Source organism: Pteropus medius, unplaced genomic scaffold, assembly GCF_902729225.1.
Source record: "Pteropus medius unplaced genomic scaffold, Ma_sr-lr_union100, whole genome shotgun sequence".
NCBI lineage: Eukaryota > Metazoa > Chordata > Mammalia > Chiroptera > Pteropodidae > Pteropus > Pteropus medius.
Genome location: NW_024345601.1, coordinates 1,749,281 through 1,893,459, shown reverse-complemented (window position 1 = coordinate 1,893,459; position 144,179 = coordinate 1,749,281). Strand labels below are relative to the sequence as shown.

General features: G+C 38.3%; 1 protein-coding gene and 1 pseudogene across 2 annotated transcripts; both read left to right on the top strand.

Moving 5' to 3' along the window:
* The first annotated feature begins 23,092 nt into the window (after positions 1–23,092).
* KIZ (kizuna centrosomal protein) lies at positions 23,093–131,008 on the top strand. 2 transcript variants are annotated; one of them, XM_039874351.1, is made up of 14 exons: positions 23,093–23,313; positions 29,050–29,112; positions 32,657–32,819; positions 40,595–40,687; positions 54,912–55,512; positions 55,951–56,266; positions 81,241–81,354; positions 88,155–88,296; positions 97,691–97,856; positions 98,695–98,760; positions 115,222–115,326; positions 118,067–118,163; positions 128,909–128,952; positions 130,864–131,008. In XM_039874351.1, exons 1-14 carry the CDS (start codon positions 23,225–23,227, stop codon positions 130,965–130,967), a joined length of 2,163 nt encoding a protein of 720 aa, XP_039730285.1. In that variant the 5' UTR covers positions 23,093–23,224; the 3' UTR covers positions 130,968–131,008. The 2 variants fall into 2 exon arrangements, with proteins under 2 accessions (XP_039730285.1, XP_039730286.1); XM_039874352.1 differs by lacking the exons at positions 115,222–115,326; positions 118,067–118,163; positions 128,909–128,952; positions 130,864–131,008 and adding an exon at positions 104,075–105,324.
* On the top strand, positions 128,610–128,721 carry LOC120612071 (uncharacterized; annotated as a pseudogene).
* Positions 131,009–144,179: the final 13,171 nt, after the last annotated feature.

Sequence of the window (144,179 nt, the reverse complement as noted above, 5' to 3'; positions counted from 1 at the left end):
CCGCCTTTCAGCTTCTCGCGGCCCCCACAAAAGCCAGACAACAATATCAATTAATCATGCAGCCGGCAAACAAGGAGATTTATCCCGCGACAAACAGCCCCACCGAGAGCTGCTGAATAGGCGTGATTAGCATCTGAAAAGGCGAGCAAAACTCTGCGGTTCAACAGCTAAAGAGCAATTTGATGGGGCTGGGATGGGGAAATTACTTGATTAGCGTCCTTCGGAGGAGAGCACGATTACAACCCCTCAGCCCGGAATCCGACAGGAAACAAAATGCTCTGGTAAACGCGGCGACGTGGAGGGAAAGCTGGCAAGGGAGTAGAGCGTGGACCAGCACAGCCGAGACGTGATCCCGGCGGGTGCGCGAAATAGTGAGCAAAAGGGATGACCTGCTAGACATGGCCGAAGCCCAACAACAGCAGCGACAACTGATTCTCACCTCCCTCGCCTAGGGCTCCCAGGCCGACATAGGGCGGAGACGAGACACCCAGTGCTGAAGGCTGGCCTTTACGCGGTGTCCTGGCTCTGATCCGAAAGAGATTGAGAGACATGCGTGTGGAGGGAAAGGCCCACCCACGCGGTCCCTGTAGTCCCCCGCAGGGACCCCAGGAAGGCAGCCGGCTGCAGTAGCAGCCTCCGCCAGGTCTAGGGCTATCGCCCCGAGTCAATGTAAACAGCGTGGCGGTTCTACCAGTAGCTCTGTGGTTCCGTTCGAGTTGGCAGATAAAATTGGAGCCGGGCAAAATGTGTTTTCCGGCTCCTCCGCATTTAATTAACCTGTTCCTGTCTTCTCGAAAAGCTTTTGCACTTGGTCTTAGCGTTTGGCAAGAAAGGGTTCTGCTCACTTTCGCAGCACATATACTAAAATTGACAAGAAAGGGTTCCCTGGCTGCGACCCCAAGGGGAGGAGGTGGGGAGTTGGGTGGGAGCCTCCGAACTGCGAGGGATGGGGTAGGGGTGGAGGCTCGGAGGAGCGCGCGGGGTGAGGGCGCAAGGTCCTTGGGGGTAGGGATCTGGTTAGAGCAAGCCCTGGGGCTTTCCCTTGGCTCCAGTGGGCAGCCACAGGCCTATCTGGGATCCGGATACACAGGGCCAGAGCTGTCTGGGAAGCTATGCATCGTTACTTCCTCCCAGGCCCGGAGGGCAGCTCCCAAGGCCCGCGGCCCAAACAGGCCCAGAGTTTATTATGGACCGAGTTTTTATTTGCTAGAGAAAAAAAGTGACTAGGCGAAACGCTAAGAGGCAACGTAGCTCAGGGTCCGCGGAACAAGGCCAAGTGGAGGATGCCTGCACGCTCAGCGCATCCGCCCATCTTGGGCGGACGCCCACGCTTTCCCCTGCAATGCCTCATACCACTACGGAGCTAAAGTCTGCGCCAGCTCCAGTGACAGGAACTTAGATTCCTATTCCCAACGCGCCTGTAACCTTTCCTTTAGACGCATGCCCACGACCCCGTACTCCCTGGCTCCTCCCAGTGTCAGAGAAAGGAAAACCTCTGACCCAGTATCCAAAGGCCCAGACTAACTCCCTCTGGAACTCAGGGCCAGCTAAAAAGTCCTTCCAGCTCACGTCCCAAATCGGGATGCACAGGTGAGTCTTTGGAAAGCGGCCTTTAATTTACCTGAGAGAGAGAGAATCGAATTTGGCCTTCGCGAAGTACATTAGTACAAATGTAATAAACAAATAGATTAGCCAAGGCCCTAGCAGTCTCAAATTCACCCTACCCCTTGGCACAAATGAGCCAAGCACCAAGGAGTCAAGTCTTGCTTTATATGAAAGTTGGGGATGGATCGCCCCCATAGAGCCGAGCAACTGTCGCCCAGTCAAACTGTCAATTAACAAACCTCAGCTCTTGGACGACTTTTAGAAGCTTAATTCTGTCTGAAATGCCTCTGGTAGCGGGTGTGCAGCGAACTCGAGCTCGCCCCTCTCCTTCCTTTCTCCAGTACCCTCTTCCATTCTCTCTCTCTCTCGAATCTGAGCTGCCCACAGTCCAGCCCCGCGAGCCACGGCTCCCGGCTTGGCGCCGGTGTTGAGGTCAGAGAGGTGCCGGCAGGCCTGAAGGGCGCACAGGTAAGAGCGCCGAGGCGGCAGTGGCAGTACCTAGGAACCCGCGACCCGCCAGCCTGGAGGGCGCACACCCGGGCCTGAGAGCCCTAGACCCGCGGCGTCTTCCAATAGGTAAACCTTGAAGGCAGAGCGGCGGGACAGAGGGATATCGGTGTCTCGCGCACCTACCCCTTTTTATCTGCTCAACACTAAGCGCTTTCGCCTGGTGGCTTGAGCTTTGCATTTTAATTTCCAAGCCAAGTGATTGAACTATCTCTAAATTGACGGGCGGAGGGGGCGTTGGCAGGAAACCCAGTGGTCGAATGCCTTTGCCTGCGGTGTGGCAGAGCTGTTCCACAAACAGCGAAGGCTCAGGTTTGGCTTTGGAGTTATTTTTACAAGTTCTGCCCGGTGCCCAGCATATCGCCCTGAAAAGCAAAGGAGGCCACTGCAATTTACTGCAATGGGCGGTTTTTAAGAAGCTGGCAATTTGAACCGGCTGGGTGTTATTTAGTGCAATATGAAATCAAATGATCCTATTTCTAAAATAACAGTGTCTGCGAGGAAAAGTGAATACTCTGAAAGGGTAATTGTCTGCTGATGGTGTTTCCCATTATACACGATCTTGGCCTAAATGGTGTTCAGCAGAGGGGCTGAGAGCGAGAGGTGAAATCGATGTGCAAACTCGCACTCGGGAGGCAGGAAAACGGCAGCATCGCTTGCGCCGTGACACGTTGAATGAACAATGCCACCCAATGTGCCACCGATTTCGACGTCATTTGCAGGTATCCAACACTATTAGACATGAGTGATCTTGTGGATGAGAAAATAAAACTAACTCTTCCTCCTTTCGCAACTTTGGGAATGGTTAGAAATTAGAAACTGCCATCACCTGCCTGGAGTCACTTAGACCACAGAGTGACGACAATCTGGGAAATAAAACTTCACTTGGCGTTCCTTGTCCCCATCCCCTCATGTTAATACTGAGAACGGGGAGTTCTTCCTTCCAAGGACTCACTTCTATCTAGGATCTTCCCAGTCCAGCTCTGGTAATTTAACCTCTAGGAAAGATTTTTGTGTACGCGAGGCGCCTATTATTTACGTGGTATGCGGCACATGTCGGAGGGAAAAGTTGGCCTTGAGCTCTTCAATTGTCCTCCGTGGGCCCAGCCACTGTTTTTGGTGAAAACCAGATGTAGGAGTTCAGCTTGCGTCTGAGAGAAGCACGGACGAGGTGCAAATTTAAGGAATGATTCTAAGAACAAGGGCATAAGTGGCAGTCCGCGACCCGCGCGCCTAGGGCCCGTCAGTACCCCGAAATTGAGCGCCAGGATGTCTACCTCCCTGTAGAATAGGTTGCTGAGATGGTCTCGGGCAAGCAGTTTTGCCCATAAAACCCTTTTATGTGTTACTCAGGCACCTTAAAGGAAGCAGTCTCCTCTTTAGACTAGCCTGAGGGCCTGGACAGAGGAATGTTCGACTAGAGCAAAGCCACCAGGGAAACAGGAGCCTCCAGGCTTATGGGCGTTTCCTCCACTCCACCGCCCCCACCCTTCAAATTTTTTTCTTTAGGAGGATTTTGTGTGTTCCAAATATCCTGAAATTGTAGGCACAGCCTACAGCATCTAAAACTCGGTGCATTTCAAGCTGAGCCTCCTAGAACGAATTTGTGGCATGTTTCTGCTCTAGCTAGACAGGTTAAACAGGTTCATTTATATATTCTCTGGTTGTTTTGAGATTATGTATATATTTCCATACTGTGACTTCAGTTTACAAGTTCATTTGGTTGTTCATGATTTGTCCCCTTCCATGGCTCTACTTGCAAATATCTAGAGAAGTTGAACAAGAAACTAATTCCTGTATACCCAAGGAGCCCGGCCTGGAAAGCGTCAGTCACTTTCTCTGAGGAAGGGTCAGCCACTGCACCCGGAGCCCAAGGCACTGGACACCACTCGCGCCATTCCTGGAACCTTTCGGGCCTCTCTGGCTGAAGGAAAAAGGGTAGCCTGGGTTCTGCCCGCCATGTACCCTTCGGGATGTCATTGCCCGGCGGAAAATCCAGCCCGCAGCTGTCTTTTCGCCAGGCACTGGGCACAGCCTGGACACCTGGCCTTCCAGAGCCGGGGTATGGCGCTTTCATTATCACCCTCCGATTCCGCGCCTGAACAGCCCGGGTGCAGTTCCCTCTGATTTTGGGGGAACAACCCCTCCTCTCGGGGGCCTGCGCTTCTGTTGAATGTTAAGTCCTTGGGTGCGATCACGAAGAGGCTACCCTCCCTCTGGTACGCGAGGGGCCTCTCGGGGTCCCCCTCCGAGACTGCTGTCGCCGCGCAGACCTGGCGTTCTGCATTGCAGCAAAATTAGCCACCTACCTAGCCCATCGTAGAACTGCGCCATGGCGACGAGGACAGTATGAGAACAGCCAGCCCCTTTACCCGCTCAAGCTAGCGCGGGGCAACCGCCTCCAAACCTGCCCTTACCCCTCTACTAGAGCTCGTCATCGACCCCTTAAAGAGACGATGGTGACAGCCAGGCGTCCCCTCAGTAACCTCAAAGGCGCTTAGGTCGGCTCCCGGTACTTCCTCGCCAACCAATCAAACTGGGAACCCAAGAGACTGTGCCTAGTTTTGTTAGCGCCTCTCCGCCTTCCCGAGGTTTCGGGCTCTCGCTTGGCTTTATAATCCTGCTCTCCCCCAGCACGTGCCTGAACTCCAGGCTGGCATGACCCCGGCGGGCACGGGACGGGGCTGGGATCCGCGGGAGGGGGAAGAGAAGGGGCTTTGGGTGGCTCAATCCGGCCACCACCTCTCCGCCTGCAGGAAAACTCTCAAAGTCCAAGCGCAGGTGGGGGAAGGGGGGAGGAGATGGGGACCGGGAGAAGACCTAAGGTGGCCAGTTCCTGCGCCCCTTCTTTTCAGTTGTCTCGGGATCCCAGGGACTCTCAAAGCCCCTGTGGCAGAGAGACTGTATTTAAAAAAGAGATCTTCTCTTGTCTGGAGCCATTTCCCGGGCCCTCCGCGCCTTTGCCCGGGGCAGAGCCGCCGCTCGCTCAGCTCTGCGGTCAGACTCAAGCTGTCCCGTGCGCATAGCTCCCCCTTCCGCTCTGCAAACCATCCTTTCCCCTGACCCTTACACCTGCCGCCCTCCCCTCCCGAGACCCATCCCGAGACCCACTGACCTTGGGAAGGCGCTGCCCGGCCGCTGGCTGAGCCTCGCCGGGCACTGCAGAGGAAGAGCGCGGCTTCGCACACCGCCCAGACCCGCAGGCTCGAGTGAGGGAGTGCAGCGCTCCCCGCCCCCACGCCTTATACTTTAATCACATGCGATATTAAATTATCAAGGCGCTCATTAATCATCATGCGAGTTATTGGGACTGAACAGGCCGCCGCATGTTCTGACAACCCAGACCAGTTCGCGGGGTCGGATGTGTCTGGGTTTGGGGGTGAGGGGGTTGTTGAACCACTCTTAAGAAACACTGCGAGCCTCACGCGGGCTGATGGAGCCTCTTGCCTGGAAAAAAGATTTAGAAAAGCGTCGGTTGAGCTTCTGAGTCTGTTCGAGGGTTTGTCAAAAGCCCAAACGCATCCCTCCTGGGCCCCTTTTCTTAAAATTTGGATTTTGATCACGATAATTAAGACAGCCTGTGGCGTATCAGTCAACAGCATCTTAATTTGCAATTTTTCCGGAGGGTGAATTTGACCCGAATCTGTGTATCTTCATTACCTACCGTGGACGGTGTGAAATTAATGCGTTGGAAATACAGATGTAATCTCACTGAAGTCATTTCAAAGGACAACTTTTCCCTAAACTCAAAGGGGCTCTCTTGCCTTTTGCATACGGTAGATGCGAAGGAAGAAAAATGAAGGATTTTTTTTTTCAATTAAACCCTTAATTTGAGGTTTTCTTCTTAAAAGTAATCCATGTGTTTCACTCTAAAGTCCTTAGAAACTGGTTTTATTTATTAAGAATCTATTTTTATGGATTCTTAAAATGAATAAACCAATTAAATGAAAGTTCATATGATTTGATTCCATGCAATAGAAGCAAGTGCTCATAAAAAGTTGTCTTAGTGGCACAAAGGAGGTAATTAGTTCTCAGCGTTGGGGATCTAACATACCAGCAGAACAATAAATAAAAGAAAGAACGTTCTTCCCCCAGTCCCACCCATGTGGACAATGTAGGTATGAATCTGACAACCTACCTATTATTTTAAAATATTCACTTTAAAATGTCTTTGAAGAAATGTAATCCCAAATTAAGCCTTTTCTCACCTTAGCATAAGCCACCGCTAGTGTCTATCAAAAGAAGGTCAATTCCTGCAGGAAATGGCTGTGATTTAGTTAAGTTGAGAAGCAAAGTTTTCTAAATAAATCCTAGATTAATTCTAATTATTTCCTTTTAAAAATATAACGTAAAAACAAATATCAACCCAGTGTATGTTCAAAATCCTTAACAGCTAAATTGTATTTTACCTTTCGACCAGAAAGTATGATTAATTTAGTAAGCAAACAAGTACATAAATCTTGACCGTGTGGTTATTGTTTATCACAAATATGATCAATATTATTAAATGTGTTCAAGACCATTCTTGAGATATTTTCTCTCCTATTAATCTGGTGTCTACATTTTTCTACTGTACTCACTAACACACAAAGAGATAGGTATCAAAAACTCAGCTCACACACACACACACACACACACACCACACACACACACACACACACACACACATTGCTAGGTAAAATTCATAAATCCTAAAGAAGCCAGTGTGGGGAGGGGGGGGTGCGTAATATGGTATGAATTATTTTTTAAATAAACCAATAGAGAAAAAAATATCTTGACTATCTTTATCCAGGCAGTTCATGCTTATGTATGTTCTTCAATGATAGGGACATATTGTTGTCTGGACTGAAAGATTACTTTATGTCCCAGTAGCTCTTTCAAGTTAAAGGGGGCCATTGGCAACTGCCTGCAAAAAATCGTATCTGAAGACTTTGTTTTAAAACCGGAGACTTCACTATAATCTGAATTATCCAGACAGCATGGATTGGTGAACTGGGCAATTGTCTTCTGAAATGTAGAATAAAGATTGAGGCCACATGAGAAGCTTGCAAAAAAAAAATAATAATAATAATAATAATATACAGTGTTTTGTTCAATAGACACACCGAAAATGAGAAAAATCAATTCCTTCCATTTCTTTGACTATTTTTCTTCATGATACTGCTTTTGCATGTATCATTCCATTTGATTCTCACAGAAATGCTGGAGGTGTGATTGCAGGCTGAGAATTTAATCTCTCTTACTTGTGCTTGGGGAAGTTATATGACTTGCTCATGACTCACAGAGCAAAATCAAGAACCCACATTTTTTGACTCCTAGTCCAGTGCTTGCTCTTTCCAGACAACATCTGTTTAAGATAGCTAACATAAACACTTCAAATTTTTCTCTTTTGTAAGCCCTCTCTCAATCACTCAATAAAGTTAAGCACTTTAATATTCTGAACCTCTTTCTGAATGTAACAAACATGAGAAGTACTCTTGACTAGAGGTCATCTCAGCCCCTAGTTGTATCTCTGACCTGGAACGAGTTGGTATAACTTGATTTGGGATGCCCCTGACCTTGAGACAAAGATTAGAGGGCAAGTAAATTTTTCAGGAGGTGGTCTCAGGAAGCAACACTGTAAGGGGAGCAGAGAAAGGAAACAGGGAAAGGAAGGCAGCAGTAAACAGTGAATAATCAAGCAAGTTACTATTGTTCGTAACTGGGGCTTAATCCTGCTAGAGGAACTCCGGAGGCCAGGGAATTGTAGTATCCAACGCCTGTCAGGTATTGGTTGGATTTTAATTTTTCTTTGCTGCAGACCCGCCACTTAAGAGGCAGAGCAGATTCTGGACCCTAGGGAAGCCCTGAAGCAAAGATTCGAAGGTACTGGCAGTTGTGTTGTGGCCCAATGTGCATGGAAATGGTGAGTGCCATTATATTTTCCAAAAATGTTCACAACTAAATCTCCCAGCCCATATGCTCTGCAGTGGGGCCTTGCTACTCTCCCATCAAGAGGTGGAATCTCTTTCTCTACCCTCTTGAATCTGAGTGAGACCCATGATTGCTTTGGCCAACAGAACACAGTGGAAATGACACTGTACTAGCTCCAGGAATAGATCTTAACTGGTCTAGCAACCTCCGTTTCCCGTTTCATGGAATGCTGGCTCCTAGAACACTCCCTCTCAGAACCTAGCCACTTCACTGAGAGAATTCCAACCTAATAGAGAAGGATCAGAATTGTATGCCGGCCAACAGCCCCCCTGAGTTTCCAGCTGCTGGCAGCATCAGCCACAAGCCATGAGAGTGAGTCATCTTGGACATCCAGCCCAACAGAGCCTTTGGAAGACATCTTACTATAATTATATGAAAGATCCTATTATGGTTAGTTCTATGTGTCAGCTTGGCTAGACTACAATATTCAGTTATTTAATTGAATAGTAACCTAGACATTGCTTTGAAGTATTTTGTAGATATAGTTAACATCTAAAATAAATTGACTTTAAGTAAAAAGATTATCTTGAATAATGTGGGTGGGCCTCATCTAATCATGAAGGCCTTAAGAGCAAAAACTGAGGTTATCTGGAGAAGAAAAAAATTCAAGACTGCTGCATCAACTCCTGCCAGAGTTTCCAGCCAATTCCATAAAGGGGTGAGGTGGGAAATAGATAAATAGGAAGAAAAAAAAAAGTATATATATATATATATATATATATATATATATAGTTAGTTAGTTAGTTAGTTAGTTAGTTAGTTAGTTAGTTAGTTAGTTCCGTTTTTCTGTTTCTGTTTTCTCTGACTGACACCAACCCCAAGCAAGGACCCCCCAACTGAGCCCAGTCAACCCACAGAAACATGAAAGTTAATAAAAACTCATTTATCATGCAACAATAGGTAGTCAGAACAGGAACTGACATTGTCTACTGTACTCTACTTCCCTGGACCTCAGTTTCATCATCTCTATAGTGAACATCTTCTTCTAGATTTACATTTTAGGTTTTTTTCAAACTTTCTTATTCTCAAATTCCTGAGACTCATTAATAGGATGAAATATTTTGTGGATTAATATTTTATTAATACTGAGACAAGAAAAATATAAAATAGTCAGCAAAAATAAATTAAGATAATGTGGGCCAATTACTAATTATAAAAATTATAGAACCTGAGGAGGTTATTAGTTAGTAGGTTAAGATGAAAGACACCTTATTCTGCTTTATAAATTTGCTTAAATAAACCTTAAAATATTTCTGTGGTTTTATGATGAGGGAGCTTTTCTCTGATGCTTTTGTAAAACACAATGACACTGACCTTGTCTGCAGGCTTTCTACAGAACAGAAAGCAATAATTTTCTTCAATGATTTAGCCAAAATATTCTGGAGATGTAGGTGAATATCTTAATGAAAATAACATGAGGTCTAATTATTCTGCTACTCTTGGAATGTCCAGGAGCATTCTCTAAGATTCAAAGGATCATGGGAAATTTTTGTATTTCTCTTTTACTCCTGTGAAAGATAATTCTTTCCATTCCTGTTCTTTTATTACCCAAAGACCATCGATGATATTACAATTTCCAACACGTCCATTAGAAATTTATTCCTAAAGAGAGATTCAGCTTTGAAATATTCAAGAAAGCTTAAGAAAGGTATGCAATTTAGAGTGTTGAAGGAATCTTGTGGAGTGCTGAAAACAGGGAAGTGATAGAGAACTTTGACTTCATACTCTAGGATCTCCTGATAGTCTTAGTTCCTCTGCATTCCTTTCAATATCCATTTGTCCTGAGGCTCTCTCTTCATTTTATATTGTCCCTTCTAAATCACTGAATCATTTCATCTTCCCTACCTTTTACTTAAATTCATTCCACAGATTTACAGTTTCTGCTTAGTAATGTAGAGAGCTGGAAAGAGTGTCGTTCCCAATCTTACAGCAACAAAAGCCAGAATATTGGTAGGTATATAATCAGCAAGTTAAAAAGTCATTTTCTTTGCATTGGAGTTGCTAATGTCACAAGGCCACCAACTGGCCCAAGACTTAGGTTCAGGATGAGACTTGTTCATCCCTAGTCCCATCCTCCTTCAGCTCTGAGTGCATCCACCAAGTTCTTCAAAACAAGTCACGTGGGGGCAGTTGAACAATTTCCTTCCGATCAAGTAGTAGATTATTGTAGTCCTGTAATAAATCTTTAAATCAGTCTTACTTCTACAACTTTCTTTCTTTCTTTCTTTCTTCCTTCTTTTTGAGTTGTTTGGCTATTCTACATCTTTTGCATTTCTACATGAATTTTAGAGTCAGCTTGTCAACATCTACAAATAAGCCTGCTGGGATTCTGATTGAGATTTCGTTGAATCTCTAGATCAATTTGGGGAGACATCTTACCAATGTTGAGTCTCCTGACCCATATTTCTCTTTATTTACTTGGATCTTCTTTAATTTCTCCTAGCAATATTCACAGTTTTCGGTGTACAGAACTTGTACATCTTTCATCAGATTTGCCCTAAGTATTTCATATTTTTGATGCTATTATAAATGATATTTTTAAATTTCCAATTTCTTATTGTTCATTGCCAGTGTAGTGAAATACGATCAATATTTGTAAATTGATCTTTTATCCTACAACCTTGATAAACTCACTTAGTTCTCAGCAAGACAGTAGAAACCAGAAGTCAGACACAGCCTGGTCTCCCTGCTCCCCTTTAGCCAGCTGAGAGGATATTTGTCATGTAGTTGGCCATGAGTTGACCAATCTTTCTCTGTCTTCTGTGGGACCTTGAACAAGATAATCAACTTCAAGATAATAATACTTACCTTGCTGCATTATATTATAATCGATGGGATTATGTATTTTAAAAGGCCACCCACAGCAAGCACTCTGTACATGCCTCATATTCTAAGCCCCCTATGGAAACTTCTTTTGTGCTCCCAGTGCTAAGCACCCTTTAGATCCAGAGTAAGTGCTTAAAAAGTTCTTACTTGTTGACCTATCATGAAGTACTACATTAAGGAGTCAAAGGCTTTGTTCTTAGATAATGTAATGCTATTTCTAAATATAGCAGATTGTTTCAGAGTCCACTTCCATTTGTTCCATCCTGGAAGTTACCTTCATAGTTTCTGTTCAGTCAAGAGCACCCTGCATCTCTCTACCTGAGGGTGTTCTTTGGTCCTGGGGCTTCTTGGGAGAGTGTATGGAAGACTGGAAACACTAGGGAGTTAAGACTCCAGAATCAATCCTCCACCAATGAGTGATGGGAGTGGGTAGTTAATAAAAACTCTGTTTTCTCATTCCTTGATCAGGATGATTCTCTTCCATCCTACATGATCCCTTAGTCATCCCTGTTGAATTGAGCCACCATTGCTTAAAGTAGTAATCTGTTCATTAAAGCACCTTATATTTGCTTCCTTTCCTTCCCTGTCTCACCTTCCCACTTTCTCAACCACTTCCTGGGATCACCTCCTAAATAAACTTGTTGTAACCAAAAACCTTGTCTTGAGATCTGCTTTGGAGAATTGAACCGAGACAGGTCGCTTGACAGATGATCAAACTGGGTAGAAGCAGAGCTAGTGTTATAATCCAGGTCATCTGGCTCTGGATTATGACCTTTAGTCTTATTGGATATGGAGTAACACTCTTGAAACAATGATAATGCAATGTCGAGCAGTATATACTTGGACACTAACACTGTCCGACTGTCATGCGGTACTGACTCTGCCATGCTTTTCTCCTAAAGCTGGAATTACGAAGTACAGATCTGACTGTATGTGATTTCAAGCATCACATAAATAGCTAATGAATTGAAGGAGGGGCTCAGGTGCAAGTCCCTGAAGCCAAGAATGGCTAATTTCTCTAAGATAATGGGATAATAGTGGTATGAAGTATTTGAAAATCTAATGGAAATTAGGGAGAGGAGGCTTAAAGCAGTGGAGCACATCTGTAAGTATGACTTAATGATGCAGGTTTTAAAAAAACCCAGAGATATCTATCGGTCAGCAGCATTTCCTGAACTGCATGTTTCTGTAAGCTTGGCACATGTATACATTTGATGAATGACCCACTAATTAGTGCTGCAGTGGGGTGGCGCCATGGTGTACCAAAAAGATGCCTTTATTAAATCAACTTTAAAAAATCAAATAGAAGTTACTGTGTTAAATGTCACCACTGTCAATATCATAGTATATAAGATAAAAATAAGTCTATCAAGAGAGGACTAATGAAATTATTTCACATAATGTCCATAAAATGAAACACTACGTAGCTGTTAAAAAGAATAGGATAGATTTATTGGTCTCCATATACTGATATAGAAAGATCTGCAAGGTATGTTAAGCAAAAACTCAAAATGCAGAAGTATATAAGAATACTACCATTTATATATTTTTTCTTTTTTAAATAATTTTTTTTGTTTTTCAGTTATAGTTGACATAGAATATTATACTAGTTTTAGGTGTACAACGTAGTGATTAAACATTCATATGACTTATGAAGTGATCACCCCAATAAATCTAGTACCTATCTGATACCATATGCAGTTATTATAATATAATTGACTATATTTTTATACTGTACATTCCCATGACTTTTTGTAACTACAAATTTATACTTTTTTTAATATTATTTTTTATTTTTCAATTACAGTTGGAAGATGATATTATATTAGTTTCAGGTGTTCAGCGTAGTGATTAGACTTTTTTTTTTGTAACTTACAAAGTGATCACACCAATAAATTTAGTACTCATCTGACACTGTTCATAGTTATTACAATATTATTTACTATTTCCTTATACTAAACTTTATATCCCCTTAACTATTTTGGGACTACCAATCTGTACTTCTTAATCCCTTCTCCTATTTCACCCACCCATCTGGCAATCATCAAAATGTTCTCTGTATCTATGAGTTTGTTTCTGTTTTGTTTGTTTATTTTGTTCTTTAGATTCTAGATGTAAGTGAAATCATAGAGCATTTGTCTTTCTCTGTCTGACTTACTCCACTTAGCACAATACCTTCTAGGTTCACCCATGTTTTTGCAAATGGCAAGATTTCATTCTTTTTATGGCTGAGTAATATTCCATTGTACATTGTACCACCTCTTTTTTATCCATTTATCCATTGATGGATACCAAGGTTGCCACCATATCTTGACTGTTGAAAGCAATGCTATAATGAACATATAGATTCACTTGTGCCTTTGAAGTAGTATTTTGAGTTTCTTTGGATAAATACCCAGGAATGGAATTACTGGGTCCTTCTTTGTCTCTTGTTAATAGTCTTTGTTTTAAAATCTATTTGTCTTATATGGTATTGTTACCCCAGCTTTTTTGTCTGTTTGCATTTTCATGAAACATCTTTTTCTCTCCCTTTACTTTCAGTCTGTGTGTCTTTCAATCTGAAGTGAGTCTCTTATAGGCAGCATATATAAGGGTCTTATTTTCTAATCTATTCAGCTACCTTATCTTTTGATTGGAGCACCTAATCCATTTACATTCAAAGTAATTATTGATAGATATGTAGTTATTGCCATTATATTATTCATAATTTTGATCTTTTTTTCTGTTGTCTTCTTCATCTTAAAGAAGTTCCTCTAGCATTTCTTATAATACTGGCTTAGCGGTGATGAACTCCTTTAGCTTTTCCTTGTCTGGGAAGCTTTTTATCTGTCCTTTAATTCTAACTGATAGCTTTGCCAGTGCCTTCTGATGTGCTAAGTTTCTGTTGAGAAATCAGTTGATAGTCTTATGGGAGCTCTCTTGTAGGTAGCTAATTGCTTTTCTCTTGATGCTTTTAAGATTCTTTGTTTGTCTTTAACCTTTGACATTTTAATTATGATGTCTCTTGGTGTGGACCTCTTTAGGTTCATCTTGTTTGGAACGCTGCACTTCCTGAGCTTGTATGTCTATTTCTTTTACCAGGTTAGGGAAGTTTTTCATCATTATTTCTTCAAAAAGGTTCTCAATCTCTTGTTTTCTCTCTTCTCCTTCTGGTATCCCTCTGATGCCAGTTTTGGCATTTTTCATGTTGTCTCAGAGACTCCTTAAGCTATCTTATTTTTTCTTTTATTCTTTTTTCTTGTTGCTGTTCTGATTTGGTGTTTTCTGCTACCTTATCTTCTAAATCACTAAAAGATAAACTGCTTTGTCTAATCTACTGTTGATTCTTCATTTCAGTTATTGTATTCTTCATTTCTGACTGGCTCTTTTTTATGTTTTCTATCTCTATTTTTATGTTTTATGTTTATCTTTGTTAAAGTTCTCACTGAGTTCATCAACTCTTCCCCTAAGTTCATTGAGCATCCTTTTAAGCAGTGTTTTAAACTCTTCATCTGGTAGATTGCTTGTCTCCATTTTGTTTAGTTCTTTTTCTGGAGCTTTGTTCTGTTCTTTTATTCGGGACATGTTTCTTTGTCTCTCTGCTTTGGCTGCCTCCCCGTGTTTGTTTCTATGTATGAAGTAGAGTGATTAGGTCTCTTGATCTTAGTAGAGCGACCTTATAAAGTAGATGTACTGTGGGGCCCAGTGGCGCAGTCTACCTAGTCACCTGAGCTGGGTGCTCCAGGTGTGTCCCTTGTATGGGTTGTGCATACCATCCTTGTGTAGTTGAGCCTTGGTTGATGTTTGCATGTCAGTTGGAGGGACTGACTGATCCTTGAGCTGATTTGTTATGAGGACTGGCAGGTGACTACAGTGGAAGAGCTGTTGTGCAGAGGCTGATCCTATAGCACAGAATTTGCTTTAGCAGTGTTCTGATGCCTCACCAGTCTGCCCTTTCAGTGTGTAATTCTTGGATGTGGCCCCAGGTAACGCCCTGGCTTAGACTGAAGACAGCAACTGGGAGTGTACACTGGTGCCTCCTGTGAGGGGCCCCACTGCTGGCCAAATTCAGCCACAGCCCCCCTCCTGGGGCCACCAGGCACAAGCCACCAAGCAATCCACAATGGCCACCACCCATGCTGGTCTTGGATGGGCCGAGCCATGAACAGAGGCCGGCTGCTGCTACTGCTGGGCTTGGGACTCTTCAGCAAGAGGTACAGGGCATTTCGAAGCCAGTTACCTACTGTTTAAGTTTTGTGAACCTTTGAGAGATTTTAGGATAGCCCACAGCATGAGCCAAGATAGGTCATTTGTATGGAAAATCAACTGGAAGTGGCTTGGGTGAGCCTGCAAGTTGGGAGGGGTAGGTTCTCAGAGAATCGCCAGGGCGGGACAACCAGTGTTAGTCAAGAAGATAGAGACTCAGATATAGTGCATGCCTGCATATGCTGGATTGGGGGAGGGCTCGACCAAGAAACAGCGACCTCTGCCAGGACTTCTGTCTAGGAGAAAGCTGCCCCTCCAACCCTCGCCCTGAAGCTAGACAATTTAGTTCTTCCCTGTATGTCCCTGGCACCTTTTGAGCTGCTGAGCCAGTGCTGGATCTCAGCGCAAGTTCATCAGTGGGTAAGTCCATGTACTGGCCCTTTAAGAGGAACACCTGGGACTACCACAGCTCTCCTTCCAATTCAGCCACAATCTGCTAATTTTCACATCCAGATTTTGTGGGGCTTTTTATTCCCAGCACTGGAACCCTGGGTTGGGGAGTCTGTCATGGGGGTTGAGACTCCTCGCTCCTCTGGGGAAACCTCCTCTGCAGGCAAGATATCCCTTCCAACTTTTAACTGCTACACACAAGTGTGGCATTAGCCCTTCCTTTCATATCTCTGCCCCTCCTACCAGTTTTGAGGTAGCTTCCATTCAGCTAGACTTCAGGTGATTTATCAATGTGGTTGTTCTGAAGTTTAGTTGTAATTTTGATCTGATTGTAAGAGCAGGCAAGCACAGTGTTTATCTACTCCATCATCTTGACCAGATCCTATCATTTATGTTTTTAATAATATAACAGGTATATATACATATAGGTGTAGACATAGATATGTACTCAAAATAACTCAGGAAGGATAAGTTAAAAAATGGCAATTGATTGCCTCTGAGAAAAGAAGCTGGAAGGCAGGGATATTTTCACTGTATATCTTTTCAACTGAATTTTGTATAATGTATTACTTTAAAAATAAATAATAAAATATGTGAGAGGTGTCTTAGAAGCCAGCCATTGTAGAAAGAAGCCAAACCATTGAATGATGCAGGACCATGTGAAGAGAAAGGTCCAACCAATTGCTATACCAACCCCCAGATACAAGAGTGAAACCACTGTGGACATTCCAGCCTCAACTGAGTTCCTGGTTGAAGCTTAATATGTACCCCAGGTCACCCAGCTGAGCACAGCCAGCCAACTCACAGATTCATGAGGAATAATAAATCATTTTTGTTTGAAATCACTAAAACACACACGGAGGCACACAAACACATACAAAGAAAAAAGAAAAATACATGAGAGTAAAAAAAAGAGAGAGAAGAAATGTTGGATGCACAATGATGACTTTTCCAAAGAAGAATTCCAAGATAAGTGTGAGATGTTTTGGGGTCATTTTTATTACTGTTAAGAGATAGCAAATAGTTAACTGGGTACACAATAACAATCCTGGATGAGGGCATCCCACAGTAGGGATTTAGTGGTACAGTAGAAAGCACATGGATTTAAATTCTTAACAAGTTTCTTCTTAACCCCGCAAACTGCAATTAAACAGTGATAATAACACACATTTTACAGAGCTCTTGTGAGGCTTGGAGATTATTCCCACAGATGATTCTATGGCTAAAATATAGTGGGTATAATAGTGGATATAATAATCACTGACTTCAACCACTAACCCTCCGCCTCAGCTGTATCAGTTACCGAATGCTCTGTAACAAAATGTCCCAAAATTTAATGGCTTAAAATAACAAGAATTATTTATTATCTCGTGGTTTCTGTTGATAAGAATTTCAGAACAGCTCATCTGGCCAGTTCTCTCTTGAGGCTTCTCATTAGGTCGCAGTCATCAGGAAGTTGGATAGGGCTAGAGGATCCACTCCCACTCACTCATGTGGCTATTAGCAGGAAGCCTCAGTTACTCTCCAAATGGCTCCTTCCTCAAGACTGCTCAAGTTTCCTCACAATGTGGTGGCCAGTTTACCCCAAGGTGAGACATTTTTGGATGTCACATGCAATCATACAAGTTAGACACGATTCAGTGTCAGAGGGAATTTCACAGGGTCATAAATTCCTAATGGAAAGGAACATTGGGGGGCTATTATGAGTTTAGTTGTGTACCTCCATATTCATACATTGAAGTTCTAAGCCCCAGTACTTCAGAATGTGACGATATTTGGAGACAGGCTCTTTTAAGAGGTAATTAAGCTATGCTTCAGGAGTGATGGGCTGGGATCCTTCCAACTGCCAGGATTGACAGACACAAAAAGAGTGAAACTGAATCTCAGATTGAGGTTCTCAACTGAATGTCACCTACCGAGTCATCATTGATGAGTACAGGTGACCTGACTCCTTTGAGTGATCATGTGAGTTCAGGGCCAACAGCATTGATAAAGGGGGATAGAGAGGAAGCATAAGAAATATCTTTGAGAGACAGAAATAAATAGTAAGAAGCAGAACATGGGCCCTTACCTCTGACAACTCTCTCCATCTTCCAAAGGGAAATTTTTCTTGCCTTCTGAGGAAATGATGCCAGCTTATCTTTATTGAGGGCTAACTCTACTAGGCATGATTCTAAATGCATCACGGACTACCACGTTTAATCTTCTCAACAAGCCTGAGAAGAAGGCAATTACTATCACTACTGTACAGGTAAGGAATTTGAGGCATTGCAAGGTTAAATAATCTGCCCAAGGTCACACAGCTTGTAAGAAGATGTGATAGTGTATACCACGCAGAGGGGGACCTGCCTACGCCAAAATTCTCAACCTCTGTGTTCTACACTTTTCTAGGACACAATAGCAAGTGTTTGATGGAGCAGAGAGGGTGTTCTGTGTGGTGGTCACCATCCAGGTGCCCCAGGAATGAATGAAACCAACATTTCTACAAAGGCACAAGCCATGGATAATTCCAGATGATAAGAAGTGTAATGTTCAATACCCAGGGACCTGTCACCTTGTAAACATAAAGACATAGCTATCAAATTAAATGGTATTTATTATGCAAAACCCTTTGGTTTTAACCTGCCTGTGAGTTGTAAGAGCAGGCCTAGAGCATCCCTTTGTTTCCAATCCTTGTTGTTAGGAGTACTTGTTGAACCCTGATAAGTGCATCCAAGTGGCAAACAATTATGAAATCCACCAAATGATTTTTGAGGAGAATCTCAGCATTCAAAGATTGTTCATACATGGTATCAGCGCTGCAGGAATGCAGGGCTGCTGCTCATGCTCCCAGGGATACAGGGCTGCAGTGCAGAACCAAGCTGCCAGGCAGTCCTGCAGGGAGAAAAGAGTACAAGGATTTAGCACAACACATCTATTGCCTCTGAGGTTTCCTCTTTGTCAACAAAGAGATAATCTTGGAGACCTCATGAAGGCACAAATTAAAGGACTTCGGTGGAAATAATAGGCACACAAGAGCTGTGAGACACTGAACTAATCTCATATAAGAAGTGAGTCTCTACCTAAAGCCATTCAACTATTCTGTTATTCTGTTTTTTTGGCTGTTATTTAGCTTTCATATAATTTGTGTAATTTATAGACTTACACATTAATTGTTGGTCTACACGATATGAAATCAGATGAGGGAATTTATGTTTTTATTTTATTTATTGGAATTTTCACCCAATTCTTATTGTTTTAAATTAGCTATTACAAATGCCTTTGAACAAAAGGCTCTTAGTCACTTTATGCTCTCCTGTATTAGTCGAGGTTCTCCAGAGAAACAGAACCAGTTAAAATAGATATAGATGTCTGTATCTATAGCTGTATCTATCTATATCTATCCATCTGGAGAGAGAAAGAGAGAAAGATTTTAAGAAAGTGGCTTATGCAACTGTTAGGGTTTGGAAGTCCAAAGTCCTTAGGGAAGCACTGGACATTTCCACAGGAGTTGATGTTGTAGGTCTTAAGTCTGAAGGCAGTCTGGAGGCAAAATTCCTTCTTTTTCTGGGGATCTCAGTCTTTTTTCTTAAGGCCTTCAACTGATTTTATGAGGCCTATCTACATTATGAAGGGCAATCTGCTTCATTCAAAGTCTACTGATTTAAAAGTTAATCACATCTAAAAAAAAGAACTTCGCAACAACATCTAGACTGGTGTTTGACCAAACAACTGTGCACCATGGTCTAGCCAAGTTGACACATAAAATTAACCATCACATTTCCCCTCTTGACCACTATCACTTCCCACCAAGAATGGCATCTTACCTTCTAGTTCCTGCCTTTCCACTTCCTGGTGACTTATGACCTCCCCTGCACCCATCATGCTTATCCATCTTTATCTCTATTTTTATCTCTAGATCTTTGCTAACATTGTAGACACTAGATACATGTGTCCTCTAAAATTTAAACTTTCATTAATTAAAATTAAATGAAATTAAAAATTCAGTTCCTCAGTTTCACAAGCCACATTCAATTGCTCAATAGACACATGTGGCTAGTGGCCACCATATTGGATAGCACAGAATGGAACATTTCCATCATTTCCCATTAGAGAGCTGGTCTAGATGGTTCTTCGCTGTGGCTTTGCCTTTACTATCTAGGCATCTCTCCTCAGATATTGACTCTTAATGTCAGAGTTCTAGGTTTGCAGTCTCTTTGACCATCTGGATAGTTACATAAATCCTCAATGAGAATGTCGTGGAAAGATATTTTGATGCATCTATGTAATTGTTACATGGAATGCTTGTGTATTAGTCAAGATTAGTAATACCAGTTGCTAAAACAAACAACCACAAAACATCAGTGACTCAACACAATAAAGGTTTATTTCTTGCCCAAGAACAGTCCTGTGCCCTTTTAGTCATCCACTCTTCTTCCAGGGTCTCAGAGCTTTCCCATTGGATCCTCTGCATCTAGCTAACCAACTAATGAAAAATGGAGATGATGCACAGTGTTTAGAGGCCAGGCCTGGAAGTGGCTGTATCACTTCTCACATTTCATTGACTAGATTAAGTAATATAGACCCATCTAACTCCGAGAACAAAATGAGAAATGTAGTCTTTCTGAGTGCCAAGGAAGAAAATTACATGGTATATATTTTACACATCACATACAATAAAACCAAAAAATATCAGTAGTTGTCAAATGATGAGTTTTAAGGTCATATAGAATGGAGGATAAGAAAGGATGAACTTTGGAATTGGAATGGGTCTGTCTGCAAATTTAGCACTACTCCTGGCAGCGTGATAATAGGCCAGTCGCTTAGACTTAAGTGCCATCAAAAGACTGTCATGGTGTTTAAATGGGGCAATAAATGCTTATACCAGTGTGAATGTTCAATGGCAGAAGGGGTTACATACATACATACATTCGACAACATAGCCTTTACTCCTACCTTGAATTTTTGAGTCATCACTACTAACAAATCAAATTTTCTAATAGCACTGGATACAATGTTTAACCTTTCTTCATAGTAATTGAAAAATGAAATACTTTCCCATATTCATGTCTATTTTGGGTTGAATCATGTCCCCAATTTGTACATGGAAGTCCCTACTCCCAATACCTCAGAATGTGACCTTATTTGGAAATAAGATCATTGCAGATGTAATTAATTGAGATGAGGCTATACTAGAAGGTGGATCCCTAATTGAATATGGCTGGTAAACCATCAGAAAGTAAGAAAGGGGCATGGAACAGATTTTCCCTAACAGCCCTCGGAAGGAACCAACTCTGCCTTTATCTCAACACCTTTATCTCAAGACTTCTGGCTCCCAGAACTATGACACTATAAATTTCTGTTATTTAAGCACCCAGTTCGTGTTACAAAAAAACAGCAGTTTCATATGGTTCATCCTAAAGATCCATTTGACTATTGGGCTTTCCTTGCTGTTTGCCTAATGGGGCTATTAGGGGCCCATTTTTTGAACTAGACTCATTAATATTACACAGATTGCTAGGCCCTTACCTTCTCTGAACCTTATTCTTCCTCTAGAAAATAAGGATGTGAAGCTAGATTCTTTCTAACTTCCACCTAAGACATTTCGTGGCTTATAGAAAGCTTCGCCAATCTAGGCAGACTTGTTGGCCTGTGGTTCAGGTAAGTTAAAAGCAGAGCTGCTTAGAGAAGTCAGCTCTGCTAATATAAAGGGATTTAATGCTATATCTATCTATACCTATATCTATATCTATATCTATATCTATATCTATATCTATATCTATCTACACACATATATATATATGCCTTACTGTTGAATTGTACACCTGAAACTTACTTAAAAAAAGGGGGGATTTAAGAACAATATTAAAAGAGAGTGCTCCAGCAAATTAAATATTCAAAGTGAAGAATCTCACTGAATTTATTAGGTCGGTCACCTTTTAGAATGCATAATTTTAGCATAAATAGTCTAGAAATATTCATTTAGTTTGCTATTTACTATTGTTAATAAAGGGGGTCCTACATCTAGATTTGTCATATCATTAATAAACCAATCATAGAATGCAAATTATAATTATTTTGAATTATCTATTTACCATTTAATTGTATTTAATCTTATAGTCTCTTAAAATGGCCTAATAAAAGTTTGGGATGCTAAATGACTGCCTTGTCTACTTTGTATATTTGCTGAAAATAATGAGTTATGTTAATTGGGGGATTTCTTTTTTTATTTTATTTTATAATTTATGCCTACAGCACCTGGTCTTCATAGGTGGTCTCCCATTCAAGTACTAACCAGGCCAGGTCTTGCTTAGCTTCTGAGATCAGACATCTGGTTTGTTTAGGGTGGCATGGCGGTAGACCATGGACTGTGGCTCCACTGGGACAGGAACCCAGGACCTTCTGTGTGTAAAGCAAACATGCTAACCGCTACTCTATGGAACCACATCCAACATCATAATTTTATATTGTCAACCTATGAGTGGTCCATCGCTCTTGCTAATGACCGATTTACTAGTTTAAGTCACACCTTACATATAAATAAATGAAATTAATGACTGAGAAAAGAAACCAAAAGAAATGAAGAATAACAGACTAAAGAAACTCTATAGTTTATTTTGTTCTGCCCTGTGGGTTTTAGAATATGGTTGTCTTTCTTTGTGAAGCTTTTTCCCCAAATTGATAATGATGATGATAAAAACTTATGCTTTCTATGTGCTAGGCCCTGTTCTAAACACATACATTACTGAATCTAATCATTTTAACAGCTGCATAAGTAGGTCTTGCAGTAACATCCTCTCGTTTTACATATGAGGAGCCCTAGGCTTCAAGAGGGTGACTTGCACATGGCTGGTTACACAGTTGACCAGCGGGAGAGGGGATTTGAGCTTAGGCAGCCTGATTTAAGAATCCCTGCTGAAGGATTCTACAGGTGTTTGTCCACGAGGATGTCTGCACAAACAAACGTCTGCTTTGCAAACAACTTGTTGGCAACTTTCCCTTCCACCAACCTGTAATGTGACCTACAACACTAACCATATCCTTAGGGTCACCACGGATTCTTAAGTAAGTGGTTGTTCTGTCAGGGCTCAGTTACTTAGTATTTGAGGTTTTGTCTTTTTTGTGGTGCTGGAGGAAAAAAATGCTTAGCACAGTGCCTGGCACTCCGCAAATCTTGGGAAGAAGGGAGAGAGAGGTGGCGGGAGGAAAAGAGAGAATTCGCTTTGTAAAATTAATGCAGTTTACCAAATACAAAAAAAAAAATGATCACGTAAATTGCTCCCGCCCAGCCCCAATACTGTGGGGGGCAGGACTTCTGACTTGACCCTCAGAGAAGGGCCGCGGAGGAGGCTTAGGGTCTCTCCGTTGAGAATTGGGAGGAGTTAAGAGTAAAGAAGACGCCTTTCTCTAGGCAGAAGCCGCCCGCCTCACCACGGGTGCAGCGTCGGCCCGCCCCCTCCGAGGCATCCGGCTCCCGCTTCCACCACGCCCCGCCTCCTTCCTGCCCCTCCACGGCGCCCCACCTCCGTCCCGCCCCCTGAAGGTCTCTGCCCCGCCCCCTGCGTGGCGCCAGGGCGCCGTGGTTACCCGCGGTGCATGGTGGGGCCGTCGCCTCGGACAACCTGGTCTCACGGCAGCCGCGAGGTGGTCCTGATCCATCCAGCGTGGTGGCGGCGGCGGCTACAGCGGCTGCGGCGGCATGCGCCGGGCCTCCGCACTGTCCGCGCCCCTGGCGAGCCCTGACTACTACGAGAGGCTGGGCCGCCTCCAGCATGGGCTGCGGGACAGGTACGGCCTATCCGAGCGGGGTCGGAGAATCGGCCTTCGCCGATGGTCAGCTGGTGCCCTACTCCCTACTCCTTCCCACCTCCCAGCCCGTGGTTCCGCTGGGCCTGGGTCTGTCCGCCACGACCCCCGATCCCCCAAGCTCCCAGTGGGGCCTGAAGGACAAAGTTTACGGGGTGTATTGGAGATCTCCCGCTGGAAGATACGGCCGTGTCACCGAATTTGCCCAGATATGAGAGTTCTCCTGCCTGTCATTTTCAGTCAAGACTTGTGAATTTCTCTAGTCCCCATCTACACGTCTCCTCCCCAGTTTCTCTTCAAATCGCCATCCCACCCAGAGAGCTGCACTGCAGGAATGATGAAAGGTCTAAGAACGCGCGCGTGCGTGCGTGTATGAAGCATATATCCTATTTAAATACAAGAGAATTTAGGGCCAGATTTCCAGCGAAAGAATGAATTTCCAGCGAGAGAAGTTCAGCTTCCACAAGGTTCCTATTATCTTGATTAATAACTTGATTAAGCCATGAAAGATGAGAAGCACTGAAAACAACTAGATCTAAGAGTATGTAAAAAGAAAATTTTAAAATAATCTACTATAAATAACCACATAAAAGATAAGTTATTGGAACTATTATTTAGTTACTAAATTAATTGAAATTAGATATTAATTGACAAAAAAGGAAATAGTTTTTTGAATCTCTTGATAAAACATTTAATGAGTGTTAAAAGCTACAAAATCAGTGAAGAGGAGAGCCGTGTGTGACAATTTTAAAATGACAATTATATGTAAGGTAAAGGCAGACATAAGTGGTTTTTAAAGGAATTATAGTCATGCTAGCTTTAATTTTTGTCACGTATTCATAGAACATCTACGATAGGCCTTCTTTGTCCTAACCATATTTCACCTCTTAATCTTTTTTACATCCTATTTTCTTTCTGACATATTTTCTTCACCCACCCCAATGACCTCCTCACCCCCAACTTTTAGAAAATTGCTTCCTGCAGTTCACTCTCTGCACCAACTATTGAGCAACCCATTCCCTACATGTGACCTCCACGTTCTTAAAGCAGTCTAGATAATGGCCTAAGTGACTCATTTTCTGCCTAGACTGAGAATTCCAGGAGGAGTGGAACCTAGCTGAATCTTTTGCCAGAGTACTTGACATGGAGAAGGCTTGATAAATGTTTGTTGAATGAATGGAAGAAATCTCAGAGTCAACCAGGCAGTGTCCAAGAGTTATGAATGTCTTGTATAGAACCTAGTAGCCACACATTGCCACTAAATAATGACCATTTTCCAGTCAACCAGGAAAAGTGGACGGTGTGATATTTCAAAGATGGTATTAAGTATTTGCACATACCTGATAAAGAGACAAGACATTGCTCTGTACATCATCAGTACACTTAAAGTGCTTTTTGACTCTGTTTTGTTAGAAGAGTAACTTAGTTACTCCCTGGCCTTAGTTATTTTTATCTATTAGCCCAAGTTCTAATTTCAAAATGTTATTGCTTCAAATGGCATTCTTTTTGAACTAAGTTGTGAGTTATCAGTTTTTGCTTCCTGTGCTAGAATACCTGACTATTTATAGTCCTTATGGAATAATTGTGTATTATTGCTCACTTTATATTTCACACTTAATGTTTTAACTATTAAGCAAGGTAAGGCTGTTGAAATTATATAAGGAATTTGAGTCAAATTCTATAGCCTATTCATGGTTCTGCATTTAGAGGTTTGTTTTATTTTGAAGTCGGTAAAAATTTGTTGCTGCATATGTTCATTTTTCATTTTAAAATTCTATAACTAACTAATGCATAATTAGTAAGTACAGAGGCAAATAACTTTGGGTACAAAAAAAACTAAGTAGAAATGTGGAAACTTGGGTTCTAGTCTATGAACAGTTATGTGACCTCGAGCAGGTCATTCAGCTTCTTTGAACCTTGGTTCTTCGTCAGAAATGAGAGCCTTGACTAACATGCAAAGTAAGGCTACAGATTTTTTATTTCCTCTCCAAGAGTAATGAGAATCAGAGTAAAAAAGTTGAAAGATGTAGTTTTGCAGAGAAAAATATATATATATATCATTGTTTCTTATTTAAGTGTTTGGATGTAACTCCCCTCCCCTTTTTTTTTTAACCAATCCTAGTGACCACTAGGACCATTGTCTTCTAAAACTCAAGAGTAATTTTAAAGGCTGCAACCCTCAAAAATCACAGCTGCTTTATCAGTCCATAAATTTCCTGTTAAGTGGGAGAGAAAAAAAACTTGCCCTTTCTTGGCCCTCTTTGTGGTGGGTCATTGCAGTGTTAGCTGGTGTAATAACTGGGCCTTTCCATTGTAACTGGTATATTTCTAGCCCAAATTGTGTTAGTTGTAGTCACACATAGATGTAATTTTATGTCCTGAATTTTCTCCTTTTTGTATATAATATTTTCCATGCATTGTGGTAAGTCAATCATTGAATATGAAAGAGCCTGGTGAAGTGACTTGTTACAGTGTGTTCAGTGCTGCAAGCATGGTGGAACATATAAGTGGAATTGACTCTTACAATTATATAAAAACATTCCTTTAAAAGGCCCATTAGCCAGACCGTTTTTTTCAATGCCAATATTGATTCAGGGTGAGATATAATAGTTTATAAATTTACACTGAGATATTAGTTCAGTAAAGCTAAAGGTGGTATTGAAACAAAAACATAATAACAAGTGGCTTAAAAGGAGAAAACTAAACCATATGGCTTTGCTTTAAGGACTGCCTAGCTATGTAAAACTTAAAAGATCTGGAGGTGGGGATGCAGGTGACCGAAACCATGGACTGTGGGTATGTGTCCCAGGACTAGGTGTTTCAAAGATTCTGAAACAGATTTAATAAGTAAGAATTGCAAGAAGATCCTCCTAATAAGCCTTTCTCTGGCTTTTTATTGGGATAAACACATTGTTTTAAATCTTAAATTTAAAATATATATGAAAGATAGCTTTTAGAGATACTGCAGCATGGATGAAGAGGTTAGGAAATGGGCCTGGGATGAAGAGTTAATGAAATTAGAATCATTTTGCCTGGAATAAAAGGCCAAGAGGCACTTGATTATGGTTTTTCAGTGTATGAAGTGCCACAACACAGAAGAAGTATGACCAGCAGATGTCTATCTACTGAAGATAGAGTAGAAACAAGGAAGTTTAACATACATTATTAAAAAGAACTTGGGAGCTGATGGATTCCCAGACTGGTTCTTTTTTTTTTTTACTGGAAGTCATAGGTGAATTTTAAAAATTATTTTGAAATAAATTCAAGTTTACAGAAAACTTCCAATTATAGGACACCTCTAATATTCTCTTCATTGTGTTTTCTGAACCATTTGAGAACTGCAGCTATAATGCCCCATAATTTCTAAAAACTTTAGTGTGTATTTTCAAAAAACAAGGATGCTCTCTTACATCAGGGGTCCCCAACCCCTGGGCAACAGACCAGTATGGTCTGTGGACTGTTAGGAACTAGGCTGGCTGCACAGCAGTAGATGAGCAGCGGGCCAAGAGCAAGGCTTCATCTGTATTTGCAGCCACTCTCCAGTGCTAGCATCACCGCCTCAGCTCTACCTCAGATCATCAGGCATTAGATTTTCATAGGAGGACCGGTCCCTGGTGCCAAAAAGGTTGGGGACCACTGTCTTATATGATTACCATATAATCCTCCAGTCAGAGAATCAACATTGACATATAGACCCTGATCAAATTTCACCAACTGTCTATTTCACCAACTGTCCTAACACTGTCTTTTTCCTTTTCTGGTCCAAGATTCCATGTATAAACCCATGTTGCATATGGTTGCCATATCTCTGCAGTCTCTCCCAGTCTGGAACTCTTCTTCAGTCTTTCTCTATCTTTCATGTTCCTGGCAGTTTCACAGAGTACAACTTTCATTCCAGAGGGTGATCCTCAAATTGAGTCCATCTGATGTTTCCTCATGACCAGACTCTGGTCATACTTTCTTAGCAGAAATACCACAGAAGTGTGAAGCATGACATCAGGGGCATAGGATCATAGATATATTTAAGGGTCTTTTTGTCCTTGTAATTTAATGACAAATTGCTCACACTGTTCAGTCATTCATTTTTCATGAACTAAATATCCTATTAATCACTGAACTTTAGAAGGAGAAAAAGTGACTAATAAAATTTTCCAACATGGAAGCAATTATATCATATTTCCTTCTCTTCTAAATTCAGTCTTATTAATGAGAGAGTAATGATCTGTGAGAAGTGATTAGATTTAAAAATTGTGTTTCTATAATTTTTCTCTTTAATTTTTTTCCCTTTCTTAACATAGTCATATCCCAGCTAAGGAATAGATTGTATTCATGAAGCAAAGATTTGGTGTTTGGATTTTGTACCCCATTTTCCCATTAAAAGAATTTTGGTTAAATAGTGGGTTTCCATTCCAGATTATGGTAGACAGAGAAATTTACTTAACCTATTCGTAGCTATAGGTTAAGAAATTTACTTAACCTATTTTTTTTTTTTTTAAGGGAAAAAATATCTGAAGGAAAACAAACTAATAATTAAGAACGAACAAATGGAATGTGGGCTTAGCCCCTTTCCCTCAGGACACTCACCTGAGCTTACCTTCTGTTGGAATCCTTGTCTTTGATTTACAGTTTTGTTTTGTTTTGTTTTGTTTTAGCAATTTGCTCTCAAACATGTGATTTCTTTGGCCTTTAGTTATTTTTAACTTAGGCTAGCAATGTGACTTCAGTTGAATGGGATTGAAGCTGGTATTTTGGTGGTGGTCAAACAGAGCCCTCTGTGGTTAAACCTCCCAAGGGCTCTTTTGAGGACTGGGATGGCTTTCCATTCAGCAATTTTATCCCTCAAACCCTTGAATTGGCTACTGCTGCCTCCTCGACTACCCAGTTTCCCCCATCTCTTTTCCAGGCTACGTGTGCAGGGTAATCTTTCCCCTAGCTTACTTCCAGCTCTCACCTGAACATCACAGACTCTTTACTGGTAGTAGCCCCAGGGAATAGCAGTGACAAATAGTGACAAACCATGGCGATGTTACAAAGTTATAAAAGAAATTCCCCCAAATTTGAAGTGATAGTATTAGGGGAACTTGTCTTCATTAAATATGAGTGAGGCCAGGTCTACTTTTCAGAGACCTTTCCAAACTCAGCCATTTGGCTCTGCCCAGGCTTGTTTGGTTGGGAGCTGAGCAAGCCACCAGTCTTCAATCCAAAGTGGATTTGTAGAAGCATCATGTCTAGTCCTGGTGGAGCCCCTACTGCTCAAGTGCCACCATTTCTGGCCATGTTGTATTTTATATATTTATATTATTTATTGTCTGTTTTCACGGTAGAAAGTGAGATGCTTGAGGACAGGGGTCCTGGTTGCCTTGTTCACCATGTTAGTCTCTAGGCCTAGAACAGTGTCTAGCTCATCATGGCACTCAAGAAATACTTGCTAAATGAATGAACTGGTTCGCAGCCTTTTCTTACTGCTTTTTTTTCTTTTCATTTATTTTGAGAATCTTGTTCTTTTTCCTTCATATTGGTATCCTCTTTGCTTTTAGACATCTCTGGTGACTGCCAAGTGTCTTAAGTTTCAAACACAGCTAGCATTTTCTGCTTCTTTGGGAGACCAGAGAAGCATTCTCACAAAGCTGTGATTTCAAAGGAGATCATATTCTAAATCCAACTGCTTATTACTTACCAATGTAATTATTCATAAAATAATTTCTTTCTGTACTACAGTGAAAAGAAGAGATTGGACCTGGAAAAGAAACTTTATGAATATAATCAGTCTGATATGTGCAGGTAAGATATGACAGTGGTAACAGTTTTAAAAACAATTTGCATATGTAAATCTATAAAAATTTAACCCAAATATATGTTGTAAATACCAAAAGTTGCAGTACTTTTACCATTCTCTTATTTCTAATGTGTAATAGTTTCAAGCAAACATTTCAATATAATATGACTATCAAATGTAAGAATAAATTTGGTTAAAATTAGTATAAGATAAAAATTATTTAATTATTTGGTATTGGTTATTTCAGGAATCTATTTTGCTTAAATATCTTAAGAATAAGATACATTATAGACTTTGTTATCTTTAGGTCATAATTTAAACACATTAAGCCTATGTAAGGCATAATTACTATAGTTGACCTTTCAACAAACTGTTGTAGGCAGGGTTATGTGGTGTCTCATTTGTTCAGGGATATATGACTATGACCGTTAAAATTATGAACAGTAGATAATATACATGTTATCCTTTTTTAGGTTACTTATTGTAATATTAGGAGCAAAATTCTAATGTTTTTAATTCTATTTTATGGAAACTGAACTTCATCCTTAAGCCAAAGGTATGGTGTTAGTGTTATTATTATTTATATGAAAAATTTCTGACTATGATAGTACTAAGTTTGTGAATTACCCATGAGTGAAAAATGAAAACACCTTATTCAGAAGCCAAGAGTACTTTAAAACCAAATTACCCATCAGGTCCATTTATTTACTCATCTTCAAAGTTATTTTTTGGTTTTAAGATTTAGTGTACTTCCAAAAGTACCAGTCAGAGAGGAAAGCCATGTATCTCTAGTAGCTCTAGAAGAGACAAGCAGAGCCAGTGAAGTGATGGAAGAATTGTAGTGTTATGGATGCCATGGCTTCAGAAGTGGACCCAAGTCTTTGAGGATTCATGGCAGTTGCCATTTTTCTAACCCACAGCTAACAGGGCAGAAGACGGAATATGGACTTTTCCTTCAACCTAGTCTTGGACAATTTTCTGGCATAATGGTGGTGAGAGAGGAATGAGAACCTTTACCAAGCTATCAGTTTTCTAAGTTTGTTTTCCTCTCTCAGTCTCTTATTGTTTCCTGTTAGGTAGACAGTATGATTTGCTAAAAAATATGCTTTTTAAAACTTCCTGTAGGATAAAATCCAAACTGGTAACATGGCTGCCTCAACCTGGTTCCCCCAGAAGACAGAGTCTGAGACAAGGGTTTGTATGTAGTTGGTAGTTTTTTAGTTTTGTTTTCTTGTAGGTGGTAGTTTACTTTGGGAAGTAGTCACATAAAACTGGAGAGCAGGGCTGGGAAGAATGAAGGAGGAAGAATGCTGTGGGTACCTGGGACTCAGTTCCTCTTGACGTTCAGAGGAGCAGTGCAGACTACCTCTCTGCTCCTCACAAGTGTCTATTCAAGGGAAGGAAGAGGGGGCTGTTTACCTATTGGTTCCTGATCCCTATTGGTCAGAGCCATCCCAGGAGGTGTTAATTCCTTCTCATACCCAGGCCTTTGATGTTGCAAATTCAAAAAAGCAGCCCTGCAAAAGCAAGATGCCAGGCACAGCTGAGGCAGGTGCTACTAGGTTGCTGCTGCTGTGGCTGGTAGAAGAAAAGCTGGGCCAGGAGGTTGTAAGGAAAGCATGAAAAGTATCCAGACATGCTTTTATCTGTTTCTGTTTAATTTTCATCATCACCATCTTTTGCCAGCCTCCCCCTAAAATTTTACTTAGACTGAAACTTCAGTTCCTGCAGCATGACAAGATCTTTTGTAGCATAATGTAAGCAGGTAGGTCATGTTGCCAAGTGTCTCAATTCAATCCAAGCCGCATCAGCTCTTAGCCATGTGACCTTGGGACAATCACTTCAGCATTCTGTGTCTCCATTTCTTCACCTGTAAAATGGGCATAATGATAATTATGAGAATTTAATAGAGTCTTAAAGCAGTGTCTGACTCCGTAAGAGTCAATAATTTATTACTTTTGTCAATATCACTGTTATTCTTATCACCTTTCAGTTTTCCAACATGCTACTTCCTCTGCCTGAATGTTTTCCCCTCAACTTTCACTTTTGCTTTCCCCAGTTTGGGATTAATTCTTACCAAACCTTCATGTCTCAGCTGAAAAATAATTTCTGCTGGGAAGTCTTCCTTGTCCTCTTCAGCTAGGTCAGGTTGCCCAGTCTGTCAGAGTCCCTTGCAGTTTCCCTTATAGCATTCATCACACTGTATTGTACTTATCTCATTTTTTTGTTTTCCCTGTTGACCCTAGCTAAATGATTTCTTACTCGGAACATTGAATATATGAATGATTGCATGGATGAGTGGATGACTTACTTATGTGGTCAGCTTTGAAGGTTAATGTAGGGGCAGGAATGAAACTAGACTTTGGATGGAGAAGGCATGGTTCCTATTGTATGTACTCCACATGGACACTGGCTGCCACCAGCAGCTTCACCGAGTACCTGCATGCGAAAGACAGTATATTAGGTTCCACCTCGTTACTGTTGCTTATGTTGAAAATGGCAGACATGGGCAGCTATAAAACCAGTCTTAAGTTTTTTGTTCATAAGTAAAAATTGGTACTGTTGAATTGTACACCTGAAACTTACTGGATTTCGTTAACCAATGCCACCATAAAAAAAAAAAAAATGGGACAGCTAACTAAGATCCAAGCACAGAATTATTAGCGTGATAAAGAAATTTTTGAAAATTATTGGCTTAGGAGTAGAGGTTTAAATTCTGTCGGAGATTAATTTTTAACATCAGCATCTTTGAAAATCTGTTTTTGAGGGCGGACATTTTTGTGGTTTTCAACTTATTTTTGCTTGGTAAAAGACCATTGAATACTTTATTGAACAACAATGGAAATGCTACATACCAGGTACTGTTTTATAACTTACATACTTGTGAAGAAGAAAGAGCTAGAATTAACAGTGTTGGTTCTGTGAGGAGAGTAGGATGCATGTGCATCTTAAGCCACCCATTGTGTCTTTTGATATTATAGTCTGGGTGAGTCTTTAAAGATTCTTTCATAATTTGAATAGAGCTAGAATCTATACATTATTATAAAATATTTAAATAATATAGTGTTGCAATTTCTAACAGAATTTTTAAATTATATCTAAATTAGAGCTTTTTTATTTTAAATTTCAAATTTTCTTAATGTTTATGGATTGTGGATTTATAGTTTGATTCTGTTTCCATAAGAGCAGGTTACTACTCATTTAAAAGAATGCTAATGGCTATTCATCTGAACATGGCCACATAGATACAGCTCTTGGAATCACATTTAATTTTGAGAAAGAAATTCATATAAATCTTTACTGTGTGATTGTTATAATGTGGTCTTGTATACATTTCTCAGGAGAGTTATGCTTAGCTGTGATACCTCAGTGATGTTGCATTAATTTCTTCTCTCTAAAAATGCATATGCATTCTATCTTTTAGATTTTAGTGTTTGGGTAAAATATCTTAGACTACATTGTCTCACTAATAATTTTGTTAAAGAAAATTCTCCTTAGATTGTTAAAGTTGCAACTCCATTGTTTAAAAATCTGCTTTTATTTTTCTAGAGTTAAGCTGAAGTATGTAAAACTAAAGAAATACCTAAAAGAAATATGTGAATCGGAAAAGAAGGCTCATGCGCGAAATCAAGAATATTTAAAGCAGTTTGAGCATGTCCAAGCTCATGTTGGACACTTTACCACAAATGGAGAGAAGCTTAAAGAACGGAAGGTGACATCTTATTTTTTACTATGGGTTTTTTGGGGTCTATTTTTGCTTAAATTAGAAATAATGAACAGTATGTTTCAGATCAGTGGCAGTCACATATTCAGTTGTTTATCTATGAGATTGTCAGTTTTCTTTATGAATTACCACGTGGCCACATTTTGATCAGAGGACTTGAAATTGCCTTTTCTCAGATTCTTACTTTAGTTGAGGAATTAATAGAATATCTATACTTTGTTATGCTACATTAATTGTTAACTTAAAACAGGCATGTCACTAGCCACTGCCTGGCACATGGTAGTTTTTGGCCTCATGGATGAATCTGAACAGCATTAGAGTTCCCTCTAGAGACTGCTTCCTTTCATTGGTTCTTTTTCTGTGATCTGGAGTCCTCTGTTCTGGTCAGGCAGTGTGTTGAGGGAAGACTGAGGGCGATAGAACTGGCCCCGAGGAGTTCACCTTCATTCTCCTCATCCGTGTGCCTCAGAGCAACTGCTCTCAGCAACCCTCTCTGATTCTGGCACCCCATTCCCTTAAGGTGCTTGGCAACCTTCTGCTCTACAAATTATTCCAAGCATGGAGGGCTAGGCCTTTTTTCTTACCATTTGTGCTAGTCAGGGTTTGTTGCTCAAATTAAACCAACTGAATACTGGTTTCAGGAGAAGTGGCTTTAGTACTTTTCTTTCTTTATTTTTCCTCTAGCAGTTTTCTCCTCATGCTTTTATTGTAAAAATTTTAAGTACACAGAAAAATTAAAAGGATTATTCTAACAAACATTCATGCTGTGTTCTGAATGTTTGTATTCCCCCCTAAATTCATCTGTTGAAATCCTAACACCCCAAAATGATGATATTAGTAGGTAGGGCCTTTGAGAGGTACTTAAGTTATAAATGAGATTAGTGCCTTATAAAAGAGGCTCCAGAGAGCCCCTTAGCCCCTTCCACTATGTGAGGACACAATGAGAAGCCCATAGCTCTGAACCAGAAAGAGGGCCCTCACCAGAAGGTGACTGTGCTGGTACCTTGATCTTGGACTTCCCAGCCTCCAGAACTGTGAGCAATACTTTTCTGTTGTTTGCAAGCCACCAGTCAGCGGTATTCTGTTATAGTAGTCCAAATGGACTACGACAGCTCACGTACTCTACCTAGATACAGTAGTTATAAAAATTTTGCCATATTTGCTTCACTCATATGTGTGTGTGTGTGTGTGTGTGTGTGTGTATTTTTGAAAGTATGCTGCGGACACCATCACACTTCTCCCCTAAATACTTGGATGTGGATCTCTTAAGAACAAGGACAGTTTCCTACATAATTGTAATACCATTACCACACCTAAGAAAATTAATAATGATTCTATAATATCACTTAATATCCAGCTGATAATTAAATGTTCCCAGTTACCCACAAAAATCTCTTTATTTTTTCAGACTAGGAGCCAACAATACATTTGGTTAGTGTCTTTTTTGGTATCTTAATTTAGTCTCCCACCACTTTTGTGTGTATGTGTGTGACACTGGCTTTTTGAAGAAGGCAGACTTGTAGAATGATTCACATTCTGAATTTAACTGGTTATTTCTTTGAGGTATCTTTTAACTTGTACATGTGTGTTACATGCTGTTGAGTTGGTTCCAACTCCTGTTGACCCTATGAATGAGTCATATCTATAGTGTCCTGTTCTCAACTGCTATGCTCAGCTCCGGTAGACTCAATCCATCTCATATTTGCTGTTCTTCTTTTCCTGCTGCCTTCTATTTTTCCCAGCATTATTGTCTTTACAAAAGAATCATAGCTTCTCATGATGTAACTTAATTTGTATAGCATCCCCTATATTTCCTGTAAACTGGAAATTTAGTCTAGACCAGCACTGTCCAATAGAACTCTATAGTCATGGAAATGTTCTCTGTCTAAACTGATGCTGTCCAATACAGTAGCCGCTAGCCATACATGGCTATTGAGTACTTAAAATGTGACACTTAGGACTGAATTTTTAATTAATTAATTTAAATTAATTAAATTTAATTAAGGCTTTAAATTCACAAAGCAATTATTATTATCAACATTGTAAACCTCTTCTTTTCAAAGATTTCACAGAGAAAATAATAGAGATGGACTAAGTAGGGAAGTTTGCCTTCCCAGTAGAATGAAAGAAATAATAGAAGTTTTCCTTTTATTTTCATATTAATGAAAATTGCCTAATTATTGATTTCTTGTTATAACCAAATGTGAGAGGGAGAAATTTGAAGAGAAGAATTATCCTTTGTAAATCTTTTTATATTGAGATCATCTGTTGTATATAATAAGATATATAAAAAATAAATTTATATAGTGAATTACTAAAGAATATCAGTATAAAGGATCATCTTAAAAATGATAAATTATATTTATAGGAATAAGTAAAGCTTATGAATATATAAACATGGTTCAAAAAATATGTAGGTGTTACTTTTTCATTTTTGGATAAGGAATGCCTTTTAAAAAATCTGATGGCATCAAAGAGCATGTAGCTACAGTTGGGAGAGATGTGAGTTTCATGGAGAACTGTACCTTGGCAGCTACCCTAAGTCTGCATGCTTTATGTGTGCCCATGAAACCAGGCAGTGACACCACTTACCTCAGCAAGCTGTGCAGTAGGCAGCGTTTCGGGGTAGAGGATGTTTGTCTCTGGTGTCTTCTCATTTCTTTCTGCCTCTTCTTTTTGTGGCACTGTTCAGTGCAAGCCTTAGGTATGCCAAAACTCATCTTCTCTTAATCCTGCCCTACACTGGTATCAGATCTTTACCTCCTTTACTGACTTACCTCATGGAAGTCTTAGGAGAAAGGTGTTCTGATTGAGCATGTTCATAGTGTATCACCCACACACTCCAACATGCCAGGGATATTTCCTATTGAATAGTATATAGTTAATGTAAATGAACTTCTAATCAGTAAGATTCCAGAAAGTGAATTTTCTCCTTCTTTCTAAGACTGGGCCACCTTTTACTATAATGTTAAAAATTATTTTAGTGTATTAAAAGCTAAAAAAAAAAAAAGCCTTTCAACTGATTTTGTGAATTATACTACTTTATTTAGGGGCCTATAATAATTTTCAGGGCCTTTTAAGGATATTGATCTGTCATATATATTTGAAAATAAAGTGTTGTGACTGTATTGCCACTTGTCATATGGATAAAGAAGCTGAATAAATGTAGTTCAGGAATGTAAATATTAATAATGCTGTGAAGACTGTGTTCTTCTCTCCCTCTTTCTGCCTCCTTACTCCCTGCATCAGCAGCTTTTATAAACGAGTCCCAGTTGGTTCCTAGAGCAGTTTTCCTTGGGTACTCTTTGCCCTTGTCTCAGGTTGGGTTCTGACCCTGAGACAGGGGTTCAAATATAAATCATTTTTTTGCTTAATTTGAAAAGTGGGAGGAATGTTAGTAGGCAAGTGGGGATGTGAGACAGGGCAGCGCAAGTAACTTTATTAAGTATATTATTAAGCCAACTACTGAAGTTGGCACCTGAAGATTAATCTAATCTCACAGGGAAACTGGCAAATGGTTCAGAGCATTCAGGATATGCATAAAGTGACCTCTGAGCTTCATTAATTAAGGACTGATGGGGAGGGGTACAGGTGTTGGGGGAATTAACCAAGTGCTCCTGTGGGCAGAGCGCGCCCCAGGTTCTGAGGAGCCTTAGGCACAGAGGCAGGGATACTGGTACTTAGGAGCACCCAGAAAGGTCACACGGACATGCATGGAGCACATTGCCTCCCACATTCAAGTACGAGGCATGGAGCTAGCATGTCGGAGAATTCAGGGAAGGTCCCCAAGCAGGGAGAGTCATCACCTGGTTTTGTCTCTCTTCTGCCTGAAATCCTTGAGTGCTCAGTCTTTTCAGGACAAAGCTCAAAGGCTGGTCTCTGCCTACATACCATCCCATAGCTTCAACCTTATGACTCACCCTCCACCTCTCTGCCACATGCACCCACTCACCCCTCCCCCCACTTACGTCTTCTCTCTCTCACATACAAATACAGGCATGAGCACATTTTCTGTCCCCAGCCTGTCTCCTTCTACCTTCTCCCTCCATCTCCATCTCTTCCTCCCATCTCTGCCCACTCCTCATTCTGTCTCCTCTCTGTACCTCTTGTTAACCTTCTACTCCTGTCTCCTCCATATCCCCCATCTTTTCCCCTCTCTTTTCCACCTCTGTGTCTTCCCATTGTCTTTCTATATATCTCCCACATATCTGTACATGCTCTCTTTTACACACACTTACACCTTCACTCACACACACCCACAGAACTTCAAACATGCTGAACAATTTGTATTTTCTTGAAAGCACTATATTATCTCCTATATCCTTCAACTAGAAGGCTTTCTTCCTCAATTCTGCCTTAGGTCTGTGTCATAATTATCTCAGCAAACACTACCTTCGTGGTATTATAATTCTGTATGCATCTGTTTTCCCATCTCACTGTGAGCTTATCATTTCATTGCTTAGTATCTGACCCAGAATGTGGCACATAATAAGTGCTCAGTAAGCATTGAGTCTCCCCACCTTGACTGAAAATTCTTCTGCATTTTTGTCTTGTTCTCTTATGAACCATGAACAACTATGTGAGAACTAATGTGATATTGATTACACTCTGTGTTATACCTTCCAGGGATATGCATTTGTGTTCAATAGCAGAGGCATTCTGAAGATATAATGTCTTTATTTAAAGATGTATTTCTTTTTGAAAATTTAGTCACTAGGTTATATGTGCCTATACAAGATAAAATATGAAAACATATCTTTTGAGCTCTCATTCAGTTTCTTCTAATCATGTGACAGCTACTGTAGGCAGAGCACGACCTTCAGCTTCCTAGGGGACAAAGTCTGTAGCAAATCCAATTTTTTATCAACCACAGTGTCTTGCCTGTTAATATGAACTAGTTGAATACATAAATGTTCCTCCATATCTTTTGGTAAAAGTCCAGCATCTGAGAGGAAGCCCAGAAAAAATAGCAGAAGAAAAACAAAAGTTGTGAATCTTAGTTCCATCTTTTATATTCACCTGAGAGTCAAGTCAGACAATTTATGTAACTCTCTGTATCCATTCTTGAATTCTCATATGATATCTTAAATGTCTGTTCAATTCTCTAACTGAGAATTACTGTATAATCCCAAAGACCAAAGAAGATAGGAAGCCTATGATAAAAAGGTGATGGTGGCACTTTTAGGCAAGTAGTAATTTGATGAGGGAATAGTGCAGGAATGTGAATGAGAATACAAAAGAAAAGAAGGAAACATAATGGAAAATGGGGCATGTTGTGAGCATGGAGAGATATCCAAGAGACCTGAAAGATGTGCCAGAACCTTCATCTTCTCTTCCCATGGCTGAAGATCATTATCATTAGATTTCATTAATTGAACAGATGTAAATTGTTTTTTGCAGAGTAAGGAAGTGAATAGAAAGATCCTCCTAAGTTTAGTTGGGCAACATCAAGCCCAGTGCTGTGAAGCAAAATAGTAACAAAGGAAGTTACCTCATGGGTTAATTCAATGCTCTTGAGTTTATTAAAACAGATTTACCCTAGGGGAGTTGAGGTATGCTGGAATTATCCTTAGAGAGGCCCTGGACCAGCATGCTACTGAGGCATGGGTAGTTTGACCCCTGAAGCAGCAAATCTGACTGTAAGGAATCTAGGCCACAGGGCAAGAAGAGAACAGGACCCAAGTCTGCACCAGAGATAAAGGATGTAGTGCAAGCCCTGATGTGTGGTGGAAACAGGAGAAACACATGGGACCTGATCAGAGAAGAAATAGGTAATAAAACATGAAAGACTGATGTTTAGAGAAATAGATGCAGATAGGGACACATACTCTGTTGTTTCATCAGACATTTTTAGCTGGGAAAATCTTGGGAAGATTCATCTATACAGTGTTTTCCAAATTTAAACTTTTAAACATAATAGAACCCTTTGTTTAAATACAGATAAAAGAGGAAATGGAACTAGATGGCCTTATGGCCCCTGCAGAGCATGATTGAAAACCCCTGCTCTCCAGCGTTCAGGACAAAGACTTAATGGATAAAAACCAAGTATTATAAAGGCAAAGAAAGAGAGCTGAGTAGTTTTTGGTGGAAATCTATGGTCATAGATAATGCAGAGTTAAAGTTTATATCAATTATGAATTTATCATAACTTTCTTGATTTTGAATACATTGTATAATTTTTACTTGACTCATTCACTTGGAACAGTACCTATAAGTTTAGTAAATTTTTCAGATGCATCGAGGACAATCTAAATTGGACTCTTAAAGATACTTTCCTTAATGTTCTTTATGAAGCCCTAATGCAATCAGCACTTTTTGCCTCAGCAAAATGAATTGAATACTTTCATGTTTCCATGAGAAAGTACTCTCTCTTTGAAGGCATGGCTCTGAAATGATCCCATAATGAGGAAATCGGGTGCAATGCCTGTAGCATGTTTATAACTGATCTCAAAGAGCAGACGAAAACATTTGTAGCCACAAGAACAAAGAATTTTTGCTTAACTTCTAATTACTTAATAAACCTCTGTTTATTTTATAATCCACCCCATCTATCCTTTTTAGAAGATACTTTCCCTTGGAATCTGGAAAGTATGCCTGTTGAAAGTTCTTCGGGTTAAGAATTAAATATCTTTGAGTTCAAAAGAGTAGATATAGAACAGAGAGATGTAAATTGAAATTTTTTAATTGCTCATTTCTTTATCTTTTTTTGGTTTATTTTATCATTTGTTCTGGTCTTATAAAACTTTAATTGAATTGGGTATCTATTTAGATCATTACTGCCATCTATCATGTTAATAACATTCTGATAGAGAAAACAAAAATCCCTGCTTAACTGTTATTAAAAAAGGGTAGCATATAATACCTTTTAAGATATTTTGAGGGAAACAAATCAGTTTTGGTTATTATTATCTGTTCATTTTTGTGTGCGTCAAAACGAAGCCCAGGTCTTTTCTATGTTCAGACTGAGAACTAAGGAAGAAGTTTTTGATTTGATTATCTCATAGGTGTGTTTCTAATTGTAGAGCATCACTGCCTAATTTAGAAAATATTCTGATACTTATCTGTAATGGACCACATTCAGTGACATTTTTAGACATTAATTACTAACATACTGAATCAAAGTGCTTTTCATGCCTTGCTTTTAAGAAAAAGTCATTTTGTGATGGAATCACTTTAATGAATTATAGTGCTATAATGATGCAAGCATCTTTATGTACTTATTAGTGCCAGAGCAAACTTGATTCCTATGGTGTTGATCATTAATGTATACAGTGTATACCTATTCATAGAAAATGGAATTCATTTTAAGTTGATCATCTAGCAAATGATTTACTCTCTATTACTATTACTAGTAGGACCATGATATTATATAGATATTATACAGATAAGTAAATCAATTGATTTATTTTTCTTTGTTTAGGACAAAACTTTTTAGAGAAAACACTGTCTAATGTGTAACTTTCATAATAAAGTAACTGGGTTTTCATGATAGCTTAGTATATCAAGGTTTTATTCCTTAAATTGATGAAAGTCTAAGTAAAAATCCATCAAATCTTATTTTGTTTAAAAACACATAACACTTTATAGAATTCATCTTTTCATAGGTGCTGTTTGTGAAATTGTCTAAGATAAGTTGAATTTCTCAGCAATATCAGTTTTACTTTCTACTTCACTGTTCCTTTTATGCTGTAAAGACCGAAAAACATAGAGAAGTGCTAGTTGTAATACTGTCCACCACAAAATCAAACTTTGTTTATATTTAGATTGAATATGAGACTCGAATGAAGAAGATGCAGCTACTCTCAAAAGATAGCCTGGGAGTAGAAGGTGAACTGAAAGATGAAGACAGAAGAAAGGTAATAAATTAAAATGATAAACTTCCCATTAACAGGATTTCTGGAGTGTTCATCTTTTTAAGATATTGTTTTTTTAATCTTACTACAAGATATTTTTTATTAAACCTGTGATTATTTAAAGGCTTTTACTTATTGAGTATTGCTTTAATGTCTAATTCAATTAAATTTGCTGTAAGGCAGTCACTGTGGGTGTAAAAGAGACAGATTCCAAAGAAAACCTCAGTGTTGTTTGTAGGTGAAATTGTTTTTCTAAATAATGCTTTGTTGCTGCCTTTTCTTTGTTCCAGAAATATTTTTAATGAAAAGTAAACAAAATGTGGCATCTTGCTTCTTTTCTTTATATATATATGATTTTGTACATTTTAACCTTTTCACTTTCTACTTTCAGATAAAGTAGAAAGAAAGGATTGCATATCTAAGCAACAGACAAAAAGACTGGCAAGGAATACTTAAGTAAATTCTTCTATGTATCTGCCATAATGCAGGCTTCTAATCCTCCCGCCTATCTCCATATAAATGATTCTGTTCAAGACCATAGATGTTTTCTTCACTAAAAGCGGTAAAGCTCTTTTAGATGAAATGTCTAAAAACATCTTGTAATAACTTGGAGCATGCTGGCAAGAGTAGTCACTTGTGACTATGTGTGAAACCCCCTCAGCCAGTTGATATTGTAATAAGCAAAAATGGTAGCATCACTCCATTATTCAGAAAAGCCAACAGCGTGCTTGTTCCTTAGGCTGCAGCATTCATTAAGAAAAGCTTACTGGGCTGAAAGCTGGAAACAGATGATAACGGGATATGATTTTCATATTTAATGCTTTCCTTGGAAGAGTATGTGTGCTACAGATTGATAGAAGAATCAACTGCTACTTTACTAAAAGACTTTCAGGTTTGCCCTATAGCTACCGATGGAATCATTCAGCCAAGAAATTAACTTTTTCTCCTTTTACCTGCTTTATATATCTGCTAAGCAGGCTGCCTGGCTGCCAGCAAATGTTATTATTCAGTTAACTGTTTGGTATTTAAGACTCTTATCAGAAAAGAAACAGAGGCCACACTATTTTGTTTTTATAGTAGGAGGAAGGTTTTGGTTTTTCTTTTATTCGTGCATTAGCAGACATTAATCTGAGTTTATAGGAAGTTTTATTTTTCCTTCCAAAAGGTTAAAAAGTTAAAAGATCTAGAGTTCAGAGCATTCTTTAAACTGTAAGATACAAAACATCAAGCCCCAGCAAACTTGACCTATGTAAAAAAAACCTTTCATGATAAATTATTTCTGTGCCATCACATGTATGCCTAATGTGATGTGATGTGATAGACTTATAAACCATTCAGGTAGTTTTTGTGTTTGACATTTGGTCATGAAATAATTGACATGTTTTTAATCTATAAATTGGTTTGTTCTTTCTATGCTGTTCCTGATAGACACATTCTTAGTACGGCAATGTCAGTGGTACTTAAGTACAATGGGAAACTTTTTTTTTCTATTTGCACTACTGATTCCTTACCTTACATACAGTTATGTAGTATCCTTTTAAGTCATAATTAAAATTAGGGCAAGAGACATACCACTGATAATTCCTTAAAATGTTACATACAATAATTAGAAGTTCCCCCTTTATACTGAAAAGTGTCATCTCCATAAAAACTTTGAGTGTTGACTATATGTAAGAATCAATTAGGTAACATTTTGAGAAATTAACATCTTGCCTTTTTCAATTTCCCATTGTTCTATCAGTTAAAATGTAAATACATTTTAGCAAAATCATGAATTAGTTAATTCATAGTAACTAATACTAAGTCTAGAAAAATTTCTTGTCATGTGAGTTACGTTTTACTTTTAGTAGATATCTATGCTCCTCTGCTTTAGGAGTGGTATGAATTAGTCTCTGTGCCCAAAGTCATTGGTCTCTAGGCACTAGCCTAAAGCACAGTACAGTCTCACTGGTTGAAGTTGTTGAGCAGTTCTTCTGTTAAAGAAGCCACAGTAGGCACCTACTATGAATGCCACAATGCTTGCCCTTGAGGTGCTTCTCACAAAGTGCTGTTCATTCTAAGGCATGGGGTAGTGTGTGACATGTGCCAGTTACATGGGGCAGACATGAGCTACATGGAGAAAGAAGGTGTGCCTCCTTTGAAATGAGTAATCCATGGCTTGTTGGAGGAGGTGGCATTTGAGCTGTCATGAGGGATGGGTACGATGTCAATCAGTGGTGATGTAGATATTCCAAGGATAGGAGATGTTGTGAGTAAAGTAGAAGTAAGGAAGCCCAGTGAGTAGTTGTCCAGTCTGGCTAAAGTCTGATGTTCTTGTAGGGAAGTGGTAGATAATGAGCTGGGAAAGGTACATCATGGAATCATACGTATGTGTGGGGTGCAAGGGGAAATGAAGGCTTGTGAACTGAGCAGCTGCATTGCAGGTATGCAGCTATAGGAAGATGAGACTGGCAGTGCTGTGCAGGATGAACTGGAAGAAGGAACTCATAGAGCTGAGGAAACCAGGGTCAGTTCAGACAGGAAGAATTAACCAAGGGCTTGAATCAGGGGTGGCCATTGAAGTGGAAAACACTAACGAAGGAGAGAAAACCTATCAAATTAATGATAATTTGGAATTATAAAAAGATATCTTAAAACAGTGGTTGTGCAACTTTCAACCATAAGCAGTAATTTGGATGCTCTATTAAGAAAAATCATGAAGTAGGAATTGTCTAGTTTTTTAATGTAAAACTCTAGCTCAGTTTTGTAATAACACATCCAATGTTTTCATGCATCCAGTGGCTGCTCTTCAGAGTCATGTGTTCTCTTAAAAGAATTAATCATTAGTCTGTTTATCCACTAAGCTTATTTCCAGTATTAGTTTACTTAGTAAATTTTTTTTGTTAATAGATAGCAAAACGACAATGTTCAGGCCCCATTTGATGCCTCACAAATTTTACTATAATTTAATAATCTTTCCCCTTTATAATACATTGTCATTTTTTAAAATTTTCAGGTAGTCTAATTCTGTTGGTATCTAGGTATGTTCTTCTAGTTGCTCAGTTTTTTTGTATCGGCAGTGACTACATCAAAACATGTATGCAAGAGAGATGGAAATGGTATTTGTTAATGAGAGTATAAATTTTGGGGTGAGGGCTGTGAAGTTTCTTTCAATTATTATACTGTGAAATGTATTCTACTAAAAGCAGAAGTGAACTGATAGTTCACAGGAAGATTATAATCTACCAAGGTTGGAGAATGTGGAGGACCAGGGAATTTCATCACAGGGCCAAATGCTGGTTGGGGAGTCCCACTTCCACTGTTGTAAACCTTTCTGCGAGGGTCATATGGAGAATGGTCGTGCAGGTTGTTACTTCCATTTCTAATAATAATAGTAACAATGGGTAATGATCATTGCACACTTGTTCTGTGTCAGGTGCTGCATTAAGTTCTTTATATTCATTAACACATTTAATAGTCTCAACAATCCCGGAAGTAGAACTGTTTTTATCCTCATTTTATAGAAGTCTCAGAGAGGTTGATTAATTTGCCCAAGACTACACAGCTAGGCAGAGCCAAAATTCAAACCCAGACCATGTGGCTTTAGCATCCATGTTATTAGCCATCTTGCTACACTGACTTCTAAAGTCATATGGGTGAAATGCTCTTCAAAAGTTTGGAGAAATTCTGGTCAAATAAAAACAGTCTAGCCAACACCGTGTGAAATATTTCAGTTATTCATTTAGATGCTGCATTTTTACCTAAACTTGGGAGAGGGTGAAATGGTCTCCCTTGATGCTAAAATATTCCAACTGAATCAGGTAAGCCTTGGAAGGCAGAGTATCTGTCTCTAAACTGTGCATGTTTTCAGTAAAAGGATCTTCTGTTTGAGTTGGATGTGTTGGACAGAAGAAAAGCTCGACTGAAGAAGAACTTCAAAAGAGAAGATAAATGTGCACCTAGTGTGCAGTGGCTTCAGCTATAGGTTTGAGCTGTGTCAGAAAAGGTGGTGGAGCTGTGACTGGGAGGAAGCCACTGCAGGAGAGGCACTAGACAAAAAAGAAGGCACCCAAGTGTTACATGGTGGGAAGGATTCCATTCCTAAGAGGACGAACTGTGGCTCCCAGGAGCTGAGCAGTATTCATAAGACAAAGGCAGCTATTAGAGGGCCCAGGTTCATGTCCAAGAGGTGAAGCAAACAATGGCGTTGAAGGGACATGTGATTGAAATAAACATCTTGATAAGGAGAAATAAGTCAAAAGACTATCTTAAACTGCCCATATTTAAAGAGGAAATGACTTAGGTTGGAATCCCCCAGAAGTAAATCCTGAGACAATGATTTGAATGTAACTTGTTTATTTGGGAAGTGGTCCCAGGAAGCCAGATAGAGGAGAAAGAGAAGTGACATAGCCATTAAAGAGTGTGACTAAGTTGCCACTGTGAGCAGCCAGAATTCAGTCTAGTTGGTGAACCTTGGAAGACTATGTAGAACATGCCTCAGAGTTATCACACATAGGGGTAGGGAAAGGAAGTGTTTATCCTTTACCTCCCATCTGCCACTGACTGAGTGTTGCACCTGGCCCCACGTCTGGACGCTGTACTCAGATCAAGAGGCACAGGTGCTTGCAAGAGGACATCGTAGGCATGGACTGAGATGGTGAGGGCCCCAGGGATTTGAGCCTGGCCCTGTCACACCTGCTACAAGAAAGAACAGTAGGGAAGGGGGAAGGGGATTAGGTTATTACTTAAAGTTATCTATATAAGCTCCAATTTCTTATCCTTACTGGCCCACAGTGCTTCCTTTATCAACAATCTCCTTTAATCACTGCTCAATTATAAACAGTGAAAGAATCTCCTCAAATTGGGGCTCTGAGCAGTTGCCTAAGTTTCTAATACTGAGCTTTCTGTACCTTCATGGGAATGGTGACCCCTCAGCTCTTCCATCCTCAAAGTTGTGATTTCATTTGACCTAGAGCGATGACAAGTCAAAAGGTAGTCTCTTTGGGTTCACCTGGACCTCTTTGTATCTTAATAGCCTTTTTATTTGTATGTGTTTCTATTTAGAAAACAATGAAACATTAAACTGAATCACACAAATAGTTTTTCAAGTCCTGGCCTTGAAACTAGATCTGTAGACCTTTTTTCAGAAGAGGGTAGAAAATGCTCTTTTTTTCCAGGCTCACTAGACTATGAGCTTCCACAGGACAAGGTCTAGGCCCCTTTCCCTACTCCACCTGATAAGTGATGGTAGCCTGCTGACCTGCAAAGGGAAAGAGGAGTGAGCTGTTCTCTGAGTCTGGTGTGCATCCCATTTCAGATGAAGGTTGAACTCTCCACCTCCTACTTCCTTTTAGGGGTGCCTTCCAAATGGGTAGTGGGGAATGTGGCTCAGAGTTACAGCTAATACTTACATTGGTCTTACTGTGTTTCGTGTTATATTGTAAGGGCTTTGGATATCTGCATATATAAATATACACATAAGCACACACACATGCTCATTGGAACAACCGTGCAAAGTAAAGACTTTTTCTACCCATTTTACATATTAGGAAATAGAGGTCCAAAGAAGTAAAGTAATTTGTCCCCAAGGCATACAATTGGTTAGCGGCAGAGCTAGTACTCAGATCCCAGTACACTGGTCCAGTGCCTTCATTAAAAAATATATCAGCTCACTTCTCAGCTACTGGAAGAAAGATTTCACTTAGGAAAATGGTGGGATGGTGTCTTTCTTTAAAGGATTTAGTGTCTCATAATCAAGAATGAAAATAACAGTATTTTTAAAACAACCATTTATGGAGACATTTGGCTACACAACTATCATTCCTTTGCTCTTCTCTGTGGTAGAATTATGGAACAAATGTGTTATGTGCCAAAAGCTCTTACAAGTGAGGGAATTGCATTCATGTATATAGGTGCACATTGCATAGTATAGTTATAAGGAAGAGAAAGTGAATGGAAAGGAGAAAAGGAAAAATAAGTTGATTTAGCAATAGGAAGATAAATTTTGTGGGAAACACTGTTTTTTTCACCTTTTAATAGTACAAGGGATTACAGAAGCCTCCACAGGAGAATAAATATTGAATCCTTGTTCTTCAGAAGAGTTTCTAAACTTTGTATACTTATATTCTATGAAATACTGTATTATTAGAAAAAGACAGCCTTTTTCATGGAGTCTGAAAAAAATGTGGACAGGGATCTGTCAATAACTATCACAGTTAAATATACACATATGCTGGTCTCAGCAATCCCACTTTTGGTAATCCATCCTCTAGAAATAGGTCTAGTTAATTTAATAATGTTAATACAGTAAAAAACAACTGAATGTGTGAGGAAGGAATGGGCAGGTGGTTTATGCATTTTAAGAAAGAACCTGCCTATGGATGAGATCGCTCCTTTAATTCTGGTAGAGTATGAGTTGTTTCTATCAATACTAAAATCTCTCAGAATTAGAAAATGGAGTTGGTGTTCTGTCTCTCTGATGTAGTTATGCAAATTTCTTTTGTGAACAGAGTACTCTAATAAGAGATACAGTTAATCCTGAGTCACCCTATATGGGAATTACGAAGCATATACAGGGCATATTAAGTTGTATTATAAAAGAAAGGGCTCTTGTCTTCATATTCTGTGACACTTGTCAAGCTTCTGATCTTTTTTTGAAAACCATGACTTAACTTTATATTGTTTTGATCAAGGCAGTGGCTTAGGCCTACGGGTGTTGGGGAAAAGGTTGGTGCTGGAATGTATGTTTATTTTTTGAAAATCACCTCCTATACAATTTAAGAATGCCGAATTTCTTTTGAAGCTTCTATCTGCTTTTCTCTTACTCTTTCCGTTTACACTACATGGACTTAATTTTATTTATCAGGCACAAGTTCCATTTAGAGTCTATTTTAGTACATCTGAGTTTATACTGGTTGAATTTAGTAAGAAATTAGAGATAGACTTCAGATCTATTATTAGAGATTTTTATGTTTATTTGTTTTTCCAAAAAAGCTGGGGTTCAGTAAACAATCTGAATTTAACTCATTCACTTTTGAGTATTGTAGCATAAGGGTGGGGCACTGGAATCCTCATATCTGATTTTGAATACCGTAACTGGGAGCAAATTATTCAACCTTGCTAAGTCTTGTGAGGGTGGGGGTAATAATAATGGTTGTTTTGAAGATTAAAAAACTTAATGAATATAAATCTGCTTGACACCTAGTAACTGCTTGACAACTGTTCACTGATCATGTTGCTGCTCTCACCACCATCGCTGTCATCGCTATCTTTGTTCTCCACTAGGGTAGCTATAGTTTGGTACCGGCGGCTTTTAACCACCTTTCTAGGGTAGTCAGGAGGCCTACTTTGTATATAGAGAGGCTACCTATGGAGTTAAATTGGAGATAAAACCACTTGGTGGTAACAACTCATATTAGATCGACTTTATAGTGATAGACCCTTCTGACTTTATAGTGATATACACTTCAAAATAACTTACAGGGCATAACCTTTGAAGCTTGATCCATTATAAAATTTAGATAGTTTCAGCAACTATTGGATTTAATGGCCAGAAGCATCTCTTTGTGGCCTCAGTTGTGAAAATGTGGTTACATCTATAATCTCTCACAGTGGAAAAATGAAAGAAGAGTTAAAAATCATACTGACGTGGTGTGTTAGTCAGCTTGGGCTGCCATAACAAAATACCACAGGCTGGGTGGCTTAACAGAAATTTATTTTCTCACAGTTCAGGAGGCTAGACAGTCCAAGATTAGGGTTGGTTTCTGACGAGACTTCTCTCCTTGGGTTGCAGTTGGCCACCCTCCCTCTGAGTCCTCATGTGACCTCTTCTCTGTGCATGGAGAGAAATGAATTGCTGGTGTCTCTTTCTCTCCTAAGGACACCGGTATTATTGGATTAAGGCTCTACCATTATCATCTCATTTAACCTTAATTACCTACTTAAGGGCCCACAAGGATATAGTAACATTGGGAGTTAGGGCTTCAACATAAGAATTTGGGGGGAGCGGGCACAATTCAGTTTATAACACTGAATTGTTGTATGATAAAGTAAAATAATTTCTTCAGGATTGTTGTATGTAAATTTTTATTAAGGGACTTTTTGAAATCTCAGTGTTACTTAAGGACTTGCTTACATATAAACTAATAGCAATAATTGTACTGTGTGAAAAGATAGAAATTTGATCTGACAGCTCCATTTTCATTCTGCATTCACCTTGATACTTCTCAGTTTCCTTGTCTGTGAATAAAAAATAATATATTAAGAAAAAATAAAAATTTCCTCAGTATTTTACAAAACATGAGGTATAACCTAAACATATTTTTCCAAAGTACAATAATGGTCAAGATCCACCTGCTTTATAAACTGTAGTTAGTAGTAGTTAGTAAAAAACTAAGACATTGTTTGTTACATTAATTCTAAACTTGCTGATATCTCCTTAAGTATGTTCCCTCCCCTTTCCCTCAGCAAAGATAAACTCCTCATTCTAAAAGTTAAAATCTGTTCACTAATAAGTGTTTTCAGTCATATTCATTTGCTTTGCTATCACTTTCCTCAACTCCTAATATTTTTTTTGATTTCTTTAAACTGGAAAAAAAAAAGATTACCCATATCTACCATCCCCCACCCCTCACCTCTGGCAACCATTAACCTATTCTTTGTATCTATGACCTTGGGTTTTTATTTTTGTTTTTGTTTTGTAGATTCCACATATAAGAGAGATCATATGGTGTTTGTCTTTCTGTATCAGACTTATTTTATTTAGCATAATGCCTTTCAGGTTTGTCCATATCCCAAATGGCAAGATTTCTAATGGCAAGAGGAAGGAAAATAACCAATTCCAGCCCCTTGTAGCCTTAAACCTAAAACTTATCCAAAAATAATGTTTTCAAAAAAATCAAATGACTTTTCTGGACTCTCGGTTTTATTCCATTGATCTATACGTCTAGCCTTATGCCAGTATAATCTAGAATTACTCTAATTTTGTAGTAAGTTTTGAAATTGGAAAATGCGAGTTTTGCTCTTCTTTTGGGATATTGTTTTGGCTATTCTGGGTTCCTTGTGTTTCCATAAGAATTTTAGTATCAGCTTGCCGATTTCTACAAAAATGCCAGCTGGGATTTTGATAGAGATTGCATTAAATATATAGATTGATTTAGGAGTATTGTCATCGTAACAATATGAAGTCTTATGTTCTTTGAACACAGAACATCTTTCTATTTACTTAGGTCTTTAATTTCTTTTATCAATATTTTGTAGTTTTCAGTGTACAAGGGTTATAAATTTATTCTTATGTATTTTATTCTTTTTGATGCTATTATAAACAGAATTGTTTTTCTAATTTCACTTTCAGATTGTTATTGCTAATGTATAGAAATACATTATTTGTATTTGTATACTGATCTTACATTTTGTAACCTTGCTAAACTTGTGTATTAGTTCTAATTGTCTCTTGTGGAATCCTTAGGTTTTTCTTTATACAAAGTCATGTCATCTGCAAATAGAAAGTTTTACTTCTTCCTTTGCAATCTACATACCTTTCATTTCTTTTTCTTGCCTTACTATCTTAGCTAGAATCTACAGTACAGTGTTAAATACAAGTAGTAAGAGTAAGAATTCTTGTGTTAATCTTGATCTTAGGGAGAAAGCTTTCAGTCTTTACTGTTGACTATGATGTTAGCTATGGGGTTTTCATAGATGTACTTTATCAGGTTGAGGGAGTTCCCTTCCGTTTCTAGATTGTTGAGGTTTTTTTTTTTTATCATGAATTCATTGGGTTTTGTCTAATACTTTTTCTGTGTCTATGGAAATAATCATTTGGAGATCTTTATGGCATATTACATTACTTGATTTTCATATGTTGAACCAACTTTACATTGCTGGCATAAATTCTGCTTGGTCCTGGTATATAATCTCTTTTCTATGTTGCTGAATTTGGTTTGCTATTATTTTGTTTAGAATTTTTACATTGGTTTGTGCCCACGCAAGAATATAAAATTTTTTTTACATCTATATTCATAAATAATATTCTTTAGTTCTCTTTTTTTGTGATATCTGTGTCTGGTTTCGGAGTCAGGGACTGGCCTTACAGAATGAGATGAGAAATATTTCTTCTTCACCTATTTTTAGAAGAGTTTCTGAAGGATTGGTGTTAATTGTTTAAACATCTAGTAGAATTTACCATTGAAGCCTTCCAGTCTTGGACTTTTCTTTGTGGGAAGCTATTTTTTAATTATTAATTCAATTATTAACATGTTATAGGTCTATTCTTATTTTCTGTTTCTTCTTGAGTCATTTTTGGTAGTGTGTGTTTGTGTAAGAATTTGTCCAATTTACCTAGGTTATGTAATTTGTTGGTATTCAATTATTTATAGTATTCCTTTATAATCTTTTTATCTATGTAAAGTTGGTAACAAAGTACCACTTTCATTTCTAATTTTAGTAATTTAATAATTCTTTTCTCTTTTTTGTTGGTCAGTCTAGCCAAAGATATGTCAATTTGTTGATCTTTTCAAAGAATTAACTTTTGATTTTGTTGATTGTGTTGCTTTTCTGTTATCTTATTCATTTATTTCTGCTCTAATTTTTATTACAGTAAGCCTTATATCCATAGGTTTCACATCCAAGGATTCAACTAACTGTGGATTGAAAACAGTATTTTCAGTCCATGGTTGGGAGTCTGCGGATGTGAGAAGCCAACTGTATGTATTGTTCTACACCACTGAGCATCTGCAGATTTTGCTTTCGTCACTGGGTCCTGGAACCAATCCCCAGGATTGTACCTCCTTCCTGCTGCTTTCTTTGAATTTAATTTCCTCTTCTTTTTCAAATTTCTTTGTTTTTTTTTAATATGGGCTTTTGTAGCGATGACATTCCCTCTAAATGCTCCTACTCATAGGTTTTAGTATGTTGTATTTTCCTTTTCATTCACCTCAAACTATTTTTTTAATTTCTCCAGTGGTTTCTTTTTTGACCTATTAGTTATTTAGGAGTTTGTTGTTTAATTTTCATATATTTGTGAATTTGCCGTATTTCCTTCTTTTATTGATTTCTAGTTTCATTCCATTGTCATCAGAGAACATAACTTTCAGTCTCTTTTAATTTATTGAGACTTGATTTATGGCCTAACATTTTGCTTTATCCTGCAGAGTGTTCTTTGTGCACCTGAGAAGTATATGTAGTCTATATATTCTGCTGTTGGTGGGTAGAGTCTTCTGTATGTCTCTTAAATCTAGTTGGTTTATAATTGCTCAAGTCCTCTATTTCCTGTCTAGTTGGTTTATCTATTATTGGATGTGGAATATTGAAGTCTCAAACTATTATTGCTGAATTGTCTGTTTTTCCTTTCAATTCTTTCAGCTTTTGCTTCATGTATTTTAGGACTTTGTTGTTAATATACATATATATTTCTAATTGTTATATATTTTTCACACTTTGACCCTTTTATCACTATAAAATGTCTTGTGTCTCTAGTAACAATTTTGTGTCTTAAAGTCTGTTTGTCTGATATTAGCATAGCCACGCCAGCTGTCTTTTGTTTACTGTTTGCATAGTATATATTTTTTCCCATAAGGATCTGTTCTTATGTCTTTTCCTTTCCCTGTGCTTTCAACATATTTGTGTCTTCGAATCTAAAAGTCTTGTTAGACAGCATGTAGTTAGGTCAAATTTTTAAATTCATTCTGCCAGTCTCTAACTTTAATTGTAGTATTTAATCCACTTAATGTAATTACAGCAAAGGTAGGATTTGCATTTGCCATTTTGCTCTTTGTTTTCTATATATTATGTCTTTTGTTTATTTAATCCTCCATTCTGCCTTCTTTTACATTAAATATATATTTTCTATTGTACAGTTTTAATTTTCATTTCTTTTACTGTAGGTGCCCCAGTGTTATAATTAACGTTTTAGTTTATAATAATCTAGTTTGTGTTAATATCAACTTAATTTCAAGAGCATGCAAAAACTTTACTCTCATATAGGCTTTATTCCTTTCCTGTTTCTTTGGACATTATTATAATACAAACTATGTTTTTATATCTTATGTGCTTATATTAACATAGATTTATAATTATTGCTCAATGCAATTGTCTTTTTAAAAAGCTATAAACAAAAATGTATTTATGCTGTCTTTTATATTTACCAATGTAGTTACCCTTACTAGTGCTATTTATTTCTTAACATGGACTTGAGCTACTGTGTAGTGTCCTCACATTTCAGCCTTAAGGAATTCCTGTAGTATTTCTTGTAGGACAGGTGTGATAATGACAAATTCTCTGTTTTTGCTTTATGAAGAATGCCTTAATTTCTCCTTTATTTTTGATGGAAAGTTTTGGTGGATGTAGAATTCTTGATTGACAGTCTTTTTCTTTCAGCACTTTCATGTTATCCTACTGCCTACTGGCTCCCATGGTTTCTAATGAGAAATCTGTTAATCTTTTTGAGGATACTTTGTATGTAAGGAGTAACTTCTCTCTTTTTGCTTCAAGACTCTCTTTTTTTGGCTTTCAGTAGTTTGACTATGATGTGTCTAGGTAAAAGTCTCTTTGAGTCTATTATACTTGAACTTTATTGAGCTTCTTGGATGTGTAGAGTAATGCTTTGTTGTCAAATTTGAGAAGTTTTCACCATTACTTCTTCAAAATCCTTTCTGATTATATTTTCAGTAAATGCCCCCAAGGGAAAAAGCAGTTGCGGTGTGTCAGCTCCAAGTCAGGTCAAACAAATACAGTCTGGTGAGTGCTTTATTCCAGGGAAACACCAGGCATTCAGATGACAATTCTCTGGGAATGGGTCTTTGAAGGAGTTCTATCCCTTCTCCTTTCACTGTCTGTTAAGCTGCTGTTTTACAAGCTGTGATTATAAGCTATTGGTTTTCAAGGTTACTACAAACTTGAAGATAGAGAATGGGAATAAGGCAAGTTAAAACATCATAAAGCACACTGTTCTTACCAAGATTCAGTTGTTTTTTGTTTTTTTTTTAATAAATGCTCCCCAGATAGCTGTAAGCCTTCAGTTACTTTCCAGATTCTGAAAAGTTATTCTAAAGATGTTTTCCAGTGTCATTATTTCTTTTATGGAGCAGAGACTTTTGAGGGGTCCTTATTCCGCCATTTCTCTGACATATCTCTGTTCATTTGCTTTTAACTTTAAAGTTATGTCTTTTATTGGGGGGAATAGAAGAGGCAGTATATTTAAAGAGAAGCGAGACCAGGATTTTGTTTCAACTATGTATATGACATTTTCTCTCTTAAAATTGGGGTCTTGGTTTTTACATCTGCAGAGGAAGGGTGCAAATATATTTCCCTATCAACTCTGTAGAGCTCTGTGAACTAAATGGTATTATGTATATGGAGATGCTTTGGTCCCTTTGGAAGAAAAGCACTTATCTTCAGGGCTTCATGATTGTTACTTTCAGTTCTGCTTCTCACTGTGTGTCCTTGATCAAGCCACTGAACCAATTGCTTTTTCTCGCTCTTCTCCCCTCTGCTACTTCCTCTCTCTCCTTTTAATGAGGAGATAATGTTATTGTCCCCATAGACGTGCCAGTAAATTTAAATTGTTTTAAATATCTTTAAAAGTATTTGAAGATGTTCAGGAAAAACCATTGTCGTTATCTGCAGTTTGACTGGAAATTATTATTTTACACATATGCAGTATATTTTAATGCAATCCTGAAGGTGATTAATTGGAAGTTTTCTTATAGTATACATAATACTAGAAAGTGAGTTTTGAAACCTCCAGTAGTCCTTCATATACCCTCACTGTGCCTTTTTTTTTCTTGGTCAAGTACCTCCCTAGTCCTGTCAAATCTGAGCTTCTCTGTGGAAAGTAGTTAGAACTCATGGCTTTTTAAAAAATATATATGGTTTATGTGGTTAAATATATTAACATAAAGTTTACCATTTTAACTATGTTTAAGTGTACAATTCAGTGACATTAAGTACATTCACATTGTTATGCAATGTATGCATCTCTTTCTCTTTTTGCATCTTTTTGAAAAATATAGATTCCATAGTTCCTAACAATATTTGCTTTGTGAACCAATATTGTTATTAAAATTAAGTAGTGTGGACTATACTCATTTTTTTGCTCATTCATTTTGTAGGAAGCTATGAGATTTATAAAAAGTGCTAGTTGTTGATTTCATTGGTTATGCTTCCTTTATCTCATTTCATTTCTGAAAGTAACTTGAACAACTTAATTGTTCATATGCAATATGTTTAACTCACATCCCTTTTGGTGCTGCAGGTTGCAGTGCAGGCAGGAATTAACTCAGGGACAGCCGTGTCAAGAGGAGTGTATCAACCAGCAACAATCTTTATGGGCCGCCAAATGTCATCTTTCTCAAGCATTGGAGATTTCAGTACGGAGCAGAAATCTCCCCAACTCATAAAGAACTTTTCAATTCCTGACCCACATTCACACCAACAGACAGCCCAAAGCAGTAATGTGACAGACAGCTATGTAGTACAAACTAGTAGTGACACACAGTGCTTAAATAAGTCTGACAAAATAGATGGAAAGACATCTCTTCTGACTGGTGAGAAAACGCCAGTCACAGCTGGCACATTGTCTGAGGAGGAACAAACTCATTGCTTGGAGATAGGAAGCAACAGACATCATGGCAAGAGTAATTTATCTGAAGGCAAAAAGTCTCCTGAACTCCATTCCCTGTTACGAGAAAGATTAAGTCCAGAGGACAGAACCACTGATTTAAAGTGTGACAGTTCCAGCAGATCAGAGGGATCAGAGGGAGAAATACTGACACAGGAACATATTGAAGTCAAGGAAGAAAGAGCCAGACCGCCCGTCTCTCCGATATCAGTCTCAGAATACTGTGCATCTGAAAGTAAGTGTTCTCAAAAGAAGCATTCTGCTTGGGAAGGTTTCTCAGGTGGGGTGAGAGGCTGAGATTGTTTGCTGATTTTTTTTGTCGTTGTTGTTACTTAGTTTTACTGGTCAATAGTAGTCTTATGTGAGAACAAAATATACTCTCTAATTGTCATATCTCTGCCAAAAAACAATGTAGTGTCTTTGCCAACAAATTCCATTCTAATGAATTCTTAAATATGTACATGGAAATATTTTTGCAAGTGAATTCTCTGATTTTTAAACCCACCGTGAAATTTTAAAAATACTTTTAATGAGTTTTTAAGTACTATAATGAGTTGTAAGTTGTTACTACATGTTTTTAACTGATGAGTAATTCCCTCTGTGAGGTGTAACATCTTATCTTGCTTCTCCCTGAAGTTAGTGATCAGTAATCTATTCATACCCCCTCTTACAGATCATCTTTCTCACGGGGACTCAAAGTCACAGAAGCCCTTCAGAAAAATGCAGAAAGAGCAGGAAGAGGAAAGTTTAAGCAGCAGCAGTGACCTCACAGTTTCTGTAAGTGAAGATGATCTGATCTTAAAGAGTCCAGAACCACAGCCAAATCTGGGTGACAAGATGGAGGGAGAAGATGGAATAGAGGCCTTAAAATTAATCCACTCTGAGCAAGAAAGAGATGCCCTATCCACTGAAAAACATAATTGTATTTCGCAAACCCTAAGCTCTCCTGATTCAAAAAAGGAATCCTCCGATAAATCGCCAACAAGAGTGTAAGCCATTCAATTTTTTTTTTTACTGTTCTGTTTTTAATTATAGACATTTTTAGAGACCATTCTACTGGGAATGTATTATTGAACACTCAGCCATGAATGTGTAAGTTCCTTAAGTCTCGTTGTCTTTCTTTTTTTATGAAATATCTTAAAAATATGAATATCATTAAAATCATATTGATTGGCAGTTTACAATTATATTCAAACAATTCCTGGTTAATTCATAAGTTATGCACCCCTATCCCCTACCCTTTATCCTTTTAGAAAATAAATAATTTTGAAGTTCTGGTAACACAGAAGGTGACAAACAGTTAGACTTACTAGGAATTCAGCTTCAGAGACTAAGAACTTTTTATCTCATTAATTTACTTAATCCTTATATTCCTTGCCATAGTGTCATTTTTGCCATACAATTTAAATATGAGTTGTAAGTTCTTCTATGAGTATACCTAAGCCAGGTTTCCTTTTTGACTGTAAGTATTAGGACATTGGAATATTTAATGTTAAATAGGAATAATCTCAGTGTTACATATTTTGAGCACTTATAATATTCAACTCATAAAAACTCATATGATTTTTTACTATTGATTGGAGATACTGGATAAAATTGTATTGAAAACATAGAAACTGTTGAAAAGCAATTCTGCAATAAAAAATAGCACTTACTGGTATCAAATCTCTTTTAGAAGTAGAAGGAACCTAAGTAAACAACCTAAGGTAGATCTGACCTTTTAAATATGAGGAAATCAAGGCCAGGAGCAAAGTGACACATTAGGGCAGGCTTCCCATATAGCCTCCCCACACCACCCCAAGAACTTTGTTATACCGTGATACCATCACTCTTTTTTTCCAGCAGTCCCAGCAATAGTGAAAAGCCAAGGGGGCATTCTTGTATATGAGGGTATATGTTCTCTTTTAAAGCACCATTGTACCTTTTTATATTTTGCTTCATACCATTCATTATCTACTTTTGGTGAAAAGTTTAAGTTATAGTCTGATTGACTCCAAACTGATGTTTAAGGAATATTTATTAAGAGTACGTCCAAGTACAAGTACTTGTGCCATGGATGGAGGAACCAACATGGTTCCTGTTCTTGGGAAATTTGGTTTATTGCAGAGGCAAGTCAAATGGATTTTTCTAGTAATAATACCTTATCTGTCATCAAGGAGGTATAGATATTACATACAACATCATCAGTAGAATATATCTATTTTGGGTTTTGTATTTGCAGGATTTTTTTTAATATCAATTCATTGGATGTTAGTATTTTGGTTGGCTAACTAGAGGACTAGTGTGCTTACCCAGGACTCAGTCTTTTTCCGAGATGAAAAAATTGAGTATGTGTGTGAAATTAAGAATGTTCTATCTTCCACTCTCCTATATGAATGACTTTTTCCTATGACCTTAAAGCCAAGTTCCTTGGAATTTGGGGATATAGTTTTACTAAATATGGGCATTTGGGGAATTTTTAAATATTTTTCTTAATAGAATGCTCCCAGAGTGAAAGGTCAGTCAGCAATGGTTGTTTTCTGTGTATGTGTTATCAAATTCGAGCCTATTGATTTTCTGAGGTAAAAGTACGTCACAAGAATAGCTTGAAGGTAGTTTTAAATGCTGCTGGTTAATCTGCTGACCTCATTGCTGCTTTTGAAATGTCCTTTTATTTCCTCTTTAGCATGAGCTCCTCTCCTTTGCTCTGAGGGTTATTTATTAATCTGAAGCTATAGGGTCATATTTACAGAGTAACACTATGACCTCAAAGGTCCATTTTATCAGTTTACTTTGGGGTTTGTTGGGGCCTGGAAAAAGTTACTTGAATGAATTCTAGTTAACAAAGATGAAGAGGTGAGACAAAGGAATATACAGAGAAGGATATGAACAGGAAACTGGAACCACTGATTTGATGAGAATGATAATGATAGCTATTTTCTTTTAGCACATCTGTGTGCCATCTGAGTTGCTGTGCTTGAACATAAAACTTAAGTTTCCTAGCAGTGAAGATGAGAAGTACAATAGGCTGGATAGTTTCTATCTGATGAGAAAAGTGAAGCCAAGGGTTATTTTTGCTTTGTTTGTTTTGTTTATTGTGTGTTTTATTTAAGAAATTTAACAGCTTTATTGAGATGTAATTCAGATACTGTACAATCTACCCATTTAAAGTGTACAATTCAATGAGTTTTGGTATATTACATTATTAATTCTTAAAAATTGTGTTAAAATTTATATAACACAGAATTTGCCATGTTTTAGTGTACAATTTAGTGACATTAATTACATTCATAGTGTTGTACAATCTTCTCCACTATTTCCAAAAGTTTTTATCACCCCAAATATAAACTCCACAACCATTAAGCAATAACCCTCTACTCTGCCTTCCCTTCAGTCCCTGGTAACCTCTAACCTTTCTGTCTCTATGAATTTGTCTGTTCTAGCGGCAGTTATACAATTAATGTCCTTTTGTGTCTGGCTTATTTCAGTTAGCATAATGTTTTTGAGGTTCATTCATGTTGTAGCATGGATATCAGAACTTCATTCCTTTTGATCGCATTCTAGAGTATGACTATACCACATTTTGTTTATCCATTCATCTGTCTATGGACGCTAGGTTACTTCCACCTTTAAAAGCCAAGCATTTTTGAAAAGCTTCATGACCCATTCCTACGTGTACTTCCAGATACTGAAAACAAGGCTATGAATCATGCACATGAGCTAATCCTTCATTGCAAGTTATAATTAACTCCTCACAAGAAACCATACTAGAATGAGCTGAGTTAAAAAAATGTCTAAAAGGAGGACCTTGAATCTTTTTATTTGTGAAGATTAAATAGTTTGCTGCTAATGTTGGTTTAAAGTCCCGTGATTTAAAACACTAGCCATTGATTATTTTTCATGTGACAGGTGGTTGGCCCAATGTCAGGTGGAACCACAAGTATAACTTGACCATTTGTCCCTCATCATTTGGGAAAGTAGTCCAGGCTCGGTCACCTGGTAGTTGTAGCAGGATTCTCAAGACAGTAAGAGGGCAAGCTCCAGTGCACAGATACTTTTTAGATGTCTGCTTGCGCCATGTTTACTAATGTACCATTGGCTAAAAAAAGTCACAGGGCCCAGCCCAGAGTCAAGAGATGGTGAAATACAGCCTCTCATGATGAGATGAGTTGCAAAGTCTCATTGCAAAAGGGTATACACAGGGATGAGGAGTTTATGGTCATATTTGTAATTTGCCACACAGTACTTTAGGACAAATTTAAATAAAGATAAGCTCCAAGTGACCAAAGGGTCAGGAAAGGTTTTGTATAGGTGTGGATGCAGCATCTTGAGGGCTAGGCAGGCTTTGAATAAAAAAGAGAAAAAAGAGCAAATTTGGTCTAGAGGAAGAGTGCAAGAAGAAATGCAAATATAGAGGACATGAAGGGCATAGGAGGACAGCAGAGAGTGTGACTGAGGGCTAATGGAAGACTAGTTGGAGTAAGGGTTTAAAAATGTTGCTTGGAGAAGGTTGAGAAAGGCCTTGAATATCCAGTTGATGAATTTAGAGTTTATTCTCTATGTTTTGCAGCATTGTCGAAGGTTATTTTAAGAGGATAATATGGCAAGTAACCTGATTTAAGAGAATTAATCTGACATGGTTAATTTCATCAGGATTAATTATCTAGGTAGTAGGCAGAATTCTGAGATGGACCCTGAAATTCCTGCCCCCTGGGGTACATCTGTATAATCCTTTCACTTTGAGTGTCGGTAGAACTGTGAGTTTGATGGATTTCTCTCCCATAATTAGGCTATGTTATATGACAGAGATGAAGGATTTTGCAGATATAATGAAAGTCCCAAATCAATTGACTTTGAGCTAATCAAAAAGGAATTATCTGGAGTGGGCCCAACCTAAACAGATCAGCCTTTGAAAGGGACTGGGCCCTTACTGATAGCAGAGAGATTCAAAGTAGCTGAGATACTCTCTGATTCACCTTGAAGAGGCAAACTGCCATTTTGTAGAGAAGGCCACATAGCAAGAAATGGTGTGTAGCCCCTAGGAGCTGAGGACCTCAGTTCTGTAGCCATAGGAATTAAATTCTGCCAATACCCAGTGAACTTGGAAGAGGACCCTGAGCCTTAGATGAGGTTGCAGTCCCGGCCTATACACTGATTTCAGCCTAGTGACACTCTGAGCAAAGGACCCCATTAACCCAGACCCAGACCCCTGACCCTTGGGAACTGTGAGATAAATTTGTGTTAAGTGCTAAATTTGTGGTAATGTGTTCTGCAGTGATAGAAAACTAATACAAACCAATTGAAGAATTGGAACCGAGGATTGTATCTTTGCAAGGGTTACCTGGGTAGAAGCCACTCCCCATAGTGACCCAAAGTAGGCTGAATCAGATGTGTTCAAGTTCCACTGAGTAGCCTAGAAGCCAAGGTAACCTGTGCTTTTTCTTGCCCTATACCCTTATCATTTGATCAGGTATGTTTTCACACATGGCCGCATGCATGCTAAGCAAGGATGGTAGACTGGCAGGGACCTAGAAAAATGGGCACATCTGCATTAACCAATAAGAATTTTCTTATGCAAACATTCCGTGGTGAATGAAGCAGTGTATTGTGAGGTTTTGTTTGTTTGTTTTGCTTTATTTGTTTGCAAATGAATAATGTCACATATCTGCCTTTATAACATCATACAGAATAGTTTCTCTGCCTAAAAATCCCCTGTGCTGCATCTACTCATCTCTTTTCTCTCCTAACCCTAACCTGAGGTAACCACTGATTTTTTTTTTATTGTTTATACAGTTTTATCTTTTTCAGAATGTCATATTCTTGGAATCATGTAGTATGTGGCCTTTTTAGATTGGCTTCTTTCACTAAGCAATATGCGTTTTAGATTCCTTCCTGTCTTTTCATGGCTTGATAGCTCATTTCTTTTTAGTGCCAAATAGTATTCCATTGTCTGGATGTACTGCAGTTTATCCATTCACCTGCCAAAGGACATCTTTGTGGCTTCCATGTTTGGCAATTATGAATAAAGCTTCTATAGACATCCACGTGCAGGTTTTTGTGTGGACATAATTTTTCAACTCATTTTCAACTCATTTGTAAATACCAAGGATTGCAATTGCTGTCATATGGTAAGACAAAATTTAGCTTTGTGTGAAACTGCCAAACTGTCTTCTAAAGTGGCTGTACTATTTTTTATTCATGTGGGTGTTCTTATTGCTGCACGTCCTTGTCAGTATTTGGTATTGTCAGTTTTTTCCTATTTTAGCCATTCTAATAGGTATATAATGATATCTCATTGTTTTAGTTTGCAATTCTTTAATGACATATGATGTTGAGCATCTTTTCATGTATTCATTTACCGCTTGTAAATGTTCTTTGGTGAGGTGTTTGTTTAAATCTCTTGTCTGTGTTTTAATCAGGTTGTTCATTTTCTTATTATTGAGTTTTAAGAGCTCTTTGTATACTCTGGATACAAGTCTTTTATAGGGAATAATGCGTTTTGCAAATATTTTCTCCAGTTCTCTTGCTTGTCTTTCTATTCTATTAACAGTGTCTTTTGCAGAGCGGAAGGTTTTATTTTTGTTTTTGTTTTGTTTTATTTTTTAGCCACTCCTGGGGTGGCTAGTCCTAGCAGTGCGTGCCATCTAACCACTGTTGCCAAGCTGAGCCACTCAGTGTACCTGCCACCATCTTAAGGGCCCCAGAAGTTTTTTATTTTAATAAAATCCAAATTATCATTTTCTTTCATTGTGCTTTTGGTATTATATCTACAAACATATCACCAAATCCAAGGTCATGTAGATCTTTGTTATCTTCTTGAAATGTTATAGTTTGACATATTACATTTAGAGCTATGACCCATTTTGGGTTAATTTTGGGTTAATTTTGGGTGAAAGGCATAAATGGTCAGTGTCTACATTAATTTTTTTATATGGATGTATATTTTTTCCAGTACCATCTATTGAAAAAACTGTCCTCTTTCTATTGAACTGTCTTTGCTCCTTCATAAAAGAAGAGTTGACTATATTTTTGTGAGTCAATTTCTGGGCTCTCTGTTCTTTTCCATTTATTTATTTATCTGTTTCTTCATCAATATCACACTGTCTTGATCACATTAGCTTTATAGTAAACCTTAAAATCACATAGTATCCATCCTCTGACTTTGTTCTTCAGCATTATGTTTGTTCCTCTGGGTCTTTTGCCTTTCCATATAAACTTTAGAATCAGTTTGTCAATACCAAATAAATAAATAAATAAATAAATAAATAAATAAATAAATAAATAACTTGCTGGGATTTTGATTGAAATTGTATTGAATCCATAGATTAAGTTGGGAAGAACTAACATCTTAACAATGTGGAATCTTCTTATGTATGAGCATGGAATGTCTCTCCATTTATTTAGATTGTCTTTAATTTCTTTCATCAGTTTTGTAATTTTCTTCATGTAGTTCTTGTACATATGTTGTTAGACCTATTTTTAAGTACTTTGTGGGTTTTTTTGGTGTTAATATAGATGATATTGTGCTTTTTAATTCAAATTCCAGTTGTTCATCGCTGCTATATAGGAAAGTGGTCAACTTTTATATATTAACCTTTTATCTTGCAACATTGCTATAATCACTTACTAGCTTCAGGAATTTTTTTGTTGATTCTTTGGGATTTTCAGCATAGACAAGCATGTCATCTGTAAATAAAGACAGTTTTATTTCTTTCTTCTCAGTCTGTATGCCTTTACTTTTCTTGTCACATTCTCTTCTAGTACATTGTTGAAAAGGAATGGTGAAAGCAGATATCCTTGCCTTGTTCCTGATCTTATGGAGAAAGCATCTAGTCCTTCCCCATTAAATATAATGCTAGCTATCTTTTTTTTCTAGATGTTCTTTATCAAATTGAGGAAGTTTCACTCTATTCCTGGTTTGCGGAGAGTATTTATCATGAATGAGTGTTAACTTTTGTCATATGCTTTTTCTGCACCTAATAACATAACCATCTGATTTTTCTTCTTTAGCTTGTAGATATGATGAATTGCAGTCGTTGATTTTCAAACGTCAAATCAGTCTTCTGTACCTGGGATAAAATACACTTGGTGTGGTATATAATTTTTTTATACATAGTTGGATTCAGTTTGCTAGTATTTTGTTAAGGATTTTACATCTATGTTCATGAGAGATACTGTTCTGTACTTTTCCTTTCTTATAGTGGCTTTATCTGGTTTGGGTATAAAGGTAATGAATGCTAGCCTTATAGAATGAGTTAGGAAGTATTTCCTCTGCTTCTATCCTCTGAAAGAGATTGTATAGAATAGGTATAATTTCTTCTTTAAATATTTAGTATAATTCACTAGTAAACCCATCTGGGCCTGGTGCTTTCTGTTTTTGAATATTATTAATTATTGATTTAGTTTCTTTAACATATATGGTTCTATTCATATTATCTATTTCTTTTTGTGTGAGATTTAATAGATTGTGTTCTTTAAGAAATTGGTTCATTTCATCTAACAAATTTGTGAGCATAGAGTTGATTATACTATTCCTTTATTATCCTTTTAACGTCCATAGGATCAATACTGATAGTCTCTCATTCATTTCTGGTATTTGGATCTTCTCTCTTTTCTTTTTTCTTGGTTAGTCTGGTGTCATGGACTGAATGTTCGTGTCCCCCAAAATTCATATGTTGAAGCACCAGCACCAAATGTGATTGTAGATAGGGCCTGTGAGGAGGTGATAAAGGTTAAAAAAGGTCATAAAGATAAGGCCCTAATTCTGTAGGGCTGGTGCTCTCATAAGAAGAGGAAGAGATACCAAAGCTCTAGTTCTTTGCTGTGCAAGAACACAGTGAGAAGGTCTCACCAAGAATCAAATCAGCCAGCACTTTGATCTTGGACTTCCCTGCCTCCAGAATTGTGAAAAATAAATTTCTGTTTTTTAAGTCATCCAGTTTCTGATATTTTGTCATGGCAGCTTGAGCAGACTAATACGCCTGGTTAGGGGATTATCCTTCCCTTCCTTCCCGCCCCAAAAAAAACTAGCTTTTTGTTTGCTTGATTTTCTCTCTTGTTTTTCTGTTTTCAGTTACATTGATTTCTGCTCTAAATTTTATTATTTTTTTCTTCTGCTTGCTTTGGATTTAATTTGGCCCATTTTTCATTTTTAAAATTGATAATTTTCTTATTGTTGAGTTTTAAGAGCTCTTGAATATTTTGGATAACAGTCCTTTATCAGATGTGTCCTTTGAAATTTTTTTCTCCCAGACTGTAGCTTGTCTTCTCATTCTCTTGACCCTATCTTTAGCAGAGTATAAATGTTTAATTTAAATGAAGTCTAGCTTATCAGTTATTTCTTCCATTGATCAATCCTTTGTTGTTGTATCTAAAAAGTCATTGCCATACCCAAGGTCATCTAGGTTTTCTCCTATGTTATCTTCTAAGAGTTTTATAGTTTTGTATTTTACAGTTTAGGTCTGTGATCCATTTTGAGAGATTTTTTGTGAAAGGTGTAAGATCTATGTTTAAATTTACTTATTTGCATGTGGATGTCCAATTGTTTCATTATGTGGATAAATAGTTAACATTTTTTTTGGTTGGTTATTTTTTATTAGAAAGTAATTTTTTTATTGAGATATAATTAACACATAATCTTATATTAGTTTCAGGTGTATAACATAATAATTAGATATTTGTATATACTGTGAAATGATTACCACAATAAGGCTAGTTAACATCCATCACCACACATAGGTACAAATTTTTTTTCTTATGAGAATTTTAAAGTTCTCTCTTGGCAACTTTTAAATATACAATACAATATTATTAGCTATAGTCACCATGCTCTACATTATATCCCCAGGACTTATTTATTTTGTAACTGCAAGTTTGTACCTTTTGACTGCCTTCACTCCACCTCTGGCAGCCACCAGTCTGTTCTCTGTATTTATTAATTGAGTTTTGTTTGGATTCCATATATAAGTGAGATTATATGAGACTTGGCTTTCTCTGTCTGACTTATTTCACTTAGCATAATACCCTTAAAGTTCATCCACATCAAAAATGGCAGGATTCCCTTCTTACGGCTGAATAATATTCCATTATTATACACACACACACACACACACACACACACACACACACACACACTACAACTTCTTCATTCATCCCTCATTGGACACTATGCTGCTTCCGTGTCTTGGCTTTTGTGAAGAATGCTGCAGTGAACATGGGGATGCACATATCTTTTCAAGTTAGCATTTTCTTTTCTTTCAGATAAATATCCAGAAGTGGAATTGCTGGAACATGTGGTAGTTCTATTTTTAATTTTTTGAAGAACCTTCATACTACTTTCCATAATGGCTGCACCAATTTACGTTCCTACCAACAGTGCACAAGGGTTCCCTTTTCTCCACATTCTTACCTATACTTTTTTCTTGTCTTTATTATAATAGCAATTCTAATTGGTGTGAGATGATACCTCATTGTGGTTTTGATTTGCATTTCCCTGATGATTCATGATTTTGAGCACCTTTTCCTGTACTTGTTGGCCATCTGTATGTCTTCTGTGAAAAAATGTCTATTCAGATCCTCTGCACATTTTTTAATTTTTTTTTTTTTTTTTTTTTTTTTGCTGTTGAGTTGTATGAGTTCTCTATATATTTTTGGTATTAGTTTATTATCAGATATATAATTTGCAAACATTTTCTCCCATTCCTTAGGTTGTCTTTTCATTTGTTGATGGTTTCCTTTGCTGTGTAGACATTTTTTAGTTTGATGTAGTCCTACTTATCTATTTTTGATTTTGTGGCCTGTGCTTTTGGTGTCATATCTAAGAAATTGTTGCTAAGACCAATGTCAGGCAGCTTTTCTCTGATGTTTTCTTCTAAGAGTTTTACAATTTCAGGTCTTACAATTAAGTCACTAACTGATTTAAAGTTGGTTTTTATGTATGGTGTAGGATAAGGGTCCAATTTCATTCCTTTTTATGTGGCTATCCGGTTTTCTAATACCATTTGTTGAAGAGACTATCTTTTTCCCATTGTGTATTATTGACACTCTTGTTGAAAACCATTGACTGTATATGCATGGATTTATTCTGTTCTCTCTCTCTGCGTGTGTGTGTGTGTGTGTGTGTGTGTGTGTTTGTTTATGCCAGTACCATGCTGTTTTGATTACTGCAGTTTTATAATATGTTTTGAAGCCAGGAAGTGTGAGTCCTCCAGCTTTTTTCTTTTCTTTTTTTTCTCAATATTATTTTGGCTATTCAGAGTCCTTTGTAATTCCATACAAATTTAGGGTTGTTTTTTCTGTTTTTGTAAAAAGTGCCACTGGGATTTTGATAGGGATTGAACTGAATCTGTAGATCACTTTGGGTAGTGTGGACATGTTAACAATATTAAGTCTTCCAGTCCATGGACACAAGATGTCTTTCCATTTATTTGTGTCTTTAATTTCTTTCAACAGTGTTTTGTAGTTTGCAGTATACAAGTCTTTTGCCTCCTTGGTTGTTTATTTCTAAGTATTTTATTCTTTTTAATGCTATTGTAAATGGAATTGTTTTGTTAATTTCCTTTTTGGATTGTTTGTTGTATAGAAATGCAACTAATTTTTGTATTTTGATTTTGTATCCTGTAACTTTACTGAATCATAAGTGCATCTTAAAGTTATGGGCCCTGAGAAGAACATTAGGGAGTGAGCATAAATAGGAAAAGCAGCCCAAGGCCTGTCTCCACTTTCAAGGTCAGAAAGATCAGAAGGAGCCAGAAAAGGAGTCTGAGAAGAGGCCACAGTGAAGAATGAGGAGAACTGAGAAGTTATGCTGTAGATGCCAAGTGGATTATTTCAAGAGGGGTTTAGAAAGATTAAATAACCTTTCCAGGTCACAAAGCTGGCTTGGAGTCACAGCTAGCATCCAAACTAATTGTCAGATACCAGAATTCAGGCTCTTAATTTCTGTGCTCTACCACATAAATCACAATCATAATGGTGATGTACCCTTCGATAGCACCAACTCCAGGTCAGATACTGTTGTGAGAGCTTTGTTTATAATAACCTGTTTATTCCTATTATCATCACCATTTTATAGAGGAGGAAACTGAGACACAGAGAGATTATGTTCAGTAACAAAGTTGCTTAGTATTTTGAACTCAGCGATCTGAGTCCAGAGTCTGCATTCTTAACTGGTATCCTGGGCTCTGTCCCTATGACTTTGTACTGCCTAAATAACTAGAGTATCATCAAGGATAATATTTCATAAGGTTGAGTAAGGAAAGCAAATTAGATTTTTTAATTAGAAAAGGAAAAGAAAACCAAGCAGTGGCAATTTTATCTTTTGCTCTGTCCATATTGATTTTTGTGCCTTCCAACCTCGAATAAGCAAGCTTATCAAGTGCTATGTGCCTTTCTTCAAGCTTGAACAAAGTACTTGCAAAGTTACTTTGTTCTTTCTCCCCCTGGAGGATGACTGAAAGCAAAATGTAGTGAGTGCTGCCTTTTAACGTATGTCAAATGAAAGCCTTGGTTTATCAAGGTCATAAAAATCTGATCAAATAAATTGAATCTCCTCCAATGGTTTTAATTTAGTCCCTCTTCAAAGTTAAATATAGGAAGGAAGCTCTTGCATCTGAGAAAGATTTGCTGCTGAAAATCATATTGCCTGGAATAATAGGTTACAACTGTGTTCTTTTATAATTTACCCTAAATTCACTTTAAGATGAGCTACAAGCATATTTATAAATTCATTGTTCCTTAAGATGTGATGACGCCTTCAGATGTCTTCTCAGTTGCTTTTTTTCTTCACCACCGTCACTTGTTTTTCCTGGACATGACCTCTGCCCCTCAAAAGGTGGCCCCCTGAATTTTTTTGTTACTACTCCACAGATTTGGCTTTTGTTCCTAAAGAAAGGTTGTACATTAAGGTTTTGGAAAAACAACTCCATGCCAGCAGGTGGGGCCATCCATGTATTTCCTCATGTTTTACCTGGCATTTCATTCCCCATTCTTCCCTGTGCCTCTCCTATTAGCTTATCTATTTTGATCTGAAAAAAATCTGAGATTTTTCCTTATCTTTACCTCATTTTGGTTTAAATTTTCAAAAGTCCAGAACCGGGCTTCCAAAAGGACATTGGTCTTGAGAACTGATCATCAGCAAAGTAGGCAGTAATTACAGTCATTTGCCACTCAGTGTCTGTACAGGAAATGTTAAAAGATCTTAAAAGATATCTCCATTGACCAACTGGAACCTGGTTCCCAGCCTTTGCCAACCGTAAGCTGCTGGCCTTGATCAGAGGAGGTAGATGACTGGGAACAAAAGGTTACAACGTGGAGAATTTCTTTTAACATTTCTTGCAAGACAGATCTGCTAATGAAAATTCCCTTAATTTTTGTTTGATTACTTAGTCCTTAAATGCTCATATGTATATGCAGGTTTTCATTCATCTTGAGTCAATTTTGAAAATGTAGAAAGAGGTCCATTTTCTAAGTTTTCATGTTTGTAGGCATGTTTTGTATTTTAGAATTTCTACTGTGTCAATAATTATATTCCCTTTTTTCATCCACAATTTTATCTCCACTCTGTTTTATCAATCACTCCTGCATGAGATTTTTTATTAATTTCTTCAAATAATCAAATTCAATCCCATTTATTGCTTTTTAAAAATCTCATTTGTCTCTGTTATTATCTTTATTATTACCTTTTTACTTTTCTTGATTTTACCATGTGGTTCTTTTTCCAACTTGATCGAATGTCTAATTTTCAGTCTTTCTCATTTTCGACCACATGCTTTAAGACTAGGTTTCCCTCTAAGTAATGCTTGACTTGCACCCCACTGGTTTTGACGGGTGACGTTATCACTGTCATTCAGTTTTAAATATTTTAATTTAATTATACAAATGTTTATAATTATATTTATTCCTTTGACAAACATTATTTAGAAATTTTTTTTAACTTTCTAAACATTGGGGTAAAGAAACACTAGCTATTCATTATAGATTTCTGATTTTATCACATTTTTGACAGAGAATGTGCTCTGAACAACATCTGTTCTTCGTCTTTGTTGATTATCCATGGTAATGGCCAATTTATATAAATGCCCATGTATGCTTGAAAGGAATGTATTATTTACTCTTTGTTGGGACAGGGTTCTATATGTTTCCATTAGCTTAAGCTTGTTAATTATATAGTTCTAATTATCTGTGTATTTACTAATTTTTGTTTAAACTATAAGCTTCTGACTTTTCAAAATCTATTGTTAATTAGTATTTTTACATTCTTTCTGAATAATATAAGTACCTTAGACGCTGTGTCTCCATCTGTTCCCTGTGGGTCTGTTTCAATTTTTTTTTTTGTTTATCTTCATTTTCAATCATTCTGTCTTGTTTTTCTCAAATCTCTGGTAATTTCTGAATGTATATCGTATAAGAGAATTTTCAGAATGATTTGAGGCCTAGGAAGTTCTCTTTCTAAAAAAAGGATTTACATTTGCTTCTGGCAAGTGTCTAGGGACAGAAGCAATTCTGGATCACTTTCATCCAGGTCCGAGGACTGACATGGTTTGAAGCCAGGCTTTGGTCTCTTTGAGGGCCAGACTCTTTCTGTTTCGCCCTTATCTACAGGAAGTAGCCCTTTGAGTTTCCAGTTCAAAGTGTGGGTGATTTATTAGAGCTTTCCTTCCTTGGTGGACATGGACTTCAGTTTTTATTATCCAACTCTGTGAGGTTGTCGAAAGCTTCACTCAGTTTCTCAGACTCTTAACTGCCCTTTCTGGAATTAGCACATGCCCTTCAAAGAAAAGTTGCCCCAAATGTAAGGCTCACCTCTCAGAATTTCATTTTTCTAGATTTTAGTCCTGTAGTTCTTCACTACCTTATCTCTCTAGGTTATCAAAGAGATAGTTTTTATGTACATATTTTTTGTTTTTGGTGCAAAGATTGGCATGCATTACTTAAGATCCCATTACGAGAAGCCGAAGTCCTTATGTGTACTTTTTAAAATAAATTTTATTATTGAAATATAGCATACATACAGAAAAGTGAACAAATCTTGAGTATATTACTTAAGTAGCACAGAGTTAACACACTCAATAACCCCTACCCAGTCAAGAAATATCAGCATCCAGAAGCCTGCCCAGTGTCTCTTCCTCCTTTCTTCCTCATAATTACTTTCATCTGGCTGCCTCTTACTTTCTGAAGACCTAGGAAACCGGATATTTGGCCACTCTCAGTTTAATTATGAAATGCATAGCTTTGTCCAAATCATTTCTGATTTCATTTGCTTTTTACTTTTTAAATCTATTACCAGGATGCTTTTCTCCACTTCCGTTTCATCTTTCCTCCCTTGTGATGAGCCCTTTCAAGTCTCTTTAACAACTTGTCTCTTTAGATTGTACACAGTACTTTCTTATTTTCCTATGTGTGGTTTTTAGAAACCCTTCCAAACTCATGACCATCTGCTGACATGTAGAATATGCTGTTTCCAAATGTCGTTTTATACACATTAATGAGAATATTACCCTTACTTTTATTTCTCATGTCAGGCTAGCCCTGTCCCTAATTTCCTTTCTTTAACTAGAGATGATAATAAGAAACAAATCAGGAACTTACTTGTTTGGTTTGGAATGTTCTCTTCCTCTCTCCTTGCTGTAGAGATACTGTGAAATCACAGGAAGAATAGCAGAGCCATTCATTACCTTTTGCAACTATGATCTCGAATCTCCTTTTGACCAGTATCACAATTGACTAATTGAACTTGACTTCTAAGTTCTCATTTACCACTTTCATCAGATTAATTTTGTACAGCTTAAGTACTTGATACATTGGCTGGCATCTGTTGACATTTGATAATTAATTACTTAATGGTAATCTGATAATGGTAGTTCTGGAAGTCAAGAATCAGGGACATATATGAGGTGAAACAGGAATGGCCAATCATTTTCTTTCTTTTTAAGTTAGAAATGAACTTGGCTTCTATCTCTCCTACTTCTGACTCTTGAAAATTTGGTAAATTTAATTTCTAGCATCAAAGAATCAGAATCATGGTAAAATGGGCATTTTATTTTACTTAGCCCTTTTCAGTGAGAAGTGTTGGATATTACGTACTATAAGTAGAGCTTGCACTTAGCATCAGTATATGAGGTCACCAGTAAGACCCTAGAACTCTGAGAGTTAACCAGCTGTGGGTGTATGTCTGAAGCAAGGATTTGTGAACATCTGGAACAATGTAGCACAGGAAAGGGAAAGCTAGAGGTAGAATTGGGTAATTATATATCAAGTACTGTTCTAGGGAGAAAGCACTAAGTTTGGGGGATATGTCCTCTGGAATGGGACAAATATGTTTTACCAAACTTCACCTTGGCCTGTCCGAAATCTTTAATATTTTGTTAGGGTTAGGCTTAAGGTTGTTATATAAACTTGATAATGTTTATAATAATGGTAATAATTTCTATCATCTTTGAGTACTTACTGTGTACCAGAAGCTGTTCCAGCTGCTTTATACATTATCTCATTATTATAGCAACCTTATGCAACAGAGGTGTTATTACCTGCGTTTTACTGATAAGGGGACCTAAAATCTTTTCTGGGACTGTGTTCCAATGAGATGAGTTCTCTACTCAGGAAGAGCAGGTAGGCCAGGCTGGCTATCCTAGTTTTATGGCTCCAGAGCTCCCTCTTCTGTTGCTCTCCCAGAATGTTTATAAGTATGGTCTCTTTCTTAGAGCTCTTGGTTCTTGTCCCCTCCTCCACTTTAAGTGGAAAAATTCTTTCTTTTGCCTTTATTGTCTTACTTCAGCTCAATTTAAGTTCACTCCCATTAGTTTATCCTCACTGCAGAACTCTCTGCGGAAAGGGCACTTAGTCTGGTAAGGTTCCATAGTTCTAGGGCCCAGATTACTCCTGTACCCTACTGCAATCCTTTTGTTCTCACCATTGAAATGGACCTGCAGACCCCCCATCCAGATGGGCTGCTGCTACTCCCTCAATGATGTGGAGGTCCTTGCCTTCTCAGGAACATCATATGTTCTTCTGCTGTCCCTCCACTTCCTTCTGCACAACTGAGCAGTTATAATGGGGGTTCAGTTGCTATCAGTAGTTTGTCCCTCTCTTATTTTGTCACCTAATTTTGTAATAGATATTAAAGATGAGTTTTTGGTTTGCTTTCCTGGTTCTCATTCTTTCTCTTTCTCTCTTTCAGTAAGGAAATTTGGGAGATTTAAAAAAGAAAATGAAAGACAATACTGTCACTGATTTCCTAGAATTTTTAAAATTTTTGATTACAAGATTTTGGGGAAGATCTCCCAGTGGAGTGTTAAGGTGCCCTACCCCAGCACTCTGCTTGCCAAACAACAGATGTAGGGGGAGGCAAGGGAGAGAGAGAAGAGGGAAAAGGGGGAAGGGGGAGGGGGAGTAAAGAATATGGGAGGTTAGTGAAAGAACGCAGCAGACCTACACCTTTACCCAGAGGGAACCAGCAGTCAGGCCAAATCCTAGGGGTGTGGCAAAACTCGACCTCTTTCACTACAAATCTGAAATTTAAAAGTAGTTTACTCTTCAGTGAAACAAGTTTACCCTTGGTTTCATAGATTGGAGAGGAGACTGGGAGTCAAGCCCTGGTTGTTTAAGACCAAAATAAGATAGGAAAGACCGGAACATGGCCAGGCTTCCAAGAAAATAAGGCTAATAGCAAACTGGCCTCAGAAAGAGGCCACGTGTTGGTGTTATAGTCAGTAGGCCCAGCTGAGCTGGAAATCATCCCAGCCCAGGCCCCTGTGAGATGCTAGTGTAGAAGCCTCCAAGCAATTTCAGTCCCCACATTCCAGATCACCCCTAGGTGTTCAGGCTGAGGCCCAGACATCGTGGAGCAGAGACAAATCACCTGCATTGTGCTCTGTCCATATTCCTGCCCACAGAAGCCAACAGCTTAAAAAGTTGTTGGTTGTTGTTTAATACCACTAAATTTGGGTTAGCTTGTTACACAGTAGTAGATAAATCAGAATAGCCATGACGATTGGTTGAAGGAGATTAGCCATTCCAGATTGCAGAGGAGGGGTGCAGTGTAAGCAAAGGCCTTGGAAACAAGTCACCATGGCTCATGTCTACAAACTAGTGGTTACTCCAACCAAAAGAGTGGCTCATGTGGCAGAGTATAGCACCCCTGCAGGCCAAGGGGACACATCCAAGGATTACAAGTGTATTTTCCTCATCTCTTCATCCCAGCACATGAGCAGCTACCTGGTCCAGCTTCAGTAAAAGTGTACTCACCCTGAACTCTGATGCTAACAAGAGAAGCCTTTTCACCTGGTTCCCAGGGCCCACCCAAGAGGGCCAGTTAGTGTTTTATTATTTTCTCGTTTGCATATTGCCTACTTTTCCTTTATAGTTAATCCATTTATTTTTTCACAATAATTTGTTATCATTCACTTTCTTGTTTCTTTTTGTCTTTGGCATCTTTTTTGCAGCTTCTTGGTGAATGAGCATTTGAATAATAAATTGTTTCAGCTTCTTCATTTTAATACAGTAATTGACCCTCTGAAAGGCCCAGTACCATCTTTTCAGCAGTCCTACAGTATTTGACATCTACCGTACTCATACAGCAGGAGGCAAACATTAATAGCCAAGTGTTCAGTTCCTTTCTTACAGGTGCCCTCCCTGGGTGCTGCTGCTCTCATTTCATTGTCATCATGGAGGTGGACCCTGAACACTGAGTCAGAATGCAGGGAGGCATCTGCCTTACTTGTCTGGATTCCCCTTCAGTGACGGTTGACTGCACTGAACCCCATTTTCATTCATAAGAGTTAATTGGCCTCTAAGGAGACTCACTTATCCCAGAGAAGTGACATACTAACTTATTTCAGGGTCTGAACATTGCCTGAGCCCTAATAAGCCCATCTTACTATACCCTCTGGTTTCTTCTGTATCTGGATTCCCTCACATAGTGTAACTCTTGCCAGCGCAGTTTGAATCTCCTTGTTTCTTCTCTTACAGACACACATATACATACATATGGAGACAGACAGACAGACATGTAACAGCACAGCAAAAGTCTAACGTTTTGTTTTATGGTCTTCCGTCATTAAGCCCCAGCAAAGATGATTCTATCCTGACAGTGTCAAATACCCAAAAGTAACTTCTTACAGTTTAATTACAGAACTGATTATAATAACTTTTCCAAAATGCAGGGCCTGATTGTATTACATTTTTGAAAGGTATAAAGTTGTATGATAGGACATTTACCCTCCACGTTCTTTTTTGCAACAGATATTTAAAGCCAGGTCATTTTAGGTGACTGGCCCTTCAGATTAGAGAGCACAGCCAGTAGATAACCCTCCTCTGGTAGCATGTAAGTGCTGACTTAAAAGAAATCCAGGGAGCAGGAGTAAGTCTTTCCAGTCTTCACCTTCCCAGCAAGGAGGATTTTTATCCATCCAGTTGTTAAGTTTGAGATCCATAGAACTATCAAAGAGAAAACAGATTGAGAGCACTTACCCATTTCATAAAGCGTGTCTACAGCTATCACTAATGGTTCTTGGCTACTAAATAAAACTCGTTATGGGTTCAGACTGGTTATCTCTATGTAGGGGTGGAGGGAAATACCTATTATAAATTTTCTCAAGCCTTCCAGCACCTCATGGCGGGGCGGGGGCAGAGCAGTGCTATAGGAGACGGAGTAGTTCTGAGAATTAAAATGGAACAGAATGATGAGGTCTGTTTTGAGGCCAAAGTAGGGGGAAAAGAGTTTTGCTTGTGCAGCCTCTGCTACAATAAAGAGGACGGTACCCTACAAAATGTAGCTCATAATTCAAGCTGTCAGCTTAATCACACTGTTTCCTGGGTAAAGAGAAGGAGAGTTGTTTGCTGACCCCTGGTCTGCTGCCTGCTGCAGACCGCCCTGCTCTGTTGGCCTTTGTGTCGTGGTCTCCTCCTTCCCTCCTTTTTGGCATTGTGCTTCCTTCAAGTGGCCCCCTGGAAGAGACCACCCACGGGGCTGCACAATGGGGACTGAGGTAGCCACCAAAACATAGGTTTTTGTAAGACAGCCCATTAAAAGAAAAATACTATTTAACTATGTATGTGTTTGTCCTTTCTACAACTGTTTTGTGTGGCAAACAAAACCCATATACAAACTTCACTGTGGCCACACATACAGCTGTTCCAGGCATCGGATGTCAGGCTTGAGATAGTCGCTTCCAGTTTATTTTCCCGGGGCACTAATTCTTGATGCAGTTTATATTTACATGTTTGGATTTATGGTCAGGAAATTTGATATCAAACCGAAATATATTGCATTGGCTTTTTGAAACTATTATATCAGTTGTCCTCAAACTTGTTGACGTGGCATTGCTCTTGGGTGAAATTTGTCTGTAAGCTCTTTAACAAAAGTTAGCAGCCTGGAATTCAGTTCTCAATAGCCGTTTACACCTCGGTAAAAGGATTAGCTCCAGCCAATTGTTACACTGTTTAAATCTTAATTTGCATCTTTATGGAGGTAGAGCTTCTGCAGACCTCTCTGTTTCTCAATTGTATTTGTGTACCTGTGGGTGGGAGGTCACTGGAGTTTTCTCTTATGGTGAAGGTGCTAAATTGCTTTAGGATGACCAATAAGCTACACAAATTGAATTAACTTCTTGGTTTTGACTGACAACAGCCCCCCTGGTTCCCTAATTATATTTTGTAGCAGTTGTGGTCTTTGAGTACCACATGGTACATGAATGCATTCTGTTACTTCTGCTTAAACTTAAGAACCTTCATGGGTCTTAAGAGATTAAATGTTATTAATTGTAATCAACAAATTTTCTTGGGAATTAAATGTAAAAAAACAGAACTAGAATTTGATAAAATGGTAGTTTTAAAAGTAATATTGCCTATTTAGACCATGTGTTCTTGGTTTAAAGAGCAAAGCCTTCTTGTATTTTGGAATGCAGGTAGGGTCAAACCCTAGAGGGGAAAGAAGTGGAGTTTTAGGACCAGTGTCTCTGCAGGCACTGGAATTGGAAACAAAGGTGGTTTGCTTTGCCCCTTTCCCACCTCTCGCTATATGGGTTCTTCCTAAATAACACGCTCACCACTTATGGACTACCTCTACAAATGATGCCTCTTTTTTTGCTCATTCTGAAATACAATTTCTTCCATAAAACTTTGTTGTGGATGTGACCAACTATAGCACTTTGATTCTTCAGTCTCATTAAAAATGCAGTAAACGTATTTTATAAAACATTTTGAAAGTAACATTAAATTATGTAAATTATGTAAGCAAACATATTAATATTTATTGTCAGCGATTATACCATTTTGAGACTGTTGTCCCCTAGAGCAGCGGTCCCCAATCTTTTTTGGCACCAGGGATTGGTGCTTCTTTGAACATCTAATACCTGATGATCTGAGGTGGAGCTGAGACGGTGATGCTAGTCTTGGGGAGCGGCTGCAAATACAAATGAAGCTTTACTCTCCAACCGCTCACCTCTTGCTGTACAGCCCAGTTCCTAACAGGCCACAGACGGTACTGGTCTGCAGCCCCAGAATTGGAGTCCTGCCCTAGAGATAATAAAACCTGAAAGTCCAACTTATATATAGTAGTACAACTGTAACACATAAATTCTAAGTCCGCCAAAAGATAACATGCACAGGAATTTGTGAAAGTTATCTGGTAGAGTTAAGGAAAAGTTTATTTTCTGTAGCCCTTATACAGGGTTATTTTTGCCAAGAAATAATTCTGTTTGTGATATTGAAAGAAAAAGCATAGCAACTTTTCTAACTCATTAAAACAAAAACAAACAAAACAAAAAAAAACCATTAGCCCGGAGCGGAGTTGTTTTCTTTTAAATTATCTTCTAAATTCTTTGTGACTGAAAGATGAAAATGAAGCGAGAAAGCAATTACTTTAAAATTTAGCCCCTCAAAATGTATTTATTGTATGCTTTAACTGTTATTAGGTAAAATAAAATATGTCTTTAAAGTGTCATTTGTGTTTCTAGCGATTATTTGTCATCCAGCAGGTTTATCCTCCTGTTGGACTTTACAGAGAATAAACTGATGGTAGAGCCCAGCATGTTGGTGCCAGGCCAGTCCATACACTCCCAGGAAAGACTGGGCCTGGGCTTGGCAGACTAATGTCCCCCAGCTGGAATTATTTTGGTAGTAATGCAAATAGAAGACATGAAAGAAATTGAGGTTTTGAATTCTAAAATAATTAGTGTTTCTATAATAGTCTAATTGTTAGCTCTATACAGTGTGTGAATTATTTAACGAAGTTATTTTCAGCAAAGGATTGATGGATATTTTGCAAAGTAAAGTCTGATATCACGTGGGGGGATAACTCTTAGAAATTCTTAGCACAGATTGGCTCATCTTTTTGTTACTGGAAAGGTTCTCGTCTTGTTCCACATGGAAGAATTTAAGGATAAGATGAACAGCTGGAGAGCGTGGGGGTCCAGTGACCAGATTCTTGTCCTGTTCTGCAAGAAAGAATCCCAGGTCAAGGCAAACAGCAAGCAGGAAAGCTTAAGATTTATTAAAGCGAAAGTACATACTCGAGTGGGGTGCAGGCTTACTCGAGAGAAAGAGAGAGCACAAGATGACTGGGTTTTGAACTTTTTTTGTTTTCCCTGGAGGCAGAGCCTGGGAAAACCTAGTGCTGAGGTAGCCTCCGTGTCGCCACCCAGTAGGCGGGGAGCTTGGGTTCCTGCTTTTCTTCCGCATGTGGTGTTTCCAGAACTGTCATGGTGGCGTCAGGGATATGATGGGAGCTGTGGTATTAGCAATGTGGCTGAGATTATAATGATATAATTAGCCAAGGTCATGCCTTAGCCAAAGATGGCGTCCAGGCTGGAAAAGACCAATTTGGGCTTATTCTTGCCCCGTGGACCACCCCTCCCCGCCTGCCAGGTCTAAAACAGGGAGAAATCTGAAGAAGAAAAATTTTCCAGAGCCTATCCTGGAGGGGGAGGGAGTATCCCTGCACTCCCTGTCCTGTCTCACTTTCACCAGACAAGATTCTGACTTAATCTAGAGTAGACCATGAGCTTCGTGCAGACGATGCTTGTGGCCACCTTCTTGGTCACTTGTTGCCACCCCTGGAAGCCCTGGACTGGAGTAATACTCACGTACAGAAACAGACTGTAAAAATAGGTATGTCATGACTTTTTCTAATCTAGGTTTAAATCTTGGCCTGTCGTTCAACATGTAGTGTTGTTAAGTGTGTCTTCAGCATTGTGCTGAGTACTATATGGAACTTAAAGTAAAAATTCAGAAGTCTGATTGCTGTTCTAAACAAGCTTTCGGTCTTGTTGAGAAGACTAGGCAGACATAACTAGAATAGTACAGATAGGATGCTGTCTATATTGTGCTAAAGGATTTCAGAGATAGGAAAAATCCTGTGAATGAGGTAGTCAGAGAAGCTCCTAGACAAAGTGTAAGATGAGCTAGTCTAAGTAAGTCTTATGTTTGGATTGATCAGATAGGAAAAAAACAAAGGTTATCTGGCATTTGTCCTGCCTGGACCATCAGGTATTACTGAGCACTGGCATGCCCCCGATACTTTTGGGGGTGGTGGTGAAAGGAGATGTAGATTTAGGCAACAAGGGGTGCATTGTCTATAAACAATAATAAAACTATTAAAACTCAGTCTGCTTTCTCTTACCATCGTTCCTAAGAATAGCAGAGATAAACTACTCCTCCCCGGAGGGAGGCTGCTCTCACTATAACACGCTACCCCACCTCACCTTGGTACACCAGCATTAGCAAGTGTCTACTAAGTTCCACTGTTGTACTAGTGTTTTAGAGGAGGTACAAAAACACCAAGACCGGGTGGATATACTACCAGGTCAGGATGTAAGACTAAAGGTCTAAGCTGGAGACCTAAGCCAGCAGATGGACATTGTTTGTCAAGCATGGTATTTAACCTTCTTTTGAATTAGTTGTCACATTTTTAAATTTGGGAGATATCATATAAAAATAAAACTTGTCATTGTGGATTTCCGGCTTCTCTTAAAAACTAGGAAGATCTAGCGTTACTGAGACGCGGTCTCCACAGTGGGAGGCTAGGGTTACTGGCCATTTGAGGGAGGCACATGCCCCAGCTTTCTGCATCCTCACCCCACCAGCCATAGGCACTGAGTCCTCCCTGGCTGCTGCACCTGGAATGACTGTTTCTCCTCTGCCACCTCACCACTGTTCTCATACTTACACATTCTTCTTCTATCATATAGAGCATCACCAGTCTCCTGGCTGGTCTTAGCATCTCAGGTCTCTTTCCTCACCAATTCCATCTGCGCACAGCTGCTAGGCCAGCCCTCTCAAAAACACTGCTTTCAGGGTACCAGCATGGCTCAGAAATCCACAAGGTGTATCGCTGTTTTCTCACTAGAGCTCCATATCAATTTTATTTCCCATTACTATCTTATAACCACTAACAGAATCCCTCACCTGGCCAGACTTAGCCCCTTGCTAGTCCCCACTCCCCTCTTCCTCTGGCATTTCCTGTCACTTTTGCCTGAGCTGCTCCTTAGCTTGAAATATCTCCCCCTCTGTCTAAATCCGGTCTGCCCAAATTCCTCCTCCTTAGTCAAGCCCCTGGCACCACAGAGCTCTCAGTTTCTCTACCACCTCATAATTCCTGATTGTCTTCCTATTAATTATGAGTTCTCCTTTACTGCTCTGAAATTAGCTCACCTCAGGCTGGCTTATCTTTCTCTTCTTAAGGTCAGGCTATTATTCTGTGAGTTGAGTGGTAACAAGATAAAGCCTTCCAAAAAGAATTAGGACCCAGATTTTGCCTGAGAAAAAGAGGTATTCACAGGTACTGTAAGTCACAGAGGCCAGGAGTCTGGAAGGTTCAGGGCAGTAGAGCTCAGGAGTAAAGGAAGGACCCAACACAGGATCTAGCCCAGAGACTAAGAACCCAGGCTTAGAGTTTAAGCACGAGTGTAAGACTTAGCAAGGAGCTAGAGCACTGACAGGGTGGCCCAGAGTCCAGAACAGGGCTTGAACTATATTTCCTGCCCAGGGTAAAAGCCTGCTTCAGAGTGGGCCTGAGCCTGCACTTGTCACTCACCCTCAAGTAGATGGACAGAGTGTGTCTATTTCGTCCTTGTGATATGAGGCACATGGCCATTAAATAGATCCAGTAACTTAACCAACTGTAGTACAAATTAGTAATACTTTGCTAGTTAACATATTGCTTTATAAGTTGTTTTATTTTCTTTTTATGTGTTGAATATTCCCAGCTTCATACACGATCAGCTCCTTAAAAGATGTAATACTATTTTATCTTTGGTATCTTCTTCCATAGCTTTTTAGAATCATTCTTTTCCCCAAATGGACATTTTTTAAAAGGAAGTTAGTAACCAAATTCTTTAGAGGCTACTATGATACCATGATAAACCTAACCTAAAACAGTGGCTAAATTATAAGATTTATAAGTCTCTCAATAGACTGGAAATAGATAAAGAAAGCTAAATCCCTCTTTCCATACCTTCTTGTTCTTACTAAGAATAACAAAAGTGTTATTACAGTGGGATCTAAATGAAGAAATAATAGTCATTTTTTCTACATTCAGAAATAGAATATGTAACCTATATATACTTCAGCTAGCAGTTTTCAATTTCTTAGCAGTGACAATTTAAGTAAATTTTATATGAGTCATGGAGACCTCACTTTGTTATGATTGACAATATAAAATTAGCCTTTTCTGCTGTTAAGATTATCTAGCATTCCTATCACAATGTGGAATGAGATTGCACAGCTGTGGATTTGAACATCACTAAGTCTTCAAAGGGTTAAAAGTTACTTTCTCTGATGATTTTAAAACTGCCTCATACATACAAACAAGTTTTTCAAACTTCCCTGTTTTACATCTTTGTTGAGAGATAGTCTAGTTTTTGCATTTTTATGTCTAGATTATATTACAGATATATTTCAATAAACCACGAAGAACCACCATAGATTCTAGAAGCTGGCCGTTTGTGCTTAAATAAACATCTCATGCAGCACCTGTTTTCTTTTATAGGCTCTATAATCACAGTGACGTTCTGAAAGAAGACCTTGAAGACTGTGGAGCAGCTGTCCTTCACCAGCTTCCGAGACTCTCACCTGGGAGTGGCGGCAAAGAAAAACAAGTCAGGTATTACTATGGTAAAACTGCCGCTGTGGTGAGGTGGCTGTACTTGTTCCCAAATTCTTCCACGAAAAGGGTTGCAGAGTTGCAAAACGCTAGCCCACATGATCAGCACTGGGGTAGACACTCGCAGTCATTGGTTTAACATTTTTATGGACTTCACCATCTACTTCTTTGTAAATATATTTGTTTCTAATTGTTAACTGGATATATCCATTCAGCCCCTGCTTATAGCAAAGTTTTAAGGGCTTACTTAGCAGGAAGGAACACAGGTAGCCTTTAGCATGCCTTGGAGAACAACCAAGCATATAACCCAGTATAGCCACCACCTGGAAGGATGTCCTTGGCAGCTCCAAACCCTAGATGTATTCCTAAATTTCCAAAGTCATGCTAGTGATAACAGGCTCCCAATCTAGAAGATACAGATACTGTTCTACAAGAATGTTACCTGCACCAGCAGCATCAGTAAGATCCAGGAGCTTGCTAGAAGCACACCTTCTCAGGCCCTACCCAGGATCCACTGAATCAGGAATCTGGGGTGTGGGGCCCAGCCATCTGGCTTTTAATGAGCCCTTAAGGGCACTCTGCTCCCTCAAGTTTGAGAGCCACCACTCAGAGGATATGTCTTAAATGGCCATAAAGCTGCAACGAGAGAGGCGTTTATTTGCAGGATAGTTAGCATATGAACCATGATTGTTGAACATTCTTCCTAAGTCAGTCAGAAATCTATTCCATATCCTCTGCCCACCTTTTAGGCAATCTGAGTTTCTTTCCATGGCCTCAGAAGCTTTGTGGCATCTGAGCAACTTATTGAGTTTATAAAATCATAAATGTGTAGTATGCGTAATGGTTTGTTCAGTGCTGTCACCTGGTAAGTGCGTAATTCACGTTGCATGAATGTTACCAGTGTCCTAACCCTGATTTTTATTTTAAGGACTAACTATATTTCCTCTTATTAAAATACATCCCTACCATTTACTAGGAGAGAACAAATTATTACTCAAGCCTGATCACCGGATGAGTATCTGTGAAAGCCCATCTGAAAGGACCCCTTTTGGGGCTTTCGGTCTAGTTATCTTACATTCAATGTCATTTTCTCTACCTTTAATGTGCCACGTAGGCTGTTTCATGTTAATGATATAAATAGAAAGGAAACATGATTTTCTTTAGACTTGAGTTCAGCTTAAGTCTAGTGGATATTAGATCCCATCAAGGAATGAGAAGTCAGAATAATGATCTCTACAATGACCTTGTCACAAGAAACTTGGCTAATCATATGGTTCCATTTCACAGACTACAAGATGAGGTTTGCAACTCATGAATATGTTTACAGTACCTTCCGCATCTGTACTAGCGATCTCCAAACTATGGAAAATGCTAGAAATTACCTTCGTGGTCATTAGCTTTTCAACTTAAAACAGTAAAGGTCAATGCAAGAAAATCCTCTTTTATGTTTTTTATCATGTGAAATAAAAATTCTGTTTTACAAGGTGGTAGGAGAAGCTGGCTGGGAAAGAGTCTTTGTGCTCTGTAAGGCATTTGGTAACTATGTGTTGTACGGTTCTTTACTCAGACCCCTGTTTCTTTCTTAGTGCCTTTTGTATCTGTTGATATACTATTTCACATAAACCACAGTTGTGGTATGTGACCTAGAAAGCATATATGCATTTATAATTCTCTGTGAAAACTTGTTAGACTAAATGATTCATTGTGTGACTCTCTTAACCTGGGCTGCCAAACTCTGATTGTGGATAAGATATATCTACATCTACTAGACTAAAGTTTGTTATAGTTTCTCAACATGCATAATAAAGCATTGATTTCCATTCCATTTCCATTGCATTTTATATGACTATTGATCTACAGTTATATATAAATCAGCCTTCCATAAGAAATGATCCTTGTTTATGACCAACACAAATTTTAAAATTAATATCTAGAGCTTTCAAGACTGTTTCTTTACCACAATCATTTTTTAAAGCCAGATAAAGAAGTCAGGAATGGTTACTAAGGTCAATGTTTTCTTCTTTTACAATTAGAATTGCCCCATGTGTGACTGGGGATGCTGATTAATGCACACTGATTGTTGCTGGTTCACTCTCTTGCCTCGGAAAAAGTGCCGAGTGTTTATACGACCTTTGAGAGATGAGCAGTCAGGTCTTTAAATACAAATTCTTTCTAAAGGCTTTTAATCATGGCATCAGGCTGCCCTATGTTCTCCTTGATCTAGGCACGCCCTGTGCCCCTCAGCCCCCAGGAGTTATTGCTCTGCACTCACGTAAATGAAATATTCCTGTCTGCTTTGCGGTCTCCTCTGGACCAAAGCAGTCCACTTGTCAATTTGATAAACCATTTCAGAAACACAGATTTGGAGAGAATGATCTACTTTTATACCTTAATTGTTAATGACCCTCATGTCAGAGAACTCTAAGTCAGGAAGAGTGGGAAGGCTTTAATAGGTTACGAAAAAGCCTGTTTAGAGCCATGTTTGATGTGGCAGTGGCCCTGCTTGTGCCCCTGAGCAACCCATGGCAGTCAATATCTGTCTCTTTAATCTCATCTGTAACATGAACATCTGTCCCATAGCATGTACTAAAAGATATTGTGAAGACTTCTGAATTCCTGCTCACAAAATGAAGCATCTTAGAAAAAAGAAAAAAAATTCCTATCATCATTATTGATTTTTATTATATCAAGGATTAAGCGTTCAATGATCTTCATATGAAAGGTTTATTCTTATTTGAAGGACAGTCATTTTAGACAATTATCAATTATTAAAATATGATTCATATCATTTGGGGTAATTGATAAAAATTTGCTGTCTTCTGGAAAACATTTTAACATAAAAATGATTACTTAATAATTTTTAAGTAATCATTTAACCGGAGTTTTATCTTATATGAAAGATACATAAAAATGATTACTTAATAATTTTTAAGTAATCATTTAACCGGATTACTTAATAAGTTTTATCTTATATGAAAGATACATAAAAATGATTACTTAATAATTTTTAAGTAATCATTTAACCGGATTACTTAATAAGTTTTATCTTATATGAAAACTCTAATCAGACTACCCATTATTTTATTTTTTTTCCAGGTGCATCTAATTGTCTCTGTTAGTGGTTACTTTCAGATACAATTGCCCTGTTGTGCTCTCAAACTCAGGCTGAAAAACTGAGTCAGCTTTATATTGTTTTGAGTATAATATGTATTCTGCTTATGTTCAGAATAAAAATTCAGGGTACTTGTTACTTTGTATACATTTAAAACTTTGGTCAAATTGCAAATCTATTGTAAAGCAGTTGTAGTTAGGAAATTCTCGTACATTTGTTTAAATTGCAGTTTTCTGATTAGAAGCCATTCCAAGTATATGAAATTAATTATCGACTAAAGTCTATTCTTTCATTATATATTTTTTAAGTTTTATTTTTTCAATTAAAGTTGACATTCAGTATTAGTTTCAGGTTCAGGTGTACAGCATAGTGGTTAGGCGTTTATATGATTTACAAAGTGGTCCCTATTCTTTTATTATATTTTTAATTAGAGAAATATATAATTTAGCTGACATCAAACTTTGTTTTTTTCTATGTGACACTAATAGTATAAATTTTCCAATGCAAAGTAGACAAAAGAGAAAAAAATTCCTTTAAGTCCTCTGTAGTGCTTTGCAAATTTTCTGATTTGGTGGGTTTACATAGAACCAAGACTCCATGCAAAGACAGCCATGGCTCTTGCATTCCTTGCCCAATCTGTCCTGAAAAAAATCTGCAAGGAAGCCTCGTTTTGTGTTTTAGGTGTTGGCTTAGCTGTTCAGAAGTTGCAAGTTCTAGACGCTATACCTTCTTTGATAGTTCATTTGCTGTTTGAACCCATTCAAGTCAGTTAATGGGTTCTATCTTTTTTGTTAAATATGTATAATAATTATAGAAAACCTTCACTAGTTCTTTCATGCCAGGACCCAAAGGATGGTTACAGTTGGAGGATATATTAGTAACCGGAGTCTTGTCTTGGCTTTGCCTCTGCAGAAATCATGTGCAGAGTCACCATAAAGGCTGGGCTCTGATCATTAATCCATCCCAACTAATTTAACTAATTCATCCTAATTCAACCTATTTTTAAGTTTAATTTCATCTAGCTAAGCATGCTTTCGGGCCAGAAACACAGTTGATTTACTCATTATGAAAAATATACCAGCTGAATAGACTAGAATATGCTGGTGGCCTGTGAGTACATTTTTTATTGTGAAATAAAATACAGATGCAACTATAAATTTATTTACATAGAATCAGAACAAAGGAATTGAATGGCATTATGACATCAGTGAGGTCTGGATGAGCCAAGAGAGGCAAATTGCTGAAGTCGTTGCTACCAAACCAGTCAGAAACCTTAGAATTATTCTGGGAAAGTTTTAAATAAGTTCAAGGATTCTAGTGATGCACTGTACTTCATTCAAGTATTGGGAAAAACTGGAGTTAATAGATCAGACAAAGGTTATAACAATTAAGATTTATTAAAGAAGGTTCTGAATTGTACTTAGACTTACTTTTTTCCCCCCTAAAAATGTATTATGAAAATTTTCAAGCAGACAGGAAAGTAAAAGGAACTTTATGTACAGTGAGCATCCATATCCACCAACTAGATTCTACCTTCGACATTGTTTTAGTCTGTTTAGTCTCTCCATCCTTCCATCTGTCCATCTCAATCTCTTATTATATGCATTTCCAAGTAAATTGCAGACTTTAAATACACTTTTTAAAAACTTTTTAATTTGAAAAATTTTAAATATTCACAAAAGCAGTTATAACAGTATAATGAACTCCCATGTACCTTCACTCACACTTTTTTTCTTGAGTAGTTTAAAACAGACAACATATTTCACTCACAAAGACTCACAAATACTTATATCTCTAACATAAAAGGATTTAATACATTACTGTTTAACTTTTCTTTATCTAACACCTAGTCCTTGTCAGTTTCCCTTGATTATCTCAAAAAAGTCTTTTTGTATTTGCTTTGTTTAAATCAGGATCCGAATGATATTATCTGTAAACTGGTGGTTACATCCAGATATAAGATGATAAACCACACCAGTTAATTTGGCAAGATGATATCATAAGCGATGCTTGTACTTCTTATTACACTTCCTCAGGCAGCATATAACGTCGGGTCATCCCATTGTTTGTAGTACTAATCCGTGCATTTGAGCATTGGCAGACTGATACCTCTAATATAAAGTTTCCTGGGTACAGTCACAAAATTATGATCATTTCTTAGATGCTTTGATTAATTTGCACTTTCTACAGTCATTATTCTGATTTATTCATTTCTTCTGCATTTATTAGTTGGGAGAACTTTCCCCGTCAACTACTTGGTAACTCCGAAATGCATTATTTTTCCACAAAGGCAAGATAAATGTGTGATTCCATCCTTTTACTTACCAATTTTCAAAATAACGAATTATTGCTCTAGCAGCCTCCAAAGTTTTGTTTGTTTATATTTTTTAGTTATGGTAAAACATTACCACATTTTTATGTGGTAAAACATTACCACATAAAATTTATCATCTTAACCACTGTTAAATGTAAAGTTCAGGAGTGTTAAGTACATTCACATTGTTGTGCAATCAATGTCCAGAACTTTTGCATCTTAGAAAACTGAAACTCTTATCTATACCATTTAACAACTCTCCATTTCTCCTTCCTTCAGACCCTGGCAATCACTATTCTGCTTTCTCTTTCTGTGAATTTCAGTACTCTAGGTACCTTATGTAAGTGGAATCACATATTAATTTTTGTGACAAATTTATTTCACTTAGCATAATGTCCTTAAGAGTCATCCATGTAGTAGCATGTGATCACATTTCTCCTTTTTAAAGCTGCATTTTTTTTTAATTTTTAAAATTTATTTTTATTATTTATTTTTTAAAAAGAAGTTGTGGATTTTTATATATTATTTGTATCAGTTCATTGCAAACATTATTCTTTTTGGTGCTCAAATTGCCCAATCTTTGGCCAGTGGGAGCCCCTCCAAGATAGCCCCTGAGGCTTTTGACGTGACTCAGTAGTCTTTGGTACTTTCCTTCCTTTCTGGTTTGACAATGTGTTTTAGGCTCATCTTGTGCATTTCCTGCCCCAGACCTGGAATAGGGAATTTCTCTAAGGGGCCCTGGTTCCTTTTAGTATCTAAATACGATAGCCTAGGCAGCAATATAGGCTTATTTTTTAACTTATTCCTAAGTATATTAATTTTTTAAACTATTTCCTAAGTATATTTAATTTTATTAATAATATATTAATTTTTTAAAAATTGTAAGTAGACCATAGTAAGAATATAACAAGGATAAGCTATTGTTAAGATAGAAATGTGATCTATCTTTGTTAACCACATTTAAGAGGAGCCTGGTCTTCTATGCAGTGATTTGAAACTATGGCCTCACATTAGAACATTCTGTGAGCCTTAAAAAATTGTGGTGGCTGGGCCATACCATAGACTAATTTTACTAGACTCTGTGGGGATGGCACCAGCCACTTAGAATTTACAGAGCTTCACAGGTGGTTCCACTATGTAGCCAAAGTTTGGAACATTCATCTAGCTATGAAAGCAAAACAAAAATAAAATAAAAGTTTTTAAAAAAAGAGACCTGGACTCTAGAAATTTCTTTAGTCCATAATAAATTGGGTTCCAGGCTTTTCTGGATAACCTATCTTTTACTAACTTGATAATGGGGCTTTAAAAATGTGGGGCTCTCATAAGTAACCAGTCTTACAAATCTCTAATGTGTCTCCTGTTTCTGTTTTATAGATCTGAACAAGCACCAGCCTCAGGCTTAATGAGGGCACAATTGGGTCAATGTGTTGTCACCTTGAAAGAACATGATAATTCTACTAAAGAAGAGATAGCTAAGCTGTCCGAAGTTTTCCCACTCAGAAACATGGACCAGAAGGTAAGGGTTGGTTGTTTTTTAAAAATAGTTTCAAGATGTACGAGATACCGATTTGAGGAAATTGTTACATTCTTAACAATGATTAATATATTTTTTAAAAATATTAAGTAATAAGTGAGCTTTTGTGGTTTAACTTTCTGATCTTAGGCCTTTTGCATATTGTATATGAATCTTGCCTCCTCACATAAAGTTAATTCAGGTCCTGGAGGCAACCTGATTAAACATAGCTACCACAACATTTTCCACATTTTCCACATTTTCTTGTAGCATTCTGATTTTCTTTCTTTACTCTGTACTTTAAAAATACTGTATGGTTGGTCATTCATGACAATTCAGCAAATATGTATTGATCCATTTCTGTAGACAGGCACCAGCCCAGATCCATTGGAGGAAAAGAGATAAATAAAATATGGCCCAATTCTGGGGAAAGGCATAGTGGGATGAGTGTAATAAGAAAACGGCAAAGAATATGGCCCTTCAGAAAAGAGAGCCAAGACATCTGGAGAAGGAATGAGGGCAAACTTTGCTATGGAGGGAACAGAGGGGCATGAGGTGATCCTTAAAAGACTGACAGGATTTTGACAGGATGGGGCAACAGCGAAAAGCTGTTATGAGTCAAAGAACAGACTGGAAAAGCCAACATGTATCCAGGAAACGGAGCTAGAGTCATCTTCTGTGGCTGAAGCATGGGCTCTAGAATGTGGATGGTGGGTGAGAATGCCCAAGGTAGGCCAGGCCCAATTGTGCAGGGTCCAGCCTAGGCTAGGGAGCTTGTGTTTAGTTTACTAGATTTGAGAAAGCCATGAGAGTTTTTTAAGCAGGGCTATAATAAGATTCTGCAGTGCCTTGGGGAATTTTATCTGCTCGGATTAAGATTGAGACCACAGAGGAGGGAGCCCCCACAGAGGTTCAGACAGACAAGGAGAGGCCTGACTTAGGAGCTGGTACAGAGGAAAAGTATGAAGATGCTGAACAGAAAATGGAAATTGATGGAGCAAATTTCCAAGGGAAGCACAAGGGAGGAACCAGAAGCCCACTTTTAGAGCATTCCCATCACAGTTTTTGTCATTACCTAAAAATGCCATAGTAAAAGAGATGGTCTTCTCCTAATCTTCTCCTAAATTTAATGTCTTATGAATTTGTCTTATTTCAAAGTATGTTTTTTCATCCATATACATAATATAGAGTTTTCTGGCTTTGATCCTTTTTAACTTTTCTTTTTCTTTTGTAATAATATTTTTTATTTTTCAGTTATAGTTGGCATACGATATTATATTAGTTTCAGGTGTACAACATAGTGATTAGACTTCTATATAACTCACAAATTGATCACCCCGGTAAATATAGTACCCATACAACACCATATATAATTATTACGATATTACTGACTATATTTTTTATGCCATACTTTATACCTCCATGAATATTTTATAACTATCCATTTGTACTTCTTAATCCCTTCCCCGTTTTTCACCTACCCTCTCAATCCCCCTCCCCTCTGGTAACCCAAAATGTTCTCTGTATCAATGAGTTGTTTCTGTTTTTTTTGTTGTTTATTTTGTTCTTTAGATTCCATGTGTACATGAAATCATATGGCATTTGTCTTTATCTGACTCACTCCACTCAGCACAGTACCCTCTAGGTCCATCATGAAATATCTTTTTCCATCCCTTTACTTTCTGTCCGTGTGTGTCTTTTAATCTGAAGTGAGTCTCTTGTAGGCAGCTTATATAAGGGTCTTGTTTTCTTAGCCATTCATCCACCCTATCTTTTGATGGGAGCATTGAATTCCTTTTCATTTGAGGTTCTTGTCGATAGATATGTAGTTATTGCCATTCTTTGTTCATATTTTTGATACATATTTTTTTCTTCTTAAAGATGTCCCTCCAACATTTCCTGTAATACCGTAGGCTTGGTGGTGATGCACTGCTTTAGCTTATTCTTTTCTGGGAAGCTCTTTATCTGTCTTTCAATTCTAAATGATAGCTATGCTGGGTAGAGTGATCTTGGTGTAGATCTTGGATTTTCATCACTTTGAACATTTTGTGCCTTAACTTTTTATTTTCATCATGCATATAGTTCAAGGATTCTACATGTGTCCCTCCTGGAGGCAAACCTTGCCACCTCTGTCTCGAAGTGACACACCTGTGTCCCTGTGTGGTTCAGAGCCTCTGCCATTGCCCCTTAAGCTTTTCAGAGCACCTTTAATCCTTCTCAAGACCCCACCCCCTTTCCTTGGCCACTTAAATTACAAGAGAGTAGAAGGACTTTTTTAAAGTATATCAAACATACATACATAAAGTGATATAATGAACCCACCAATTCCATGTCTACCAACCAAAATCCATATGTATTGTTACCATCGTACCATATTTTGTTTCAGACCTCCTCATCCTCAACTTCCTTCTCTCCCCCATCTTCCTACTTCCTCTCTCCCTTTTCCTTCCTTCTGTCATGTTCTCTCTCTCCCCCTTTTATCCCCCTTCTCTCTCTTTTCCTTCTCTTTCTCTCCTCCCCGCTCCTTTTCTCCTTCTCCTCTTCCTCCTCTAGCCTCCTTCCTCCCCACTTTCCTTCTGTAATAAATTATTATAGCTGCAGATACAGCCCTTGTGTGCCTCTCAAGGATCCCATGCTCCTTTTCAAAAATAACCTTGTGTATATCCTTCCTGCATACATTTTCATTTTCACTGCATTGTGTGTGACTCAATAAATAACATACAGTTTTGTTTTGGTTGAGGTATGATACCATTTGTGTGAATGTTCTTTAAGAAATAACAGTGTTCTTTAGGAATAACAGAACCTGTGTTTTTTAGATCCACTTCATATCTGTTGATAAATGTAGATCTTAAAAAGGATTTTGTTTTCAGGTTTCATTGTCCATTTAATTTATTGCTATTTTGTAACAACATTGTTTTTCCATTTACATTGAGTGCAAATACATCACATCTCATCTGTGTCAAGGGTGATATAAGTCTTGGTTGAGTGCCCTTTGCTATCTAATCATTTTTTTTTTAAGAGGGAGGAGGGGGAGGTAGATGTGGTAAAAGTGGTCAAATATGTGGTGACAGAAAGAAATCTAACTATGGGCGGTGAACATACAATGCAATTTATATGCCTTACTGTTGAATTGTACACTGAAACTTACTGAATTTCATTAACCAATGTCACCATGATAAATAAAATAAATAAACAAAAAGGGGGGTTGTTTATATTTAAAAACATGTTCTAGGTTCTAGACAACCAATTCACTTGTAATTTTTTAAATTATAACTTCATTATTAATGAGGGGGCTGCTCAACTAATAACTTAGGAATCAAATGATAGTCTGCTTTGTTCTTTTTAAATCATCATGATCTGATCTTAGTGACAATCATAAAAATTACCAGTAAATTAAGACAAAATCTATCCTTAAAGATGGAAATAAGCAAGCAGTTTCACAAACTGTTAGGTTATGACTGAAGAAATGCACAGTCCAGAAGAATAATATTATCGATGACATGGGCAGGGCAAGCCTTGCGAGCTTTAGTCCAAAATACTTTTGTGGGTGTGGGTTCTAGGACTGTTTTGGTTTATGCATCATCCTTTTACAGTACATACATTTAGTAAATAGTATGGGTTAAGTATTTCTCTGGATAAAATTCTTAAAAGTAAGAGATTTTCCAAATTTAAGAAAGCTCTACTAGCAATTACTTGGTTAAGAGTCTAATGAAGCTCGGAAATGTTTACTTTGATCTCTTGGGTAAATGGCTAATTAAACAGCCACATGTAAATGATGTTTACCTGTGAGTCCCCTTGCTGTCAGCAGGAGTCAATCTGTCTCTTGAGTAAATACATCATTAAAGCCGGGAAACTCGGATTATGTCCCCTTGACACCAGATAAGATCCACAGCACCTACATAACCTGTGAGGCAATTACATAATTCAGCTGCATGCTTTAAAACAGAAAAATTTGTAATTATGTGAAAAAAATGAATTGGGTGCTTCAGTAAAATATAAAGTGTCTTAATACTCTTTTTCTCCTAAGTGATACCTGTTTCCCCCCTGGAGGAAACTTCTCCAGGCAAAGCAGAGTGACACCTGCTGGTGCCACTGGTAGAGTAGGTTTGCCCAGTGCCCCTACCACACATGCACCAGATATTTATGTGACTGGTCACAGAAATTCCTTTACCTCTCCCTAAATGATGGGCTGGTTTCTTGCTCTTATCTCTTGAATGTTCATTTGCTGGCTCAGAAGAGTAATTTCTCTTTGTTTTGATGCTACATAGATAAAATTCCCTTCCCATCCTATAACTTAAATATAACTTAAGTGGAGATGCTTTCATTTCTCTTTAAACACTGAAAAATTACTTCCAGTGTACAAGAAAGAGGTTCTTGAGAAAGAGTCAGTTAAATATGTGTATTAGGGAGAAATGTCATCCATGGTTTTTAATTATCTGGCCTTTCTGTGTCTGCACTACTAGCACTGATTTACACATAGAATGGAATTCAGTTTTATTAAACATTTTCACATTCGCTTTCTTTTTGTTTGTACCACCCATCACAGAAATCCATTTTTTTTGAACTGGCATACGTTTTCCTTAAAAAAATTAGTATGGTAAAAACAAACTCAGAATGTTAGGGTAAACAAAAAGAAAAGAAAATTACCTGTTATCTGATTCTCCATATTTAACCTTTTGACACTGTGGCATATGATTTTTAATATTTAATATATTGACATGAGTTGCACTGTTTGTGTACGTATCTTTTTTTCCCCACCTGTCACAAGAGAACTTCCTTTCATACCATCACATATTCTACATCATTTCAAATGGCTGCTCAGAGACCCCTGTACAGACATTCCACTGTCTCTTTAACCAGGCTCCTGTTGTTAAGTGTTCAAGTTATTTTTAATTTTTCCTCTAGTAAAAAGTTTTAAAGAACATCTGAGCAATTCAATTTTTACAAATATCCATGCTATTTCCTTAGAATAAATTCCTACATATAAAATTGTTAGGTCAAAGGGTACGTGCATCTCTCAGGCATTTGCTATGCACTGCCAGATCTCACTCTGGAAGGGTCATCAGAGTTACTATGGATGGGTAAAAATATCATTTTTCAGAGCCCTTTATGAAACCGGATACTATCAACTTTTTTTGTGTGTGTGAACCAAATTGCAAAGTGCAAATGACATCCAATTTTTTTGTTGTTGTTCTTTTGACCTTTATATTACAATTGGGGTCAAACTTTTCCCCTACCTATTTGTATTTCTTTTATAATTTGCTAGTTCATATTCTTTGCTCATGTTTCTATTAGATTAGTAATATATTTTTTCTTATTGACTTGTAAGAACTCTTTTTGTATAAATTTGTACAACTTGTTGCAATATTTTGAGCAGTTTGATTCTTACCTTTCATTTTTCTTAATGGTGTTTTGGATACAAAGTCTTTTCCATTAATATGTATCTATGCAATTGAGTATTACAATTGAAAAGTGTCTGGATATAAATTAAGAGTCAGCCTACATGAGTCTTAGGGTTCTAGACCTAGCAAGATCCATATTTAAACTGAACTTTGAGAAAAATCTTAGTAGAATTGAGCCAATAATTCTAGGTATCCTGCTAAGTGTAATTCATAGGACAGTTTATCTTCTGTAAGATCTGAAATATTGGAAGTATCACCATGAATCATTTTGCAAATAGTATGTGCCTTAGCATTGAATTTCTGAGTCTTTTCTGCTGGCTCTTGGGAAGGCAGAAAACTGAGGGACTATTTTGTTGGAGTTAGGCTTCAGACTGCTGAGAACAGTGAGACAGTCTCCAGTCTTCCCTCCTGGCCTCCAAATGTGTGAAATCAAAATGAGTCTTTATTAGCTAACAGATAAGTTGAAACCGATGTGCAGTCTGTTCATAAGCACTATCAGTAAAATTGTTGTCTGGTAGCGTTTTTCAGATAGAAAGCTCAAATTTGCAGAGTGCTTTCAGACCCAGCATGAGATGTGTAAAGCATCTCATTCACTCTTCTTTGGGCTTTTGTTCCATTGCTGGTGTGAGTTAGTGTTGTCAGTCTCAGACTGCAAGCTCCTTCAGATTGGGGGCTTCCTTAGAAATACACCTTTCAAAAAGATCTGCAGACAATACAGATGTTTTTCCTGACTCTGCAGAAGTTGTTTGTGACTAGAAACCTTCTGACCATTCCTTGTCTGAGGCTGACTTTTGTTTCTGTCCTTTCTTTTCATTATTCCCTGCTTGTTAGGGACTTACATTGTAGACTCCTTTATGACTGGTGATGATCTATTAGGCAGATCCGCTGCTCTCTCTGTTGGCTCTGTGGTTCAGTAGAGTTAACCATTCTCATGTTGTAATTTGATTATTCATCAAAATTCATATAGATATCAAATACTCATCTTTGAGAAATTAACTATAGAATTATCTTAAAAGATGAATCTTTATAAACATCTTTATCACAAAAGAGGAATTCTAGAGACATAATAATGAGTAGTGAAGATAAGTGGGATAAAATATATGAAATAAATGAAAACCTATAGTATACTCCCCACTTTACTTTTTGTAGAACTATTGGCTGTGGTGATATTCTTACCAAGCATACAAGGACTTATTAGAAAGACATTTGCAGTATTGTTATAGCATTTTATTCTGTGTTCCTTTGAAACTCAGGTAGAACATAGCTAAAGCAAAAGAAGGTCTAATATGAAAGGAATATGCAAAACATAAATTGTGTGTCATCATTGATAGACTAGTGATAAGTTATCTGAGTTATTGACAATCCGAAACAGTTTTCCATTGTCTGAAAATTCTACATTAAGAAGTATGGAAAGCTTCAACAGTCTTTTAACAATTTTTAAAATGTGTGTTAAGACAGTGGCTATTATGAAGTCATGCCAAGAAATTATTAGTTATAGCTATTGCATAAGGTAATTAATATGAGGGAGAAATAAATATTTGAAGTACTTTCAGAAAGTCTGGATTATTTTAAATCCCAGAAAGAGAAAATTATAGCTTTCATGACAGAATTTGGGCCGATTCTTTTTGTTCATATTTTAATCCATTTCCTGTTTAGAAAAAAAAGTGCTGCTCACTGCCAGCGTTAATTTAATTTTATATAAACAAGCTCTTTGAGGCTGAATCTGACTGGTTTTCAATGTGAAAATGAAATATAAAAACTATTCTTGGAGTTATTTCTAAACAGAACTTGTCTCTAATCCTAACGTAACAGAAACATATACATAAATTGGATTCATCAAATGAATCTTCAGCTAACTTCTAGAATGATGTTACCATTACACATAGGAATGCTACGTTTTCAAGGATTTGACATTTTCAGTGATCGAAAATTACTATATTTTATAAATGGAAATATCACTACTAAAACCAGAATGCTATAAATAGAACAATGTCATTTATTTCTAAAGACCATCAATATACTAGAACTATGCAAAAGTAATAATAAAAGTGAAATATTTTGTGGCAAACTTTAGGGGTAAGGTTAGGATTGTAATCTGCAAATTATCTTGCAGTAAAATGCTGCAGCCACAAATACTGCCAGTGAGTATTCTGCAGCCACAAATACTGCCAGTGAGTAATACTGCCAGGGAAAATGGGAAGTGGGTTAAATGCTTTTCATATACCCAGGATTATTGGGCATGAGAATAGGAGCTTAATTCTCTGTGGGGACAGCCTAGATCAGGATGGGTAGATATCTAGAAATGAGACACACCAGGATGGTCCAGAGAGCTCAGTGATGGTAGAGAGATGGATGGCAGTTGAAGGAGCTGGTACTACTCTTCACCCCTCTTTTCCTGGACAGGTTCTGGAAGCAAGTGCAGAACAGTGGCCTACGTGGATAGCTGAGATTGAGGCTCTATGGCAGCCAATGGTGAGAGTCAGACTGAGCTTCAAGGGCAGGACTCTATACTTAACTCCAGTCTGCAGAAACAGGGATATTGTGCAGATCACCCCAACAGAGAAATATCACAACTGGAATAAAATCCAGAAACAACTTTGTACAAATAACGGAAAGGCTCCTGGTTACTATAGAATTCGACCACAGGTTCTGGCTACAGGGCTAACTTGACACTAAGTCCTTTGGCCAAGGACACTGGAACTCCCTAAATCCCCTAAAATTGGCTGCTCTAGCCTCTAGGATAGGCCGTGGACCCAGGAGGCCAGCCAGTTCTAGGGGAGGCAGAGGGCAGGAGCTTTGCAGGGATATCAGGGGTGATGGCGATAGCCCTGTATGTTCAAAGCCAAACTTGCAAGGTCAGATCTTCCATGTTCTGCTTCAGTGATTCTCCCTTTCGGATTATCTTTGCCTTCTTTCATGTAAATTACGAGGAAAGATTATTATTTTCCCCTTTATTCACTAGATAATTAAGTTGTTACTGCTTCACTCTTGGACTAACAATGACAGGTTTTATCCAGTTCCACTCTTCATGTGCATGTATAGAGTCTCACCTCCATTTCCCACAGGCTGGATTGGACACTGCCCTGGCTTTACTACTGTTGTCAAATACCAATAAAGGTCAACACCACCACCAAGGTTTCTATTCCCAATTGCCTGGGGAAATCACCACTTCCAAGTAGTAATTCTGGCAGCAGGATGATGTCATCATTGGTTGTTCTGCTCTTGTTACCAATATATTTTTAAGAGTGCTGACCTGGAAATTAAGAGACATGGGTATTATTAACCTGTCCTGTTAATTGCCACTTTTTCACTACCTCTCAAGTCAGCTGTGATGAAATCTTTGCCCACCTCCCTGCCCAGGACAGTTGAAGTTATATGAGTAAGACAGTTCAGTGCTCTTTGAAAACAGATAAGCAGTGTGACAGGTAAGTTTCCCAAGTTCAGTGGACTTAGCAGCAAAATTCAGAGTATCTTTATTCTTATGGTTTAGAACAAGGTCAGTTCCTTTTTTGCTTAATGGCCCCTCCTCAACCACTAAGGTTTTTTTTTGTAACTTTTGGGGAAAGTTCAGGGGTTATTTGTGGAAAGATAGGGATACCACGAGGTCACATTTTTTCAGATCACTTCTTTATTCAAACCAAAAGATTCATGCAACGAGAGAGAAAATCTTGGATAAACCAGCCCAGATTAGCAGGAGTGATCATATCTCATATACATACTTGACAAATAGGAGAACAGTTTTGTATTACATAAGATTCAGTCCTCAATATATTATTTCTAGTGTGAGTTGTTGTAAAGAATTAAATTCTGCTGGGAAATAATCAGACGTTATTTTATCTTGAAGACATTTTAATTTCTGTTAAATGTCAGGAAGCAAATTAAATCCTAAGTAAAGCGTAACCTAAAATTATATTTGAAGGCTGGGTCTTTGAGACCAACGGGAATGTAGCTACAGTTTGTTTTTATTTCTTTGTACTTTCTTTTAAATACTATAGGCAACAGCATTATTGAAAAGAACCCTTACAGACGAGTGTGAGGATAGGTCGGCTATTCACAGTAATGAATCATCTTGCAGCTTGCCATCTATTCTGAATGACAATAGTGGAATAAAGGAAGCAAAACCTGCTCTGTGGCTCAACAGTGTTCTTACAAGGGAACAAGGTAACTATTGTTAAAGGGTCTATCCACAGCAAAAATGCATTCAGAGTCAACGCGACACCCTCTTTCTCAAGGTATACCTATAAAATAAAGGGGACTAGCAAATACCTCTGATTTTAATATGTATAATATGTTATTTGTTTTATGCCCCTTCCAATAAATATATAATTTTGTTTAGTCTAACAAGAATAGGAAACCTAATTGTAGGTGTGCAGTTCTGCTGAACTTCAAATAAATTAAGTTTTTATAAGTTATGAAATCTTAAAATTAATCACTTGGCAGTAGATAATTTTGATTATCCTACAAAGATGAAGACGATTCCATTAAAATGACTCCATAAAGTACTTCACATAAAGTACTGTGTGAAGTTTTTAATATGACTTAACATAATTTACTCATAATTTTTAAACATGCTTTTTAAATTATAATACAACCTTACAAAAGCCTGAACAGATAAGAATCAATGAATTTATGCCCCCCCAAAATTTAAAAACCAATTTTTAGTATCCAGAAATTGTGATCGTTTGAGCATTATTGTTAAGACCCTCCAGTAAATCACTATAGTGGTACTTCCAAGACAGCTATGAGTTGCTAAGGATGTATTCAGAAGTTGAGATACATGCACAAGATTTGAGGCTCACTTGTTTTAAGCCTCACTCAAATGTGATAGCTGTCAGACAAGAAATAAACTAACCAAAAAAAAAAAAAAAAGAAAATAGGAAGGCAATGAAAATAAGAGGAATGGTAGTTAAAAAAAAAAAGACCATAAGTATATCATAAGTATATAGACCATAAATATAACCCTGAAATACATTCTTATTATCATGTGTTTGATTTTTAGAAGTTTCAAGTGGCTGCAGAGACGAGAGCAAGGAAGAAAGTATGGCAGCAAAGATTCCAATCACAGGTAAAGTTATAGTTGCCTAAGAGTTTCAAACACAGGATTCAACCTTATTATATAATCAGAACATCCTAGGTTAGTGGTTTGTGGACTCTGCTAAGAGCAGATATATTTCAACTACATGCTCACATGCTGGAGCAGAAGATTAATCATAAGAACACATGATCATAACCTGCAAGCTTATATTAACACAAACTAAGGTAGAAAATAATCGTGTCTATTGAATTCTTTATAATCATCTTATATATTTACACATGTGAGCATCCCCCGTCACGTAGCCTTTCAGCACCTGCGTCTGTGTGGAAAGGTCAGTCTCTGTAGGGAATACCCAGTCATTATGGCAAACTACAGATGTTTCTGATTTTACTCTTTTCTTTCTTGTGATAATTGAATATGCATCATTAAAATAAGAGCACGGGCGGGGGAGGGAATGCCAGACAGGAAGCTTGCTTGTCCCTCAGTTACAAAGCCTGTCTAATAATTTAAAAATTTGAGCAATAAGGTTTCTCCAAGACCAGTTAAGATTTCTGCACATGTATTAGGCTTGTTTAGATGAAATCTGAATATCATTACTTTTTTTAGTTTTAGAATATTGACAGCAGCAATTAGTATTCTGAACAGAGTTCTATTTGTTGTACATCTACATTTAGTTGTACCTTATTAAGTAAAGTGGTGTGCTACTTCATTATAAATTCAAAGGTCTGACTTTAAATATTTATACAAGTAAATACACCATTGCACCAAGGTACTAAGGCATGCATCTGCATATGTGGTAGTTTTGTTGTTTATATGCAGAAAGGAATGGCTTTCTTTTATGGCAACACAATTCATGGACTGATGATTAATTTTTTAAACCATGTTTCTATGATGAACTCTGGTTTTGAAAAAGGAATTTATAGTAGAGCAATTTATATATTCTGCATCAGATAATATTTCACTCTAAAATACAGAAGTTTTCTTTTAAATATTTCCCAATGATATGTTTGTTGCATTTTTATTCTTTATTTTGAGAAAACTCTGGTAGAGTTCCCTCTTTATTTATTTTATTAATAGAAGTGTAGATGACCCCAAACTGCAAATAACCAAGACATCATTTAGATACTTTCCTTTTGCTTTACCTTTGAATGTAGAAGTATCTAATGACCTCTGAATTTATTTCAGTTAAAATTAAAATCATAAAGGCTTATTGGGGAGAAACCCGGAAGTGTTCTAGTTGACTATTCTTACTTGTCTCTTACGTATTCTTTCCAGTCATCCCTTGCTGCAAGTAGAAGACTCTCCCCAAAATTAATGCAAATGTTATTTTCTCATAGAATTTTTTTATTGAAGTATAATTGACATATGACACTGTTAGTTTTAAGTGTACAGTATAATGATTCGATATTTGTATACATTGTGAAATGAGCACCACAATAAGTCTAGCTAACATTTATCACCACAGTTACAAAAAATTTTTTTTCTTGTGATGAGAGCTTTTAAGATTTACATTCCTAGCAATGTTCAAATATGCAGTACAGTATTATTAACCTTATCACCATCCTGTTCATTACCTCCCCATGACATTTATAACTGGAAATTTATGCCTCTTTTTTGACCTTTTTTAAAATTTAGTTTTCAATTACAGTTGACATACAATATTATATTAGTTTCAGGTATACAACATAGTGATTAGACATTTATATAATGTATGAAGTGATCACCCCGATAAGTCTAGTACCCATCTGACACAATACCTAGTTATTACGATATTATTGACTATATTCCTTATGCTGTATTTTACATTCCTGTGACTATTTTTATAACTGACAATTTGTACTTCTTAATCCCTTCCATTTCTTTCACCCATTCCCCCAGCCCCTCCTATCTGACAACCACCAATTTGTGTCTGAGTTAGTTTCTACTTTATTTTGTTTTTAGATTCCACATATAAGTGAAATCTTATGATATTTGCCTTTCTCTGTCTGACTTATTTCGCTTAGCAAAACACATTACTCTGGGTCCATCCATGTTGTTGCAAATGGTAAGATTTCATTGGCCAAATAATGTTTCATTATATATATGTACCACTTCTTTTTCCATTCGTCTATTAATAGGCACTAGGTTGCTTCTATATCTTGGCTCTTGTAAATAATATTGCAATGAACATAGGTGTGCATATATCTTTTTAAATTTGTGTTTTAGATTTCTTCGGATAAATACCCGGAAGTGGAATTGTTGGGTCATATGGTAGTCTTATTTTTTAATTTTTTGAGGTAACTCCATACAGTTTTCCATAGTGGCTGTACCAGTTTACCATCCCACCAACAATGCACGAGGGTTTTTTTTCTTCACATCCTTGCCAACACTCGTTGTTTGTTGATTTATTGATAATAGCTTCTCTGACAGGTGTGAGGTAATATCTCATTGTGATTTTAATTTGCAGAAATTTGTACCTTTTGTCTCCTTTTACCCATTTCGCTCACCTTCCACCCCCTGCCTCTGGCAACCACCAATATGTTCTCTATATCTATGTCATAGAATTTCTTTATAAGAGGTAAGATAGTTAAGTATCTGGGTTTCAAATCTTCCTTCTCTTCATGCAGAAAAAGGTATGATGAGCCTAGAAGTAATAAGGGCTTTTTGCCACTAAGATTTTTAAAGAAATTTGTAATTCCAGCAACCTGCCATCAATCTATCAATAGTTGGCAGTTTAAAAAATATGCCAAAGTATTAGACATAAAATAACTTGCAAGATATGAAAAACTTTTCAAAGCCATTTACTTTGAGCATTGCCATTCTGTTCTTACCACCACACTTTTTTCATTCTTTGCTCCACACCCATTGGACCTCCCATGGAGTTAATGTTTGAAGGTCTCATGTACCTTGGCTCTGCTTAATACTGCTGCTATGTCAGTCATTGAAGCTGCTTTGATCTCTTAAGTTCTTGACCATCGTCTCTTTATTACATTTTTGTATCTTTTGTCATAATTCTTTGGAGATTTGGCCTTTGGTAAAATAAGGCAAGTATATATTTGATTTAAGATAAATTCTTCCTCCCCCTTTATGACACTTTTGTTAAGGCTTTCTTGCTTGGATGGGCTGCATTCCTTCTAGGATCTTCCAAGAAAAAGAATATCCCAGAGGCTGTCCTCTGGGAGTTGAGGAGATGTGGCAGTTGAGCCTGGGCTTTGGCATCAGCCATCAGTGTCTGCTCTTTACTCCCTGCCCATTTCTTCACCTCTCTGAGCCTCTGTATTAGAAAAGCGGGCATACCTAGCACTTGGCAAGATTGTCTTGAAGTTTAAATAAGGTCATGTGTGTGAACATGCCACGCGTGTATGACACACTCATACATGTTAGCTATAGTTTCTAATAATATTCTTATGACTCTTAGTAGTAGTATTGGTCTTATGCACTGGCCCCACACTCCCCAGCATTTCAAACAAGTGACATCTAGTTGAAAGGAACCTCACAAAGTAAACTGAAAGAGGTAAAGAAGCAGTGATGATGGGGTGCTGCGCCACAGAAAAAGTAAACCAGAGGAGAGTGCCTGGGCACCACCAGCCTGTTTGTTATTCTGATAGCTGCTTACCTTCCTGAGGTGCAGTACTGGCATAATTCCTCATTGACCACACTGGCTATTAGTGCCTACTAGTAGTGCCAACATTCTCATTTCTCTAATTCCCTTCCTTATTTTGCTTATCACTCCCAACGTAGGTCTTCTTGGAAAAGGGGTTCATCCTTAAGGAGTGTGCTATCACTTTGAAGGCATCTGCTTTGTTAATCATCATTATGGAGAGTATGAGTTTCATAACTCTAGCTCCTGTAATCTGTGCTATAGTGCATGTAGAAATCCTCCTGTACACACACCCACACACACAATTAAGTATTCCCACAGCATGTATGATCTGTTCTTGTTAACACAATCTACCCCTTTTACTAGTCTAGTTGTTCACACTAAAGAATCCAAGTAGAAATCACAGATTAATGTTGATCTCTATGAATATATGGTTTTTTATGTATTATAAATAGCATATCATTTGCACGTATAGTATACCTTAGGAATACCACAGAGAGCAAAAGACTGAGTCCCTGCCCTCACAAAGCCTCTATCATGTGTAATCTTCAAAAGAGCCCTGTGGGGTAAATATCAGTAACTCATTCTACAGACAGTCCAACAGAAACTTACAAGGGTTGATTCCTGCTCAAGGCCATATACCTTGTGTGTTGGATCTTGAGTTGAACTCAAACTTCAGGATTTAAGCCCCCGACTCCTGTTCCACTACTCTACCTCTTTCATTTTATAAGATGGGCAACTGCATCAGAATGTCTGGATCAATTAAACATCAGCAACAAAAGATCAGCTCCTCAAGGATGCTTTTGAGAACAGTGATGAATGCAGCCATACTTTTCCTTTCTATTACATTAGGCCTAGAGAGGTGGTCAGCTTGCAAGGATTTCTGAGTGTGGATTGTACCAAGAGGTATGCCCTTTATAAAGAGGGGCAAATCTAAGTACACTTAGGCCAGAATTAAAGCAATACTTACCTAGATTATGAGGGGAAGTCTCCCTCTGAACCACTTATACCCCCAAAGCGAAATTTCCCACATGGGCAATTTTATTTGTATTTACACTAAATTTACCTTTGAGAGTTAAGTGAATTTTAGCTTTAGCAAATGCTATATATCATAAAAACCCATCACCTAACACAGTATCTGGTATACAGTGGGCACTCATTTTGTCAAACAAATGAATAAAAATTAGAGTATTAAGGAGTTTCCTTAAATGCTTGTGGGTTCAGGCCAAAATACTATCTCTTTCAGTCATTTACTCCACCAGTACTTTTCCCAGCCCATGTGCTTATCCTGGCAAAATTCATCTCCTTAAGCTCCATGTGAAAAGGGCTCACAGCTTTTATCTCAAGAAGATTAAGCCTCTGAGACTATCCATTCAGCCTCTCATTCTTTTGACATCAGTTTTCTTGGTCAAACTGTGTTGAAAGTCCTTGCCTGACTGTGCCATTTCTCACTGATATTCTTTGGCAAGCTGAAATATTCAAGGTCATTCTAGGGTATGTCTATTTAGCAGCTTTGTAGGAAGTCAGCATAAATTTGAGAGGTGCCACTTGGGGTTCTGGGCAGTCTTTCCCAAAACATTATGCTTGAGTTTTACATCAGATTGGAAAAGATCTGGAAACATTTGATGGCCAGGTTGTCATTGGTGGCTAAATTTATCCTGGGAGAAAAGACTAGTGACAACTTTGGACTGCCAAAGTACAGTGGCATGATACGTCCACTGCTGAGACTTTACTAAAAACTGTTCCTTATTTGTCCTGTCCCAGAAATGCACATGAATCAGTAGACATGTTACCTGCTACACCTGGAACAAGGGGCCACCAAGTCGTGCAAAACCAAGGAACCACCATATGCTTCTGGACTGTCCATTGCAGATCATCTCGCCCTGTGTGGCAGGGATCAGGCTGCTGGGACTTCACCTACTGGGCCTGCTGCCTGCTACTCATTATAGCAAAGCATTCACTCACAACATTATAGGGTCATGATATTTATTTAACATAGTCATTAAAGAATGAAAGGCAGCTGTCTGAGAGTACTCTTGATTAGATTCCCCAGTGTTCAAGGCAATGAACTCGTATGTGCCTAGAGAAATTCTCGGCAGTTGCACAGTAGAATCCTGTATAGATTTTTAAAGCATACCTGTGTCCCAGCCTCTTTCTTGACCAGTTCCATCAGAACCTCTAGTGGTGAGAGCTAGGCATCAACCTTTTATAACATACTCAAGTGACTCCCCAGGTTCGAGAACCATGGAGCAGGGGGTCTCAAAGATGAAAGAGCCCTTAGATGAAGTCATGTTGTGAAATAGCCTCACTTTACAGAGAGACTCGAGGAGAGAGAAAAGAGGTTGAGCTTTCGATATTTTAATAAAATCAAGGATTAGGGAGTATATTAGTCATCTCTTGGTGTCTTCCAGAGGATTAGTTTCAGGACCTATTACCCTCAACCCTCCATTCGATGCCAAAATCTATAGATGCTCAAGTCTCATATAAAATGGCATTATATTTCATATAGGCTACAGCATGATATGCCTCCAAATCACTTCATTAGTGTGGATTAGCATAGTGCTCAGCATGTGGCAAATTCAAGTTTTGCTTTTCAGAACTTTCTGGGATTTAAAAAAATTTTTTTCATCTGCAGTTGGTTGAATCCATGGATGTAAAACCTGTGGATACAGAGGGCTGAATGCATTTTCCTAGGGCTGCTGTAACAAACTATCACAACCTTAAAACAACAGAAATGTATTTTCTCACAGGTCTGGATGCCAGCTGTCTAAAATTAAAGTGTCAGCAGGACTGTGCCCCCCTCTGAAGGCTCCAGGGGAGGGTCCTTGCTTGCCTGTTTCAGCTTCTGGTGGCTCCTGGTTTGTGGCAGTATAACTCTGAACCTCTGCCTCCATCTTCACATCACCTTCTTTTCTGTGTCTCCTGTGTCTGCTGCTCTTCCTATCAGGATACCATTCATTGGATTTAGGGCCCACTGCAAATCCAGGATGATTTCGTGAGATTCTTGATTAATTACATTTGCAAAGAACCTATTTCCAAATAAGGTCACATTCTGAAGTTCTGGGTGGACATGAATTTGAGCGGGTGGGGGGTGGGGGGGAAATACATTATTCAATCCCCTACAGGGGCTGAGGAGGGATTTCTTCATATTTTACATTCCTAGAATCCAGTTTATCTTATTCAGTGATTATTCCTGGCACTACCATAGGCAATGAAATTGATAATATTAATGTCTTTATTTCTGAATCTTCTCATTATATAAATTGAGTGTAACTTGCAAAAAATATTGTTTTTAAAAACTAATTATGCCAATAAAATATACCTGACTGATCAAGATCACTCAGTCTTTGAAAACATAAAATGACTTTTATGTTTCTATGACTTTGAGAGTTGAAAATTCACCTCCCATGGTTGAACAGTGATAAGTGGCAGGCACTGTGGTTATAAATTTACATATGAAGCAATACCAGCAAAACTGTTTCAATTCAGTTTTAAAATGTTCATTAAAGGTCAGTTATAAGCCTGGCATTTATGTTCAGGTGTAATTGTTGAATTATTTCATAAAAATTAAGAATGTAATATAAACCTACTTCCTGAAGCCACTCCAGGCAAGTCGTATGAATTAGGTGTTACTCTGTGCCTCAGCCCTCTGTGTGAGAGGACAGAGAAACCTGGACAATAGATTTACAGACCCAGGACTACTAGTGGAGTGGAGTGGAAAGTCTGGACATGAAAAGTGGACTCAACCTCTATATCCCACATTCACATAGACTTATGACATAAAAACTAAAATTCCTATAGATGAGTTTTCTGTATTTTCAAAATTGCGAAAGTACCCATAGCCTAATAGTTTCTCATTTTTATTTGAGCAAATTACTAGAGAAGTGGTTTCTGGATTTTAAGTGATAATATTTATCTTTAGAATTAATTTTAGAAACATATCCCACAATTATTGTTTTATTTTGCAAAAATGACTGAGTTTGCTGCATCAGCAACACATCTAGTGTAATATGCAAAAAAAAAATTGCATGGGTATAGATATATGTGAACAGTACTGAGAAATTCAGTGGACAGAAAATACTTTTCAAATTTAATTTAAAAAATTCTACATACTTCATATAAGAATGGTAGTTTAGCCTTTCTTACTCAAAGATGCCCAGTTCTTTGTCAGTTCAAGGTTGTTTTTTTCTAGCTGTAGTGATAGTATTGTTTGTATCTCCTTTGTGATTCCTTTTCTGGACCTAACTCTTTTTTCATTAGGGATTTCTGTGAAAGCCATGGACAGAACCTCTGACTCAGAGAAACCCCATCGAGGCTGGTGAACCACACGTTTATCTGGCTCTTATAATGGGTTGTTAAAAGCACTCGTTCATCAGATATTTTTTTTTCTTTTTATTTGTAGATTTAGAAGTATTTTAGCAGGTGTACATTTGCATATAAAAGAGAATAAAAGAAGTTGAGGCTTTTTCTTTCTCTTCTCTCCAACATCATCTCTCTCCTACCTCCCTTTATTCAGCATGTTTTCACTTTGTTTCTCTAGCCATTGCCATTTTCTAGACACAAAACACATGTCAAAAAGAAAAAAACAATCTCAGTGATCCATCACCACTTTGCAGGAAGATCAATGATTGGGTTTGGCCAGCTTATGTAAGGAAGTAGGAAGATATATTTATCTCATTGTGTCATCTGTCTGGAATTAATAGTCAAGGACAGATTTTAAGTCCCTGGCCCCCTTGCCTTACTTTGTTTAAACTAAACAAAGTACTATTTAAACTAAATCTTAACACATTTGAGTATGTGTTAGATGCTTGACTGAGAGATCCAGAACTGAAAGCTTGAGCATGCATGCATCTTTGTTTCTGTGTGTACCAGAACATTCTCACTGAAAATAAGTGTATTCTTGGGAGGAGGGGCAAGATGGCTTACAGGCTTTGTACATCTCTTCTTGCGACCACACCAGAGTTGTGACAAAACCACAGAATAAACAGCAAGCAGAGTAGCCTGGGGAGAGAAATAAGAAATCACCCTGCAATGGTAGGAGGGGGCGGAGACGTGAGGCTGCCTGGTCCCACAGTAAGACAGAGGCTGTGGCAGCTGCAGCCAGCAGATTTAGACTCCTCTTGAAGGCCACAGCCAAACTTTCACAGTGATAGACTTACTCACTCTGAGCCTCAGCACTGGGTTGGCTGCTCAGGCAGCACCAGGATATGGGGGGACGCTGAGTTGTTGAGCTTCGGAGCAAGGGCTGGAGGCAAGTCTCTCTCCCCATAGAAGTGCTGGCAGTATCCATTGTTCCTCTGTTGAGCCCTCCCCCATTCTAGCGTGCAGACGCAGACGCCACAGGCGCCGTCATAGCTGAGACATCATCAAACTGGATAACAGAGGTTGCTCTGCCCAGAGGATTCCCTGAAACTCTGCCCCTCCCAACTTGCAGCCCTACCCAAGACGCATCCAGTGGTGTCCTTGGTGTGCACTGTGCCCCTTGCTGAATAGCTCCAAGCTCCACACTGGCAGCAGCCAGCATTGGTTTCTGGTGTGGCCTCCTGAGGCAACTATAAGCACAACATTGTGGATTGCTTGCTAAATCTGACCAGGTGGCCCTGGAGGGGCACAGGATGGTGCTAAACTTGGCCTGCAGTTGGACCCCTCTCAAGAGTGTGCCACTGGACACCTACTACACAAAGCCACACTAATAAGACTGAGAGACTTAGGAGCTTTGCTTAGTACATAGAAACAGACAAAGAAAGGTAGCCAAAATGGGGAGACAGAGATGCTTGTCCTACATGAAAGGACAGAACTAAGCTCCAAAGTCAAGCAATCTAACAGATAAAGAGGCTCAATGAACTTAGGAGAAGAGATGAACTCAATAACTTAAAGAGATAAAAAACATAAAAATGGAAATGGAAATTATAAAAGGGAGCCAGTCAGAAATGAAGAACACATTATCTGAGATGAAGAGTATGTTAGAGGGAATCAGCAGAGTGGATGAAGTGGAGAACAGAATCACCAATATAGAAGATGGTGTAGCAGAGGACACCCAATCAGAACGGCCAGAAAAAAGTAACCAAGAATATAATAATAATTTAAGGAGCCAATGGGACAAAATTAAGGCTAAAAACATCCATGTCACAGGGGTACCTTAAGAGGGAGAACAAGAAGTTGAATATATGTTTGAAGAAATAATTATGGTAACTTCCCTAACCTGTTGAAGGAAATAGACATACAGCCCCAAGAAGCTCAGAGAGTCCCCCAGAAAATGAACCCAAAGAGGCCCTCACCAAGACACATCATAATTAAAATTCCAAAGATTAAATACAAAGAGAGAATCTTAAAAAGCAGCAAGAGAAAAGCAATTAGTTACCTACAAGGGAGCTCCCATAACACTGGCAGCCAGTTTCTCAAAAGAAGCTTTGCAATCACAAGGGCTTGGCACAAAATGTTCAAAGTGATGAAAATCCACAACTTACAACCAAGATTACCCAGCAAAGCAATCATTTAGAGCCAAAGGACAGATAAAGAACTTCCCAGACAAGAAAAAGCTAAAGGAGTTCATCACTACCAAGCCAGTATTATAGAAATGTTGGAGGGACTTCTTTAAGAAGAAAAAATGTGTCAAAAATATGAATAAAAAATGGCAGTAACTACATATCAATCAACAAGTACTTCAAATGAAAAGGAAGTCAATGCTCCCATCAAAAGATAGGGTGGATCAATGACTAAGAAAACAAGACCCTTATATAAACTTCCTACAAGAGACTCACTTCAGATTAAAAAACACACACAGACAGAAAGTAAAGAGATGGAAAAAGATATTTCATGATGGACCTAGAGGGTACTGTGCTGAGTGGAGTGAGTCAGATAAAGACAAATGCCATATGATTTCATGTACACATGGAATCTAAAGAACAAAATAAACAATGTGGAAACAAACTTATAGATACAGAGAATATTTTGAGGGTTACCAAATGGAAAGGGGGTTGGGGAGGTTGGTGGAAAAGGGCAAAGGGATTAAGAAGTACAAAGGATAGTTACAAAATAGTCATGGAGGTATAAAGTATAGCATAAAGTATAGAGACAATAATATTGTGATATAAGAGGGGAGAAGGGTACTAGACTTATGGGATGATCACTTCGTGAGTTATATAGATCTCTAATCACTGTGCTGTACAACTGAAAATTATATTCCAACTATAACTGAAAAAATCATCGAATTGTATATTGTAAATATGAGCAACTAATTGTCTATTCTATTTCAATAAAGCTGTGAAAATAAGTGTATTCTTTAGAAATAATTGTTTTATATAATAATTTCACTACTCAGTAGTTTTCTGAGAGTTCAACATTATTAATAGGAGAAAGTGTTTCCTTGGAGTTCTAAGGAGCTACCCAATCCTCAGAGTTGCAGACTTAGAGTTTATTTGCCCATTGGGAAGATTAAAATTTTTTCCTCCTTGGAAATGTATGAACCTTATCCCTACCTTGTTTATAGCAGGCTAACTTGAACCTTGTATGTAGCTTTGCCTTTTTGCTTTATGAAGTTGGACTCCTAGCCAAGTCTTCTAGACTACTCATGGAGAATGTCTGAATTGTTTGAGCACCTCTAGCAAAAGGTATACTCTTGCTTCCAAAGAGTTGGAAACCTGGTCCATTTGATACATACAGCTACTTAAAAATTTCTATACACTATTGCAGCCTCCCTTGATAATATGTGCTGAAGTCTCTTTAAGTGATATTTTCCTAACATCTGGCTTATATCCCTTGGCTAAAGTTTTTCAGTTTTCTTGCCCTACTTTTTGCAACACAGAAAAAATTGCTTACCACCATTTAGTTTTGATGTTGCAAGTATGTTTTGTTTGGCCTGTGCAGTTTTTTATTTTTTTATTAAAAAAGGCAGAAGTCTGGCAAGACTAGGACCACTTTCTCACCTGAAAGCAATTCTCACCCTCCAGACAGGGCATGTACATGTCTCCAGCCTGCTACAAGGCTCACCCCTCCCACTGCTCCCACCGGACCAGAGTCACTTACATGTAGTTCCTGCTTGGCCCCAGAAAGTGTCTGCATTTACAGTCCCACCTTGTCCAGTCTATTTGCAGAATCTATATTCTCGAACTAGATTCTTCCCTTCTACACAGGCTATGTAGCCTTTAACCTCTCCTAATTATTTAACCAAAATTTAATTTTGCTTTTCCTTTTTGAATTGTCTCCTAGTCCTTCATATGTTATTTTGTGCAGTTCTTCAGACTAAAATAAGGGTGAATAAGGGTGTGATACATGCCGGTTTGGTATCTCTGGTCCTGCCTCAAATAGTGTTTAGTCCTCCAAGTAAATTCACTTAATCCTTTTACTTTTTAAACTTCATTTTGCCCTTAAACTTAGAGGAATTATGCATCAGGGCTGGGACAGGTGATGTGCCCAGCAGTTCCTAGCTTGATTTTGCCAAACCTTTATTACTTGGTTCAGGGCAGCTACATCCCAGATAAAAATTGTCCAGGTGAGATTCAGTAACTCTCCACTTAGAGACGGGGCATAAGGATCAAATACCAGTGAGGAGCCATGGTTGGTAAGGGGTGAGCTCTGGTTGAATGGAGCAGGAGAGATGAGCTGTCTCCCTCTAAAACTGTTGTACAGTTGAAAGCATATTCAGGCAGCCTTGAAGGGCTAAGCTCATAGTCCAGTTAAAGAGTTCAAGTCCTTCAGTAAGGAAGGAGAAGAAACCAGAATGGAAGGTTTGGAACATGGAAGTGGCTTTTTTCCAGAGTGATAAAGTGGTCTCTTGCTGCTAAGAGTGAATTAATTCACTTCACATTCTTTCCTTTCTAGACTCGGACCAGTAATAATATCGGGCTGTCTTGTATTTGGACAGAATATTTAATCATCCCAAATCTAAAATTTACATTAAAACTACTAGCTTGATATTTTTTATAAAAATTCCCTCCTGAAAATAAATAGCATGTTTTTCCTTGTTCTGAGAGCCAGGTCACTAAAGTCAAATGATTTACCTTTAGATAGTGGACAAGAAGAACCCCAAAGTCCAGCTTCCAGCCACCAGGAGCCTTATCAAGAAGCAACTTTCTTTCCTTTTTAAAAATTTTTATTTTACTGTTTTTTCTTAACCAAATGACTTTAATTTAATACAAAAATAGCATATGGTCATTAAGACCTAGACTTGTATTGTTGCAGAAAAGTTGCAAAAGTCAGACCAGTGAGAAACCAAGCAGTTTATTATGCCGGTGTTCTCAGAGGAGCTAGTACTCTGAAGATCTGGGCCTGGAGCTCAGTTGCAACATTGCTTATATAGAATTTATTTGGCATGGGCTGATTGGTTAATTTGTCCTCAGCCGTTTACAATGCGTGGGAGTTGCTATGGGTTGCAGGCAGTTACAAAGAGTTACAAAGCACAGGAGTTGCTAAGGGGTACATGTTGCTTAGAAGAAGCAAAAGGGAAGCTGAGTCTTTAGTTAATTTTGAATAAGGCCTATGCAGCAAGCATATCTACAGAAGCAGAACAAAGAGCTGATTAGCCTTTTGAGTAAAAATTCCTCTTCAGTATCCTAATAGCTGAAAAACTTTTTGGTTGATCTTTAGAAAAACAGCATTTTCACCTCTTTTACAGTGATTCTTTACCTTCCTAGAATTCGGGAACTCTGTCTTTGATATTATTAATAACCTCCTCCCTCAAATTACCTTACAACAAATCTGAAGTAAAATGGATATTAGGATTAATTGGAGAGTGTTATGATGCCATCCTATTGGAGCCCTCCTAGGACAGTGGGACTAACCTAAAGCAAGAAACGCCTTCTCCCCAGGCCAGTACTCAACACATATGGCTAGAAGTAACCCAAAACAATACTTTCCCCTCTGCATGCACTGTATCTGGTGTTTTCTTTATTAAAATTTTCTATATACTAGTTCCAGTTATACAGCATTTAATATCTCAAAATATGCTCATTTTAAATACTTATTTTTATCTTGATTCTCAGTAGGGCAAGATAAGTTATACTTTTATTCTTCAGCACGATGGTAGTTTTAATCCAGTAATAAGGGGTTTGTGGTTAAGTTCTTAAATTGAGACAGCAAAAGCGGGAAGGTGTCTGATTGCAAGCCCCTGGCGCTAACAGCAGGGAGTTTATTTGTGGCCATGTTAAAGATGAGAACATGGATGTCTGTGCTAAAACTCTCATTCTCCATCTTCCCTTTCATCCAGGCATCCTTGAGACTTGAGGTAGTGGGAAGGTTGTGTCACTTGGGTCCTTCATGTGATCTTTATTGTTTTTCCCAGTCTTCCCACCTTAACTTACAGCAGATGCTATGAGAAGCCCGGCAGGGCTAAGGGTTTCCTGTGGACCCTAGCCAAGTCCAGGCTGCTGCTATTCCCTCTGTGGCACCTGGCTTTGCTCCTTACAAATGCTCTTTCTGTCCCCACAACAAACCTGGATTAGATTTTTCTCAGCTCTGGATGCCTGAGCCTTTCCTGCTGTTGTTCCTTCCTGACCCTCCTGTCATTCACCCAGCCCAGAAATCCCACACTCAAATTGAAGAGGAAGTTTTGGGAATTTCATTAAAAGCTAATTAGCCTTCTGTTCTGCATCTGTAAATATACTTGCTGCCTGCAAGAGCTCACTTGCAGAGCTCACTTGCACTTTGCTCGACCTGTCTAAGTAACAAATGTAACTGCTTGTACCCCAGCAGTTCCTGGCTCTTGTAGCACTTTGCACCTTAGCAGCCCCACCCCTCCTTGTAACAATTTGTAACCATCAGGAACCCATAACTCCCACCCTTCTATCAGTGTCACTTCTTGCAAGCATAGCAACTCACACCGTTTGTAACTGTCTGAGTTCAAATCAACCAATTAGCTTGTGTAAAAGTCCTGTATAAAAGGAATGATGCAACTGAGCTCGGGGCCCAGACTGTTCAGAGCACTAGCTCCTCTGAGACTGTGTGTAATAAATGTGAGTTCTCCTTCTCCCCAATTACTGCTTGGTTTTTTGCTGGTCTGATTTTGGAGCTTTTCCGCAACAAAATGTGAGCGCCTGAGAGCCAGAGCAGGGAGTCTTCCAAAGTACTACCAGGTGACCGACCAAGGAAATCAGTGCTGCTGCTGATGATGATTCATTCCTGTAGTGGCTTCTGCAAGGCTTGGGGTGAAGAGAAGCCATTTTACCATGAGTTAAACCTATCCACAGACCCACTCAAAATAATGGAATTTGGCCGCCTTGGATAAACTTATACAACTTGTCTTTGAGTCTTAAAAACTGGGTTCAACTAAATTGTTTGTTTTCAGAATATCTAAAAATGGACAGTTCAAAAAAATAATTTGCATGCATTTGAAAAGTATTAACATCGTAGGAAGAATTTAAGAAATTTCTCTCTAGGTAATAGAAAATTCAATATTTCTGTGTATTCTTTCATACCTAAAACAATTATAATGTATCAGTATCATTAAATATTCAATATGTGTTCAAATTTTCTTTACAATTTTTTTTAAAGTCAGTAGCCAGTGTGTGCCATGATAATGCATTTGTTCCATATGTCTCTTAACTAGGGTGACAATTTATTATCTAAACTAGAAACCTCTTGATAACAAAAGGGGATCCTATTAATTATACTAGGACAGCAGCCATAAACCTGAATTGTAATGGACAAATCAGAATATCTGGTCACTCTACTTCTTTTCAATTATGTAAAAAATACATAACATTAAATTTACCATTTTCATCATTTTTAAGTATACAGTTCAGTAGTGTTAAGTATATTCATGTTGTGCAGTAGATCTCTAGAACTTTTTAATCTTGCACTCTTGAAATACTTTATCCCAGCCCTTAGTAATCACCTTTTTACTTTCTGTTTCTATGATTGTGACCACTTTTGATACTTCATATGAGTGGAATCATATGGCATTTGGCCACTTATAACTGGCTTATTTCACTTAGCGTAATGTCTTCAGGGTTCATTCATGCTGTAGTATGTGATAAGATTTCCTTTTTTAAGGCTGCATAATATTCCATTGTATGTATGTGCCAAATTTTCTTTATCCATTCAACTATTGATGGACATTGGGTTGTTTCTACCTCTTGGCTATTGTGAATAAATGTTCTCATGGACACAGGTGTGCCAGTAACTCTTTGAGATCCTGTTTTCAGTTTTTGTGGATAGATAAGCAGAAGTGGGATTGCTGAATTATATGGTAATTTTGTTTTTAATTTTGTTGCAGAAGCTCCATACTATTTTCTATAGTGGCTGTATTATTTAACATTCCAACTAACTGCACAGAGGTTCTAACTTATTCACATCCTCAACAGCACTTGTTATTTTCTTGTTTTGTTGTTTTGTTTTGCTTTGTTGTTGTTGTTTTTTTCCAATAGTGGCCATCCTAATGGGTATGAGATGATATCTCCTTGTAGTTTTGATTTACATTTCTCTAATGATTAGTGATTTTGAGCATCTTATCATGTGTTTGTTGGCCATTAGTATATCTTCTTTGGAGATATGCTATTCAAGTCCTTTGCCCATTTGATTTTTGTCGTCAAGATATAGAAGCTTTTTGTATTTTCTGAATATTAACCCCTTATCAAATGTATGATTTCAGTTATTTTTCTCCCATTATGTAGGTTGCCTTTTCACTCTGTTGATTGTTTTCTTTGATGCGTAAAAGTTTTTAAGTTTGATATAGGCCTATTTATTTGTTTTTATTTTGTTGACTGTGCTTCTGGTCATCCAAGTAATCATTGCCAAATGCACTGTCCTGAAGCTTTTATCCTATGTTTTCTTCTAGGAATTTAATAGTTTTAGGTCTTACATTTAAGTTTTTAATCATTTTTTGAGTTGATTTTTCTGTATGGTATAAGGTAAGGGCCAACTTCATTCTTTTGCATGTGGCTATGCAGTTATCTGTGTCTTTTTTTAATCTTTAGAAACAAAAGCATACCAGTTGCTAAAGCAGTCTACCCTTCAGTATAATTCAAGTGAAACTGAAGACGGATTTCAAAAGGCAGATGTTTCTGCATTACAGCTGTCAGGTAAGAAAGGGTGAATTCAGCACTTGAAATCAGTGCCTAAGAGACCCAGGGCAGCTGCCAGTGCTGTATTCAGGGAAAAGTGGTCATTCTTTGAAGGTTTCTGGAGTTAAATTTGTAACTCGCCGGGTGAGAATGAGCCAGTAGTTTTTCACCCTTCAACAAACACAAGTTTGGAAGAGTCTCCCTTCCTGGATATGTGCTGGAAGCACAAGATGATGGCTCTTGCAGGCCCTTGAATTCCACTCGGTATATCATGATAGTAACTTGTCACTAAGTACCACAGGAGACACCTCAAATTCCTTCTCTTCCCACATCTTCCAGTTTCTTAATCATCAGTGGGAAGCATCATCCTAGGCTACCATCCCTCACCAGGTTGTAGGGGGATGTGGGGCTTCTTTCGATGAAAATACTAAATCCCAGTAAAAACTAATTTTATGTTTAAATCTAAGTCCTTAAATTTAGGGTTTTTGTTTTAATTGTAATTTTCTCTGTTTTCTTATACTTTATTATTTTTATTATTTTCAGTGGCTTTTATTTTATTATACCTTTTTTTTTTAGTATAAGTCACCTCAATTCCCCTTGCTAAAGTAAATGGATTAATACAGAAGGAAGTATACTTTAATGACTTATTTTTACATAAACCACCATGCCATAATTTTACCTACCAAAATGAACAGTGATTTTTTAATATCACATAATTCCCTGTCCATATTCAGATTTCCCAGTTGTCTCAAAAATGTCTTTACCAGACACATCTTTTGAGGGACATACTTATGGTGCCATCAGACTCGTTTTTGGAGAGCTATTTCCTAAATAATATTAGTGTTAGAATTGGTTGCTGCAAAATTCAGTTATTTTGGTTATTTTGAGGATTCAGTGAGCCACTGCAGGTTAAATTCCCAGCACTGTGCCTGTTAGAGAAAAGCCTCTGGGGAGGGCTGCCCGTATTGTTGGTGGTGGTTATTTGAATTTCACAAACATGTTTTGGTATAAAACAAGGCCTCTGCCTCAATGAAGGTCTTCGTCACTTTGGAGAGATATAGCACTTGTGAGCCCTTAACTGTTTGCTTCTCATCACCTTCTTCACATTTGAGTCACAGAATTAGAGTCCAGAATTATCTTAGAAAGTATTTATCTATCCCCCTCATTTTACAATGATGCCCCCAGGGAGTAATGCTTCTTTCGGAGCATTATAGTTGGTTAGCAGATATACATAGTTTGGAAGTGACTACACAAATCTGTTTTTGGTAAGTATACTTTGGATAGTTAATTGGACAGGTTCAAACGATAAGTAAATTAGACAAAAGTTGTAGTCCCTTAGATGTGTATCAAAAATTTTGCACTATTAATATGGTTATAATTAACATTTTTTGTTAATTTATTCATAGTGAAGTGCTACTTTATAGATTGTGTAGTTAAGTACCCCTAGATTCAGTTTTCTCACTCTACACTCAGAATTATACTATGTAATTCTGCAAGATTCCAAATTTTCCAGCATTGGGATCTTAGAGGTGCTTCTGATAGTGTTGGCTGTCATTTTAGTTAGATACTTCCTCTGTTTTATTGTACATTTGGTCATGCATTACTTTTTCATTCTCATTCTCACTCTGATCCTAGGGACTTCTATGAGCTCCAAAGAGAAGCAGGAAAATAGGCTGATAGGGCAGAGGAAAATGGAAGCCAAATTCCCCATGTTAAACTTCACAACATTGCTACAGGTAGTGGTGGGAATGTGCATTCTAAACTCAGGAGCCACCTCCAAATCTAACTTTTGAAGACACATCACATGCTTTAGTTACTTTCTATATCACATGTCTTACGTCTTTGTCTCTGGACCTGTCTCTAAGGAAAGCCACTTAAACTTGTTCCTCTGTTTTCACGTCTGAAATTCCTTGGTCCTGTGCAGATCCTATTAAGGCAGAACATGGACACATTATTAAAAGAATTGCTCTGCTGCAGAGGTCACATGCAGGCAAGCAGGTTATACGTTAGAAACTCAGCAAATGCTTTTTGCTGAGATGCCCATGCACTCTCTACGTGATCTTGTCTTGGGCAACTGCCAGTTAAGAATCATACTTACAATAGTCACATCCAAGGCCGAGGACACCCAGGGGGCAGAGGTCAGGGATTGTCCTGCAAGCATCGTGAGGACAGTCCAGTTCCCCCAGCTCCAGGAAAAGAGGTGGATTCTGCATCTTCCCCATCAGCCTTTTCAGACTGGTTAAAGAGTGGCTTTGATGGTTTTCAGCAGAGATTCATTCTCCTCTGTGAGATGGAAAAATAGAGGATTTGGCAGAGGGACTAATGATGAGTGATGTGGGCAACTGTCATCCAGGGGTGTCAGTTATTTCTGAGACTGGTTCCTAGTGCCCAACATCTTGGTGATGTCTCTGCCTGTGTGTTATAACAGTGTAACAATTATCCAGAGCTTGATGCCATAGTAGAGACCCCTATGCTCACACATGCATCTTGGTCATTTAAAATGGTGCTCTTTGAATGATTTTATTTTTTACTTTTCGTGGCTTCTGTGTACACGGGAAAACCCCTTGACTTCCTTTTGTTATTCTACGAACATTTTATTCCTTGCCTCAGAAGCTCCCTTGCTTTCTTTGGTTCAAGAGCATCTTCTTCTGTTGACATTTATTTTACCAAAGTTATTGTGAGGTCCTTTCTTTTTGCATTGCATTTTTTTTGCTGCATGGCAGCTAACACTCTCTCTCCGCATTTGTGCTTGTCACAGGTTTGAATATTGGCAGTGGTACATTCAAGACAAAGGCAACTAACAAAATCACTTCGGAAGCTAGTTTTTCATCCAGTGAAGGAAGTCCTTTGTCAAGGTAAAGTCGTGAAAGCCTGTTCGAATAGTGGCAACAAGATGAGAAATGTCACTGTGCAATGAATCAAACTCTGCATATTATTTTGTTGTGTGACTTGATGGAAGGTTATGGTTTGGGTTTTTGTTTATCTAAAAAAAAAACAAAAAACAGTTGAAACTTTAGTTACCTTTGAAAATATTTGCACCAGAGCCAAGTATTGTTTTGCAGCTGTTGTTTCCTTGGTTTAAGACTCAATTGACACCTCAGTGAACCACAAATTAGCGTCTACAGCTGCTCGCAGTAGGACTGCTTAGAGACCACACAATGGTGGGTGTCAGAAAAGGGCAGAGAGAAAACATCAGACCTTAAAGGAAATAAAGTGGACTGTTTCTTCTTTCTGGGTTGGCTAATATATATACTAGAAATTGCTGGATTTTTTTTTTTTGTACTCCTTTTTTTTTCTAACTAGTTTGTGAGCTAGGTTATACTTCCTTTTCTGATACTTTTCAGCTTATTTTCCATAAAGAAAAATTTACTTTTTCACATTTATTAAACTGTAACACTTCTGGTTTTCAAGTTTTTCGAGCAGTGATAAGTGAGTTATATGCTGGATTTGTCATCAACATAAAGTTATACAATGGCATTGAGTCACTTAGGAAGAATTTACAAATGGGAATAGAAACAGTCATCTGATGAAATACCTGCTTTTTTTGCTTTGGGATAAATATTTAAAACAGCACAAGTTTTCTTTTGTAATAACATTTCTCATTTAAAAGATGTCCTTTAAATGATTGTATTACATATACATTAACTGCTTATCCCCAATGAAATTTTAAAACAGGAACTTTACATTTGTAATATCCCATAAGATAAAATGATTTGACTCAGAAATGTAATATTTTAAAAATGAAAAAAAATTTATTTTTATTTATATTTTGATCAAATAAAAAAATATTTCAGTATTTTTAGGACCTGGAATATATTAAAATGAGGTTGATTTTCTGAAATTGAATTCTTGCTTTTAGAAATCTAATGTTCCATTTTAGGAAATTACTCATTTAATTATCAGAAGCTGTTATCTTGAATACCTGGGTTTTTATACATGTTTTTTAAGTAAGTGAGAGAATGAATTATGGGACAAGAAGATTATTAAAATATTATGTTTTTATGATTATACTATAAATTCAAGTTCTAGGTCTTCTAAAAGAAATTTTAGAAGAATTAATTCTACAGGTAGTTTTCAGGACTTAATGTTACCATTTGGCTTAATAATATAGGCACTTAGTTTTTAAAGACAGAAATGTTTGTTTCCATTATATTTTAGAGGTATTAAAAAACCCAGTTATTCTTAAACTTTTCTTTATATATATATTTTCAGGCAGTTTTTAAATACATTCAGAAAGCAGTTGTATTCTAGAACATTTCCTCAGCCTGATTATTTCACATCTTACATCTATATTTCATTATAAAATCAAACTTTTTTCCCCTTTCGAGGCAGGCTTTTGCTATTACTGTTGTTTCTGCATGAAATTAATTTCCCAAATAAATTACAAGTAATCTCGTCACTCCCTTTAAGAAAAAAAATAAGTCCTCAAGGTACCCTTGGTTCTAGACACTTGATAATAATCCCGTGAGGAAAAGGTCTGGGCTCTGAGTAGTGGGTTTGGATTTTTCTGGTTTTGTTCTTGGCCTGGGTTTCGTGTTAATAACGACATCCTGGACTTTGGAGACCTCTGGTTTTGCTGTTTGTGCCTGGATTCACTGAAATTTCATAGAGGCTTACATTTAAGGATCCCACTTACTGCAGTCACTCCTCGTGCTTTATTGCTTTTACAAGTGGTCTCGAAACCCAGTACTTGAGAATAAACATAACAGTGCAGTGCTGCTGTAGCACTTTTAAAAATTCTTCTTTGCTCTATTTTGTCAGTGAGCTGATGAGCAACCTCAAAAAAAAAAAAGAAAAGAAAGAAAAGGAAAAAGAAAACCTGGACTTAAAAAAAAAAAAAAAAAAAAAAATGGCTTCCTCTGATGTCCTAGAGACAATAATTATGATGTGCTAGTTAAGCCCAAACTACAGCTGAGGGATTTTACTTTAAAGCAGCGGCTTGGGCGCAAAAATACATTTATAGCTCTTTGTCTGCACCTCATTATGTGTGGGCCTGATTCATTAAGTAATTGGTTTGCAGTTGTTTACATGAGTATTAAGGCCTTCTTTTCAGCCGCCTTTGAGAGATACATTGTGCAAATGTTGCCTGCGATGAATGCAGAATGAGGGCCAGAGGGTCCATCCTATTGGCTAAACAGTGCACTCTGTTGAAAAGCTAGAGAAAGGGATTGGGTGCTGCTTTGCATAGCAATGACTTTCTTAATAAGCGTTACAGATTAATACACACAAGCTATAAAAGATGCAAAGAGATACTCTTAGCACATTTATACATGCTCATTTCATTGTGATGGTGGTGGGGTCCGGGTGCTTTCATATTCTATTTTTCAGAGCAGCAGCTTCAGTGCATGAGCCGTAATAGAATCCGATGTTTATTGTATTATAAATCATGGGCAAGTAGGCAGATCGGCAACAGTTTATTATTAAAGATTCTTTCAGTGTAAATCTTTTTCTTCCATTGTATTTGCTTCAGCAAAATCATTTTGTGGTTGAGTGGGGATGAAAGGCATAATGTACGAAGGAGTGAGTCCTAATAGGAAGCCGTTCTCCGAGTAAAGACCACTTGTTTCCTTTTGTTCAGGGGTGCATGCCAGAGCTTCCTCTCCTCTGCAAACATTGTCTTGCTTTACCTTCCCCAGGAAGCGGTTTTCACACTCCCGGATCCATTTATTCAATAGAGAGTATATTTTAACAGCCTGTCGTGTAACTTCAGTTTTACTGGTTGAGTCGAGATAATGTTTTACCAAAAGAAAGGATGTGTGTGCTTACAACATAATTGCCTGGGGGAAAAGTAACAGAGGTCACCCAGCCACAGCGCCCTGGCAGGGCCGCGGTGGGTGGCATTCTGTGTCGGCACTGCAGCCATGGGAGCAGCCAATGGAGGGCACCAGGCTGCAGCTGATGCTGTGATGGGGCAATGGTATCTCTCTTGCCTGGTCACTGTGCCATTTCCCCGGGGAATGTTCTGAAGATGACAAGGAAATAAAACTGAAGTTTCCTGGAAGTCCTTTGGTTCTCATATAAACCCCCCGTCCCCATCTCTGACTTAGCAAATCCGCATTGCCCTTAAATTCTGCTGAATTAGCAACTTCCTAAATATTCCACATGCTTCTTATCATAAGCTAGCATACTTTATTTTTTCTACATAGAGCATAAAACAATCACTTGCTAGATTAGCTGAAGGGAAGGAGTTAACAATTTGACCCCAGGCAGATAAAAAATGGCATTTGCTGCAGAGCCCTGAGTTAACCATCAGGGGGCGCTCAGACTTTGTCGAATTTATCTCAGAGTTTGGTTGGCCTCTAAAACTCAAAATTAGTATTTACAGAGATTGGTACATTCATTGGGATTTTTTTTCTGGATTAATTTTTTGCCTTCTATCTTTCAGAATATGTCTATGTTGAGGGAAATTCTAGCCAAAGATGCTATGTGAGACATTTTAATATTGATTTTAACTAGCGTTCAAAATCATTAAAAATTATAGACTTCAGAGTCTAGAGACCACAGATTCTCATAAGTTAGTTATTTTCAGGCTTCTAAAAAGACCCTAGAACTGGAAGTACATTTCCTGCTGGAGCCCTCCCTCATTGTCCCCAACACCATAGCCCGTGTTCTTGGCAGGACCTTCAGAGTCTCTTTGCCAAACTCGAACAACATGGCCTCAAAGTCTCAATAACTCGGGTAGTTTGTTAATGGGTTGTGCATACCTTTTTCTTTCCAAAAAAAAAAAAAATGAACTTGACCATGAGGTTGAGAGTCAATGTGTTACTAATCTTAGGATATCCCCCAGGTGTGCTGTTTTCCAAATTCCTCCTCCCTACAAGCCAAGAATGAGCATCTGACACCCTAGCCTGACTGTTTTACCTCTGCTGCTATCGATCAGGAGTTCCTGTTGCCTGCACCCCCTCAAGTATTGGGTGGCCTACACTCTACAACACCCTCCCAGCCTGCTCCCCAAGGTCTCTGTGTGCACTGAACAGCTACATGTCATGTCTTCTCACTGGCTTTTATTCTTGCTCTTTTGCTGGAATGCTGCTGCCCCACTCTTTCACCTGGCTGATGCCTACTAGATTATCAAGACTTAACTTTGAATCTTCTCAAAGTTTCCTAAGTAGAGGCTCTGGCCATATCATATGCCCTTCCTGTGGCCCTTTGACTATTTCTATCATCATCTGTAGAACAAGGATAGAAGCCATTTATAGGTACCATCCCCCAACTCTGAGCTCCTCACTGGGGTTTGGGGAGTTTTTCTTAATTGCGCGTGTTCAATAACCATTGGACTTTGTGAGTGAGTAATCATTAATATGTGGCACCACCATTTACTCAAGCATTTTTATTTATAGAAGTCAGTTGCATCATGTATGACATTGTGTACCCCAGCGGCAGAATCATGCATTCCATTAAGTTATCTGTGTGAGTGTGCAGGAGAGGGAGAGGCATGTGCACACACATTTTCAAAGGTGGCGCTTGCAGTTAAATTTGATTGCATCCTCTCTGCTCTTACATTCTGCATTCATACTTTTTGGGAAACAGGGCCTGGGTGAGCACACTTAGAGAGTGTTTATTGAGTTTTTACCTTTCTGCCATCTTGTCTGCTGGTGAAAGGGTGTCTGGCTCCTGGCCCCCAACTTGACAAGAGCTTGTGGACTCTTGGCATATGTCAGCAGCCTAAAATGTTAACCCCCCCAGTCCAGCCTCCATCAGTTCTCAGCCCACCCCACAGTTTCCCTTTTAGCTTGTGTCACAGTTATTGTTTTGGTATGTTCTCCCCCACTGAAGCAGGAGAGCCCCAAGGGCAGAGATGTGTCGAGTATATCTTGTTTGCTGTTGCAGCCCCAGCACAGAGCCTGACACATAGTGTCATCTATATGGTATTTGCTGAGAGAGTGAATAAGTGAATGAATGGATGAATGAACCACTGCAGACTGGATGCTCTGCCCACCCGCTTGTGGACGGCCCAGCAGAGGCAGTTTCCCTGTCTCTTCCCCATATCTAATGCTCCCACCCATTCAGGCTCCTCAAGGAGGAAACTTCATGCATCTTGGGTTTGTTTCCTCTCAGTTTATCCTCAGACTTTACTTTCCTTGGCCCATCCCTGTGCCTGAGTACTCACCACCTCCACTTGAAACCCACAAAACCAAACCAAGCACATACATGCCTTTGGTCATCCAAACGCTTTGACAGTGCAGCAGCCCTACTTCTCAAAGCCTGCTGTATAGGGGCTCTCAAGCAGGATTATCTCTGAGCTTATCAGAACACTTGAAGGAAGGCTTTACTACCTCATTTTATAGGCAAGGAAATGTATGCTTAGAGAGGTAGGGAACTTGCCCAGGGCCATGCAGTGGGCAGAGTTGGGCATTGAGAGTAGAGGATGACTGGTCCCAGAGCTGACACGGTCCCAGCTTCTGAAAGCAACACCCACAAGCAGTCATACACTGGGAAAGGTACCAGTTGTTCCCACCCACTCAAGTTTTCCCCACCTGCTGTCTTACCACTCTCACGAGGCCCTGTGGAGGCAGAAGTTTGCAACCTCTGCATTTTATGGGCTCAGAAAAATGCTTTGTCCTCTTCTGCCCCACCACCAGCTGACTGTATCTTGGGACACATCCCTCAATCTCTCTGGGCTTCACCACTTATACACTTACAGTGAAGGTGCTGGATTGATGATCCATAAATACTCTGCTATAATTTAATAATAGGCTTCTTAGAAACCCATGGGTTTTCCCATGAGTTTTGTCTCTATTCACTGGCTCCACAAAGCAAAACTTAATGTCTGCGGATGTCCTTGTTATCTAATTTCATATTTATGTTGATTATTCCTGGTGATATTAGCCTTTTGCTCATATAAAATGACCAGCTGACACTCATAATTTCGACTATTTTCTTTAGTACCCTGCGTCATCACGATTACATACATAGGCATTTTCTCTGGTCCAGGTGCTGTGCTTACAATAAAACCTATTCTAAAACCATGGCTGGCCTTAGCTTTTTAAGTTTAACAAGGATGAGAACAAAAGTGACTTGATTAGAGTTGTCCTAATTTGGTTTATCAATAGCAGGGGAACTTATAAACAATTTCTAAAATGCATCAGAAAATAAGATGCCTTGATAGATAGACGGAAAATATGTGATAAAGCCAATGTGGAAAAATGTTAGCAATTGAGCATCTCCTTAGTTGGGTGTGTGGTGTCACTGTATAGCTAGGGGGAAAAAAATTACCAGATCTACTGGGAATTCTGCAGAGATCACTGTCCCATTATAATGAGACCTGTGGAACCTTGTCACAATTTAACCAATTGTTTGTGGTGTCCTACCTGAAAATGGTTAATTTTGAAGTAGGACCTCCAGTCTAACTGTAAACTTCTAGGGGAAAAAATACCAAGTCCCCTATCTTGGATTCCAAGGGTAACCCATGAGAGACCATGTAGGGGAAGGCAGGCTCCCTGGTTCGCTGCCAGTGCAGCATGTGTCAGCCCCGCTACACAGCAGGTTCGACAAACTACGGCCCTGGGGCCAAGTCTGGGCCACTGCCTGGTTCTGTGCAGCCTGCAGGCTAAGAGTAGTTTTGACATTTTTAAATGGTTGGGAAAATCCAAAGAAGATTGTTGCATGATACCTAAAAGTTAAATGAAATTCAAATTTCAGTTCTTTAAGTGAAGTTTCATTGTCATACAGTCATGTCCATTTGTTCATGTATTGTCTGCGGCCATTTTCGTGCTCCAGCGAGAGTTGAGCAGTTGTAACAGAGACCATGTGGCCCACACCACCTGAGCCATTTACTCTCTGACTCTTCACAACAACCCTTTGCCAACCTCTGCCTTACAAGATAGAAATATTACTTTCACACTCTCAGAGAAGATTCTGAGCACATCTGACTATATCCCATGGCATATAACTTTAACTCTTGCATTTCTTATGCTTTCAGAATTGAATTTGTTTTTGTTTTTCTCTCATTTATAATAGTAGCTAAACAAGTTGGCTCTATCCAGCACTCAAAGAAAAGTTCTTATACTGTCCCTTTGTACTTATCTTAGCTTTCTTTACACATTAGTTGTGACCCAGAGAAAGAAACATTGCCCCTAAGAATTGTGTAAAATAAAAATTGTGTAAAAATAAAATAAAACTCGAATATCAGTGTCACATTGACTTGCAGAAATGGTTTTCCAAGGGAAAAATCATTACCCCTAAGGTGCGAGGATGGAGTAGGAAGCATCTTCCACCTTTCTCAGTGGGTGAACTACATGCATTTAGTTCTGAAACATGTTTCTTGTAAGAAAATGCTTCTGGTAAAAAAAAAAAAAAAAAAAAAAACTTGAGCAGCTTGGTTCTGAACTCACATAATAAGTAGAAATATGCAAATCAAATAATGTACCAGCAAATAATGATCAAGTGCCTTTAAGCAGGGCCCTATGCTTAATGAGGTTCATCTATTCATTCCGTACATATTCATGAGCCCCTACTAAGTGTGGAGAACTGGGTTACCCAGCTGAGCGGAAACAGTTATGGTTGCTGCTGTCATGGAGCTTACAGTCTAGATGGGAGGGACATCATGTTTCAGTTACACAAATGGGTATGAAACAGTAGCTTTGATGAGGAGTCGGGGTGGAGAATGGAAAGTAGGGGATAGAGGGTAGGAAAAGCTACAGTAAGAGGGCCCAGCGAAGTCTGGGGCATCAGCCTTGGGTGTGCTGTTCAGAATTTAGTTATTTTGCTGAAAACAATGGGAAGGCATTGAAGAGTTTTAAGCAAGGCGGTAAGGTGATCAGATTTAGTTTCAAAAAGGTCACTCTTGCTGCTGAGTGGAAAAAAATGGATGCGGTGTCACCAGTTAGAGGGCTGTTACAAAGGTTAAAAAAAAAAAAGTCCAGGAAAGAGATGCTGATTTTATTGACCAGATGGTTACAGTACCATAGGGAAAGAGTGAGGACTTTGGGAAGTAGTAGGAGGTGAGCTTGACAGGACCTACGGGCTGATTGGGTGTAGGAGGGCAGAGGATTGGTAAGGGGCTTAGGAGCAACTAGAAGGTTGGTGGGCCATTGGCTGAGACAGGGGAAGGGACCTGGTTTGGTGGGGAAGGAATCATGCTGGGATGTTTGTGAGTTTGGTCGTGGACAGACATGTTCATCATGAGGCACTTTGGAGGTAGCCAGGAGAGCTAACAAGTGAGCACTGGACATATTCTTGGGGCTCAGACAAGTAGCCTGGACTCTGGGGGCATGGCTGCTGCTGTGCCCTTCCCTTGTTCTTGTCAAGGGCTCCTGGCTACCACATCCCTCTGCATCCTGCTCCTTGGTCCTGGCCTATGAAATCCATTCGTCTTTCAAAGCAGAGTCCAAGAGGCTCTTTGCTTCCTTAGGGATCCTGCAGCCACCCCATGCAGTCAGTTCTCCCAGCCAGCAGTGCTCTCACCATCTCCCCTTGTGGCTGTTATGGCCCACAGCTGGCAAATTAGTCTCTTTGCACCCTACCAGCGTTTTTATAATCTACCTCTTCCCTCTAGCATCTAGCCCAGTGTATTCATAAATTGGGAGGTAGGTAAGTAGTAGACACAACCCACAGTTGTGTTTAATGTGTTTGTGTACACCCACATGCTCTCACTCATACCTATGTGTGGGCAAGATGGATTCTTTCAAGCTCACGTTGTCGGTGCTCACATTACTGGCAATCTCTATGATTGTCAGTTAGCACTGGACCCTTTCAGATAGTCATGGAGCCATCTACTCTTCATGGAGATATGGCCACAGGCCACTAGTTGATCATAGCAAATAAAGACACCAAGTTTAAAGGGACCATTGACAGATACTGAGCCTTAGTAGAGCTTGTTTTACTGAGAGAAAAAAATGTAAATTATGGCAACTATGGCAAAAGGCATATTTTTAAGCCATAGATTAACATGACTTGACCCGAAAGGAAGAAGATGAGTTGACAGGGTTTCTTGCATCTAGAAGAACAAGGTCTCAGCCATGAGAAGAGCAGTGATGGTGCATGTTGGCGTCTATGTCTTTTCTTGTCATTCTTCCCATCTAAAAGGATGGAGTCTGTTTTAATGAAGTAATCTATAAATGTAAATGCAAGCAAATGCTTTGGAAAAAAATACAAGAAAATAAAAATGGCAAGCCATATACAAGTAACAGATTCTTATTTAATATCACCTTTGACCATTCAGTATTGTCAAAGAGAAAACAGGCTCAAAATGGAGTCACTTGTACTAAAGCCCATGACACCAAACCTAGACTTAATACCTGACCTAATTGCAGTTTCAACCTTCTCCAGGAATGTAATATTAATCGGTCTGGAATTTTCTGGTTATTATCGATGAAGTAATCTGTCATGAGGGTCCCTGCCCTCAGAGGAAACTGAGGTGATCTGCCTAATAAGACAAACCCCGCATTCCCCTAAAAGAAGATAACATGGCCTGAAACTGTCCTTTTTCTTTTGCTAATCTTGTCCGGCCCAGTTTCTTCCAATAAAAGCCTCCCATGTTATACAGCTTCTTGGAGCTCCTCTCTACTTGCTAGATGAAATGCTGCTCAATTCATGAATCGTTCAATAAAGCCAATTAGGTCTTCAGATTTACTCAGTCATTCTTTAACAATATGAACCTTAACAAATTTAAGTATAATTTAAAAATCTAATGATGCTCCCAAAAGAGATTTTTAAATTCATTAAAATTGCAGAAACTCTTGAAAGGAGCATTAAGATGGTCATCAAACCCCATAGAGCCAGTTTCTTGTTATACTGGTTTTAGTCAACAAGCTGCTAGGTATTAGATGTCATAGATACTTGCATTTTTATGTATGTGATACATGGAGACCTAAACGTAAGTGTCCAAGATACTTGCATTTTTCTCTACCATGTGGTAATATTTTCAACTAAGGAAACTGAGTTTATCTTCAACTCCTTTGTTAAACTGTTAAGTATTAGTATCACTGACTTAACGAAGATAGTGTTTGAACTTCCCCACCAACTTATCCTTGCATCCTAATATCTTGAACTTCCCTCCTCTTCAGGTATTTCTCTCTTAGTTTGTCTGCAAGTGTTAAAGCTTTAATGTTTTTCAGAGACCGTTGAGGGGGAATCAGTCCTCTGCCTCCCTGCCATGCCCTCATTCTCCAGCAGCAGCACAGCATGCAGTGCCCCAGGGCACACATGGAGCAGAGTGGGGTCTGACTTGATCTCCGCAGAGCCAGCATTTCAGGAACAGCAGTGATGCTGTCACAGTAGGGACCCTCCCACCACATCACTAGCTAATACCTCTGGCCACAGTCCTGACATTTTCTTTTTGCTTTTAAAACTTGGAGTAAGTCTATGGCCATACCACCCCGAACACGCCTGATCCCGTCTGAAGCAAAGCAGGGTCAGGCCTGGTTAGTACTTGGATGGGAGACCACCTAGGAAGACCAGGTGCTCTAGACGTAAAAAATAAAAAATAAGGGATTGTAAGCTAACAAGGTCCTTACAATCTGTGAGGTCAATCAAAGTTTGCTTCGCCTAAACAAACAAACTTGGGAAGTAAATGTAAAATTCTGGCTTTTCAGTAAATAATGTGTATGGTTATCTTTTTTTTTTTTTTTTGAACTTAGGTTATTTCTTTATTTTACAGGTATGAAAACAAAAAGAAACTAACTACTAATTTAAAGTCTAAAGGTAAGAGAAATAATGGATACTATATTTTCATTTTGTGTTTTGACCAAAGGAATTGTTGGTGACATGTGTTTGTGTTCTTGTGTAAGGGCTATGAAGCATGCCCGCGATCACAAGGGCAGTCCTTGCAGTTCTCCCTGGTGTAATGTTGTCTCCAAGGGGATCATAGGGCTTCAGTGACAGGCCTGTGACCTGAGAACACATGGGTACTATGGGCCACAGTGACATAGCATTTAATTTGCAAGTATGAATAGTGAGAGAATCCTGACCTCCACATTTAACTGATTACCAGCACTGGTATCTTCTACCTATGATATGTTTCTTGCCTCTGTCCCCATCCTCACTGCTCATGCCTCTCAAGTACCCGCTGCTCAAGACATGACAGGGCTTTCAGGAGACTCCAACTGGTTTCCTCACATCCAGCTCCTCCTCAACTCCTGACTGTCCTCTACCTGGCCACCAGCATCTAAAACCTCATTTAACCTTTCTACCTTCCTGCTTAAGAATTGCCAATGCCTTCCCGCTACCTACAGGATAGGATCTCTAACTTCCTGCCTTTGTGGTCTGGCCCTATTTTCTTCGAAGGTCTTATCCTCTTTGGGTCTAGTCACAACTAGCTTTTTCCAGATATACCACACTTGCACCTCTATGCCTTTGCTCATACTATTCCTTCTCTCTGATGTTGCTTTTCCTTTTTCTCAGCCTAGCGAGCTCCTATTCGTCCTTCAACCCACAGATTGCAGGGAGACTCTGACTTTCCTTCCACGCTAACACTGTGACATATCCCTTGCCACACGTGGGCTCCCTCTGCTCCAGTCTCCTTTAACCCCATTCTCAGTGGGTTTTAATTGAGAGCATGGGTTTGAGTCAGACAAGCTGGGTGGCACTCTGCTTGACCACCCACCAACGCTGATTACAGCCAATTACTTAACTTTTCACAGCCTCGATTTTCTCAGTTAAACAGAGACATTAATACTTATCTTACCAAGTTGGTGGAAAGATTAAATGAGGTTCTATATAAAAAGTCATTGCAGAGCTGACAAGTCATGCCATGTAGAAATCGGTAGTCATGGAGGTTGTCAGTGTAGCAGACAATGTTGTCTGACCACCTTTGGTCACTTTAGCACAGCTCACTGACATGTGTTTGGCCTTGTACATCGGACATCTGTGTATCTTCACCTGAAGGCTTTCTCTGGCTGCAGGAGCATGCTCATTTCTCACAGGGCAGCCCACAGTGCTAGGGAGTTGATGCCCTGATTGGAAAAAAAACCCTCAAACAATGAAAGATAGGATGTGGTGGATAAAAAACCCCACTTTCTTATTCTTCTTAGGACATTTTGAGGAGAGTTCTGCAGTCTCTCAGAGGGCCCCCTGCAGGACTGAGCCCCAGGTCACACTGCCTGTCCTGCTCATTAACACCCTCTGTTGGCTTCCTCTCTTTCCCGGTTCACTTTCCCAGCCCCCCAACCCTTGTCATTCCCAGGATTACTTCCCACATGAATCATGTGTATCCAGTCTTTTATGTCAGTGTGAAGTTCACTACTCCCCTCTGCTCAGAGTGGAGAGGCAGCTGAGGTGAGGTGCTGTCAGGCCTGATAAAACACCCAAGTAGCCCTGCTTTCATGTTAATCCTGATTTTAAAACGCAATCCTACAGTAAAGAGTTGGACACGACAAAAGAGAAAAGAAAGTATGTTGCAAAATATTTTCTATAACAATGCATAGAAAACATCGTGAAATGTGTAAATTTGTGCAGTACTGACATGCATTCTGGGTATATCTGGTCAGGTCCAGCGCATGGTGGTGTCCCTGCTAGGCCTTTTGCAGACCAGTGCTCCAGTTAGCCAGTCCGCTGATTAAACCAAACTAATCAGTGTGCTGAGATGTTAAACAGCTGTCCGGTTTTCTCTTCCAGCCTTCTGGGGTGAGTCTGATGATAGTAACTCAGAAATTGAAGCTGCTTTACGTCCTAGAAACCATACCACATCCACTGATGATTCTGATGATTTTTATGACTGATAAGCTGTAACAGCTGTTGAAAATAAAGTCTTTAAACAAACTGAAATTCTGTCTCATATGTGATTTCCAAAATAAACGAGTCCTTTCAAGTTTTTTGATTGTTTAATATGAAAACTCGGGACCACATTGATATTCCAGTGAAATTATGAACTAGCATATTCATTTTTCAGTGTTATTAAAAAACAAAGTGATGAATGTGATGCCCATTAAAATTCAAATTGTTTTCTTTGTAGAAATTGACAAGCTTATCCAAAATTTGTATGGAAATACGAAGGACCCAGAATAGCCAATACAATCTTGAAAAATAAAAACAAAGTTGAGTACTCATAATATAGAGAAGAGGCATAAGAACTACACAAATTGTCTAAACATTAAACCAAGTGGAATTCAGAGCCTTCTATAATATGCTGTTATATTCAGAACCTGGTCGATCAGATCAGCCATATAGCCAGACCATGAGGAACCTATAGAATAAAGGAAGATTCCTGCACAGATTACTAACAACTGCTTACCCATACCATGAAAGGAAAATAGGAAAACAAAGACTAAGCTGTACCTTGCACAATTTATGGATAAACCCAACTATTCATTCCATTCTTTACTCCCTATAATCAATGACTTTCATAGAAACTAAGAAACAGATATAAATTCAATTTCCCACTTGAGGTCTCATTCTCTGACTCTTGAGAGGAGACCATGCTCTGTCTATGGAACTTTATTTCTTCTCTAATAAACTTTCTTTTGTCTTTAACTCTAGCTCGCTCTTGAATTCTTTCCTGTGCAGAGCCAAGGACCCTTTCTTGGCAGCATAGGACTTGAGTCACCAATGGCAGAGGGCAGGGGGGACCTCTCCCTGTCCTGCATCACTCACACTTCCCAATTTCAAAACTTACTTAAAACCTGTAGTAATTAAGACAGTATGGTACTGGCAAAGACATAAGACCAATGAAATATTGCTCTCTCGCACTCTCTCCCTCTCTCTCTCTCTCTCCTCTCTCTCTCTCTCTCTCTCTCTCTCTCTCTTCTATATATATATATATATATATATACACACACACACACACACACACATTGACATATATATGTATATGTATGTGTATATATACATATACATACATGTATAATCGAATCGATAATTTAAAGATAAATTCACATTTACAGGCAATTAATTTTTTGACAAGGGTGCCAAGACCATTCGATTGAGATGGTATGGTCTTTTCAACAAACGTCCCGCTGTAAGGACAACTGGATAGTTTTATGCAAAAGAATGAAGTTGATCCTTCACATTGTATACAAAAATTAACTCAAAACAAATCAAGAACCTAAATGTAAGACTATAAACTCTTAGACGAAAACATAGGTATAAATCTTTGTGACCTTGCATTAGGCAACGGTTTCTTAGATATGACACCAAAGTACTAACAACAGAGAAAACTAGATAAATTGGACTTTACCAAAATTAAAACTTTTTTATTGCAAAGGATACCATCCAAAAAGAAAAAAAAAAGGAAAAAAATAATTGCAAATCATATTTTTGATGCAAATCACAAAGAGACCTGTATCCAGAATATATAAAGAACTCTTAAAACTCAATAATAAGAAGACAAATAGCCCAACTTAAAAGTGAGCAAAGGTTCTGAAAAAAAAAAAATGAGCAAAAGTTCTAAATAGACATTGCTTCAAATAAGATATACAGATGGTGCATAAGTACACAAGAAGATGCTTGACATCAGTAGTCATCAGAAATGCAAATCAAAACCACAGTGAGATACTAGTAGGTATCTTCACATCCACTGGAATGGCTAGAATAAAAAAGACAAGTAATACAAGTGTTGGTGAGGATATGGAGAAATCCCCTCATACATTGTTGATGGAGATGTAAAATGAAGCAGTGACTTCAGAAAACAGTCTGGCTATTTCTCAAAAGGTGACCACTCAATAGGAACCAGTTAGCAGAGAAGTCCTCCAGTCTCATCACACCATTGTGAAGCCCAGTGGGCTCTCAAGACAGCAGGCACAGTATCTGGAGCATTTCTCTGGGTGTTTATATATCCCACCCAGAAAACAGCAGATGATCTAAGTTTCTTCCAACCATCTGACCCAGGAAGTGGCGCTTAATTCTTCCCCTATGTTCCCTTCATTGTTGGCTGGACTTAGTCACTCTATTCCACAAAACAGAGTATGAAAGGAGACAAATGGTAACATTACAATGGAAAAACCTGGCTGACACCACCTTAACTATGTGATCAAGATTAATGTCACCAGTGATAGGTCATGTAGATGTCAGTTACCCCCAGTATGCTGCAATGAGAAGGATATTTCATCTCTGCAATCTTCTCAAAAACTCATAACAGAAGTCTAATCATGGAAAAGAAAAAAAAAAACAAAAACAAATTGAAGGACATTAGACCAAACACTTGGTCCACACTCCTCAAAACTGTCAAGGTCATACAAATCAAGACAGAAACTGTCACAGACCAGAGGAGACAAAGGAGACATGACAACTAAATGAACTGTGAGATCCTAGGTTGGATCTTTGAACAAAAAAGGATGTTAATGAAAAATATAGCAAAAGACAAAGTCTAGAGTTTAGTTGATAGTAATGTACCAGTGTTGGTTTCTTAGTTTTGACAAATATGTCAAAAAAGTACCACGGTAAAGTAACATTAGGGGAAACTGAAACTGGGTGAAAGGTATGCAAGAACTCTTTTATCTTTGCAACTTTTCTGTAAATCTAAAATTATTGCACACACACAAAAATCTAACAATAAACATTGTTGACATTTGGGTGATACCCTTCTAGACTTTTTCTATGCATATAAACTTTATTCTCTTAAGTGTTTCTAATTTTAATTCTAAATCTTACCAGATTTAAAAGATTTATACCCACTAAGGAAACAAAATAGACCCTTCGGCTGGACGCTACCTTGATATTTATCAGCGATGCCAGTGGAATATACAGTCCTACATGTGAATACCTTTTACTAGAGATCACATGTTGTGTGTACAGATGATGGTCCAGAAGAAAGCCTTGGTTTGGTGCCACTCTTTAACGCTTTGCTAACACATTTTGAATAGTGGTGGAGTAGGCCTCGGGTCCAATACCTTTAGCAGGCACAATTTTCCAGCTAAAACAGCATTTTTTTTTTCAGTTACTTTTTATCTCAAGTGACCCTAGTTTAACATGTATGTGGGTGATATCAAGTTTCCTATTTAGATAAGTTTTAAGGAAAAGAAGAGAATTGACTTTTTAAAATGTACTGAGAACATAATAGTACAAGCGATAGGAGGACATGGCTAAGGGAATGGAGGTGAAAGCTCTGCTCTGTTATGCTCGCCAAACAACTCTCTGATCTATTTCGAGGTCTCCAAGGGGTTAAGCTTTTGGAGAGGTCATGCACTGGGCCCATGGCTTGTGTTGTTTCCCTGGTAAAAATAGTATCAATATAAGTTAATAAATGGGTTATATGTGAGAAAACACTCCTGTGTTTTCCTTTATTCTCACACTACTATCACACTCAACAATACTTCTGACACCAGATATGTGGGAGCTTTTTCTACATCAACCAATTCTCTGATACCAGCTGGCTGTCCTGCAATTCAATTCAATTCTGACACTAATGAGTTAGTGTCAGGGTAAGGGCTCAGTCCCACAAAACTGACGTCTAGACACCAATCACGTGTAGTAGGTCCCCAGGTTCTCACAACTCATGTCTGATTTGTCCTCAAATTAGGGTTCCCACAGCCACCTCCTAGGGTTTGATAATTGCTAGAATGGCTCACAGAACTGAGGGAAACATGTTCTCCAGTTTATAATAAAAGGATATGATAAGGTATAGAGATAAATATCCCGATAGAAGAGATGCATGGGACAAGGTATAGTGGAAGGGGCACAGTGCTACCATTCCTTGCCAAGTGCACCACTCTCCCAGCACCTCCACGTATCAGTATAAGTTAATAAATGGCTTATATGGGAGAAAACACTCCTGTGTTTTCCTTTATTCTCACACTACTAGCAATCTGGAAGCTTTCCAAAACTCATACTTTGGGGATTTTTATGGAGGCTTTATCACATAGGCATTATTGTTAACTCCTCTTCCAACCCCTCTTCCCTTTTCCAGGGAATAGGAGGATGGGGCGGAAAGTTCCAAGTTTCTAGTCATGACTGAGTCTTTCTGATGACTAGCCCCTATCCTCAAGTTATTCAGGAGCCCACCAAAAGTCACCTCATTCAAAAAAAAAAAGACACTCCTATATAATTCAGGAAATTCTAAGGGTTTTAGGAGCTCTGTGTCAAGAACCCGGGGCAAAGACCTATATATATTATTTTTTCTAGTATTTTACACTGGTCTTCCAATTTATAAATCAAACTTTTGTGAGCTTAGTTAACATGATGAAATCAAGCATCAGAATTCACAGTATTAAAGACTCAACTCTAGATCTGGAGTAACCACCCTCTCAGCTTCTACCACCTGAAGTTCAGATGCAGCTTTATCATTTGCTCATTCAGCAAGCCTTTTCTGACCCTCCTTGTGTCTTAGGCACTGATGTGCTGGTCATCGGGAACACAAAGATGGACCTAACACAGTCACTGACCTCAGAGTGCTCACACACCAACAAAGGGACAAGCCTGAAACACAGCACATTATGTACAGTATATTATGGTAGATGTATGTGTCTCCAAAGCTCAGAAGAGTGAAAAAAGTATTCTGGCATTGAGTTAGGGAAGTTTCACATAAGAGGTGACATTTGTATAGGGTGGGGTAGAGCTGATGGAGGAATAGGAAACTATGCTGAAATGATACATGCAAGGCTCAGAGGCAAATAGAACTTGTGTAATTGAAAAACAAAAATTCTGTGAGGCTAAAAAAAAATTCTGTGAGGCTAGCACAGAGACACATATGCAGCAAGGATGAGTGCTGAGTCTATGAGACAGGTGGAGTACACCAAGAGAAAAGAGTAACTGCAGATTAGAGAGGAAGAAATAAGTTGTTAGAACCAGTGAGAGTTCAGCAAAGTCGGTGGATATAAGAGCAACTTCAAAAATCAACAGTACAGTGATATACCAGGAAAACCAGTTTAAAAATAAATTTTTGAGAAAAGGAGCAATTAGGGGAAACTATATAAATGTTTATAAATGTACCGTATACTTGAAACTAATAAAAAATAAACATTAAAAAATATAAAAACCCAGTAAACAAAAATATGTCAAAAAAATCTTAAAATTTAAAGGTTTTTAAAAGACAAAATTTTACACATTTATTGGCAAAAGAGAACTAATGTTTAATTAACATTAAACATGTTAATGAAGACACTGGATCTTAAAAATCACAAATTCTGTCCAAATTAATCCAAAAAGTCAATACTGTTTCAATCAAAATCCCAACATGTCTTTTCCAAAACTTGACAAGTTGATCATTAAACTCAGAAGGTATTTAAAGGGCTAAAATGAAAACATGCAGTAAGCTCCTTGACATTGGTCTTGGCAATGATTTTTAGCTCTGACTCCAAAGGCAAGAACAATAAAAGCAAAAATAAACAAGTGAGATTACGGCAAACTAAAAAAAAAAAAAATGCTTTTACATAGTGAGGGAAACCATCAACAAAATAAAATGGCAACCTATTTAATAGAAGAAGATATTCGTAGATCATACATCTGATAAGAGGTTCATATGAAAAAAATATAGAGAACTCATACAACACAATAACAATAATGAAAAAACAACTGATTTAAAAATGGGCAGAGGCTCTGAATAGGCACTTTTCCAAAGAGGACATACAGATGGCCAATAGGTATGTAGAAAGATGCTCGACATCACTCATCATCAGGGAAATGCAAATCAAAACCACAATAAGATATTACCTCACACCTGCTAGAATTGCTATTATCAAAAATGTTGGAGAGGATGTGGAGAAAAGGAAATCCTTGTGCACTGTTGATGGGAACGTAAATTGGTGCAGCCACTATGGAAAACAATAGGAAGTTTCCTCAAAAAATTAAAAATAGAACTGTGACATCAGGAAAGGGGGAATTTCATACACTTTGAAGAGCACATTTTTAATATCAAGTAAGGTTGCAGATAGCATATCCTATGACCCCATGGTTCCATCTGTAAATATATACTCTAGAGCCACATTGTCTAATACAGTAATCACCAACCACGTGTAACTCTTAAGCACTTAAAATGTAGCTAGTCCAAACTGAGAAATTCATATTGGATTTAAAGACTTTGGATGAAAGAAACAGTGTAAGATATTTCTTTAATTTTTATACTGGGCATATGTTAAAATGGATACATTGGATATGTTGGGTTAAAGTATATTATTTAAATAAATTTTATCAGTTTCTTTTTATGTTTTTTAATGTGGCTACTAGAAAATTTTAAATTACATATGTGACTCTCATTTGTGGCCTTATTATATTTTGATTGGACAAGCTGCTATAGAGAAATTCTCACTGTCAGACACAAAGAAACATGCTCAAAATTTACTTGTAGTATTGCTTGCAACAGTAAAAGTTTGGAAACCTTAGTGCCCACCAGAAGGAAAACCATAAGAAACATTGCTGGAGAATTTATACAGTTAATAAAAGATATGTAAAAGTGAAAACAAAACAATTCATTGTGTTGTTTACAAAGGGGGAGAAAAGGATTCAAATATAGTAAAATGTAAAACATGAATGGAAGGAATTTGTGTCATCTTCATGAAAGTGATTAGCTCTGGGGAAGAAAAGAGAATAGAATGAGCAATATATACAGAGAACTTCAGTGAATTATTTATTTAGATTAAAAAAACAAATATTCTAGACAAATATGGCAAAATGTCAACGATTTGTGAAATATTTGTCAAATCTGGGTGATTGCTTCATGTTATTTATGTTATGTTCTCTGCATTTTTGTGTATGTAAAATAGTTCATAATTTTTAAAAGAAACAAGTCATGAAGAGTTTTGTACCCCATGCTAAGAAGTTTGGACCTTCTTCCTTTGGTCAATATTTGAAAGCTACCGAAGGGCTTTAAACAGGGGAAGAGATTTCCAATTGAAGAGAGCATTTTGGCAGTCTCATTTTAGGCTCATCCAGCCCATCAGCTAATAAAAGTCAAGAAAATTATTTCATTGCTTCTGGCATACTTTTTCTACATTTGAACAACTCTGAAATTGGAATATATCATGTTGGCCAGTCAAACAGTCAGGACATATGTGTCATTGCCTGTGTGGATGCACCTATACTTGAAAAATGGGTGTCAGCTGCTTGGATGAAAATCCTGGAGACAGTAGTGGAGCCTTCTTAAATGCTGCATCACTACCTCTGTTCATTGCACAGAGAATGGTAATGTGGGAAAATGCATCAGTGGCTCTGAAGTGATTGGGAAGAGGTAGGTTCTATAACTGAGAGAGTTTTAGGAAAGCATTAACTTATTTAATTGGCCTATTTTTCCCTTTTTATATGTGCACAAGAGTGGAATGACATTTTCTTTTTAATTTTTAAAAATTGTGGTAAAATATACATAAAATTTACCATCTTAACCATTTTTAAGTGTGTAGTTCGGTGGCATTAAGTACAGTCACACTACACTATTGTGTAATTATCACCACCATCTCCAGAACAATTTTCATCTTGTACGAATTGAAACTCTGTATCCATTAAACAATAACTCCCCATTCCCAGCCACTATAATGGAACCACTCTTCAAATTTCATACAAGTACTTCTGATTGGTAGGACCTACCTAAATCATAATGGAACTCTAGCTTCAAGGGATTCTAGAAAATGTAGTTTTTAGCTTTCCGGGCTCTGCAGTATAGCAAGGCATACTACAACGGGCTGGAACAGATGTTGAGTACCATTCTACCATAACCACTATAAATATCTACTAGTACTGGTCCTGGAATACACTGAGGAAAGATTATTCTAAACAGGAAAATCAAATCCAGAGATGAAGTCTGTGAGTTTGAACCACCAAAGTTGACCTCACTCAACTGTCCCTGGGGCCCATCCTTATAATTCCTAATAGAGACCTATGCAGGGTTCCCCATCAAGTGGGAAATGACACATTCTGCAGTCATAAACACTACGGTCTAGGCTGAAGACCTTACACAGATAAGGCCCAGAAAATTTTCTGCATTTGCTGCCACTGGGACTTGGTTATCCTTGAACTTTTCATCTCATTGAATTGCTTTTCTAATTGCACCTACTTTTTCAACAGTCAACATGCCACTGTGTTTTCCCAGACTTCTGCCATTACCATGTGGTTTGATACTCTCAGCATTTGGTTGTGTTACTGACAGATGAGATTGTTTTAAGCCCAATTCTTTATTTGTAACAGCTTGTGAGTTCCCTCCTCCTTTTCCTCAACAAAAAATGAGAGAACCAAACAACTACAAATCCTAATAGCTTTCATCCAATTCTTAAGCTTTCATCCACTCTCAGTATTCCTGTCACTAGCAGTTGTGTCATCAGCAGAGTGCTTTGGTGATGATCAGATTTTGAGGTATCAAACTGGCAAAAACACATTAAAAAAAGATCATAATAATTCCAGCCCCAAATCCAAGCAGATAAGGATTATATTACTCAAGAACTCACCCCAAGTGACAGAAACTGAACTCAACCAATGGCAAGACTTATTAGCATTCAGCAGCCAAGATTACAAGTTTAACTGCTTTTGGTAATGGTTTTATATATTTATCTCAAAATCATCTGGAAATCTCTGGCTCTTTAAGGTAGCTTCCTTTAAATATTTTGAACGACATGGTTGTCATTAGCCTCCCTCTGCTGATTTCCTTAGGCTGGTCCAGCCATTGACACAAAGACTAATATTTGATGACAGATGGCTCTGTGAGCTTCTGGTAAGGCCATATCTCACTTTTGGAATGCAAGCGATAACCGAGTTTCTCTAGAGTCTTATTTATTATACTATTATTGTGCACAAACTCATTAGATGTAAAACATTCTGCCAGTCAACTTGATCCTGCTCTTCCCCAGCTGTCATGCTGGCAGCACAGAGATGGCAACAGATGATACTGATGGGCAATATGACTGCCATCTTAGCTTTCCCAAATTTAATGCTGGATCCTTCTTGACTAGGGGAACATGCTGGAGAAAAGAGCTAGGATGGCACTCTGCAGCATCCTGCAGTTTAATCACCATGATAGTTTGCTAATGGTGTTTGTAGGGTCCTGTGGGCGAGGTCTTCCCAGCACTTGCAAGCATACTTATGGGAAGTGTATGAATCAACTGAAATCAAATTATATTCCCCCCACCCCATGTCATTAGAATGCTGTCAGTCCTGCATCCTGGTCCCAATTCTTGCTAAGAATCAGTTTTTTCTTCCTTTTCAGGTGTGCCTGGATCTGGTCCTAATGCTCTAACACTTTTTTTGTAGGAATTTTTGCAATAATATAAGTAACAATTTATTCACTCATTTAACAAGAGCATTCATTCTGGAGTACTTGCAATGCCCCTCGCACTAATCCAGGCCAAGTATACAAAGAGATGAATTTGGTGTGATTCTTGTCCTCCAGAACTTCTCTGTCTAATAGAGGAGAAACAAATGGAAATTGTTTAGGATGGCATTTTAGCTGCCATGACAAATAGGCCCCCAAATACAGTGGCTTTGAGATTATGGAAGTTTATCCTTCATTAACAGCCCCAAGTTTGGCTGGTGGCTCTACTCTTACACATTCAGAAATCCAGATCCCTTCCATTTTGTCCCTTCTCCATCCACAGGGTATCTTCCTGGTCTACATGGTCAAGCTGGTTGGTAGGCACTGAAGAAGGGATAGAGTAGAAGTCCTAGGTAAGAGATTTCCTTTTAAGAAGTGACATGGGAATTTCTCACATTCCATTGGTGGATACTTAGCTATGTGGCCATACCTAGCTATTGAGCAGGTTGGGAGATAATCTCCTATTAGGCAGCTATGTTTCCAGGAAGAAAAAAAAATGGATTTGGTTGGAAAATGGCAGTCTGCCACACAATGTTATGTGCTAAATATTGATAGAGGAACATCTCTGGAGAGGCCAAACCATGCAATAGTTAAACACTCAGATTTAGAAGTCAGACAAATCAGTATTTAGCAAAATATCTTACACATAGTAGGTACCCAGTAAATATTAGCTAACAATATTATTTGCCATTTCATGTAAATACACTTAGAGGATTGTATAGATTGCCTGTGAGTAGGTCCTAACATGCTTAGATAAGGAAGTAATCTTTGGGCTAAGTCTCAAAGAACTAATAAAAGTTCAGCAAGTGAACAGCTGGGGGTTCAGGCTTTCTAGGCATGCATGTGCCAGGGGAAGTACATAACCAGGTAATTATTTTTACCAGTGAGCAATTAGAATTTTCTTATGCCAAGGGGATTCATATTAGAAAATATCAATAGAAGATACATAAAAGGAAAAAAGAAGGAAATAAAAACATTTCACTGCAAAAAAAATCAACTAAACACAAGACAGTAATGCAGGAAATGAGGTACAAAAAAAAGCTATAAGACATATAGAAAAAATATCAAAATGACACGAGTAAGTCCCTTCTTATCAATAATTACTTTAAATGTAAGTGGACTAAATTCTCTGATTAAAAGACAGAGATTGATGGAATGGATTAAAAAAAAACATGATCCAATTATATGCTGTCTACAAGAGACTCACTTTAGATCTAGAGACACAAATAGGTTAAGAGTGAAAGAATGGAAAAAAGATATTCCATGTAAATAGTAACCAAAAAAGAGCAGGGGTGGCTATAAATAAATCAATCGCAAAAAGACAAATACTGAATGATTCCACTTATATGAGGTCCCTATAGTAGTCAAATTCACAGACAGAAATTCATAGATAGAAAGTGGAAGGGTGGTTGCTGGTGGGTTGAGAAGAGGGGAAATTGGGAAATTATTGTTTAGTGAATACAGAGTTTTGTTTTGTAATATGAAAAAGTTCTGGAGATAGACAGTGGTGATGGTTGCACAACAATGTGAATGCATTTAATACCACTGAACTGTTCACATAAAAATGGTTAAGATGATAAATTTTATATCAAGTATTTTATCACAATTTTTTAAAAAACTGCTTAAATTAAAAAAAAAATTAATCTAAATTGGAGTCTTTACAATCTTAATGTCCTAAATGATAGTCTTTTCAAATGTGTGCACCATGGTCTTATAGGTTTGAAAAACACTTTATATTATACCCCCAGTGCATATGAGCTCCTTAAATCCTTGGAGAGATGCTGCAATAAGGAAATCCTTGTTTTCCTCTTTTTACATGGAACAGTTCGATCACTACTTTTCAACAGTGATCAAGGATCCAAAGATTTTTGAAACAGTCACCTCTCATGTACCTTGTTCCTATAGTTGTTGGTCTACAGGAAATTTCCACTGGGCAAAGCTCCTGATCCCTATTGGTGGCAAACTGTTCATTTAGTGGCCCCACAATGAGCCTGTCCTCCTGGTATTTAAGTCTTTTGAATCTGGCTTGGCCCTGTAGCCTGCAGCAGAAATTACATAGTGCTAGTTCTAGGCCTAAGCCTTATGGAAGGTCTGGCAGCTTCCATGTTTGCACTGTGAGGGAAGCCAGCTGCTGTGTAAGAAGTCCAACTGCTCTGAGACCACCACACTGTGAGGAAGCCCAAGCTAACCACGTGGAGTGGACATGTGGAGGAGAACTGAGGAACCCGGCCAATAGCAAGTCATTCCATTCAGCCCTCAACCTTTTGAGCACCAGAGGTGATGCCACGTGGAGCAGAGATGAGCAGCCTGCCCAAAGTGCAGATTAGGAACAAATAAGCAGTTGTTGTTTTTAAGCCTCTGTGTTTTGGGCTGGTTTATTATTCAGCAATAGATATTCAAAACAATATGTTTTCCATCTGGCTGAGTGGGGTGTTGAGCAGACCAGCTGAATCTTCTGATACCTTCACTCTCCTTTCCTCTATGGTTTCCTCTGCTTTCCTGAGGGCATAAATCCTCAAGCCTGCATCTCTGAAGAATAAGGCCATCTCCTACCTAACCACAATACTATTGTCGTATTTAAGACAATTAAAATTAATTCAATAATGCTATCCAATATATAATGCATATTCAAATTTCACTATTTATGCCCCAAAATTTCTTACAGCATTTTTGAAAACTCTAAGAGCCACTGAAGATTTATTCATTGCACTTGGATTTTCTAGACATGAAGAATTCTTGAAAGGCATTTCACTGAAGAAAAAGACCATACTAGAAGTCACAATGTGAATATTACCTGGGCATCTGTTTGCTCCTCTTAGAATGGGGAACAACATCTGTTCTACCTACTTCGCAGACCATAAGTTTCAATGGTAGCCACCATTTATTTGTGGTGAACACTATTCTAAATTAGTCCTTTCTAGAGTCTAAAGAGTTTTCACAGGTATTACTTTTGTTTGTCCTTATACATAAACACCTAGTGTCCTTGCTATCTGATATCTTCTTTGCTAGTCTTATCCAAGTTCTTATTCTATTTCTTGGTGAATTATTTATTTATCTGTATAGTAATTCCAAGCTGTGCATTTCCCTTGTGGGAACCTCTAGTTCCTTCATGTTCACTTAAGTGTAACTTTTTTGAATAGAGATGAATCACTCTAGAGGAGGCTGCTCAGAAAGAGTGAGACCTAGAAGGTGGGAAGAGAAGAGGATGAGAAGACAGTTTGTACAGTGGTATCAAGAGAGTGAAAGTAGATGAGCATGAGCCCTTTTGCTTGTTGGTAGAAGAATTGGTAACACATCTCCAGAAACAGAGAGGAGTCCAGGATACAAAAGTCTATCAACCCTAGTCAGGGCATTAACAAAATATGTTTTGCATGAAGAACCAAGCATGCACACAGTTATAATTTTTCTTGGTTTGAATATTATCTGGCCCAAAGCCAAACAAATTCACAAACTTCTTATCGATACTGCATGGAAAGTTTCTGAAAGTTCTTGGTGAGTTTATACTGCCTTTATATCATGTGAAGAGTCATTATTTTATTCTAATAAACACGAAAATGTTTTCAAGAACTTTCAGAAGTTATCCATGATCTCAGTCCTTTAAGGTGGAGTCCCTTTCCTGTGAGTCCACTGACTGAAGGAAAAGGCCACCAACTCTTTCCCCATAGGACTGTCAATTTAGCTGGTTCTCCTCCTCCACCCTCTACCCCTAGGAAAACTTCAGACATAGAATGTTGCAAGAACCCCACAGGCTATATAGAACTAGGACCTT

Coding starts and splice junctions, on each gene's coding strand:
- KIZ (XM_039874351.1), top strand. CDS start 23,225: ATGCGCCGGGCCTCCGCACTGTCCGCGCCCCTGGCGAGCCCTGACTAC. Junction 56,267..81,240: donor GATAAATCGCCAACAAGAGT/GTAAGCCATTCA, acceptor TTTCTTTTATAG/GCTCTATAATCACAGTGACG. Junction 81,355..88,154: donor GGCAAAGAAAAACAAGTCAG/GTATTACTATGG, acceptor TCTGTTTTATAG/ATCTGAACAAGCACCAGCCT.